Source organism: Phalacrocorax aristotelis, chromosome 3 (assembly GCF_949628215.1).
Source record: "Phalacrocorax aristotelis chromosome 3, bGulAri2.1, whole genome shotgun sequence".
NCBI classification, from domain to species: Eukaryota; Metazoa; Chordata; class Aves; order Suliformes; family Phalacrocoracidae; genus Phalacrocorax; species Phalacrocorax aristotelis.
Genome location: NC_134278.1, coordinates 69,736,153 through 69,837,190, shown reverse-complemented (window position 1 = coordinate 69,837,190; position 101,038 = coordinate 69,736,153). Strand labels below are relative to the sequence as shown.

The 101,038-nt window shown below is 41.8% G+C and overlaps 1 protein-coding gene across 2 annotated transcripts; it reads right to left on the bottom strand.

Moving 5' to 3' along the window:
• Positions 1–35,842: 35,842 nt before the first annotated feature.
• On the bottom strand, positions 35,843–100,504 carry CNKSR3 (CNKSR family member 3). 2 transcript variants are annotated; one of them, XM_075087896.1, is made up of 13 exons: positions 100,302–100,504; positions 67,439–67,602; positions 59,554–59,756; positions 58,122–58,209; positions 55,300–55,341; positions 53,301–53,420; positions 51,494–51,553; positions 48,124–48,192; positions 47,221–47,367; positions 45,642–45,766; positions 42,973–43,181; positions 42,452–42,541; positions 35,843–40,924 (listed from the first exon to the last, which is right to left on the bottom strand). In XM_075087896.1, the coding sequence occupies exons 1-13, from the start codon at positions 100,351–100,353 to the stop codon at positions 40,626–40,628; spliced, it is 1,668 nt and encodes a 555-aa protein (XP_074943997.1). In that variant the 5' UTR covers positions 100,354–100,504; the 3' UTR covers positions 35,843–40,625. The 2 variants fall into 2 exon arrangements, with proteins under 2 accessions (XP_074943997.1, XP_074943998.1); XM_075087897.1 differs by lacking the exons at positions 67,439–67,602; positions 100,302–100,504 and adding an exon at positions 63,161–63,182.
• Positions 100,505–101,038: the final 534 nt, after the last annotated feature.

The following is a 101,038-nucleotide window of genomic DNA, read 5'->3' as shown; positions in this document are numbered from 1 at the left end:
AGTGAGACAAGAGTCATCGGGATCCCATGTTGGGTCTCAGCATGCCTGAGAACAAACATGGTCAGGATTTATGTTACTGCTGTAACAAGTGACTTTGAAAAATAATCACATATGTTTTCAAATGTTTGTAAAACTAAGAGAGTGATCCAAGGGAGTTCAAAATGAGAGTTAAGGTCCAGTATGTTTGATGCTGCCCAGAAGTGTAAATAGGTAGGCTGGGAGATTCTGATTGCAGAACAAACCCCTCATAACCCAGGAGGAAGCAGTTTATGATCTACTGCTGCACCACCTGGACACTCACAAATCTATGGCGCCGGATGGGATCCACCTGAGAGAACTGAGGGAACTGGCAGAGGACCTCACCAAGCCACTCTCCATCATTTGTCAGCATAATAGTCAGATGTCCCAGATGACTAGAGGCTTGTCAACATGACACCCATCTACAAGAAGGGCCAGAAAGAAGATCCAAAGAACTACAGACCTGTCAGCCTGACCTCAGTACCGGGGAAGGTTATGGAGCTGTTCATCTTGAGTGAGCTCACCAGGCATGTGCAGGACAACCAGAGGATCAGGCCCAGCCAGCATGGCTTCATGAAAGGCAGGTCCTGCCTGACCAACCTGATCTCCTTCTATGACAGGGTGACCCGCCTAGTGGATGAGGGAAAGGCCGTGGATGTTGTTTACCTGGAATTTAGCAAAGCCTTTGACACTGTCTCCCACAGCATCCTCCTAGAGGAACTGGCAGCTCATGTCTTGGATGGGTGTACTCTTCAGTGGATAAAAATCTGGCTGGATGGCCAAGCCCAGAGAGTTGTGGTGAATGGGGCTAAATCCGATTGGTGGCTGGTCAGGAGCAGGGTTCCCCAGGGCTCAGTTTTGGGGCCGGTTGTGTTTAATAACTTTATCAACAATCTGGATGAGGGGTTTGAGTGCACCCTCAACAAGTTTGCAGATGACACCAAACTGGGTGGGAATGTTGATCTGCTTGAGGGTAGGAAGGCTCTGCAGAGGGACCTGGCCAATTGTATTAGTTTTAACAAGGCCAAGTGCTGGCTCCTGTACTTTGGTTGAGAGGGATCACCTCTCTCAACCTCCTGGCAATATTTTCTCTACTGCAGCCAAGTTTCCACTATAAATTATCCAAGATCATTGAAAACACATTCATGCATGGTTTCTCAATCAAAAAGGCAAATATTGGGGTGGTTTTTTGCCCTTCATGAGCTTTATCCATCATTTGCAGATGACCTCAAGTTGGGTGGGAACGTTAATTTGCTGGAAGGTGGGAAGGCTCTGCAGAAGGATCTAGACAGGCTGGATTGATGGGCTGAGATCAATTGTATGGGGTTCAGCAAGGCCAAGTGCTGGGTCCTGCACTTTGGTCACAACAACCCCATGTAACGCTACAGGCTTGGGGAAGGGTGGCTGGAAAGGTGCCCAGTGGAGAAGGACCTGGGGGTGCTGGTTGACAGCTGGCTGAACATGAGCCAGCAGTGTGCCCAGGTGGCCAACAGCATCCTGGCTTGTATCAGGAATAGTGTGGCCAGCAGGAGCAGGGAAGCGATGGTGCCCCTGTTCTTGGCACTGGTGAGGCCGCACCTTGAACACGGTGTTGAGTTTTGGGCCCCTCAGTACAAGAGGGACATGGAGTTGCTGGATTGTGTCCAGAGAAGGGCAACGAAGCTGGTGAAGGGTCTGGAGCACAGGTCTTATGAGGAGCAGCTGAGGGAACTGGTGTTGTTTAGCCTGGAGAAGAACCTGAAAGGAGATTGTAGCGAGGTGGGTGTTGGTCTCTTCTCCCAAGTTACTAGCAATAGAACAAGAGGAAGTGGCCTCAAGCTGCATCTGGGGAGGTTTAGATTGGGTATTAGGAAAAATGTCTTTACTGATGGAGTGGTCAAGCACTGGAACAGGCTGCCCAGAGAGGCGGTGGGGAGGAGTCACCATCCCTGGAGGTGTTAAAAAACCATGTAGTTGTGGCACTCCAGGACATGGTTAGGAGGCATGGTGGTGCTGGGTGGACAGGTGGACTTGATGATCTTAGACTTCTTTTCAACCTTAATGATTCTATGATTCAACAAAGAAGCCAGAGCAAGAAAGTTATCCTTGCAGTTGGCTTCTAAATTCATATGAAGTTGTTAAATTTCTTTTGTCGAGGCCAGAGAATAGTAGATTTCAGTAAATGTGATATGAGATAATGACAACTTGGGTGACAGTTTATTTCTATGTATGGAGAATGAAGACATTTGAAAGTGTGTGCAAAATTTAAACATAGCTTGGAAATGAGGACACAGAGAATTGGAGAAGGCACTTGGAACATAATTTTGTTGTCAGTAATGAGCAAGGATGATTTAGGAGGGACAGAAGTTTATCAGGCTGGGTCCAACTAAAGGCTGAGCCATGTCATATCAGAGAGACAGGCCAAACTCTACATTTGGTCAAAAAAAAAAACAATTCTATGTTACAGGAATGTATCTGCCCTTCATAGGGGGAGAAGCCACACTGATGTTTGTGAATAAAATTACTCAGGCATAAGGTGCAGAGGAAAAAACTGATCAGGAACAGTATCTTTTAATAGACCATAGACAGTATTTTGGAGTATACCAGGACCTTTTAAAAAGCAATTTGTAAGTGTGTCTCAGAAAAGAGGTGGAGAACCATTAACAGGTAGAATCACAGATTATCTGAAAACCTCTTCTTAAAACCTTACAAAGTCAAAGGTAAGTGCCAGGATAAAATGATGGCAGAACAGAGATTTTTGTTCATTGTTTGTATTTAACAGAAAAAATGAAAACACACTAGCTGAGGAAACAGAGAAAGACTAGAGGAGGTTCTTGGGAAAAGCAAGGTAAGGAAGTCAAAGGAAGATGAGCTCTGCCCAGATGAGGAAGCCTTATCTGTAAGAAAAGAAGCAGTTCGAGAAGTAACAGGTGAGGCAAGGCCATGTCACTTTGTTGATTTCCCCCCCACCCCTGTTGGAAGCAGTCAGCAAGACCTGTTTGGAGAGGTAAGGCACAAGAACATGGGGACAACAGAAAGTATATGCACAGAGAAAGCATGACTCAGCTAGGCCAGAAGCAGGGGATAGAGCTAAGGAGGATAGACACACTCATTGTGGCAGAATAATTCAGTCTATTCGTGGGATCTATGCCAGTGATGCCCCATAGCAAAAGCAAAAGAGGGAGACACTGGAGGGCAGCCAGCCTGTAATTTGGTGATAGGAAAGAGAAGTGAACAATTAGAGGGTAGAGGATGTTGCAGAAGGGAAATATTTTTAGAAATGTATGTCACTAAGGCATAAACATAGTGCACACCATACACACTTTGATGAGCTACGCCATTAACTGCATGTATTCCTTTTGAGAAAAATGCTTAAAAGACAAAAGTGGCTCTGCTTCAGCTAAGAGGGAAATTGAGATGCAGAAAGGCATAATAAGTATAGTTTCACATGCAACATTACCTCAGCACCCATATCCCTATTCAGTGATTGTCTAACCACACTCAGCATGATTTCATTAGTAATAAGTGGTGCATCAGACAGGACACTTTCTCCAGGCTCATAAATACTACTAGCTACATTGGCCCATAAATAGTACTAGGTGTGTTAGCAGGTGGCTGAGTGATCCCTTGAAGACAGTTCTGTGCACAAAGTAGTGAAGCTATTCAACATGCCATTTAGTGACAGCCCTCTCTGGGTTACTGCTCCTACCACATGATCCAACACCAACTGAGAATCCGCTAGGACCTCCACAGGACAACCTGATTAGCAGCAGGTTGCACATCTGTACCATTTAATCAAGCGAGTTCACATTACTGTTGTCTGTACAGTGTGCTACTTCTGCATCTTTATCCAAACCAGTCCTCATCCTATTCACCCACAAGCAAGTCACTGTTAGTTTAGCTAGATCGTGTGGGGGTGTGGAAGGGATGGATTTGAGGGGCAAAGGGAAACATCTGGAATTAACAAGGACAAAACAGACACTATCTTAACAACTGTGGAAGGTCTTCAGCCCATACCAGCTCAACGCCTGCCCCAGCCACCTCGGAGGGACCGCACAGACACTGGTGGAGAGCATGTTGTGCTGAACTTACAGCACTCAGCTGCTGCACCCACTCAGGAAAACACACCCCAAAAAAAACCAAGCGAGATGCAAATGCTGCTTTCTGGCCACGAGACAGCCCTGCAAGAAATCATATCTCCCAGTATGCGTAGGGACAAGTAGCAAGCAGCTTGCACAAAAAAATTCATCTGAACATTAATAGCCTGGCATTAATGGCTTTTGCCATTTATGGAGTGAAACAAAGCTTTCCGTCTTCCTGATTCTTACCGAGGTGCAGATGCTGTTACAAAGCACACTTTTGCAGACAGTATACATTTTAATGTGCCCTTTCACCTTTCCCACCTATGAAACCATGACTTTCCAAAAGCAAGCGGGTGTTGGAACACAGCGTGCGAGGACCCACTCTCTCTGCTTCAAGGAGCAGACCGCTCTCAGCGGCAGCAGTGACGCAGCATGCTGGGCAAAGTCAAAGTAATGCAGCTTTTGAAAGGAGAGAGCTTCAACATCCCTGACATGAGGCACGCAGTCTCTACCATGCTGCAGGACTGACGAAATCATGTGCCGCTGTGTCACCAGCGTCCACGAACAGAGAGGGGCATGGTGGGACTCTCTCCTTCCCAGAGGAGGCACAGGCAGAAGGTACAGAAAGGGCATTTCATGAGAAATTGACAAGCGGTTTCTCTCTCCTTTATGAATTGTCACAAATCATTAAATGTTGGCATAACTGTCAGACAGGACAATCCTATTGAACTGAACTGCAGTTCCTGAGCAAGAATGATAAACCTTCCAAGAACTCCAATTAATATAATGGACCCCAGAAAAGTTACATATTACCCTACAACCAGAAAGGACTTGTTGGAAGCAAGTAGGTAAGTGAATGATTAAACAAGCTGTTAATCTCAGCTTTCACTAGAGGCATATTTTGTTGAGGAAAACTCAAGTCCCAGGATGCAGTCAGTGTTTTGGGTTTTCTGTTTCAGTGCAAAGGATAGGAGATTTTAATTCCAGCTGTCCTTTTGTTCATGGTATGGGTGTTCAAGCCCATTCACATAGTACTTTTGCTGTGTCTTTACTCACAAAATTTCATGTCTATGAAAAAACCATCAAAATTAATGTGTTCTAAAATTCTTTTCACATCAAAACAGAAATCGATTTGCTCAGTGCTGTCACCACAGCACATTACATTCTACCCTCATATTGAACCTTAAATACCCTTTACCTGATACTAGATGTTCACATTTTTCTCTAGGAACCTAAAATTCAATAAAGGAATTGCTTCCTTTTCCATATTGCACATTTGCCTTCTCAAATATCCAATTTACTTGAAACAGTCATGACCAGACTGTCACTCTGTCCTTTGATGCATCTTAAAGGATAACTGAAACTTGTCCAAAATAGGAATATTCATATACATGCTGCCACTTGTCCTCACTCCACAAACAAACCTCATTATTTCGAATATTTTCATTATTTTTAAGTAATCCATTTGCATTTTTTAACCAAAGGGGGAGGAGGGGGAAGGAAGCACAAGAACTTTTACAAAGCCCTTAAAAAAGGGGCAATTACATGCCAGTGTGAACTTCCTTTATTGTACCAAGTAAGCGTCATTTCTAACCAGCCAAACCATTTAAAAAAAAAAAAAAAAGAAAAAGAAAGAAAGTAGATGTCGTTAGACAGAAACAACTAATGTTTGCCACTTAAGAGGAAAGAAATAAGCCAGAAACCTTACCAGCAAGGAATTCTTACAAACAGCCACACTTGGCCCGTCAACTCCCACACCTCGCAAAGCAGAGAGGAAACTCTTACAGAAATTGGTTGCAATGCTGATATTGCCCAAGAGGAAGCTGGTGTCTCTTTTACAAGTCATGACTATGCAAAGCCAGGCATCAAAGCGAGTGCTAAAAGCCATGCCTGCCAGAACTATTAATACTAGAACCACACTAGGTGGAAATGGAGTAGGGGACTGGACCAAAAAATAATAGAACTATTCCCAGACAGCTAGTTTTAAAATTTTTTGTTTCACAAAAGGAAATTAATTTAAACACTGTGTTATCAAATACTTCTGAGAAGAGGCTCCGAGTACATTGTGGGAGACAGGAGAAAGCATATTATAGGTGCCCCATAACAAATCACACTACCCAAGCCTCAGCGCAGTCCCTCTTTCTAACCCATTCCCCAGAGCACCCCTTCAGCCTCGGTCTTCTGGGGGCCCTCCAGGGTCCAACCCTGCACCCCGAGGTGCTGGAGAGCTCAGGGCAGCACAAGCCCAGCCACGCCGAGGCCAGGGAGCCCTCGGGACAAAAGGAAGGTTGGGACATGAAGCACTACCAGTTTGGTTTTTCTGGGTCACCTGCAAGGTGTGTCCCAGGAAATACCATCAAAGTAGGAATAGGGCTGCCAGCAAGGTCTACAGAAGAGCAAGCACACGGGCCTAATAGTTTCAAATAAACAATCTCCATTTCCCATTTTTTACTACCTGGTGCAATGGCAAGACAAAATTAGTAGCCCTGTTCAAAATATGGGACAGATGCTTATGTAAGTTACAGCTTTACTAGGCTTGGAAAACAAGGAAAAATAAAAATCAGGGCCTTGTAGTTTTGGGTACTCTTTTTTGGCTTGTGTATTCAACAGTTTCACCCACAGGTATATGGACTTCAAGAATGAATAAACACCTAACTATAGCACAAATATCTAAATAATTTGTATTGCTTTCTCTGCACAACTCTGTACTTATTTCACATATCATATTAGCCTAGAAAAGGCAGACCATACACTCAAATCTCAACCTTCTTCAAAGTGATAGGCGTTGCTAAAAAATAAGGTAGATCACTGCATACTTTGAAGAGAGTTTTTGCCTTTTTGACTCAGTGGAATATTACAGACGAGTTCCTTCAAAGCAGGATGGAAGGTTGCTGCTGTCTAGGGATTCTCCTGTGTTTCCTCAGATCTCACTCCACTGTGGCACAGAAATTCCAGGGTCCAAAGGCAGGTAAAGAAGACATCCAGAGATCTGAATGCTTTACTATTCATGACACTGAAATTACAGTGCCACCTGTAGGACACCAAGAAGACATTTAATTTGGGCCTTGCTGATGCCACAAATGCCAGCTGTTATAATTATAAGGCTTTCTAGTAGTCTTGGCAGAAGCATAAGAACATAGAAAATGGATGACTCATATCAGTCTATGGGGAGTAACTTGAAAGCCTTGTTCACACTGAGCAACATATATTGTTTTAAGTACCTCAGTGCACCCAGAGGAAGATATGAAGACGAAAATTTTGTGGGGGGGGACATGCCAGTATGATACACTCATAGACCATCCACCTTAGAGCTGGTACCACTGTAGGCAAGGGAGAACAGCCACATCCTCAACCATTTCCAAGACAAAGATCACCTTCAAACAGATGAATCTGAGGAAAGCTTCCCTTTCTGGCTGCACACTTTTTTTTTCATTTATTTGTTACCTATTGATTATGTAACTCAATGCATCACATTTCAGTGACTGATATTTGTATTGCATACATATGGTACTTAGCATCAGTGTTCAGAAGCACTCGTACATCCTTCAGAATATACTAATAAACTTATTTTATGTTGCCTTCTTTCCCCCATGCTTTACCAACAGGGCCATTTTCCATTTTCCCAACCCATAGCTAAGGTGATGTCTGTAAAGACTTCTCTCCAACGTATAATTTGAAGATACACAGGAAGACAAAGGTAAGTATATGCACCTTTGTTGTTAAATTTCCATTAATAACACTTGAAGTGGAAAAGACTCAGCTGCAAACAAACTTAACAGAGGAGGTATACAACATGTTCAAAGGCAGCTTCTGCTTAATGTTCAGCTGTGGTCAAAACAGAACAAAGTGTTCAGATAAATGAGGAAGAGAATGGTGAACGATATAATGGGTTTAAGAATGCTTTTGTTTAAATCAACGGCAGTTTTGTGTGGAATATTATGTAAAATAACCATCACTGACAAACAACAGAAAGAATTCTGGAAGACTAAATAGCAAAGCGTGAAAAGAACAATCAGGAATTGCCAGAAAAAAAGCTCTTGTAGGAAGACGTATTTTAATACAAACAATGTTTTGTAGTGTGGCATAACTGATAAGGGATTCAAGATAAATATTTTAAATTATGATCTATATAGGGAAACACAACTCTCAGTCATATAAAACAAAAAGGAAAGGAGCAAATAATTAAAGGTGATAAACAAAATGGACAGAAGGAAGTGTGTCTGAGCACAGTATTTGGAACTCATTGCTGCAGTGAGCTGAGTCTGGTTACAGACATCACCTTAGCTATGGGTTGGACAAAGAGAAAAAGAACTTCACTAACTTTTGGGGTAGAAGCTGCACATCACGGGAATAGAAATTTCAGTAGGATGAGTGATGCAAATAGTTAAAAAATTATGCATAAAGTTGTGCAAATACTTGCCATAGAAATCACTAGGCTTCCACCTGGGCAGTGGGGGAGGCTGAAGCAGGAGAGAAATTTCTGAAGGGACTTCCAAGTCCTCGACAGCCTGCCAACATGGCTACAATGACACAAAAAATCTTGGGAGGGGGGAGAGTTGGGACCACCACATAAGTTTAGGAATTCCCAATCCCTATTTATCTGGCAAGCTCCCTGTGAGGAAGAATAAACAAAATCATATGTACGAGGAACACAAGGGCAGCTCACAGAGATGAGAAGAGTAAGGCTTGGTGAAAGCAGGCAGGTTAAACTACTTTTTCGCTGTGTTCCTACAGCAGATTTCAAGTCCATTAGATCTGGGCATTGCGCAGGAGAAAACACATCTGTCTGGTTAAAAATTCAAGATGTAACATCTGTGTTTTCTCCTTGAGCCAAGCAGCAGTTGTCACAGGAATCAGAAGAAAATAAGTGACCCAATTCACAGCTTATGTGCAATGGAATCCTGTTAGACATTGTGTCTTTTTTTATTCAAAAATGCTCTGTGAGTGTTTGTTTCTTACCAGAGAGGAAAGTAAGATATTATTTGAGCCTTCCTTTGCCTATTCAGCTAAGTAACTGATAAACGTACCAAAAGGTATGGGAAAGCCACATATGAAAGCAAATCATATATCACTTACCAACAAACCCTATTGGTTGCATGATTTCTGCCACAGGCTGTGGAGACCACAAGTGGGATGAGATGAGTCTTTATCAACCAATATGATTCATCTTTGCCATACTCATCTGTTACATGCAAAACAGTTGCTGCTGGCACTTAACATTTATGATTGAAAGGTACCAGCTCCCACTACCATAAAGTTTTTCTTCTAAGCAGTAAAGATGTTCCAGCTTCCTCTGTGAAGTTTCTTTTCTATTTTAACTTGTTACACACGATGAAGTAGATTTGAAATTGAGAGCACTAACCAGCCCTTGAACATCCCAGTGTTGAGAGAATGGTGGGGTTTTATACACATAATTTCAGTTTTGTATTTCTCTCTCCCTCAGATCAGGTCAGCCTTGTGGGAGCATTATTTGCAAAATCAAAGGAGAGGGAATCAGCTGTATGTTTATCTCTACTACTTGGCTAAATCCCAGTGTGAGACACTGAGAATAAAATGCTGACAGATGACAAGAGACTGTCAGCCTTTGAGCAGGAAATGAGCACTCGGAGGCTCCAGCCCCAACTCTGGCACTGACTCACCACTTGACTTTGAACTGACCACTTCCACAGCTTTACCTCCGCACTTTTAGAGGAGGTACACAGTAGTTACCTACATTGGAGGAATGTTATGAAAATTTGCTAATTAATACCTCTAAAATCTTTGGAGTTCCCAAATTAAATGTTTCACAGGAGGGTAGTATATTAGCTACTTTTATAACGACAGCATTATCAGAAAAGAAAAATAGAACATCTTTAACATGACCAGAAAATTGCTTAAATGCCTTGAAAACAAATGCTTGCCAAAGTTAAACATTAGACATTGGTTTTATTGCAGCACTATACTAATCAGGGAGTTTAACGTATGTCCAGAACCCTAAATCCCACTCTTTCCTTCAAAGTAATTTCTTGCACAACCTTATGCCACTGCTTTCCTTTCATCTTTGACAAAAAACCTTCAGCAGTTCCCATCATATTGACACTTGTTGCAGCTGTATTCGTTCAAAATGCATTGACCTGCCAGAGAGCTCACAACAGCTTCCCATTGTAAATATTCCTGTAGACAATTTCATCAGTTAGCCTGTGACAGAAATCGGGTGTTCCAGATATGCTGGGAGTGTGGTGGACTTGCAAGAAGGCCAGCAGCATCCTGGGCTATATTGATGGGAGCATGGCCAGATCAAGGGACATAATAATCCCTCTTTGCTTGTTTTGAATCACATCTAAGTTCTGTGCCCAGTCTGGGACACCACACCACCCCACTCCCCAATATAAGACAGACAGTGTTAAACAGTGACAAACTCAGCAGGGGACACCAAGATGGTTGGAACTGGAGCTCTTGTCCTTGCAAGAGGAAGCTGAGGGACTGGAACGTTTCCAGCCTGAGTAAGAGAGAGCTTCAGGGGCCGTCTAACAGTAGTCCTCCACCACCTATGAGGGGGTCAGCAAGATGGTGGAGATGGGCTCTTCCCAAAAGGGCATGCCAAGAGGATGAGAGACAACAGGCAGAAGTTGAAACAGGAGAGCTTCAGACTGGATATAATGAAAATCTCTTTCCCCATGAGGACAGTGTGACCAGTCACCCAAAGAGGTTGTGCAGTCTCTATCCTTGGAAGTTTTCAAGACCTGGCTGGATAAAGACCTGAACAAGCTGGTCTGAGCTCACAGCTGAGCCTGTCGTGAGCAGGAGGTTGGACAGAGACCTCCTGAGCACCACCTCCAGCCTGGGTGGTGCAATGAGCCTGTCATTCCCTGATGGATCCAAACCTACCTCTGACTAGAAGATCATGCACAAACATGTAGTGAAGATATTTAAAAGTCTTCCTAGAAGTAGAAAGATGTATATTTTTTCAAAGAGCAGGATATGGATGAATACAAATACAAAGTTTAGAACCTGTGTATTTGCATATATTTTTTAAAAAATCTGCTAAAATGCAGCCACAAAAGTATCACTGTTAGAGATATGGTAATGAACTGAGACTATACACCTTGAAAAATACACTCCCTTAGAAGTATTCTTCTCTCACTGAGCCAACACATCCTTTTCCTTCATTCATACATTTCAGCTGTTCTGCAAAGTCATCCAAACTTATATTTTTTAAACAATGGTTTTTCACAAATAGAAAAAGGAATGAGACATTTATACGAGTATTTCATATTAAAAAAAAATTTAGAAAAGAGGAATTGCTGGATATAATGCTTTTCTTGAAGAAAAAAAAATTGTTAAATAGGAAAAATTAACAAACAAAATACATAAACATTTTTTGCATTCTTGCTCAACAGTTTCTATTCCAAGCACAGGGTCATTTTGTAAAAGCAAAAGTTGAAAAGGAAAAAAGCTAGTCTATTTCTTGAAAATTAAAATAATTAAGTGCTTTAAAGTCTTCCAAAAAAATTTATTTTTTTCACATATCGCCAGGAAGAGCACCATCATCAGCTGCATGTTTGTCATTTCTCATCAGAATTTTCTGCTGAGGTTGCAAGGCACCCGCAATTGCTACTTCCTCTTTCTCTTCCTCCCCCACAGCATTCACCTCGGTACAGCACCAAACCTACCAGGATGAGGAGGGTGAAGGATGCTTTTCAGTCACTCTTTCTGCCCAGCTTATTTGCATTTTTCATCATCAACAGTCAGTCAAAATAAGGTGAGAGAAGGGAATAAAAGCATTTTGCGATACATCTTAGTAAACATTTGAGTCATTGTGGTCTAGTGGTTAAAATCTCTCTATTTTGAATAGGCTCCTATGCTAGTGCCTAAACCCTAAGCTTCAAGAAATGTAATTGGGACTCGCTGTTTTTTTTCCCCAAGTCATTTTTCTTTTAGGTTCACATGTGCCTCAACAGGGCACTTCATCTTCATAAAGACTTAAGTCTGAATATCTTGGAACATCTTGAGGAAGACAAGCTCAGTGTCAAGTCCGTTGTACAGATGAGGAATGTGAAAATGTTAGCACTAGATTGTACTGTGATTAAACAGAAACAAAGAAAACCCTAAAAACTTGTCTGACTCCTCTACCAACACTTCTACATTGCTAATGACAGCAATTTTGTGCAAAAGCACTGAAAAGTTCCCGTGCAGGCACACGATGTATACCCCACTGGTTTCTGCTTTGTTGTAAGGGAACAATTGCTTAAACAGCTCTCAGAAAAGTCTTCCAAATATTCCTTGATTAAAAAGAGAATGTTATCTACAGCATCCTCAACTCTAACTTTCAAGCTCATCACCATAAACAGAAATTCATTTTCCTTTTATACTGGAACTGACCAGTCTTTGGGCAAGCTCCCCTGAAAGTCGCAAGGTTCAAGCCACTGGAAATGAAGCAGATGAAAAGCCCTTCCACTGCTCTCCACCCCCACAGCCAGAGTGACTCAGTGGTATTGCCACACACTATCCTCCAACACTTCTAGCAGGGCTCAGAACTCCTCCACCCCACCACTGCTCCTACAGAGTCGTTCCACTGCTATAAAGAGCTGCTGAGACCCAAACAACTCATCAGGCAAGGCTTTGGGCATAATGGCCCTTCAATAAACACTTCAAGCTCACTTTTTTTAGTTCCAACAGTTCTTATTATATATGAGTTTCTTGTCTATTCAGAAGAGATGAAGGGGAACAAAGGTGAACAGTTACAGAAAGAGTGAAAAAGGGGAAATGGGAAGGTAAGAGAGAAGATGTGATTAGACAAGCCAATGGCACAGATTCCTCCTTTGCCACACACCATTTCTCCAAAAGCCTGCACCAGTTCTTTGCTTAAGGGTTCAAAGGATCTTGGAAACTTAGAAGAGCATCACATCTTTTGAGGAGCTCTCCATAGCCCCCTGCCCGCCCCCCCTTCCCCCAACTTGCCAGGACAACCACTCATCTGCTCTTCCAATTTCAGTAACTAAGGAGCTCTATGTGTTTTCCCAATGTCATAATTTTAAAATATTTCCCTTCTTGTGGTACAGCCTGCTACAAACAGTTGTAACCACAGCTGTAATATGCCTGATGCTCCCCACAGTCAGAAAGACCAGGTTACAGGTGCTGCAGGAAGGCTGAGAGGCCCTGTACAAGTGTTCACAGCACCAGCAGGATCTTCAAAATTAGACCAAGCTCTTTTGGCCATTGCAAAGCAATGTTGTTTGAGAAGAACATGTGTGAAGATTTCATGCCCAGCACTTTCTAGAGTGCTTGGCCCAAGGCTGCTACATAAAAAGAAGAATGGATAATACAGGTGTCCCAAGGGGATGCAGAGGTGTACTGGTGATCTCCTGTATCTTCAATAACAAGCTGAAGAAAATTTATTACTTATTTTTTCTAAATTATTTGCATGCCAGGTTTGAAAAGGAAATAAAAGTGGAATTTTTATTAAATGATCTGAAGTGGGTCAAAGGTAATCCCAAACCCTGTCTCAAACAGTGGCCAACAGCAGATACCAAGATAGAGAGCACAGGAACTGAGACAATGGAAAGTGAGGCCTCCATGGGGACTTCTGCCCTTTCATGGACTGGGTGCACCCTGAATGAAGCTGTGCAAATCTTCCTTGTATGTAATAGCTCTTAACCTCTCCTTCCATAAACATTTCTCCTTGCTTTTTGAACCCATTTAGACACTCACCAAAACAAAACCCACACCAACTCCCACAATTTAATGTGTGGTGTGTAAAAAAGTATTTCTAAACCAAAAACCCCTAACCAAACAAAAAACCCCTACAAACCTGACAGTAAATTATGTTTTTTTAATAAATGGTGCATTTTAGTTTTCCTATTAAAAAGGGGGTATTCACTGCCACCCTGTAACCATCTATCTCTGCTGGTCATAACTGGCAGACTTTTATCATATTAACTCTTAATCCTCTTTTTCAAGCTGAGGAGCCTCAACGTACTGAAACTCTAGCTCCCCTTTTGCGTACCTTGGTTTTGACCTTTACTTCCCATCTTTTAATTAGCTGTTAACCCACAAAAGACATGTAGCTGCCTAGCTGTCACAAGCCTTTGGCAAAAGCCCTGCCATTCCAAATTATCAAGACCTGCCATCCCAGTCCACTGCACTGATATATACATGGCAAAGTATTACAATAGCCCCACAACAATGAATTTGTAGAGTAAAATGGGTGGTGCCAAGGAATAGCCATAGTCTAATGTCATGGACGGATCAGCAGTGCATCCCTGGAGCACATCTGATTAAGTTTTTTTTGAAGGATACTCATTTCATATAATGTAAGAACAGTCTATCATGTGAACCACATCAAGGTAAGTGGGGATAATCAGATTTGCTTCAGAAGTGCACTCCTGATCTCAATTAACGCACCTACAGCACCACAACCTCTATCAGCTGGATGCACCTTCGGTTAGGGTTGGTTCACAAATCCAAAGAACTCTGGGTTTGTGAAGAACGTCATCTTTATCCCAAAAAAACACAAACTTAGGATTACTCCCCCTTGATACATGTGAATCCATCTGGTTATTAATTTGCCACTTTCTATTCCTTCGGTACCCTGTAACTAATTCAGCTAATAAATTACAGGACATACTATACAATTTAGCATTTCCTTGTCCCAGTTGCTTTAGAATTCTGCATGAACACTGCCAAGGCCTGAAGATCTCTCAGACTTTTTTACTTATTTGTTTTAAAAGATATCCTTGTAGTATTTCAGTTTAAGACAGTTCCTTAGATTTCTATCACACAAAATGCTCTCCACCAGAAACATTTAGTACAAGTGCAAGTACATTAACACTGTTTATGGTCTTGTTATCTTTTCCCATTATTTTACAATGCAAACAGTATAAAAATCTTCCTCTGGTTTCTGGTTCTAATGATCTGAAAGGATTTTGGGCATAAGTCCCCCACTTTTGACTTTAGCAATCAAACCAAAAAGACTAACTATGTACCAGAACTTACAGCCTTTTCCATTTTGCTTTATTGGATGTTACTTCCATTTTTTGAAAAATGTCTTTATTTCTAATAGACTCTTGTAATTCTCTGTTTACACATACTATCTTTTTTATTTTATTATTGGTACTTTTTAAATCTCCCTTGACAGGTGATAAACATTTACTCTTAGTTTCTAATAACAGCACATTTAAACAGTCCCAATGCCATTTCAAACAGTATATCCTTTCAGCTGCTCCTCGTTACTTTCCTCTCAACACAAATTCACATATCATCTAGGTCCACTTTTTAAAGTTACTTTGTTTTGTTTCTTAACTACCACACTGACACTGAATTTGAAGTCACTGTGATTCCTAGTGAAAAGTGGTTCTTATGTCTTATATCAGGCTGCTGCGCATTGCTCAGGCTCACTTGAAAATTCTTATCTCATGCATTGCCTTGTTAATAATTTCAGGAAGGAGTCATTTATGGTATCGACAATAATAGACCTACACTTGGCTTAACCTAATGAAGATGAGAGATGCAATGCTTGCTTTGGCATTCCTCCTAACCCCCTTTTTTTGTTACTGACATCTGGAATTAAAATTTTATCCAAATGTTTTCTTTCTTCTCAATAAGTGCTTCCTACTATACAATCTTTATAATTGAGAGCTTTTGCCCTCAGGAGGAAAATCCCTATAGATTATGTGCTGATGTTCACTTTATCAGAAATCCTGAGCTGAAATATTAATAAAACAATAACTTTGCCCCAAAGCCAGGGCTTGGGGCCCTGCTCCCTTTGCAGCCTTAACACAACCACAGGGAGCCAGGGAGGCTGCAGTAGGGTGCTGCTCCTGCCATGCTCTGGGGCTGGTAGCAGCTGGCAGGACAACGCAGGGACTGGGCTCTGCTGCAAGCGCCACCATGCCCCAGCCATATGCAGAACAGCTGGTTGCCCCTCCTGCTATGCAAAGCTACTTGTTTAACAAATACTACATATGCATGTACACATTAAGCACACACTTGTACAGCAGTGTATTTATAAAAGCCTTTCTATCCCATAGGCTGTCTGCCAGAAACTCAACTGCAGCAGTTCAAGATTTCTCTATAGCCTAAACACCACCACCCCACCACCCCACAACAAAAAATTTTGAACCAGCATATGACCCAGCTTCCATGAGCCAGAGCATTTAACTATTAACTACTCATTGAACCATAGAAGATTTATGTCAGCAGCACACTTCCTGGTCCAGCCATTGTGCTACAGCTGGATGAAGCATTGGTTTAAAGAGCAGAATGTGACAGCTGGTGGAGTGACCTCCTCCAGCAGAGAGGGAAGCAGGGACCTATGTTTGCATGCAGGGCTCGCCCTTTGGAAAGCTCAGGTTTCAGTGGGAGGCTCCCTTAGACCTCTTATGCTCTGAGATAAGATAAGGAGAGTCTAATAAGAGATCTAGTTTCTGTGCATGACTCCATCAGCTCCATGTAATCAAAGCACAGCAGAAGCTGGTTATGCTGGAACAGCACTCAGATGTGTAAAATGTTACAGATTACTGTTATACAAGGTATACAAGAAATCATACGTATCTTGTCCCCAAAGAGCCCATGCTGGATACATGCACTAATGGAGCGGGCAGTGGGACCGCTGCAAACCACTGCAAAATCTTGAGCCTCTCTTTACACAACTTTTCAGTACCACAGCTTAAACCGTTTCCTTCCCCCTTCTCCAGTAAGGGGAACTGTGCATGTTATAATCCACTCCAAACAGATCAAAGTGGTACTAAAAATCTTAACAGAAAAATCAAAACTCATTCTGGACAGAGAAATATCCAACCAGATGTTTTTCTCAGTACTAGTTTACACACTTAAGTTTTTCGTGTTCTTCATTAAATACAGTTCAGACGAATTCTCTACAGGCACAGGAGCCCCCATCAAGCAGAGACGGAATAACTGGTAATGACCACCACCATGTACTACTGAATGATCCACAGCCACTGAATAGTTAAGAGATTGACAACAGGGAAGACAGTCCAGCTGTAGAAGAGCACTAGTTTACAATTCAAGGGGCTTCCATTCCCACATTTGCTTTGCAGTGCTGAGCAAACTTGGCTTACCTCTGTCTCAGTTCTCTAAATCATCCAAGGGAAGCAATGGCAGTTATCCCCTCAGGTGTAAGTATTGTGTAGAGCAGACATAGATCCACTAAAAGATATAGGGAACTCCAGCTCCTCAGCTGTGGGGACTGCAGTCCCCAGGTACCACCCAAAGCAAGTATTTGTTATTAGACACCAGTCAAGACCAATCTACCTCATAATAGCAGCAGTTAACCTTTCTACCAGAGGAATTAAAAAGATACAAAGACTACTAATTGCTAACAAAACTCTTACAATTTTAAAGTAATAAAGCTGATGACAATGCCATCACTACAGTGACATAGAAGTCAGGTCTCAATGTGAGAGCAGGAGGTACCCTTTCACTGAAGCGCCTCTGGTCTAGGTGCTACCAGCACTCCAGTTCCCAGGAGCTTCTGCGTAACAACGTTAACACCGACACATTCTTGACAGTCATTTTCCTTGGGGTTATATGCAACATCCGCTGCACGATCTCTGACAGCAGAGCCTAAGGATAGAACTAAACTTTCTAAACCTACCTATCCTTCTTCTTGAGCAAGAGAGTTCCCTACACTGAGCCTTCTGCTTCCAGGCACTTACAGAGTAAACTCCTCATATTTCTTTTCCAGAGAAAGCAGGTGACAGAGCTGAACCTGTGTGTTCAATTCTAGTTTCACAACACACTGTCTTAAAAAAATGTTTGCTTCCTCCAGCTCCCACCCCTCATATGAAAGTTTCAGACATTGCTAGATAATAAGGGATCTTCCCCAACTTACATAATGCTTTTCCTTCTCCTCTTCCCTTACACACTTCCAAGGCGGTGAAGCAGAGGACGCAGACAAAGCCCCAAGAAGTCTGCATGAGGAGGAACAGCAATCCGCGCTACATTCTCGCCAGTCATGCTACTGACTTCCCAGACCCAACTGGGAGATGAAGTGAATGCCAAACTTGCTCTACCACATGGGGATGCTCCACATCAGAGACAATTGCACCTCTGCTCAGCCATTCTCTTCGGAGAGACAGAAGGAAAAGACGACTCCGAACATATACAATTACTTTGTTTTCTTTCTTCAAACCTAGTGACACCCCCTTTTCCTACTCTCTTCAGTTCAAAGGATTGTATTTTACCTGCTGTCCTTCCTGGATCTGAACACCTGGATCTGACAAGCAATCAATTGTTCCAGGCAGCTACTTTTTCCAAGCCTCCAGCAGCCTGGCTGCAGCTGAATTTGAGTTGCGAGTGTGACAACTGAGTGGTGAGAGAAGCACTGGGAGTTTGCTCCCACGCAGGCTAAGGGTGGGAGGACTGGAAGAGGACTGACGTACCAATGCCTGTATAAGGCCTTGTGACAACTAGCAGTTGTCTCAGTGGTTTTACAAGTATCAGTTGTATTTACCCTAGCTGAAGTGTTGCCATCTGCAATAGAAATTCAGGTTTTCCTATGGCTGCTTCCAATTTAACATTCATGAAACAGCCAACACCCTTTGTCAGGATCAAGGCCTCATCATGGTAGATACTAGGTAGATAAAGAAGATGACATCATCCCATCCCAAAGACCTGGCAAAGATAAAGAGAGAGTAAGATGATGGCAATGTTCCTGGAAAGGGGAAAACCAAATCCAACCACGCCTCCTCTTGGTCTCTGTCAAAAAAATGATTATGTGTAGAGTCTTGATTGTATGCATACACGTAAATAAAAATCAAGACTCAGACTCAGAGCTGGGAAGTTGTTTAGCTGAAGTCTGCAAGCTCCTGCCTGTAATAATCTTCCTGCCTTCTGATTAGAGCCAAGAGAAGGGTTTAGCATTTTTCCTCTTCTCTAATCTAATACTATTTGTAAATGCATTTTTCCTCCCTCCTATCTTTCCAGTTGGTTTTATTTATGTAGACATGCCAGCGTGGTAAATTTCAGACCTATAATTTGTGGCTTCCTGAGATGGGAATTGTTCTGAAGTAGTTCTCATGTGGCTGTTCCTCCAGCTAAATATTTACACACATATACACTGTGCATAGCTTTTACTTATGTGCATGGGCAAGGGCTTTGCATGCTTCACATAATTTTTCAGAGTCTACATGTGTTTCTGATCATGACAACACATTGAAAATATGTGCCTACAAAACACATTTTAAATGTATTTAGAAAACACCTCAAGGGTAAGAACATACTGTTTCGTATATATATAGAAAAGCTGAAGATTAGACTTCCTGTTCTCATTCTTTCACTTCAAGTTCGTCCTTTGTTATTCATTGTATCCAGGTTTCCATTATGACTCAGCTATACATTATTTTTCACTGGCATGGAAGAAATTCAAACGTAAATTCTGACAATACACATGTACATGATAAAGCATGAAACTATCCCCTAAAGAAACATCTGGACTTTCACATTTCAGTTAGTTCAACAACAACAATGGTGCAGGAATGGGTATCGTTCTCCTGCTCAGTGTCTGCGGAGAGACCGCAGCTTACAACTCTTCAATGTATCAAAAAGGAAATAATTGTTAGAAATGGCTATCAGTGTTTGTTGCCATCATATTTAACATATACATGCCTTAAATCTCTTCCTTGGGGGGCGGAAAAAAAAAATATATAATTTCGATCTTGCCTCCAGAGTGGTTTTAAACAGTCATTTAGCTCCAAAGTCCTTTGTCTTTGGTTGTTTTAACTTGTGGATGAGGCCAAATAAAGTAATTTTAATTTTTCTTCCTGATGGAAAATCCAAAGGTTTATATACACTTCTTTATAAGAAGTTTCACACCCAAACCTTGCAATAAGCTACATGCACTAGCAAATGTCACTCTGTTGACCCCAAATAGGAAATATAAAAACCCATGGCTAGTTCTTGATTGCCTCATAGTTTTGAAAGCATTCACCCTTAAAGACTTTGAAATATGGGTGTTAAACATTACTTTCTTTACCATGACCTTCCTTTTCCTACTTCCAAGACTCAAGAGAGCAGGCAGGCTGCAGCAGCCTGGGACCTGCGCTCACAACTTGCAAGTTCCCAGTTAACAGTTACCTCTGGGATAGCCTTCCCCTTCCTACAAAATACAAAATATATATGGCCACAGCCTGAAGATGCTAACACAGTAAAATAAAAGAGATCTAACAAAGTGACCCTGGATATTCCATAGCCTTTAGCCTAATCTTATAAACTTGAGCGGTCCTCTGGAAGTCAACAGTGCTACATAAATGCATTCACACACTGGTAAATGCTTGCAGGACCAGAGCCTAAATTAAGTAGATTCTGCAGACCTCACTATTATCTCAATTTACAGAAGATGATCTATTCAACTTATGTTCCTTTTTCATCATCATTATCTTGAATGGATTTTTATTTATGTGCATGACTGGGCAGTCTGTGCTTTGTATGAATGCCCGCATTCATCCACAGCAGACAATAAACCATCTTTCTCCCACTGCAACAGTTTATCAGGGAACAGAGGCACACCCCCACAGCTAAGCCAGGCAAATGCCACAAATAACAAACAGGAAACCACGGAAGCAAACAGCTTCCAAAGGACTTGCACACCAGGCTGTCGTATACAAGACACTTGTCACATTGTTACAGACAAGAAGTCAATTTGTGTGAGTCAGAATCTTCTCCCATCTTATTTGAGGTAAAACAAAAGAAGTGGCTGAGCAGACCAGAAAGTCCAACCAGCACTTGTCATCACTGACCGCTCCTCAGTAGCCCAGATAGCTGAACAGTTACTGTTGTGCTCTCCTATAGCAGTCATACAGATAAAAGCTTGACTGCCCAATCAGTCGGACTGCAAGCACCACCTGCTCACGCAGTGATATTTGAAAAAATGTTAAATAATACAGTGAAAAAACATTGTCAGATATTCCAGATGAGGGCCAGCCTTTTGCATGGATGCTTTTGAAATAAATCTATAGAAAGTGATATGAGAATACACTGTATAAATAACACACATTTTGGTAGTCACTGCGCACTCACACAGAAGTTCTCATCTTGGCCAAAACCAGCACAGACTGATGTGGGGTCTGCTGCAGTTCACAGAAAAGCACCAGATCTCTCCAGCTGTACCTTTAATGTCCTTTCATGCTGTGTGAAGGGGGCAGGGTGAGGAGGCTACAGCGTGCAAGCACCAAAGAGTATTGCATCCAAGAGAAAGACCTTTCTCAGCCACAGACCTTCTGACCAGTGCCACAGGCACAAACGCCTCAGGGCGCTAATGCTGGGAAGTCACTTGGTGCCAACGCTGGAGGAGTGAGAAGGCACGAGGTCCAGTGCTCGTACCACTGCACCTGCTTTCACCTCGTACAACAGTGCATTCGTGAATGTCTGCAGACATCAAGCATGCTTTGGTGCAGGGTATCCTCCTCTGCTCTAATCTACAATCCTCCTCAGGGATCTTCAGCAACACGCAGTGCTCCTGGCACAACAAGATAATCAGACAGACACACTGGCTCATCCAGCCATGGTCAAGTCCCTAACAGAGACGTTCCTCCTCCACCTCCACGGGGAGGACCTGGCACTACTGCAGCACGTTCCTGCAGTGGGAGGAGTCCAGTGGAAAACCACAGACACCAGGAAGACAACCAGCTCACTCACAAACTGTCTGATAGCTCATTGGTCCCAATCCGAACTAGGACTACACCCTCTCACCCACCATATCTTCCTAAAGAAATTGCTGGGCCCAGGACCTGCTGGTAGGGTCCTGGGAAGAGGAGGGTACTGATGAGGAGCTGTTTCGGGCAGCGAGGAGGCAGAAGGGCGCGTGACTGCCTGTCTGGGAGAGAAAGGCTTGAGAATGTTCTGAATGCAGAAGTCCTCCCGACAAGTCTCCCTGTGCTGGCTGCGTCTCCTTCTGAGCTGTGCTTCAGACTCTTAGTGCCATTCAGATAGCAAAGAGTCAGAGACTGATGGCAAAAATATATAACTAAATAACCCACAGTCTTAAGCCAGAAGCCATCTGGGGTGAGAGTTTTGTTCCTTGAAATATTTACCATGTTTGAGACTTGTTTTAAGCTTGGAATGGAAATTCAGACCACTGTTTTATCCATATTTTATCCAAATCTGCAAATTCATAGGAAAAATAAAGCGGGAATTTTATGTCAAATTCTCTGCTAATAAAACTGAGCACAACTTTAACCTAGTTTCTCTCATTCTGGTAAACCCACAATTTGACACAGTCTCTGCTATTACAAATTTAATCCAGAATAATCCACTTTTTCTATTCATTCTGATGAGGATTTCTCCAGAGAATAGATGGATCTTTAAGACAAAAGGAATGTAAATGAAACATTTTTTTAAGAAAGGTTAAGTGGCGCCTGATAGTCTACAATCTGTCAAATTAAGCAAATAAGGCAGGGGGAAACCCTACCTTGTAAATAAGGCAATTACAAATCTAGTTTCTACAATCTGGAACGAAGCCAGGATCTAAGCTTGAAGGATTGAGAGGAAAATCTGTTGTGAATTCCTTCAAGTGAAAGTCCCTATTTAAAACACAAAGAACACCAGTTTTAGAAAGGTCACGAAGTCACAGCAGTTTTTTCAAAGCACAACTCTAAATGTCAATTTGACCCCTCTTTAAAGGCAGAGAAGGACACAGCTGCACTTGTAGTGTAACCCTTGCACAAGAAAGAAAAAAGGAATGATTAGCAAGATGTTTTGCACAGAACTTTGTGTAGATAGCCATAATAAAATTTAAATACCTACTCAAGTAGGCATCACAACCTCAATGATCCTGAAAATGTATTGTTGTATATTCTCAGTTTAAAGAAAAATAAACAAAAGCAAGAGAAATGTCACTCATACAAGTTGCAAGTTACACATGAGCTGCATCATTAAAGCTTTCACTTGAGCCTGTTTTTGCCCCCTTTCTAGGTAAGGAGACTTACTGTGGTGAATGGGAAATGCAGCAATAGGCAGACTCATGTGCCTTGACACTATAAATTATAAGTCTTTATAACTCTTTGGGGAGGGTTGTAGCAAAAGTGAAAGTGACTCAAAGACAGAGCTGACAAGTCCTGCAAATCCACCTCTGATAAATATTACAAAAGAATAGTTTAAATTGGGGCAGGATTCAAAAATACATGGGTGTATATATAGGTATACCCACAGACATACACACATGTAAATGCACTCATATAAAGCTCAGGCAAATTCCACTGAAACTAGGAAGCCAGACTGGGAAAATCACTTTACATTAAGCCTCTGCATTTTATTCATAAATTAAATAGATTGTGGGTGTTGTGACTAACTGGCTGACGGTAAATTGAGGCACTACATCGTGTTTACCATTAGGTAAAGTGTTGCTTCTCCTGATTTTTAATTGGAGGTTAATTGAACTCCAGCACACCCCACTATAAACAAGCCCTGGCACTATACCTTGTCTTTTTGTTTTTAATGTCATGAATGTATTCCCATAGTCTATCAAACATTCATCACTTACATTGCCCACATATACTGCCAAAGGTGATAAACACACACATATCAATAATAGTAGTCTGATATCCTGCTCCATTCCCCATCACAGAGGTACCTGATCCTGCTTCCCAAGGGAAGAAAAAGCGTACGGTGCAACCACATGCAAGAATGTGGAAGACCTGGCTCTAACTCTCCGAAGCCTTCCTGAACATTTATAGTGCAACACAACACCTTGATCCTGGCCCTCCATTTCTATTCACCTTACATTTAATTGTATTCACATGCAGAAGTGACTATGAAGTAGATATCAAGTGACCTAGCAACATTTGACACGCATCTGCTATGTAACAGCAGAAGGCCTCGTGGCAAACACTTCCACCGCTTGCTGTTGCTCCTAGTCAGGGCGCTGGCAGATCACCCCCAAAAAAAAGACTCTGCAAGAAAGAAGGGTCGTGGCAGAAAAGTGGTGGTAAATCCTAGAACAAAACTACTATAACACCCTAGGACATGTAGGCAGATTCAAACAGCAACCAGCTGGCAAAGCTGCCACATTAGAGGCAGTACATACCCAAGCATTGCCAACCTGCTCCAGGTTGTAGAGCGGCTCCCAGCAGAGATCGAGACACACAAATATCTCATTTGTAGCTTTCTGCATTCCTTGAAAAACAGGGGTTATTAGTTACTGGTTTTTGGTTTATCAGATTATTATTCTCTTGCATTGCTACTTTGCTATGTATATTATTCCCCCCATTTCCCCCCCAAAATTACAACAAAACGCCCTTAATCACAGGTTGTTCACACTAATAAATTGCCTATTTAATCTGTTTATATAGGCTCTTTTCCACAGTACGAGTCATGTTAAAATTGCCCTAATTAAAATATTTCCATTTATTTGCATGACTAATCAGTATTTATCAGTAACATGGCACTTTACATCTTCAAAGTGCTTTAACTGCATATAAATGGATTATCTGAAAACTTGCCCAAGAACACATCTTGGAATCTGATGCACAGACTCAGCTATTGCTTCCTAAAATAACTACTGCCTTCACACGTGCATTGAACCACAGTGAGGGTAACAGTGACAGGCCTGAAGAAGCATATGTACTACTTATGGAAAGAATGAATGGTCCATAGAGAAGAGAAAGACAGGCGACCAGACAGCGTTCAGTGATGACACGGAAAATCAGATGGCTCAGTCCTTTGAGTGGTAGAAAAGACACAGTCTATCCCACTTTCCACCACACTTTTTGCTGACGAGAGCTGTCGTACTCATGTGCAAATGAAGTCCCACATCTCTAAAATTGCTTGCAAGAGACTTGCCACCGTTCTTTCACTTCCTCCTCTTTGGAGCTTTCTACAGACTTGTGTGCCAAAATATTCAGGGCATCTGGTGCTGCTTTCTGGAGATTCTGGCCACTGATGGCTTGCACTGTGTAGGAAATTAATTTCTCAGTGCAATGCTATCACTGTGTCACCCCACAAAGCTCTCATCCCTGGGCCACCCATTGGTTGAAAGAAAGTGAGGGTAGGTACTTTTTTGTTTCACAACTTATTTTAGCAAGGAAAAAGTTAGCTCCATTAGAACTGAGCTACCCTGCCTGTCCACGAGTTATTTTCCTTTTTAAAAACTAAGGATTACAATAGGAACGGGGTGGGGGAACGTCTTTCAACTCTATCATATCAAAGGAAGGAATATAGAAGAGTAGTTTCTGTAGAACTGTTGTTTTAGTTTTCAAAGACTAAAATGTCTTTCAGAGCTATCAGCAGGCTCTCCCTTGAAGACTCAGAAGTGTCGAGCCACCCCTAGTGCTTTCCTTTTGTTAAGGGAAAAAAACTGGTAGGTCTTAAAATTAAATAACTGTTTTTCCAATGTTCTGAAAGCGCTTTGACTGAAGGAATGACAATGGTTATTGCAGAAGATGATGATTTTATTCTAGACAACTACAAATTTGCAAAAGTATTGATTTCCACTGTACTGATTGTTTTTTCCACTGAATATTTTAGTGCATTCACTCTATTGCCTCCGGCTCCTCCAAACCTCAAAACTTACTATGGTTACAGTGATTTGAAGTGCATATGGTGGCTTTTATCCAGAACAACTTGAAAGTGCTTGATGAACTCTACCCGGATGCAATTATATAGGGCCTGCTCACATCTCTTCAATTTCATAAGGAAAGAGACATAGAGATCATAAAGTCTGTTCCTCACAGCAGGATCAATTATACTTGGGCTATTCCTGACAGAGGCTGCCTAACCTGTTCTTGAAGACATAAAATAATGGAGGTTCCACAGCTTCCTTCAGCCGCCTAAACCAGTGCTTAACTCTCCTTGATTTTAGATTTTTCTACCAACTTTGAGCTCCACGTGGTAATTTAAGCCTATTATCTCTTGTCCTATAAAAATCTGCCCTATAAATGTCTTACATAAATCTTTATCATGCTTGTTCTTATGACACCAATTCAGTCACCTCTTCTAAAGACATAATTTTATTTAATATTTCCTCAAATGCCAGTTTTCTAAGCAAAGAGCCTTAAGGGGGCTGTTGGCCCCTCATTAGAAATACCTACTGGGGTGAGTACTTCAGGTTATGTCACTGGCACTGCCAGCCCTAAAATAGCATTTACCAAAAGGAATGGAAGTGCCCCCCAGCACAGTCAGAGACACTCTTGAAGAACCTGCCTCAGAGAAGATCCCCAATCCTTTTTTCTGTTATGTTAGTTAGAAATACAAGCTGTTTACCATCATTTCCCAGGCAAGTTATTATTCCTACTGACATTGTCACAGAGGTTGGTATAGACACAAAAGAAAATTTGAATGCCTCCCGGTTGTGTCCCTCTTCAGCTTTTGGAGAAGAAGAAAAAATAAAAGAAAAAAAATCAAGCCAACAAGACGATCTCTGAGCACAGCTTGTTTGCACTGCTTTTTCTGTTCCATACCAAGGTTCTTGCTGCTGCTCTTTAGGCCTTTTGAACTGTATTATTACTAGTATGAAAGTGCCGAGGCCAATTAAATCACCAAGCCAGCGTGCTCAGGAAGTTACAACTCTAAGATAATGGCTTGCTACAAAAAGGAAAAAAAAGAGAAAAACACTTAAAATCTAAATAGATAAGACAGACTGTAATAAAGTGATAGAACATAAAAAAGTTACCTTGTTTGCCAAAGTCAATGTAAACAAAATATCCCACAGAAAACTAGATAGATCCTATATGTGGAAAACTAAAGACGACATAGCTGCAGGGTGTGTGGGGGGGGGGTGGGTCTGCAGAACTACGGCTCCCCCCAAACCCTGTCACCTGTGTCCCACTCCTGAGCTGGGAGTTTTTCAAGCATTAAAGAGCCATTCACTACTGTTGAGTTTACATAGGTAAACATGTAAATTAAGTATTAAGTTTACAATATAGGCAGCACAAGAGGTAAGTTGAGTTACCATTTTCTGCATGGAGAGGCACCAAACCTCACAGTTCACCTCCTGATTTCAAGAGGGGAGCAGGAGACACAGAAGCCACCCAGTTTGAAGGATCCCCAGCCCTAGCACAACTCCCATGTCCTCCCCATGACGCACTGCTGGAAACATAAATTACACTAAGCAAATCATGCCTGAAAAGTGTATAAAGCACTATTACTTTAAAACAAAAACACTTTATAACCTCGTTGTAGTATATATTGCCTCTTCAATCCTCTGAATATTGCTTTAACTTACCACAAATCTAGAGTTCTCTCAGGAAAATCGTAAAGTTTGCACATATGAACCAAGAGGGCTGCCCCCCACAGAGAGTCCTTCCCGTCTTCCTTTTCTCCCCCCCCCCGCCCTGAATACAGGAAGAGAGATCACCAGCTGCCTGCTGAAGAAAAAAAACACCGAAGAGCGCGCATCATTCAGATGGCTTGGATGATTCAGCTTTTCCACGCAAACTTTACTGAAGTTGCACACAAATGCTGCTTTGTGCATTTCTGAATCAAACATGTAATTGACAGTCCAAGTACATACCAACACAATTTCTATTTGAAGAACAAATTTTCATCTAAAATGCAGCAGTGTATCTGTTACCTTACAATGGATCCTGTTCTCAAACCTATTAATAGTTACAGCTACCTGTGCTTATATACCGCAATGTCTCCAGCCGTTAAAAATCAGTTTTATATTGTTCTCAAAAGCTCAACCAAACAGGGCAGTGAAAAGAGGATCTAGTGATGAGCTCATCATTTTGAAAGCGACCTGATGTGATGTGCATTGGTTTTAGAGTGGGAGGGCTGGGAAGGAACGGAAAAGCCAGCTGTTGCAAGCAGTCTATCCTCCCAGATACAGCGGCACAATAAGCAGCAGATTGACTGTAAATGTCCCCAAATTACCTGCAGCTATATTTTGAAAGTTCAAGATATTCTCATTGACTAGAAACTTGTAGAAGAAGAATATTAAAAGTTTCCAGACAGTAGGCTGAGAGCAAAAAAAACACACAAATGCAAAATGCGTACATATTTACTTGGTGTATTTTTGGTTTAGCAGCGCTCAAAGATGAAGAAACAGAGCCTGTTTTTACTTCTTTAATTTCCTTGGCCTTTTTTCATTTGTTCGAATGTTCACTTGAATCCGCTTCATCAGAAAGATTCTATTTTCATTTCATCCCTGCAGCCATAAATCAGGAATGGCTCAAATAAACCAAAAAGATTTTACACAAAAATAAAAAGAAGAATCACACCTAGAACTGCCTTGGACAGAAGGGCCCTGTTTACTTAGCAGGAGAAATGCTTTTTTAGCCTAGAGAACAAAAGCAGCACAAGCACCTCAAACAGGTGCACAGGCATGACAACGCAGAAACCACGCAGGGTGCTCCGCAAGGGCAGCCAAACTGGAGCCACCTAGAGGAACACACAGCTTTTGCCCAAGCGCGCGTGCAGCACCCACGCCACCACAGGCCGCCTTGCCTACGCAAAGGGGGAAGGCAGCAACATATTGAATGGATTGGTCAACACAGGAAGTTGCTCAAGACAGAGAAAAATAACAGAAATGTTGCTTGGCATGGTCCTTTGATCAACAGAAGGAAGCCTTTGGTGTCACCTAAGTGTGCCCCTTTCCATTAGGGCATCACATGGGATTTTGTCTTAGGGGTGCAAGGTAGGTGAGAGTACTGAAAGCAGAGAATCATGCTTTGGCAGCATCTCTTCTTTACTAGTTTTTAATGGTTTAGTGTTTGGGTTTTTTTTTTTAATAACTGACTTTCCCTTCATTTTAAGATGGAGACATGTTATGTACATCCAACCCAAAGAGCTTGTATCAAGCTAGTCAGGCTAGCGCAACCCTTGCCTTGCAGCTCCTGCTGTGAATTAACACTGCCAGACTCACCCACCCTCGCCAAGATGTCTCCTATCACAGCCAGCTACATGAGCCGCAAGCACTGTGTGAGACCAAAGGGTACCCGAGATGATTTGCATTTTGAAAACATGACAAACACTTCATTGGAAACTAGATTTTTAAAAATCCACACTTGCAGGAGCAAGCTGCCAGAGATGCCATGTGCTTTGGATTCCAGGGTGGTTCAGGTTTTCTGAACTTCAAGTTTCTGGTGATGGTTTTTTCCTTCCCCACCATTTCTTGATAGCAACAGGAATAATTCTCATTATGGCTTCCCATCACATTCCCCCTCGTTGGTCAACCACTGGGAAAATGAGTCATGATACTGAAACCTGAGCCTCTTCCACATCCAGATAGGGGCCTTATTCCCCACATAGAGACCACATCCATCTCAAGCACAACAGCAAACTCCAGTCAATAGCAAGCCAGATGCATTTCTTGTGGCCAGGCTCACCCATGCATGAGCACCCCCCAGTGTCTGCCTCAGCACCTTGCTTCGCAGTCTCTCAGACAACCCCAGCTTACTTGCCCACTTTGCTTTATTAAAGGGCTTTCTGTGCAGTGCTAGGTGAACCATGCCCATGCCATATGAGGAGCTCAGACACTGCCAAATCTTTTTTGCTGTTTAAATAATGGTTCCCTCACATTACCTATGCATTAACACTGTGCTGTGGGACACATAATCCCTCCAAGCTGTCCCCACACATCCACAGGAAAACAGACTCTGAATGAAAGAACAGCTCCTCATGTAACTTATCATATTAGCCTTTCCATCTGGTTTTTAGTTTTCTAGTCTGAGATTCATTTGCACTTCAAGTATACTCATAAGCTAGTTCTGACCTACAGCTCCTTGGGACCACAGTCACAGCAATCAAGTGCAGGTTATTCACTGCAGGACACCGCAGAGCCGACACAGACCAGGTGTATGACCCAGCATACCACACCAGCCTCTCCCCTCTCTCCCTGCTAATGGGGAGAGAGAGTGTCTCCTGACTCCCAGCTCATGAAAAAGCCACACTGGGCAAGGAAGGAAATCCCCTGCTTGACCACAGGGCAGGAGCAAGCTGTCAATGTGGATGCTGTTAGTAAAAACCCAATCCATTCCTGAAAAAAAACCCACAGAGCAGCCCCTGCATAACAGCAGAGGAGGGTGGCACAGAACTCACCTTTGGCCTGCTGCTTCAAGGGTTAATGTCCAGCCACATGAGCAGCATCCCAGGCAAGCCTTCTGACCAGAAAACTAGTTGAACTCAACCCTGAATTCCTAAGTGTTTGTACCTCCTGTCTTTATTATGTCTAAAAAAATACCTGAACAATTTTACCCATTTCTTCTGCAGCCAAAAGCTTTCTAGATTTGTATTTTGAGAGCTGAACCAGAGGCCCATGGCTCAGCTCCTGAGCAGTAGAAGGAGAAAGGGACTGCTCTTTTAGCTGATGGACTCCTCCACACCTTCTCATCCCTCCATCCTGCCATGCAAATGCACAGACAGCAGGAGGAGGGCAGGCAGGAAAGGGCAGGATGCCTGTGCAGTAGGTCCGCACCCACCTCCCCAACAGGACCCGCGAATCCACAGTTACAAAACTCAGAGCAAGGAGATAAAGCAGACCTTTATTTCCCTCCAGTGATAAGAAGCCAATGTGTTTGAAGCTAAAGGACCAAGGGCTGCTTGGGGTGGTCTAAGCAGCTTCAAAGTCTAAGCCAATAGCTTACTACGCAGAGAGGAATTCTTATGTGCATAAAGAGCTTGGAAATACTGTCTTGCTGGCAGCGCTATTTTTACTGGAAAGCTCTGGCCAAAGCTATCTCAGACAACAAAACAAATTAGATTATGCTATAAATATTAAAAGCTTTATAGATGTTTGTTTGGGCAACAAATTCCTGGAAAGTCCATTGGCCTTAATATAGGGAGGAGAAGGTCAGAGAGGAAGAAGGAAGCAGAGAAAAGGATGTAATTCGTTTTGGAGATCAGTGATTTTGTTCTCACCCTACTTAGTTACAGCAACATATACACCAACTTCCCACCAGAAACGAATGGTCAAGAGCTGTGCCAGAAGGTATTAAGGCTTCTGCATGTTCAGTGGGACGTTCTATGGGCTTGGGGAAAACAGCCTCAGATAGAGCCACATTATGCTTAAGAAAACCTTTGTTAAATTTCTCTCCACAGAACTTGAAACACCACAGCTGCTTTACAAGAGCCCACGATACCTGAACTACCGCCCTCACTTCCTACTACACTGTGTAATAAAACAAAATAACTGAAGATTTATAATTTCACCAGGGTGAAAATCCTTAGTTTCATTATTATTCATCAAGTTACTGTAGGAAATAAGGGTTTCCTTTTGGCTTGATTTTGTTGTTGTTTGCTTGATATTTTTACAGTTTACAGATGGAACTCTATGGCCCATTAGTGACTACTTGACATTATTAACATTTTCACTGTGAGGATTTCATTAGAAGCATTTGCACTGTGGGGATGGAAGAGGGAAAGACATTAATAAGTAGCACTGAAAAGCATGCATTTACTTGGAAAAGCCATTAAACACATGTATCAGTTTAGACTGTGGCATTTTCTATGGCTCTCAGTAAATATTTCCCAAACAAAAAAGCCTTTAAGTGAAAGTCACAAGGGTCTGAAGCTCATTACCTGCAAAGGCACTGCCAGAGTACATCAAAACATGGCGCAGCTGAGTACGAGCAGCAAGCACAGCCCACTGCTTCACTGGGAGCTCATTGGGTTTGCTTCACAGGTGTGTTCTAACAGTCCCTACTCTGGCCCATCCATACTGAAGGAGGGCTACACCTACAGGAAAAAAAAAAACCACACACCACCCAAACCCCCCCCAAGTAACTAACCCACTTTGCTCAAAGTGTCACTGTGAATTGGACTTGGTTGTCCTCTGATTCTTTGGCTGCTGTCTCGCTGCCAGACTGTGTGGTGAGCATTCATCCTCACCAGAGCCCGGGAAACAAAAATTGCAATCACAAACTGACTCCAAGGATTCTCCCTGCAAACCAGCACTGTTCAGCATTTGTTTTATAGTTAATTCCTCTGTCTCCATACCCAATTACTAATCACAATCACCTAAGAAAAAGATATCTTTGCCTTCTCCGCCAAAAATATATTAGATTAACTCCATAACCACATAAGAGGGCAAGTCAGTGGCTTACATCATCCTGAACAACTGAGGTGGCCACACAGGGAGGTTTAAAAAGAAATGTTTACATCTATTCTATGTCATTCTAAAACAAACACGTTTGTCCCGCTGGCAGGAACTGGAGAACACCCAAAGGTCTGGGTCTTTTGTCCTCCATCAAATATGTAATCCTCATTTTATTTCCTATTGGGAAAATATGTGCAACAAACAACTCCTGCCTATTTCTTATTTAGTATGTTTTAAAAAATCCCAACTCTAAAAGGTATTGGCCCAGCAATATTGTTTTTAAATTTGACTCTCCACTTCTGGACAGAGTCCAGAGTAACCCAAACTAACTATGCTTTTGAACCACTGTGTGAGACCCTGTGGGAATGACACAACTCACCAGCAGTTACCAACTATCATAAAAGAAGGCAAAACTGATGGTTACGCACTTGCCAGAGAGCTGGGTTTGCATTGTGCAGGCAACAGGATAAAGAGGGGTTACTATTTTTAACTGATGCAGAAGCGTAGGCAGAAGAATTTGGTGAAATTATATATTGACAGCAGCTCTTGACTGCTTTTGTCATGCATCTTACAGCTCAAGCGGTGTGCATGGAACTATATATAACTACTTTGAGTGACTGCCCTTGTTTCATATTCCAGCACCGCACAAATGTAGCAGTAGAAACAAATGGTCGTGTAGCACTTGTGTGGGTTGTTTTCTCTGTGGACTTACTGCTATACTGCTGAACGGGTGTTCAACACAACACAGACCCGTACATTCGGCTTTGCCCGGCCCCTCTTTCTTCATTCTCCAAACTGAGTCTTTCTGGAGTGCTCTTTTCACATTTTAGTTTAAGTTGATGGCTTTCTCATGAGCTCTTGTCTATTATAAAACCTTACAGCCTACAAGATGACAAAAGCACTTCTATGTGATGGCCACAAAGAACACATGCTCCATAAGCACAGCATGTGCAAAGGAAACCTCAGACTAAAGAGAAGAAAGAAGTCACAGTTGTACAGCAGGACAAAATCAGCATACTCCAAGGGCCCAACACTTCTTTCCAATTGGGCACAAGCGTTTCTAACTCACACTCTGAGATGGTGCACTAGGATGTACAGTGGAAGCCGGGGGCGAAGAAGAACTTAGATAAGTGCAGAAACCCCAAGCACAAGCCAGCACCCAGCCTCCTCCAAGATACCAATCCTGCTGGCAAAGGCAGTTCTCAGAATGCACGCACACAAGAGTCTTGCTGCCCAGGACACACGTAAGAGACTCCAAAATTGACTGATGAATGCAGAAAAGCTCCTGAAGAAGTAAAACCTGCAAGAAAAGGTTTGAGCTGAATTTATCATGAAGGTCCAAGTTAAAGCTCAGTGAGGGGTTTAACTTGGTCTATTCAGGATGAGGCTGCAAGTATAGGGCAGTTTGTGAAGACTGCCTGTTGGCAATGTAATAAAAACAGGACATCAGATTACAAAAATAATTTTGTCCAAAAAAGAAAATTCTTTATCCTCTCCAACTATAAAGCTGGTCTTCACCATCTGCTTCCTGGTTTGGCTAAGTTTTAGATTCTCCCTCCCCCCCCTTTCTGTTCAATGAGCACCCAGCTTATGGAGTATGTTGTTTTTAAAACCAGCCCTGCTTAGGAGGAGGAAAAGGTTATCAGTTCATTAATTAGTATAAAGTTAGTATAATACTCACATTACTATGTCCACTTCTGTTGGTCATCCAGAAGTCAAACACTGATTAATTTCATTATCCTTAATATTAGAGGAAACACATGGCTTGAAGAATTGCCCTGAACTCTGTCTCTACAAGTCATTACTATTCATTTTTATATCTTATTTCCTCTTGCCCATTACCATCTAGAATAGGATTTTCTTTCAATGATTATGTAAGGGAACACCCAAAGTATTGACTTGCAAATACTCTACAGACTAAAATAGATGCCTGCTTAGTATTTCTGAAATGCACATTCCTGAAATCTCACTAAACATATATGCAAGAGCATGAAATATTCTTTTTCATTTTTGTGGGGTTTACCATCTTTTCCAATTAACTGTGTTGTTTTGCCACCGTGACAGAGCATTCAGAGCATTGTGGAGTACCGTACCAGGGTGGGACATGTGGATACATATGTTGCACACATTAGGGAAGTTACCCTAGGCATCGTTTTTGTTGTAACAGATACACGTACCTTCAATACCAAGAGATGAGCCAAGTTTCTGCATAACAGCAGTTTCTAACTTGTTTTGTACATTTTTCTCAGGTTAAGCCAGAAAGATATTGCCTGTGATTTATCCCTAGATCTGTGGTTTGTTTTTTTTTTTACCCCCAAACTAGAGAGAACCCTCTATATTCACTACACACGGTAAGAAGTTAAGTGATCAACATCTTTCAAATTTAACCTCTTGGACAAAGAAAATGCACTAGTCTTTGGGAGTTCAGACTTCTCAGGTATTTCCCCTTGGTTTTTGGTTAAAACAGTACAAAGAAGAACAGAAGAGGTGCGTAGGAGAAATTATTCCACAAACACAGGACAGATTTAACCCTCTCTGAATCCAATTAAAATGCAAAATGAACTATCTGAAAAAGTTGACTTTTTAACACTTCTTCATACACTAGAACTTCTAACAGGAGCTGTGACTGTAAAGAAGAAAAATAACCACACTCAGGAATATTGTGATGTGCTCTGCTATGGGTCTTTCCTGCATTTTAAACAGCATTTCTCCCAAATGGTAACAATAGCGGTGAATGAGAGCCCTGTTGCTATTTGCTAAACATCAGCTGGTTAGTATTGCATGTTGTACACAGAGAAAGATGGGGGGTTTAATCTCTATTCTTTGCTAGGGAAGAGAGGTCACATAGCGAAGCAAACCATCTGAAGTCCAAGTGCTTTTCATAGAACAGTGTAAAAGCTGCTCTTAAAGATCTGCTTTCTAGTAGTTCCTTGCAACTTCACTTTCTCTTCCTACACTGGTTCTTGTATTTCCCCTCTCATTTGGTGCTCATGCAGTAAGGGACTTCAATGTTTCTTTGAAACCAAATGTAGAACTTTATTAGCTGCCGCTACACATCTGTAGTGGCTTATTCAACCAATTGCATTATCATCCAGTGGTAACAGCACACTTGTTCTCTACACAACACTGAGCCCCTCTCCAGATCAGAGCCCGACTCCCCCATCTATTCCATCAGTTGTCTTGGAAAGAACTTTCTAGAATTAATAATGTTCTGTAACAAATATAAAGGAAAGGAACTAAGTGCTACATGCTTCCTTCACTGGTAAAGAAGTCATTTGGACATTATTTCTGCATACCTGGGCCAAGAAACACCCTTGCTTAGTGGTCACCTCTCAGAGCCGCACAGAAACACTCTACATAGCAAGAGCTCCATAGGATGGAGGAGAGAAGCTTTGGTGTGACATGCACATAGGCAAAGCAGCTGCCAGAAAGTTGTTGAAGATTTAAGTGAGGCTCCTTCTGTTAGGGTTGGCCATATTGGTTAAGAATAATCCTGATCAGAGGAGAGCTATGGAGCAGTGGTGCTCCCTCAAATCACCTGGGCTGCAAGTGACTACAGCCTTACAGGCCTCCTCACATTGTTCAGACCTCCCTTCTCTTCCTGCATGGAGCAAGGAGGACTGTGTTACTTCCCCTGAACTTGACGTAATTTATCAACATGTGTGTCCCATAGATATCCCCTTCTTTTGCTTTCTTCCTCTCAGGAAAAGGGAAAGAATGGGTCAATTAAAACTCACTTTCACTTCAAATCCAGATTTCTAGAGTGAATGATGAGTGCATAACCATAAAGCCCAACAACAGCTGATAAAAATTTATATTAAAGGAGATCCTTGCAGCCAATATCTTAACTACCCCTGTGTCGCAAGCTCTGATCAGGTCTTTAAAAAGATGCAGACATTTGGAAGAAGGTCAAGTTACATATGTTAGAGAGCTATACAGGCAAAGGAAAAAGGTGTGCGGTGTTTTGTTCATCTTTTCAAGTGCTTGAAGATACAGCTATTTTATTGTTCTTTTCAGTTTTCTTAATGCATTTGCTTTTCAGTAATCAATGTCACCAGCATAAGAAGGAAAAATCTCTAGTTTATAGATATTAGAAAGAGTCGAGCCTGGTTCCGTAAGTCTTTCAAGTGCACTTATCTCCTTGTGTTTCAAAAACAGAGATATGGCTTCATTTTAGGTCACCACGTTAAACTGCTTGTTCCCATATATGAAGTCACTGCATTAACAAGTTGTGAGAGGTAGAGGGGTGGGGGAACAGCACATGCAACCAATATCTACAATTCATACTGCAACACAAAATAGCCTATTACTACTGAGAACAGCTATTGCAGCTTTTCCATCTGATAATCAAAGAGGAAAAAAAAACCCTCTGCTGAGGCCAATAAAATGTCAGCTTCTCAGAGAAAGACTCCTACATACCATACATTGCATAAAAAGGTTTGCAGCATAGTGAGCAGTAAGCAATACTTGCAGACAAGAGTATCAAGAAGTCAAAGTAATTTACTTGAGCGCACTGTAAATTCACAGTAGCAAGAATGTGACTTTTGCAATAAAAACAGGTGTCGTATTCTGCTTTATTTATTCTGTGTATATATACTCCAATGGCCAAAAGTCCATCAACAATCATAGTATCACTTAGGTTGGAACAGACCTTTAAGGTCACTGAGTCCAACGATTTACCTAACACTGCCACGTCCACCACTGAACCACGTCGCTAAGTGCCACATCTCCGTGCCTTCTAAATACCTCCAGGGATGGTGACTCCACCACCTCTCTGGGCAGCCTGTTCCAGTGCTTGACAACCCTTTCAGTGAAGAAAGTTTTCCTAATACCTATTCTAAACCTCTTCTGATGCAACTTGACACCATTTCTTCTCGTCCTATTGCTTATTACCTAGGAGAAGTGACCAACACCCACCTCACTACAACCTCCTTTCAGGTAGTTATAAAGAGCGATAAGGTCTCCCCTCAGCCTCCTCTTCTCAAGACTAAACAACACCAGTTCCCTCAGCTGCTCCTCAAAAGACTTGTGCTCCAGACCCTTCACCAGCTTCGTTGCCCTTCTCTGGACACAATCCAGCTACTCAATGTCCCTCTTGTACTGAGGGGCCCAAAACTCAACACCGTGTTCAAGGTGCGGCCTCACCAGTGCCAAGAACAGGGGCACCATTGCTTCCCTGCTCCTGCTGGCCACACTATTCCTGATACAAGCCAAGAGGCTGTTGGCCTTCTTGGCCACCTGGGCACACTGCTGGCTCATGTTCAGCCAGCTGTCAACCAGCACCCCCAGGTCCTTCTCCACTGGGCACCTTTCCAGCCACCCTTCCCCAAGCCTGTAGCGTTGCATGGGGTGGTTGTGCCCAAAGAGCAGGACCCAGTGCTCAGCCTTGCTGAACCCCATACAATTGATCTCAGCCCATCAATCCAGCCTGTCTAGATCCCTCTGCAGAGCCTTCTCACCTTCCAGCAAATTAACGCTCCCACCCAACTTGAGGTCATCTGCAAATGATGGATAAAGCTCAAGAGGGGCAAAAAAACACCCCAATATTTGCCTTTTTGATTGAGAAACCATGCATGAATGTGTTTTCAATGATCTTGGATAATTTACAGTGGAAATTTGGCTGCATTAGACAAAATATTGCCAGGAGGTTGAGAGAGGTGATCCCTTCCCTCTGCTCAGCACTCATGGGGCCATACCTGGGGTACTGTGTCCAGTTCTGGGCTCCCCAGTAGAAGAGTGTCCTGGACATACTGGAGAGAGTCCAACAAAGAGACACCAAGTTGATGAAGGGACTGCAGCATCTCTCCTATGAGGAAAGGCTGAGAGAGCTGGCGCTGTTCAGTCTGGAGAAAAGGCTTGGGGGGATCTTATCAATATGTATAAATACCTGAAAGGAGGGTGCAAAGAAGACGAAGCCTGACTTTTCTCAGTGGTGCCCAGAGAGAGGACAAGGGGCAATGGGCACAACCTGAAACACAGGAGGTTCCCTCTGAGCATCAGGAAACACTTTTTTTACCGTTAGGGTAACCAGGCACTGGCACAGGCTGCCCAGGCAGATTGTGGAATTTCCCTCCCTGGAGATATTCAAAAGCTGTCTGGACATAGTCCTAGCCAACCAGCTTTAGATGGCGCTACTTGAGCAGGGGGGATTGGACAAAATGACCTCCAGACATCCCTTCCAACATCAACCATGCTGTGATTCTGAGAAACTGCAATACCACTCCTAGTAATCTCCAGAAAACTACCTGTTTCCCCTGTTCATAAGAGCCAGGCAACTCTTTTCCTGGAAAATCAACTACTGGATATCCTTATGATGGACTGACAAAAGGCCAAATTCAGTACCTTGACTCAGCATGGTTAGGACACTAGAGCATGGAGAGGATGAACATGGAGAGGACATTGGTTGGTTAGGTTTGTTTGGCTTTTTGTCTTTTGGGTTTTTTTATTGGTTGGGGGGAGGAAGTGGATTAGCTTGTATTTATGCAACAAGGCAGATATTGAAAAAAATTCCAAATGGCAAACAAAAAAATTCCTCTTTCTTCAAAGCTGCAGTGTTTTATAGCTGCCTGCTAAAATAAGGCAAGCTTATTTCACTACTCTTAGATCAAACTTCAGGAAAACCTAATCAAACAAAAGGATGCAAACTTTTCAGTGTCTTAAAAGTGTGCTCAGGTGCAACCCAAAGAAACCAAGCACATACATAGTTTCTTCCACATCAATATACATGATGCTTCTCCATTTGTTTTCAAACCGCAGAAAACAGGACATCAAAAAAATGAGCAAAAGTTCCATTTTAAAATCTTGTGTAGACAACATATCTGACTTTAATCTAGTTCAGTAACTGCGATTTAATTGAAAACAGTTCAGTCAATTTGTGGCTGGACTATACTACACCACAGTGCCCACAACATGGTCGTTTCAACCCTCTTCTCAGAGGCAGGACCAAACTGGTCTAGGGTTCAACTGCGCCACAGCTGTGTTTGGCCACGTCTCTAGTACAGACTGCCATCTGGAGAAGAGCAGCACAAGACAGACATTATAACCTGCTTTGATCAGAAAGGTCCAAACCAGCCCCCACCCAAATCACCAGTGAGTCATAATCAAACGTAATTGAGAACTGAATTTAACACCCTGTCTCTGCAGGGCTGTAGCACAACTTCATAAGCTTGTTGCAGCAGAATGGTCACATCTTCACAGCCAGAATTATGGTATGTTTTTAACACCCATGTTATCACATACGATTCCTGCCCCAATCCAAAGTGCAAACTAGCGTTTTACCTCCCTCCTTCCCCACAAATTATTAAATACAATTTCTTTTCAGCAAGACCAAAGGAGTAAAGGCTGTTGGCAATGTATCATCTACGAAAATAGTTAGTCTTATAATTAGCAGGGAATACAGAAGACTTTCTTTTTCTTTTAACTAATCTGTGCCCAGTACCGCAGACAGGAAGGTACAAACTGTATCTGTTTAAGTGTAAAAAATATATACAACTATATTTAACATTTAAATTACTTTAAACAACTGTTTGCATACTAACAATCTTATGTACATTCAGTTTTAAACAATACCTCTTTAATATCCTCTTCTTTTGTTAAACAAGTTTTATTTTCCTCCCAAAATACCCAATGCTGCTTTAAAATTCTGGAGGGAAAAAAATTTGAGCTATATAGAAAATAGCAAGATGACTTACAATTGTAATGTATCATAGCACACATTTTTTGTAAAACAACACATCATTCAAGAACTGAACCACTATAAAAGTTCTTGTAAGTCCAACAGGACTGTCTTTAAAAGCTTACTTTGGTTAACAGCAAATCATTCTTAAACAATTAAGGAAAAAAATATATATTTTACCACCTCTACACACGCATTTCCTTGGCATGTTGTAGCAAACCATCTATCTTTACAGATGAGCACTGCAGTTGTTCAGTGCTCTTTATTTGTACTGTGATTTCAATAAAATAGATTACATTTCAGGTTGGATTGATTTATAATTAAAGTAGTCCAACTTCCCAAGATCTCTGGATATCAGAGAAAGAACGGCAACACTACTGCTTCTTCCTCACAAGGTTCATCTCATGCAGTACTTGCAACAGCATCACTAACTTGCATGAAACTGCTATTTCCCTGCTTATCTTTCCTGGTCAGGAAGAGTAACACAACTTTTGCTGAGCTCTACGTACTCTGACACCCAGCCAGTCACACCAGCCTCTGAGCATTCAGACAACTGAAGTTCCACTGGACTTTACGGCAATGCAATTATTTTGTCTGAGTCATTATGCGTATTTCAGGTCATGTGTGGCCTCTGTATCATGGAAATTTTATTCATTTCCAGGAGAATAAATGCCATTAGCTTTTGGCCAGGAAGAGGAACTTGATCTTTATCTTTCTTCCCTCCTTGCACTATGAAACCCTCTGATCCATTAAAAAAAAAAAAAAAAAAAATCACAAAAAGGCAAAAATGTAAGACTCTCTGGGAAAAGAACACCGCATTAGTCACTATGCATCAGTTAAGCTGAAAAGTAGGGAAGTCTGACCGATGAGCAAAGGCACTTGGTAACAGTCCTGTGAACAACAGTCAATGAGTCAACAATTTCAGTCTCGTGATCCAACTGACCAGCAGCGAGGGTTCTGCGGAGGAAGACTTTGTGGACGATGTAACAGAGGATTTTTTAGCACCTTCCTCTTGAAAAGGAATTGTTGCACTGTTGTGGAGGTCTGTATTCATAAAACACCTACTGCCTCGAATATAATCCGTTCCCCTCACTAACTGCTTGTCAGACACTGGCCTTGAGAGGGGGTGTTGTGTGGAGGGGCTTTCTTCAATGATTGGGGGTATCCTTTCATTACTGAAGTACCTGCAGAGGACATCTTCACCTGTACAAACAGGAGGAGGAAAACCAATTACTGCTGACTTCAAAACCCTCCGTTAACATTTTCTATTTTTATAAAAATATTCTGGTTACATCTCAAATTACCTAGATTTTGGTTACCTTTCACAGTACGCCAGGACATAAGCAGCTGTCAATAGATGTATGGCTTTTTGCATCTTTAATATTTCTTTAAGCAACAAAGAACAAAAAAAAAAAATCACACACAGAGGATACCGTTTGACTGTTAAATTCCAAATCCACACACACCAAAACTGCTAGTACAGATGACCTTCATGCAAATCATTATTATGAGCGAGACCTAACAAACTTTACAAGAAAGTGACATTCAAGATGCTGATAGACTAGAGTTGAATCCATGTTTATCTGAATGTAACTCATGACTAACTTAAAAGCTAAATTACTACTCTGGACAACAGAAATTAATTTTGCAGGTGAAGATATAAGCACTTCCCTGTTTCTGACCACTGATTTGTGATGCTTTCTGTGTTTCTACTCTTCCCTAGATATCCGACCATGGCAGCTGCTGCTAGAGACATCCTAGTGGGCCTAGATAGGCCTATGTTCTGACCCAATACAGCTTGCCTACAAGCCTGCAGCACTTAAGTACATTTCAAGTGTTAAGAAAAGCCAAAACAAAACCAAAAGCAAAACCAAACAGAAAACCGTACACACTAAAACCAGCCCTGCCACCTGGTGATCGTTCTGTTAGACTTGTTACTTAGCTTGTTTCTAATATCCCTCCGGATTGATGCTTCTTGTTATCAGCTTCTATTTTTGCATTAAAATAAGACTTCAGCTTCTATCTTCCCTAGAATTACACACTAGCTTTCATAACTCATTTCAAGAATAAAGTAAATAGTCATCCTTCCTTCTTTCCGACTCTTAACAGGACTCAGCCTTTCAGATACAGAAGTGGGGGAGGGAGAGAAGGGCAGTGGGGGAAGGAAAAAAAGCCACCCAACCTAACACCCAACACTATCAGTTTTTGTCTCTGTCCCATCCTGTGACATCTGCAGAATATGTTGTTTTCTAACAGCAGTTGCAGCAAAAAGCAACTCCTAGAAGGCCCTACCTTTTAATTTTGAGAACAAGCTTGCTTCTACAACAGCCTCCACAGTCAGCTAAACAAACAGAAAGATTTCTCAAAAAAGCAGTTTTATGATCAATATTAAATGCAGAAGAAAGGGAAAGGGGTGTGTGCAAGAGCACAATGGTAAACCTGTGCTATAAGGAGACAAGTACAGATCTGCCCTAGTCATTCTAGCCTACTTTTAACTCCCCCAAGAATTCTAAGATAGGACAACAAAAGTTTGAGCCCCAGCACTGAATAGCCTCACAAATTTCACAACTACCACCTGGCATTCCTGCTCAAATCAACAATTGTCATCTTGGATCAGTTCAGCAATATGCAAATATTAATCCTCCATTCCTAATTTAAACACTTCCATCCAGTTGACCCCAAGGAAATTTTGGAGAAGGGAAGAGAAAGGGATGTGACCTAAAACCTTGCCTTTTCTCCCTGGTGCTCGTGGCCTAGAGAAGGGTTCTGCAGCTGCTATCCAGCTCCCATCAGCAGGCATTGATAAAGGACGAGGTTTTCCTAAAGGCAACATAGAAAGTTATGAGGAATTAAGTTTAGGAAAACAATTTTTAAATTGATACTTTCACTTAAGCAAAGGGAGACGTACAGCAGTAAGAAGTTAAAATTGCAGAAAAAATATTTCAAGATACTTCCACTGGTGAAATATAAGAAAGCAATGTGCTGAGATTAAACAGCCACACTCTTGCTCGTTTACAGCAGCAGTGGATATAGCGTCCAAAAGTTATAACCAAAACACACATGGAAATGGCCAACCATAGCAGCAGAGCCCAGCTGAACGACATTCATTAGAAATAAGTAACAGCATTGAAGTGAAATTATTTCAGATGTGGGATTTCATTCACGTGCACAATTTGCACAGACTGCCCTTAAGTCTAATGAGCAGTTTTCTAACACAAATTATTCCAATAACAAAAGAGGAATGAACTCACCATAGGACTGTGTTTTTTCCCTCATCTTGGCTGGTAAGATATTTGTTTCCTTGGGGTACCCAGGCAACTGATCCGAATCAGCAATAGTAAACCTTCTCCTTCGGCTCTCTTGATCCAAAAAAGAATTAGGAGACTCAGCGCCCTTGGACCCAGGTAGCAGCTGACTGGGTTTGTTGCCTCCTCCATATACAAAACTCCCCTTTTCATCTCTGAAAGGACATTTCACTTCAGTTAGTAGCTTGAAAGACTTTCACACTACAGACATGAGTAGGTTTGAAAGATACTTCTTAGCACCCAGTCATGCTCCTGACAAGTAGCATTGTGCTGCAAACAAGCTAAAAAAAAGACCAAGTCAGGTGATGGAAGACTTCATTATAAACATATTTACCAAGAAGAAAAGATAACTACCCCCCTCACGATAATTCACTTTTAATGAGCCAGTAATTTAACACAGGGAGAAGTTTAGAGGTACCACCCCTGAAAAAGCTTTTGAGAAATTAGACCTTTCTGCCCTGAAAGTATCAAAGCTCCCAGTTCACTGCCTATTCAGTGCACAGTTGTGACGGAGGAGTGCATACATTGCTTTATCCATCTCTGCGTAATAGCAACATCTATCACCTCCATCTGAGGGACTACGCTTTTCAGTCATTATAAGATCCCAATAGCTGCCACTGAGTATTCATCACTTTCTCTGTCCAAAAGTGAGTCCCCCTTGAAAGTTTCGGTAATAAATTCATAGTGTATGTACATATGATTTTGAGCATTTTCTGCAGGAACTCCCTTCCCAGAGCAACGCCTCATTCCAAAGGTCAGGAACAGCCATTTTTAGCAGCAGTCCTTGTGAGTACTTTTGGAAGAAAAGCTGCCCTCCAAGTTAAGGTTTGCACAGTTTTTCTTCCCTCTTCACCGTACATGCTACAATCTTATTGCTTGAAGCAACCATCAGCCAAGTCAGGCATAAAAATACACCGCTGTCTACGCACATTCCTATCCCAGTATTCACAACAGCCCCCTCACCAGCACGTACCACATTTTCCAGCTCTCCATCAAGAACAATGCCAGAGCTCAGTGAATGGGAGGGAGCTAGTTATGGAGACTGAGGGACTGAAAATTGCACAGGTGTGTTACACCACAACCAGAAGCATTACATCACAACCATGTGTACACAGAGAGCTCTCCTACAACACCACCATGTGGAGACTGTGCAGTGGGGAGGGAAACTAGGCACTGCTCTCTGCCTCCCCAGTGTGGACCAGAGTAAATCCATGCCAGGAAGGGAAGAGAACAGGATGACAAGGGGGGGAAAAAATGAAATGACCATACAAATGCACCACAGTTCAAGGGGAAAGCAAAGCACGTAGAGGTGAAATTAAATAGCCAAACATAAGGCAAAAGCACTGCCCTTTCTCCTCTTCCTGGCTGCCACTGCTTTGCACATTTGCTTTCTTTAAAAGTCAAAGTCAAGAAGCCTTCCTCTTTCCACATATCATCCAAGACAAGTTTTACAGCCCACATTGTTACTTCCTTCCTTGTCAACAAGGATTCAGGTCTAAAGGCATCTGAGGCTAGATATAATTTTGTGACTCTCTAAGATAAACTGAGCACATGCACACAATTCACCAATGTACTTGAAACACAGCAATTTAAAGAAAAGACCAAGGCACTCTGAAATCAGCTACTAAATCCTTACACTCATTTTTATGCCAAGAGGTTTGATTTTATTAAGAACTGAGCACACATAACATGAAAAACAGGGACGGAGCAGGTCAAGGTGGGTCCAATGTCAGTAAAGAGACCCTGCCTGGGAGAAACCCTGTCCCCTGGGGCAGTACTGCCCCAAAGACTGCAGTAATACAACCTCTCTCTGTCTCTGTATCAGGTCTTACATGACAGGAGGGAAGCTCTCCTCCCATTGAGTCCTGCAGGAAAAGGTCAGAGTTTCTGTGCTGGGCTATCTACAAGTAAATGTCAGGGCAGGTCAGGAAGCATGCCTTGCCCGAAAACTCTTTTGTCCATCACCTTCCCAGGTCAGCTGGCAGGGTTCTGGCATGAGTCAACATGGACTTGAAAACAAACAAAAGCTAGCCATACCATACACCCACCCCACCCCCCGCCTTCTGTATACACAGGTTTGCACTTTTATAGCTTACAGCACAGTTTAAAAAAATTAAAGTTGAATGAATTGACTCTCCCTTCTCTTCAGCAAGAACATTCCCGTTTTACACAACTTGCAAGTTTAAAAATTTAAGTTTAACAATTTAAAACAAGTTCCCTTCTACCCTAACTCCAACAACAGTTACTTAACTTGCTAAAAAAAAACGGGAAAAGTTACAGGCAAAAATGACTTTTTGTTATGTGTAGTCAAATTTAAACAAAATAAAAAAACATAACCCCACAACAAAACCAGGGATGACATCTGTTCATGTTTTGGGAACAACTCTGATCTATGCGGCAGACAATAATGTTCCAATAATAAAATCTATTACTATCCTGGTAGTTTCTGCATTTAAGCATAAGCTTAAGAAAACCTATGCATTTAAGCAACTAGAATAAAGTCTGTGAGATCGGAAGTTTCTTCAAGCTAGTCTTCATAGAGCTCTAATAGCAAGCCAGCTCAGAAACAAGTGTAATAGAGTTTTTTGTTCAGTACTGCATGTTTATTTGCATACCGAGGAGAATATGGAACAGCTGGTGGAGGTGGTATGTACAGATCCAAAATGGCTGGCTTCTCTTTTTTCAGTGAGGTATCCATGGTGCTTTCTGGCGACTGTGTTGAAGTTGGCGGAGGACTGGTCTGAAATGTTAGACAGCTATCAAACATCTGAGCATTGATTTATCGTTCACAAAAAGATAATTCAAAAGTACCATTTCATCCCCCCGTGAACTATTATTTCTATGCTTAATAAACACATTTAAAACTCTTAGCATTTACATTTTCCTCCACCCCCAGTTTTGGCTAGCTTTGCAGTCCCTCCTACAGAAATCCTATCACAGGTAATACATTGCTTAAGAATATTTTGCTCTTTCCAGTTCTATTTTTCCTGCAAATTCCATAGTCAGAAAAAGCAACAGATACAACCCCCTTCTTTTATTTTTAGATCCATTAAAAGAATGCAATTTGTAGAAACAGATACATTCTGCAACACTTGCACCCCTCCATAAGCATCTGCCTTCTACCAGCCAGTACATTGGAGCCCAGAACTGTCAACAGGCTTCTCCAATCACTCATTTGCCCACAGAAATGCTGCTTGTCACAGCCGATATCCCAGCCCACTTCAGCTCTTCACACCAGTAACACAGTCCTTGCTCTGGGTAACCATGGAAAACTCACAGGGTGGTGTTTTTCCCCCCTTTGGCTCTGATTAAATGACAGACAACGCCACAAAAGCCAGGCACAGGCATTGGTGAAAGGAATGATGAGAAAGGAGTCAAGTGTGTATCAACATGACTACCCAGTTTGAGGGAAATCTGCCAGCATCGACACTTGCAATAGCCACTGGCATTTCACAGGTTGATAAATTATCCTCACAGCTGTAGGGAGACCTGTGTCAGAAAAGGAGTAGGAATGGGAACTCTCCCTGGTTTTCTTCATCTCAGGTAATCAGTTTAGATTCAATTAAGTTATTTCCTCCTGTAAGCATTGAGCCCTTAAGCTTTCTAATACAACACGCCATTCCTCAAAATGGTTATTTAAGATTTATTAACATCACTTTCGCTGTCTGCTTATTACCCAATCTGTGAACTCCCCGACAACCAAACATTATTTAAACAAGTAGTTTAAATAACTTCTTGAAAAACACTCACTCTTTCCCACCCTTCACCAGACTAAAAAGAGGACAAAGACAGAATAATCTTGGTTGTTTCAGCAAAAAAATATTACTCTGCTAAACAGAGGAAGCATTTATTACTCCGTGCTGATGAATTCCATACGTATCAGCGGTTTCAGTAATTTCGCCTCAGATAAGTTCTCCCAGTGGCACACAGACTGATTAAAATGCTCAAACACACCTAGCCCCTTTTGTAGCAAGAGGACGTTATCTGGGGGGAAAAAGAAGGGGGAGGGGAAGAGAGAAAGGCAAGAATATTTTCCCTTGTATCTAGGAACCAGAAGGACAGCCATTTCACCTAACTTTCCTTGACCTATACTTAAGCACGAGTACCTGGGAGCATTTCTGGTATTTCCCTTTTTCAAAGCTGCAACAAAGGCATTCCCATCCTGGCATTACAGTTGAGCTAGCAGCCTCTCACCTGCACCAAGGGTGGTTTCCAGCGCAAGTTCTTTAGCGGAGCAGGTGTGAAATGGAAAGAGCCGCTAGGACGTTTCTTAAGCAGCAGCCTAACTCCAGCTGGATTCTCTCGCAACTTTGCCACCAGATTTTTCAGTTGCCATCCAACCTGGAAGATAATAAAGACATCTTCTATATAGTATTGCTTTTCTGAAAGCGAACAAAATAAAAACCTAAACCCACGTCAAACTATCTGTTTTAACATGACCCTGAAGAGAGAAAAGAGATCCAAAAAAGCCAGAATGAAGAAAAAGAATTGGAAAGCTCCTTTTTTCGTAAGGTTGTTCTTTGCTTTGTTTCAAAGAAAATTCTCTACTGAGGCTGAACCACGACAGCTGTAAATTAAACACTGAGATATCAAGCAATGCTCTTTATACCTCAGCTCCAGTCCTAGAAGAATGTATGGATGTGCTCAAATTGAGTAACACAGGGATTCACAGTGAACTATTTTTGCCATGTTTCTTTCTCACATTGAAAGGCATTGTTGACCTGTGCTAAGCAAAAGTGCAATAATTTTATCTAAGTTCCCAGATGAAAACAATTTGACAAATGCTTGGGATTTTTTGTTAAAGCAGTTTTTATCTGCATTTCAATAGATTGTAACAATGCATTGTTGCAACAGCCTTAAAGACAACATGAAGTATTTTAACATGATGCATATAGCATTTAAACATGAAATATTGCACATTTATCAAAATACTGCAATGAATAAAACTTGTATTGAAAGCAATGTGTTAAAAAGCCTCGAAGATTTTAACAGGAAAACACCAGAACCACCTCTTAAACCCACCCATTCAGAACCTGCAGGGAGCGAGCTTTGCAGAGCAAGTATAAGGGAAGGTTGGTAAGGATGTTTGTTACTAACCACAGTTTGCCGATTCACCTGGATCACTTCATCACCAGCATGAATCTTCTGAGATCGATCAGCAGGGGACTATAAAGAGAAAAACAGAGAGGTATGTGCTTCAGCAGGTTTTCTTCCCTCCCGTAACAACCCCCACCAAGCTAAGTCAAAGGTTGTACCTATAACAAAGAGCGCTGCTGAAAGTTTTCGCATTGCTAGATCACACATTACATGTTAACTACTTGAGATATGCAAATAAATTCAACGTATGAGTTATTTTTTATACTGGGGGAACTACAAGGAAAGGGAGAAGGCATAGCCTACATCTATCATGGGCCAAATTGTACTTAAGTCATGGGACAGTCTCAACCATCCTTTTCCCTCCAGTTTGTACGGTAGTTTCAGACAGCAGAGGGAGGGGACTGAAGAGAAGACTTCTGCCCTAACACAGCGATATGTTATCCTTAGCTTTCAAATAAATGTATACTGATTAGTAACAAAAAATACGTAATGATTTTGAATGTACAGAGAAAAGGACCAAATACTCTCCAACCCACAAAATAGATCCACTGCACTTTCCTGTTTTGCTTCCCAACGTAAATAAGAGCTACCAACTTTAATGGGAAATTACCTAACTGGTAATTTCAAGATCAAGGTCAACAGATGAAAAATACCTGTCTATGCACACATCAAGTGTGCACAGACATGTTTTTAAATACTTATTGTCATGGTTTTAGCTGGGATAGAGTTAATTTTCTTCACTGCAGCTGGCATAGTGCTGTGTTTTGGACTTAGTATGAAAATAATGTTGATAACACACCAATGTTTTAGTTGTTGCTGGGTAGCACTTACACTAGTCAAGCACATTTCTAGCTTCCCATGCTCCGCCAGGTGCACAAGAAGCCGGGAGGGGAGGGGGCACAGCTAAGAGAGCTGATTCAAACTGGCCAAAGGGATATTCCATATCACGTAACATCATGACCAGCATGTTACCTGGGAGGGGCTGGCTGGGGGAGGGAGGCAGCAATCGCAGCTCGGGGACCAGCAGCATTGGTGTTATTATTATAATAATTATTATAATTTTTTTATTTTAATTATTAAACTGTTTTTACCTCAGCCCACAAGTTTTGTTTTTTTTTTGCTTTTGCTCTTCTGATTCTCTCTCCCATCCCACAGGGGTGGGGGAGTGAGCAAGCGGCTACGTGGAGTTTAGTGGCCGACTGGGGCTGAACCACGACGCCTATCTAATAATAATACATCTTAAGATACAATTGTCTTGGAATAAAATCAAGCCCTAGGAACCATTAGCGAGGAACAGCTCAATGCGTCAATATTTATTTAGATTTATCTACAGCTGGTGCCACACACCAGCTACTGTTACATTTACTAAAAATGGTCTCATTGCTATAACACACCAACTCTGACCAGCCTTGACAACACCTAAAGCACACAGGCATACTACCTTGGTATAGTGTACCCCAGTCACAGGACAACTTCTCCTCACATTCCCCCCACCCTATGAGTAACCACCTGGCAGCAGGCCAGCTCTTCCTAGTGACTTCAGAACTAAGCACTTGGATTAAGGACTCCCTTCTCCTCGTGATCCTGCCTTCAGAGCTCAAGTAACTTTTATCAGAAGGAACTGTAGGAATAAACAGTGCAACAAGGGAAGAAATATGGGGGAATTTGTGGGAGGCTCCAGCTATCATGAGTAACCCCATTTCTTCATTGTCTTCTCACTTCCTCTGAGAGGAAATGCCTCTGTGGAAGGATACATATATACGAGTCAACCAAGATCATGAAAAATGCTGGGCCAAAGTCAAGTTTGTGAAAAACAAAGCTTGTTTCAAGCTGTCCTTTGGGCGATCAACAGCACGTTAGAGGGAGGGCGGGGGACCCTCGCACAGAAGGCGCCTACAGCAAGGGCCAGCTAGCACAGCAGACACTGCAATCCCATTGTGAGAACAGAGGAAAGAGCAAGGTTTAGATCTAGGCCAACGTGACACAAGAAATCACAAGTAGAATGGCACAATTCAGGAATCCTCTTGGCTGACTGGTATCAAGTGTATGGACCTTCCCAGTCCTTCCAATGTACAGTACTGTTAATTTTGGGGTGCAGTTCCACTGCATTCCAACACACTGGCTGCTGGGGATAGCTACTAAAATACCATTCCAAACAAAGCAAGAAAATTGAGCTAAGACCCAGCCTGGGTCATCTAAATGATTCCACACCACCAGAAAGACATCAGTTGTTTACAGATCTCTCAGTCACTTGTCAAGCTTTGCTGTTCCAAAAGAAAGAGCGAGCTTCCCTGGAGGAAGAACTGGTGTTCATAGAAAAGCAGACATTTAGGTCAACGCTCAAATATATAGAAGCAATACAGCCCCACTCCTGGCCTCCAGAATGAGATCTATATGCACAGGCAGCTTGCCAGCAGTCAACATTACATTCTTTCACATTTATCGGATGCTGAAATTGCTGTCAAAGTGGGCTTGGTCTCTGTTGCAGATCCTCTAGAGTTATGCCAGGGCAATAGGAAAAAAGCAATAAAAGTTTTCAGTTTTCATTCTGAACTGCAAGCACAGATTTCCACCTACTCCTCTGTGGCCCCTGGACTTGTCAAGAGTATATATACACACACACACACACACACACACACACAAAAAGGCATCACTGCAAAGGCCAAGTTCCTCCACTCTTTTCTTTCAGCCACTGCTCCTGTACAGCAGCAGCATGTCTGACAACGCCACAGCATCACCCGCCAGCCTCACCTGCTGGCCAGAGGTCCACTGCAACAACTGCCCAGAAGCCTTCAATAAAGTCTCAGCTATAGAGAACTCACAGCGCAAGAATAAAACAAGCAACTATCTGCAACAAAAAAATAGTTGCCTATCATGCTGACCATTTCTTTCCAGCAGACCGCTCTTGAAGTCTTACTCTTTCATAGTCTGCAAAGTAATTTTGTCACTGGACAGCTCATTGATTTCATTGCTCTTTACTGAGTTTAGTACACTACCACATAAATGTTCCCATTAGGCAAGATGGCCTTTGCCAGCAGAGAGCAAATACATTCAAGACTTTGTTAAGCAAGATACCATAAGCACTCAGAACAGCAGATACAGTAACTTATTAAAGCATTTATTTTAATGCCAACCATTTGAACTAACTCAAGTACTTGCAGAAACTGGTTTAATTAGACTAACAGTGAAACATGCAGACAAAATATTTACAAATTGTGGATAAACACAATGATGCATCACATGGTACATAAGGCAGTAATATCATGAAAGTCATATGTAAAACAGGAAAAAGTAGTAAAAAAAAAATCAAACCAATTCAATCAAAGCTACTGTCAGATAGCCTGAGTTAATCTACATTTACTTCACTTACATTTTCTGTAGTTCCAGTAATTACATGCAATCCATCATAAGTTGATTTGATATACATTCCCTAAATGTAAATAGAAAATGAAAAACAAGTTTAAAGGCAAAAAAACCCACAGACCTTATCTGACTAAACAACTGCTGGCAACAGACTCAAAATATTATTAAAAACACTTAAAAATTCACATATTTTCCCTAGAAAAGTGTGTGGTCCAATATTACAACATTCTAAACCTCTTCACAGATCACTTTTGCTGTAATTAATTATAATATTTAAAACAGCTTAAAACAGCTAATATATGGAATTCAATTTAGAAACACTGTCTGGTTGGTGATACCAAACACTGCTAGTTCTGCTGCCTTGTCAGTCTTTGGCCTTGAACAAAATTATTTCCTTAACTGTCCGGTCTGCCTAGAGAGTTAGAGGTTTTACTGGATGACCACCAGCTCGCTCTATACAAAGCACACTTACACAGGTGGGCTACAAATATTGCTTACATGTTCTTTTATAATTTCTCTTGGAAAGTCAATAAACAGACTGCTGACATAAGCGATTAAAGCTCTAGCATAACTAAGTGTTTGTGGCTGTATATGTTAATGCTGAGTGTGAATGCAGGGACAAACTCAGATTAAGTGGTTGTTAACCATATGAACATGAAATTAAAAATCACCAACAGGCTATTAACTAATAATTGCATAGACTTCCCCATAAGAGGTGACCAGTACATAGTTTTCATCATTTATGAACAAATACATCTCTACCTTTCCTACCTACATCTGTTGTTAGAAGCACTCACACTGAGCTGTATAGAACTACATGTTATTCAGGAGTCGTAGGCACCTTATCTGCCTGAAATTACTACACTTGCTTAGAATTAAAGGAAAATATAAGATTTTTTTTTTTGCCCCTTCCTCCCCAGCCAATTCCCTTCCCGGTTTGCCTGTTGGTATCCAATTGTGTGCACCTACCCCTTTCATTTCTTACTTAGTCCAAGCATGGCTGACTCTGCTTCGTTGTAGCTTGTGCATTAACAAAGAGGTCCCCATAGTTTCAAGAATGCACGACCGATTCAGTCAAATGCAGTGGCCTAGGTAAAGCTATATAGCATGGTAAGACTGTAAAGCTTCCTCTATAAGCGTTCATCTCTTCCGCCTTCGGCGCCGGAGTGGGGAATACAAATGCACTTAGGAATTTAAATTTCCTCCAACTCATTCTAACATGTCTGTTCCCCAGCCAGAAAATCCACCAAGATTTCAACTTCAGTTTCTCATAAGTAGCATCTAGTGAACAAACTACATTCTGTAACATTGCACAGCCACTGAACGTTTAAAAAGACTTCTCATATTCCTGCTAACATGCTAACAGCAAAACTCAAAAACCCTCATATTTTTCTCGATCTTGATTTAAGCACACGTAAAAACCCATCTTTCAAAACACAATCATTTCTTACCACCTTTTCCCTCCCCCAGCCCCACCTAGACAGACATCTGGTTAAGGTAACGTGCAAAAACAAAACAATTGATTTCACAGCATCTGTAGATTCCCCAATATGCTGGTTAAGACGCAAATCTGCAGTAGTTTACCATCAGAAGTTATATTAGGGATCAATGTATTAACATGCATACCCATCTCTGGCAGTCACTCCAGCACACTGCCTGACAATTAACCTTCAGAGTTCCTCCCCATGCCTCTTTCTGTTCCCCATAGGATATTACTTGTTTTGAAATATCTTGCTATATACACACATGCCATGGCTCACAAGACTACCTGTTAAACACTGGGGACATCAGGACACTCCAGAATCAGTTCTTACCAGGCCTTCTCCAGGTTTAATGTTCGTTAAATGAACCTCCTCCAGACACGCACACTGACTCATCAATGGATCTGTAGTTGATCGGATTGCTTTATCACAAATGCCATTTAACGTCTTGGCCTGCAACGAGAACATACAAAAAACAGTTACAAAATCTCTTTCCTGGCCTCTTCCTCATCCAGTTTTCAAAAACAGAAAGGAAATGAGTTCTAAACCTTGGTCCACTAATAATGTGTAGTTATGAATCACCGAAACAGAAGATTTATTTGTACAGATCTATTCTACAGCACGTTCATCTTCTTACTGTAAACTAGTACAAACAACCTGTTTCCATTAGTGCCACCTCATCATCACTAATAGATGGCAATGCATCCTCTGTTTAAAAAAATAAAGACACAAAATATAGCCAAAAAAATGGGTTTGGGGTTTGTTTGCTTTAACCAAAATATAATACAATAAAATATTGAAACATTTTGATGATTCTTTGTGGGAAGAGTTGACAATTTTTCACATTGGTCTTTACTTCCGCTACGAGAATAAAGTTGGTCACGTGTCAGAAAAAGTGAGGTGCTGGCCACTGACTTATCTGCACAAAGCTAAACAGTAGGACATTTAGCACTTTACCATTTCAGCATTACTTCTCTCCACTGTGCCTCTAAAGTGACCTCTTCTGGAATGCTTACACAGGCAAGGTTCATATTTCCTTTTGACCACACCATAACTGATCCTAAGCCAACATTATAACTAAAGGCGAATTCTGACCTTGCATGTGTGTCAGTAAAGTCAGAGGCAGAACGGCTTGTCTGGTAGAACTTTTAACTAGCAGAATGGCTAATTAATTGGGGGGAAAAAAATCATAGTCCAAAAATCTGTACCCTCCCGACTTTCACAAATTTCATTAATGCCGCAGGTGCCTTTTGGGTCTTGACATTAATTGAAGCAATGATGAAACTCAAAGTAGGTTACAATAGCTGAAAGGAGAGGGGAGGGAGGATTAGTACAGAGTACAACAGTAACACACAGTTTGGGAACCAGCAGGGTAAGCCACCTTTCGCAAGGGGTTTGAATACTTTAGTCAATGTAGACATATATAATTTCAGGACAGGAGGAGCTGTGTCATAGGAAGACATTGGTTTGGATTACAATGGTCCCTGGAAACAATAGTTCCAAGAGTTTTTGTTTTGTTTTGCATCAGATTTATAGAGCAGCAATAAAATAAATCAAAACAATGCGTAAGTGTGAATGCGAGGAACTGCTCAAACAAGGGAACTCCAAACAACAATATCTACTTCCATAGTGGGTGTGCACAAATGGAAAAAGAAAGATGCAAAAAAACCTCCCTTTTACGTGGTCTCATTATTTATGGACAAAATTATTTTTAGTTATTGTACTCCTAAATTCCTAAGCATCTATGAGCTAGCGGAAGACCTTATCAAAGAGCACAGCCTGGTTCATGTCAAAAGCAGGAAGCTATGATTAACTGTTACAAAATATAAAAAGCATTCCATTACGCTCCTTGTTTGGTCACAAGGCTGCTTTTCAAACAACCCTAAAACTCAGGCTCAAGTAGAACCAGAGACAGAACTTCAGTTCCGTGGCAGGGCAGTTCTTTTTACATGATGCAGCTTAATAAGGCATACTGTCCGCTTATTAAGGCACTAAATGCACATCACAGGCATAATTGATTTATTTAGCCTACTATCATTCTACAGCAATACTCCTCCCTTGAAAATCTGAGGTCTCAATTCTCTTGAAAAAATAGCTGTGCAATTAAACTTTAAGGAATACTTAACTCCATGCTATTATACACACTTCCCATCTGTTCAAATTTCATTGATTTCCTCTACAGTAAAGAGCATTCAGAAAATGGCCCGTAACAATGTTTACTTGCATGATACACTTCTACATGTGGGATTGGAAAGCTGCTGTCAGTACAGTCAGCATAGAAGCCACCGAAATAAGTGCATGCAGCTCAGTTTCAACAGAAACGTGTACTTACTACAGTCTGAACTTTATCTTCCATGTCAGCCACAGTGCAGTCCTAAAAACAAAAACAGGAACAAAACCCTACATTAACCAATAAACATGTAAACACTTAATCTTTGAGAACTTTGAGAAACTGCCACTTTAACCTCAAACTGAGAGTTATTCATGCTGCAGGTATTAATCAGATTAGTTTCACCCAGTAGGCCTCAAATGTACTGTTAAACAGCTATTTTCTGGCCCTGGTAGAAAGCAATAATAAACCTTGAAAACTAAGAGAACATGAGATTCAATTACAGCAGCAGACTCTTCCAGAAAAGCAGAACCCTACACAATAAAACTAGACTCTCAGAAAGCTGGGTACACAAGCTTGCCTTACACTGATAAACCCCGACCCAGGTGCTCTTCTGTCCCAGGCGGCAAAGTGGATCTAAAACATACTGTTAAAGATAGAATGAGAAGTTATCTTTTTAAAAATATGCTATCGATGACACTCCGGAGGGCCAGAGGACTGCACACAAAGTATTATTTACACAGCCCAGGTACAATAGTCTTCAAACTGAAGCAAGTTCATGTAACAAACTACAGAAGTTGTCATTGCTTTCTGCAAGAAGGGCTGAACTAGAGAATGGTATTAGAGTCTCAGATTAAAAAGTTAAAAGAGCAAGTAAATAATGAAACAGTTTTACAATATTTATAAGGAGAAAACCCCCAAACCCCAAGCATTTAAACAAGCTTAAATTCCGAGATATTTGCTCTTGATATCTCAACCTGCATAACTACCATACAATACCAGAGAGATGCGTCCAGGGGCTGCAAATTGAAGCAGTTCGATATTTCTGATCATCCTCAACACTTCTTTCCTACCTCTGTTCTGTGCTTTTAAATACAGAAATTAAAAAAGAAAAAAAATCACCCACCCAAAACAAAACAGTCCTCCAGAGACAGACACACCAGGGATATATAAAACAGCTTAGCTATGTTCTCTTCTGTTTTCACAGAAAGTCTTAACACCCTGTTTGCTGCTGTAATGACCACCAAGGACCGAGGTCACAGTTTCTACATTCTGTTAAAAGCTTCAAGACACTACTACAAATCCATCGTTGTGCATCAGGATTAACTTTTCTCTGCTAAATACACCTGCGTGAATTAAAAATTAATGTCACCTATCATCATGCAGCCTAGTTGCTCAATATGGCTAAGTCCTTCTGCTCCTCTTCATTTGCACTGATTATTTAACCTTAAAGTTTACCATAAAACTCTAAGAAACAGTGGAATAAAATCCGTCCTTTGTATTTATATAGCTGTCATTAAAGTCAACTAGAATCTTACTGCATTCCTACCTTGCTTTATTATTCACCCACTTTTACATATCGTTCATGATTATGCAGAGTGGCACTGGCTCCACAAGAGCCACACTGGTCTCTGGTCCACTATAAGAACTGACCTTTTATTCCTACACTCTATTCCCTAATAAGAAGTACTTTTGAATCTAAAAATCTTAATTATAGATCTTTCAATTGTATCTCTCTTTTTCCACATCAGTGGACTCCTTCAGACTGTTCTAATGTATCTGCAGTGCCCCAGTACAACGTAGTGTTGATTCTTCCCCCATTAATGCTTTTTCTCATATGCGCCAGTCCCATTCTTTATTATAGCTTGTATCAAATTGGCAGAGAAGTACTCTGATGCTTTTTACATGGCTAGGGTTGTATTCACCAGCTTCCATTCCCCTGCCATCAAAGGCTGATTTAACTGACAGATTAGGCACCATTTTTAGTAGTTTTATTAATACAGTTCAGCAATCTCATATCTCAGTTCCTGTAGCACTCTTGGGTGAACACCATCTGCTTCTAGAAACGCTTACTGTTCTACTTCATAATCTGCAAATCTGTAGCTGTAAATCACTGACTTTCTGCAGTTGCACATGCAGTGCCCAGACAAGAAGGACATTCAGCAGCAAGCCAAACCTGCGCACCTTTGAACTTACAATATATAGACACTATCCTTTCACAGTGACCCAAGTGATACAATTGGGTGTCATCATAGCTTTGCAAATCTCAGGATTTTTCTGTCCTTTGACATCATCCCCTCAAAATGGGTAGAGAATTACTCATGTCACAAAGCATGGTCCTTCAGAGTTCAAACAACGTACGGCCACAGACTAACAGCTACGAGCAAGTTTGGCAGGCACTGCAGCGCGCACACAGTGCTTCGCAGCCAAAGCAGCGGCACGCTGTCTGAACAGTTTTGAAGACAGGCGGTACTATTCAGAGAGCAGTCGTTTGTGTTATTCAGTGATATCATTTGCCAAGGTTGCCACAGTTGCTATATGTCCTTTTAGCTATTACCAATACGAGCGCTCGTCACACAGCTGATAAATGGAAAGTTTTGAAACAGAACACTGTGGTCTCACACCACTGGCAGAAGCAGCCTGACTAGTAGGATTTGTATTGTAAAGGTGGCAGCTCCTTCCACTACATGCAGTATTTCCCATCTGATGGCCAAAGCAAATGCAGACCAACTATTTTTAAAACTTACCTTCTTTTCATTAAGGCTGAAGAAAAATACAAGGAGCCTTTAAACCACAGTCACTTAAGATAGAGCCAGCAATAGTAAAATTGGAAACTAAGATGGGGGGGGGCGGGGGGAGGGGCAGAACCAACTCAGAAAAAATATACAACTAAAACCAACCATCACGGACCTTCAAAGTTTTAAGTAAGCTTTCATTTCCAGATCTGCCTTCCAATTAGCACTCTGCACACAAGCACATTACTTCCCCAAACACCCCTAATTCCTTCCCTTTTGGAAAGCAAAGAGGAAAAGAAATCAGCTGACCTTCTGAACAGTAGTAGTGAGATCCAAGCAGAGCTGAATGATTCTGTTCTTCATTGATGAAAAGTCAGCAATACCTGTAAATGGGGTCCTGCAACAAGAGAAAATACCCCTTAGATCAAAGGCACCAGTATTCTCCCATCCTACCTTATCAGTGAGGAGCGTGAGGATACAGTTTTACAATGTAAGTATTCCTGACTGCAAAGTCCTGCTGTCCTTGCACCAAAAAGGGTGGATGTCTAGCCCTACAGTAAGCAAGTTCAGAGCACAAAACCAGAAGAAACAGACAATTTTCCAAACTACAGTTCTCTCAGATGCATGCTCGACTGTGTTGTAAACATCACACCCTTGGGTTTGCCCATGCATAGATTTCTAACTTCCATGTCTTTGATCACTAAACTCAGACTGGAGATAAAACAAAAAACATCTAAAAATAAAAAATGAATTTTCACATTCTACACACAGAGGTGCTGTGAAAGTCAATCTTAAAGGAGGATCATTACAGGTAGGGCAGCTTTAGACCCTATAGAGTCTCACCTTAGACCTTCCAGACAGCTGGAAGAGCTAGAAGAGGGGTTGAAAAGCAACCCCAGCAAGTCTGGAAACAGACATGCCAGACATCTTGCTGATGGTGAGCTGCAGAAGTAGTTTAGGGAAAGCTGCCAGCAACAGGGCGAGAGGAGACGACCAGGTGAGAGGCACAAGCTGTTAACATAACTGCCTGGACACAGAATGAACTCCTTGCTGGAGAGCAGGGATATTGGAGGATAAAAGCACTCCTTGCTGCTGCTCCCAATGCAGCTCTCCTCCTAACCTTCCTCCTCAGGAAAGCTGGCAAGGGGCTTGAGAATTTACGTTCATCTGTTATCACGGACAGAATCCCTGCCAGCACCGGACCGGCTCTGTTGCCTGTTTGCTTCCGCTGCAGCTGTCACAAAACAACTCTGGCTTTTTTTTTTCCCCGGCAAAAGAATTTTAAAGAAAAAAAAAAAACACACACACCACAAAAACCAAAACAGGCAAAAGGAGACTCTGTCCCGCTGCTCAGTTTTCAATTTGCAGAGCTAAAGCCACAATTTCAGCAGAACTTTAAGAATTATTTTAGAAAGGGACCTGCTAATGACAAGTAATTTAGAAGGTGGGAAGGGGAGAAAAAGAAGTCACATGTATGAGAAACTGACCTGAACGGAAAGACTCCTACTTTTATAAATACCAGTTTGGGCGCAATGTTAACAGTTTCACTAGTTTTAGCAAGAGTGGAAGTGCAAGAGTAGATACCCTAGATTAAATTTGTCTACTAGAAGCCTTCTGGCAATATCAAAAAAGGTGTGAATGAGGTCAAGATGATCTTTATACCCAAGCATCTAGAAATTACCCTACAAAGAGAAGCAATTCATTATAGCAGTAAATTAAAAGATAAACATTTTATTCTTACCTGTCCAACCATGCAAGCAAGGCTTTAGCAGCACCAATAAGCTCTACCACAGAAGTAAGGAATTCATTGGGGGGCTTGCGAGAGGTATTTCCATCATAATTTGAACTTTTCCTACGGCTGCTGATGTAATTTTGCAGATTGTTGGATGATGCTCGCAGTTTGAGAACCAGGTTCTTCATGTTGTCAGTTTCAAGGCCATAGTTCTGCAAGGAATATTATTAAACTTGATAATCTTCTTAGTAACTTACGGTATAACAAATAACTCATACAGGATGAAAGGGCTCAGGATTTGCCCAGTTCTGTTTTTTTCGCAAAAATGCCTTCTAAGATTTGCTCTACACTACAGCTACTAAAGAACACCCTTGTGGGCACCAAACACCCTCAGTTTCTGACATTAATGAGCTTTGAGGACACTTTCCAATCAGAATAAAGTCCCAACATCCTATCAGATGTCATTTACCTTTAAAATGTAATTGGAGTAACGGAATTGTGTTGGTTTTCTTTTTGTTAAAGGAAAGCAAATGTCATTTTTTCTCAAAGTGTTTTCCATACTGTGGTACATAAACACCGAAGTAATGTTTCATTCACAACTAAAGATAAATTTATTCTGGCAAGAGATAAAAACCATCAACAGGAAGCAAATGTAATTTCACAGTCAAAAGCTGGAATAAATATTTGGATCACAAGTTTTCAGTAACTGTGCTCCTTGATTACAGCAGTGCAACTATTTGCAAGTTTGAGGACTGCATTAACACTATTCATAGTAACTAAAACCATTCTTAGACATCATATTTTTCATTCAACAGCATCTTTATAAAAATTTTTGAAACCTAAAAAAAAAATCTGTAAGTTCTGCCTGCAACTTCAACTTTATAAATTCAAATACAACTAAACCACGCTCTGCAAGATTAAAACTCACTTGTTTTAAGCAATACATCAATCATCTCATTCCAAACATGTCAGAAATGCTATACTATCTGTTCAAAGGCAACTCGATTTTGTAATCAAGATTTTCTTCTTTTTGCTGTCAGTGTGTAAATGTATGAATTATGTAACGATATGTTGCTGAGTATCTTTGGTTTTGAGTTATCCCACCTTGCAAAACCTCTGCGGTTATCTTCTGAAAGTTAAGGCCCAGGCAATGTTTAGCTCTTTGAGAGTCAAAATTCCTACTTTTCTTAATTTAAAAACAAACCAACCAACCCCAAAACATTAAATAGAAACCCTGCCTTTCTCAATTCTTTTGCTGCTACGGATTCTTGCTACCAACCTCCCAAGTTCAATAGTTTAGTCAGCTATGCTATCTACTCTTTCTTCTCTCCCCCTCAAAAAAATTAAAGCAACCAAAGCAAATCTTAGCTTCATTCAGTTCCAAGTTTCCAGGAGTTCCCAGTATATCTGCTCAGGATCACAGCATCACCCAGGCTGGAGGGCAGCTCTCAGTCCTACCTCCTGCTCACAGCAGGCTCAGCTGTGAGCTCAAACCAGCTTATCTGGGGCTTTATCCAGTCAGGTCTTGAAAACCTCCAAGGACAGAGACTGCACAACCTTTCTGGGCAACCTGATCCACCATGTGACTGGCCTTAGGGTGAGAAAATGTTTCCTTTTACCTAGCCTGAAACACTAGTTTCAGCTTCTGCCCAGAGTCCCTCACCCTTCCGCCATGTACCACCGTGAACAGCCCAGCTCCGTCACCCTGCCAACTGTGTTCCCCCCACAGTAGGTGCTGTGGATCTGCTGTTAGGTCTCTCTGAAGATGTCTCTTCCACCAGCTGAGGAAGTCCCAATCCCTCAGTCTCTCCTCACGGGTGAGTACTCCAGCCCTGGTAACCCTCCAGAGAGCTTGTTCTGGTTTGTCCACATCTTTCCCATACTTGGGGTCAGGGGGCATGTGTAGTCTAATGAGTGATGAGTAAAGGGCAACAATCACCTCCCTCTCTCTCCTGGCCATGCTCCATTAATGCAGCCCAGGATGCTCCCGGCTTCTTTGCTGCCAGGGCACACTGCTGGCTTGTGGCTCCATTTCCTCCACAGTCAAGCATCCAGAAAACAGGCTGGAATATCTTAGATTAAGTAATTTACAGAAGATGAAACAGAACCTTTGCCCCAAATAAACCCTCCAGTGTAACCTCCAGAGGTTTCAGCTACTCAGCTACCTTTAAAATACCTACCACCTCCTATGGATAAGATCCCAGTGGGTCTAAGTTACACAAGTGCCTCCCTCTTCCCCCTAAGGGCTCTTGGCAAGGAAGTACCCTTAAAGTGCAGCCAGGAGTAGGGGTTGAGAGGATATATCCAATTTAAAAAAAATGCCACTGTTGCAACAGCAAAGGATATCCTCAAATTTTCCAGGATCACAGAGAGGGAAAGATTTGGATTACTAAACAATGTTAAAGTACTTGCACACTGTCATGTGTGACCTTATCACCTTTCAACAAAAAAAGTTCCACCAAAACAAATAAAACCCAACTAAGAACATCATTTAGATGTGTTTCTTGCAGTTAGTTTTCTCCTCCTCATAGAACACTGCATTATTAGTCTATTTTTGGAGTAATATGTTTTCACCAACCGGTCTGGATGTGGGGTAAGTTCCTGTGACCCCAAGAATTTGAAAGTCGCCATGTGCCAGAAATCTGCCCCTTCAACAGGGGAATTAGAGGATGCTCATCCCCCCTCCTTCCATAAAGGGGCAGAAAATACAAAAGATTTTTTTCTGTACAGTGGTATAACCACCTAATCACTCTGGTCAGAACTCAAGAGAGTCTTGATATATTTAAGTATCTCCAGGTCTTTCTGTCATTCAGGTGCAGAAATTGTGCCTACCACCTGAAGGTGTCTGCAATTAAAGATGGCCCCAGCATTTAAGAGCACACATGTTGATATACCAGGTAAGATTTTGGCTTTGGCCCCAAAACATTCACATACTCCTTACCACACCTCTTTCACTTTATTTCCACAGCAAGTCAGTCCAGTATGACCTGTAAATTTCAGCTATTTTTTGAATAATTCCCTCAAGTAGTTCTCCATTTTGAGGTGAACTTCAGCAACACAGCTGTTGCTTCTGGAGATATAGGGGCTCCAGCTTATGACTGTTGGGTGTCTCCAACAGCCTGTCAAGAGCACATCACAGCCAAGCTCTCCAGTCACTGCACTAAGCCTTCCTAAAACTTCCCCCAGAGGCTCTACAGAGGCCACCTGAGATATCTAACACAGCAGTTTGTGCTCTAGGAAAAGTCCTGGCTAAGCGCTATGCCTATCCAGCACAACAGGGAGCACACAGCTCTTCAGTACAAGCAACCCAATTCTCCAACTACAGATCAGCCATGAGGGACGAACTTCCCCAAAACAAAGGGTCATCACAACAAAAACTACCTCTACTGCAGGGGCAAACCAGTCTCCTCACCTGTTTTATTTAATACACAGAAAACATTATACCCCTTCACCAGATATAGCAGTGTTTCTATCCAAGTTGTCACTATCCTGACCACCTCACACATAACCACGTATTTCTGATATTTTCCTGCTCTTTCACTTGCATTGTCCAGTCTGTTGGGAGGGCTGGTTTGGGGAACTAAACCATTCAAAAAAAACCCAAAAATTTACTCACTCTCTTACTGTAGTGTGCTCTCAGCTGGTTTAGCTCCCTGAAGTAGCTCACCTCAGGGTCAGGTGAGTACAAGCACAAAAGCTCACTAACCAGGGGCCAGGAGGGGGTGGAGGCAGCAGGTGACTTTGATTAATTTAACTTGTCATGGAGCTATAGCCCCAATTCAGGACAGATAGGAATGTTGATAGCATGGCAGCACAAAGCCTTCGCAGCAACACACAGTTGAAGTGTAAAGATCAGCAGGGTTTTTTGAAATATTTCTACACGACTGAGGCTACAACATTTAACAGATTATTATTTAAGCAACCAAAAGGTTTGAGATGTTGGTCTTGAACCAGAGAACACATTACATTTTCCTATCACTCCCCATTTAAAACATCAAAGCTGCTTTCATTAAAACATAGGCAGAAGCCAGCGGTCAAGAGCACCTTATGTCAAACATTCCCAGGTTGCTACTCATTAACCTGGGGAGTCACACGCAGGGCTGGAGTGAGCGACAGCACGCACACGTGCACAAGAACGCACATGCGCACAAGAGCATGCTCTTTCCAAACTCCATTACACTTAATGGGAAAAAGTACACTGACCAAATAATTGCTCAAGGTCAGGCAGCCAACATAAAATAAAAGGTGTGCCTAACCAAAGTCAAAAGACCACAGCAGTTGTCAGAGCTGACTTGAGCTGATCCAGAGCTCTGCTACTGCCCAGGGGCAGCATTACCTTCCCCTTCACAGCCAAGTTCAGGTGCCACAGTGTGATGAGCTGGATCTGCTGGCTGATCCAACTGAAAACCAGCGGGGGGGGGGAAGCGGCAGGGAGTATGAACAAAAACAGACTGAATACCTGCTCAAAAGCCAATTACTGCATACCTACAGAAACACTAGAGTTAACACAAGGTACTGCCAGAGTCACCCATTCTTGCTCCCTTCCTTTTAACAAAAAAATGCATCCTAAAGAATCATTTGGATTCCCAAATTTCCTAACGAACAGCACTAAATTTAAGTTGAAACCTTTAGAAAACTGAAATCTTATGAGGTGGTGCATAGATGTGGTACTTCTGACAAACATTAGCCACAAAGAATAAGACTTCATGTATCATGTATGCATGGTCTATTTTATGTTATGATGTTATATTTTGTTGCACTGTAAATGTGCTGGCAGAACATTACTACCAGTGAAATTATCAAAGGCACAACGCTAAAAGACTGTATTCTTTTTGTTCTTTTGGGTTGGGGGGGGGGGCAGCTGGAGGTTTTTTGTTCAGATTTTTTTTTCTAAGATGGCTTAAAACTAGTATCTCTTCATTCTACACCTCAAGAAAAAACAGCTGCTTTTTTGCTTCCAAAAATCTCCCAACATACAGTGTAAAGATTCAGAAATCTAATCCAAAGAGCTCATTAAAAGTGAAGATATTTGCATACCGTTTCCTGTTAATGCTTGCATTGTTTTATATTTATTAAGCCCAAACAGGCAAGTCTACTCATCAGGGAATGATGAGTAAGTATTCAGTTTTCACCACCACTCTAGATGCTTTTCGTCCCAATTATTTGGCTGAGAAAACTTATTTTCTGGATCCCTGGCCCTGCGTTTGTGGTTATGCATGAGTTTAAAAAGCATATTTATGTATGTTTCCCCCTTCCCCAAATACTTCAGTCAACTAAGAAATGTCTTCCTCCCACCCCTTTTTATCCCCCAAGCAAATATTGTCACTGACAAAAAGATGGGGGCACTCACTCAAGTTGATGGTTTTTTCCCCTCTGGAGAATTCAGTTTCTTTGATAAGTCCTCTAAATTCCTTAAATAAGCTTTCAACACCTGTTCAAAAAAAGTCTATTGGACCAGTTCAAAAACAACAGAGGTGTGTGCTCACAGGGAACCTTCACTTTTTATCCCTGTCCACGCTCTCTCCTGCTGCCCCTTCAGCTGCAGCTTTGTTCACATCTGGCCACTGCTATGAGGAGATGAGGAAACTCTGCCTCATCACCAAAGCAGTGGAGAAAGATGCATTCATTTCTCTTTCAGCTACACTGGTTCTAGAGTTCACTTACTGCAGCAAACACCATAACTTGCAGATATATTTTCAGCTTCGCAGTGTAACTGCCAAAGAGGGCTCTATGCCTCTAAAAATCTGAGAGAGGTGTATTTAGTGTCCTTTCTCAAGGAAAGGACTACCTTCACACTGTAGTTTTACAACTGATCTGCTGAGGCGGGAAAAAAGTATCTGTATGGTCAACGCTTGAAAAGAGTTACTGCAGGAGAAAGATGTTCCAAAGACAGCTGCTTCACTGCCATGAAAGCTGCATGTGCTCTTGTGGTTCAAGGGAACCAAAGCACCGATCTGAAGGAAAGCTCAGCTGGAAAACTGCCAAGGCAAAACTAGACAAAAAAAGCGAAATTCTTCCTGAGAACTCTAGGACTGAGAAACCACCAAACCCCCTCTCAGCCCTTCCCCACCACCCCCGAGAAGGACAACTTTCAAAGCCAGACCTAAGGCTGGCCCAGCCAATGCTACATTTCCACAGTATGAGCTAAAAGATGCGGGGGGGGAAATCCCTAACACAGTGCATTTACTTTTTAATTCAAGGCCCCAAAAGTTAAAGAAATGCACTATACACAAAAAAAAAAAACCTTATCTACTAAATGATATCAAGGCACAGGCCCACTTTCAAGGAATTAGTACAGGTGGAATAGGGAAACCTTTACTCCCTCACACAAAAAGACAGCAAAATTAAAAACAATTGGCTGTCACTAGAACTTAACACACACCATCCCCTCGGGAACAAAATCAATGGTGATTTTATACAAAAATCTCAAAAACTCAAGGGAAGGGGCATCAGGAAGGTGACAAAGGGCAGACCTAAAACACGGGACTTCTTCCTCTACCTCTTAAAAGGGAAGAAGGACATTCAGCTGCAATATGTGAACTCTGTCTAATGCATTAACTTGAGATGCATTTCACAAAGGATTTCCAGAAATGAATCTGAGGTCAAAACTTCTGTCTACAAAGGAAATTAGAAGGAAATTGTAGGAGATAAAACACAGCTTTAGGTTTTGGCAGTTGTCCAGCTTTGTTCATTTTATTCTAATATTTTAAGTAGTAAGAAGAAAAAAGTGCTTTTGGGGGCTGCCACATCCATTACTTCAGTCAGGACTGTATACAGCACACAGTACATTTACTAACTCACCAGACTCCTTCACTTGCCCTACAGATTACCCCTTCCCACAAAATGAACTGCATTTCAGGCTAATTACGTTCTACTAGATTTTCAAGTTAAATGTTAAATAATTTTTATAGATCAAGTACTGAAGAGGAAATAAAACATTTTTCAAATATAAAAGCAACTCTGAGAAGCATTTCAGATTGTATGAAGTGATTTCATTAAGCATACTTCTTCCAGTACAGGCTATCCAATTTGTTCCTGGTTATGGAGTAGGAATGATCCCTCTAGCACCCCTCTGCAGCAGATAAAACACGTGTCACACAGGCAATAAAGACTCCTCATTTTAAGACAAGCACGCTCGGTGCTGCCAGTCTTGCCTAATGAAGGGAAGGCGGGCCAGTGCTGGCTGAGGAATCATCGGGCAGCCATTCACACTCTTCTCCCTGGTGTAACCATATATTCCTCTGGTATTTATTCGCTGTGTTACAAACACGTCTTCAAGACTGTGTCCAAACTATGGCTTTTAAATAAAGCCTGCACTAGCAAACCAATCAGAAGTGTATTTATCCTTTCAGAGTGTGTTTGTTTACAAAGTATCTGCACAGTTATATCAGGAGTAAGGCAGAAGAACTGCTTACACATTCTGAATCCAATGAGTTGAACTCGACTAACCGAATTAGCAAAACATACCTCACTTCAAGAACATTTTCTTCACTTTGTATGCAGACTACAGAATTGCCCTAAACCCATTTCAACCAACGTGAGGAACAATCAGCATCTCAACAGTATGTCTTCTATGGCAAATTGACTCTACTCAATAGCAATTTTAATCACACTGTTTCACTAAGAGGAGCCACAAGATCTAACAATGCTACTCGGACAACTTCTTTCTTTAGGAGTGCAACTGAATTAATGCTGCCTCTTATCAGGAAAGGTTAAGGAGCCAACAACACCAAGCTTGTGAGAATTAAACAAATTCTTACTGTTTGCTTTTACCGTGATGTGTAACAGAAAGCAAGAGACACAGGTATTCTGGTTTTATCAGACTCGCCTTAGTTAATCACCCAAAAAAGTACTTTAAGAAATGCTTTGCGTGGCTGTTCACCACTTCACTAACCAGCGCACACAGGAGATCCACAGCCTCTAGAACCAGTTCCTGGTGTCCAATCCGTGAGATACCCAAGTCTTCAAGGTCCTGGTGAGAAATCTGTAACAGCTGCTCACCATTTATCTTCTCCCGTTCAAATTTATGGACATACTGCTGCAGGCAATCGTCCAGGCCTACCAAAACACAAAAAAAGAGAGAGATTATGAGATTACAGATTTCTGTCTTTTCTTCCCCTTCCTCCCAATTAAAGAAAAACAATACCAAAAAACTTTGTGAAATGCACAAATTGCATATTCATTTAATAGGCGATGCCAAATTATGAAAGAAACTTGCAGTGTGACTGAAGCGGTACCACATGGCCATAGAAACAGAACACACAGGTTATGCCAATCTTTGGGTCACCTAAATCAGCACACGACCCACCTGTTCCTTGTGGGTCAAGATCAGCAGGTAAGAATGTTCCTCTGGTGTCTGCATAGGCAAAGCTAACAGGGGGCGTGCATAGACTCAGCTATCATGGTAACCCAAAACCCTGAAGGGCAACCAAAGCAACAACAACAAAAAATAATAAATGACCAACAAAAGATAAATAGAACAAGGCAAGGCAAGAACAGAGATCTTGCCTAAAGCCTAGTTAAACAAGCTAACAAACAAAAGTACAAAAAACCGCAGTTCCCCATCCACTCATATATAAAAGGGCTGAGTGATAATGAGAGGAAAATGGAACAATCAAAGGCAAAGCAATCAAAATGATGTTTGGCACAAGTCTCATTATTCCCTTGATTTATGAGACACTGCAGCTTCCTGAATCAGCCAATCCTTCCCCTTGCTAAGGATTAATGGCACACACCAATAAGAAATCTAATTCACTTTTGTATCTATGAAGTATTTTTAAAACAGCTTAGAATCTTTTGTCCCAGCAATATCCCCAAAATCCTCACTTTAAATTGCAATTCTATGATCCTGTTCTTTACAATATCTTTCCCCCAGTGATTACAAAAAGGATTTCTGGTTTTCATTTTGTTTTATTTAACTAAACTTCATGTGTTAATCCTGTTTTCTTGTGTATTCTGCTCATTTCTTCTGTTCTTAAAGATCCTGCAAACAGCAACAATCTGGGGGGAAAAATTGGATGGACGGGTTATTTTAAAGGCGGTGCAGTACTCCTATTGCCCTGCTCCACTTCAACACATCAGCTAGAGCAAAAGGAACAGATCCAGTGAGATCTGTTTGGTAGAAATAGACCACATTCACTGAAAATAGTTGACACTAGCAAAAATTCAGATAACACATTTGACATCTACTTTGTAGCATCCACAATAGCTACATTGTTTGACCATTCAGTTTTTTAAAAAGCGAACCTTTAGCTGTGTAAAGGATGTTTATCCGCAACGCTGGCTCAAAAGGAAGCCATTGAGATAGACAGGATGTCGAATGCTGGAGATGAGAAACACGTCCAGCATCCTGAGCTACAAGGAAACGAGAGCCAGAAGACCAGCACTCGGTTCCACTCACGGAGCCGCAGTAGTGACCAGGAAAACAAGCACTCCCAGCACACTCTACTGCCAAGAAAACATTCGAGACAAATCACAAGGGGGGTTCTAGGAGTCACATGAAACATACTCATTTCCTAACAGCAGCACGAGCAGTCACTGCTGCCTTGCAGTGTCTGGTCACAGCAGATCTGTAGATTATAGACTCTCAAAGGCACAGGCTTACTTAACACACATCACTTGCTTTTGTAACACTCGCTCAGAAATTAATAAGGACAGACACCCTGGCACTTAACAGTCACCCCTTTACACGACTCGGGCAAGCTTAATTATTGCAGTACATCAAAATCTGGCTGAACAAGCTTGACTCTTCCACGTGCAGAGCTACTAGTGTGCACAGCTTGATTTTTTTAAGCATAATTATGAATGGGAAAACCCGCATGCAAGATGAGCAGAGTCTCCCAGGGCTACAGTTGTTTGGGGTGCACTCTTGTTTCCTCCCATCTGTCTTGGCAAGGCCACATAAATTTTGAAAATTGAGCCCAGTGTTCTCTTTCCCACAGGCACCAAATTCTCCCTTAGGCTACACAAACTCTTTTCCCAGGAAAAATAATAAAAAGATCTGGCCTTCATTGTTAAACAATTTATTTTTTCAAACTAAATTCTCAACTGAGGCTGACATACAGTGCACATATTTAGCATTCCCGATTTTTAATGCTGTCTTGCAGACCACTTTTCCCATCATTTGCCATTGTAAGCCTGTAGTTTCCATTACAAATTACACAAACACCTAAAATAAAAACACTTCATTCAGCATGCAATGAAGTTTTTATTTTTAAAGTTTTTTGGATGCAGTGTTGCTTTTCCCTACTCTCTTTGTCTGTTGACTCAACTTTCTAGATCTTCATTGTATGCTAAAACATGACACTCAAATGTGTGTATATCCCCCCAAGAAATCCAGTTACGGCTTTCAGCTTACCTGTGCTTTCCTTAATTCATGCTCGCCTGTTCTTGAAGGTCTGTTATGTTTTAGAGGTAGCTGTTCAAGTTATATTTTAGTAAGAGTCCTTAAAAACAATGCTTCTACAATCACACCGTAAGACTATATTTTACAAAATAAAATACTATGAAATCACACAGATGTTAATTCAAAACAGTCACAGACGCACAGCGGCTCAGCTAGAAATGTATTTAAGATTAAGTGACCAAAACTATCCAAAGCAGGAAGCGAGACCCACACACTAGTGGCAAGCATTCACTAATGGTTTAAGATGAGCTTACTAACATTGGTCATGTTATTTTTACTAAGAAACATATGGAAAAATCTTGAACATTTTAATTGAGACTGCAACCACATTTATAGCCTATTGTTTAATTTTTTCTTCGTATGAATGAAATGTTTAAACATCATATGCAAAACAAAAAAAATCCCATTTCTCCAAGAAGGAAATGAGAAAGGAGGAAAAAGCACTCATACATCAGTTCAATAAAATAAACTAAATATTTAAGTAAAGCTTAAAAAGGCAGCATTCAAATGCCACTGATAATCTAAATGAACTGCTCACATTTTCCTTCTTCCAAACATCTCAGTTCTTGACATGTATTTTCTTTGTGAACTTCAGAGCCTCACATAGACTTGGTATTGCCCGTTAGCAAAGTCTGAATATTTTTAGAAACTTAGATGAATTAAAAACAACAAAAAGCAGTATACATAACTCAGGAAGATGCTTCCTTACATGCCAGGTCATTTTCAACAGTGCAAAATTAGTAGGTTCAAGCAGAAAATAGTTTTCTCTATTTCCAAAAAAATACAATTAAGACTCTGACATTGGAAAAGATATGTATATTTACGTCCCTTACCTACTGAAGAGCCCTTCTGAAGTTTAATCTATTCATTTTGTGCTCTAAGTGGGTTTTTAAAAGCGGGTTTTAAACATTTTTCTCAATTGCATGTGAGAAATCTTTATATTATTCCTTGCACATATAGCAAAACCATGCACAAAAGATAACATCCTTCCTCCTTACCTACTTGTTAGGGAATGAGAGGGAAGATGGAAACAGAAATAGCAAAACGTTACCCAAGTTTTACAACAAGAGTAGCAGTGATTTTTGGGGGGAGGGAGGGAAAGGAACAGAACTAGTCTAGTAAGTCTTACTCATATTGTGAAAACCATTCTGAGGAACTGCAGTGTAACTTGAACAAAACTCCCTCCCAAATTTTGGCAGGTGTAGAGATGTGCCATAGATCCTAAGAACTGTCTAGACTTTTCTGTCTAAAATAACCATCACTGCGCAGAGAGGCCCAGAAGACATTCAATACCTTGCATTCATGCAAAAACATTAGGACAGGGCTCACACGTACAGATTTGCACTGATACCAATCTCAGTCTGTTTCCAAGATTAAGAAAGTTCTTTTGAATAAGAATTGAGGGGAAAAGAAGAAAAAACCTACTTCGAGAGGCTTAAGGGGGAGGCTTGGGCCTAAGCTATAACTATCAGTTTACTATTCAGAGAGAATTAACACGTTGATAGATGTCAGCCATTCAGGAATGACATATCTGACTCCCAAAGTACTAGAGACGTGTGCTTTATAAGTTAAGTCATTAAGTAGTTTCATACTTTTTGCTGAACTTTTGTGCCAAATAAATTACCTACCATAAAGCAATAAAAATAATTAACTAACATATTATGGCCACAGCTCCAAAATCAGCTGACTCACCACCTCATCTTTCTTCCCACCATCCCATTCTTCCCCACTCTTCTCTTGTGAGACTGCAGAGTCTATAGACTCCAACATGGTGGGGTGGAGAAGGGGAGATAGACGGGGCAAGGAACTGAGGAAAGAACAGGGAGGGAAAACTGGAGGGTGACAGGGATCATTTTCAAGTTGTTCAGGAACTTGAACATACTCTCAGGACAGATCATAAAATGCCAAAGCTGACAGGAGGAAGCAGGAGGAGTACAAGCCACTTGAACAGAGGAAGAACTTGTAAGTACAGGACCATCTCCTTCACACAGCACCCCCATGGGGATCACTGCTTACTGTCTCAAGGAAATACAGCCTTATTATTATGAACATGTAACTCCTCTCTTCTCTGTTGGGTGACTAACAAACTGGCAGCACCTGGTCTTTCAGGGTAATACCAAGGTTCACCTACAACCCTCAGCCTGTCGGGCGGCTCTTTTGGACCTTGGATAGCTGCCTAGGTGGGACTGCTGAAGTCTTTTTTGCCTCATCACCTTAAGAAACACACATTCAAATGTTGTAAGAATCTGACCTTTCCACCTAAGAAAGTCACTCTTATTCTGATCTCCCCTTCAGGGTCTCTTCAGTTGCTACTTTTAGTCTCCAAAGACTCCTTGCACACATCAACTTCAACCATTCTCCCAAGCTTTGAAAGATCATCAGTTCTAGGAGAATCTTTGATATACCCATGGTACACGCCATTATACTATCATTTATATTCCACATCACTTTTTCATTGTTATTGTGATAGCTTCCTCCATTTCCTCCACCCATTTCCAGGACTAGAATAAATTAATAAAAAGAAGAAAAAAAAAACCAGAAGGGAAGCAAGGCAGCAAACCAACACTAGAAAGACAAAAAAGCTACTTCATAAGCAGGTAAACCAGCATCTGAGAAGGCAAATGATAGTAAGGAAAAAGGGCTGCAAGACAGCCATGAAAAGCTGAATCAGCTCAGCAGGACAGGTACAGGGTGTAAAGGAACAAACTGAAAAGTTCAAGGACAAGGAAAACAAACATAGTTTTCTTTTAGGGTAGATTTAAAGATACCAGTTGTTTTCCATTAATAACAGCTGATTAATAGCTAAAAATCTATATAAACAACGAAAACATGGAAACTCTGATAAGTTTTATTAACAATTCCTAAAAATGAAGAGACGGCTATCTAAAGGAGCTCTACATTGGCAATTTTCACCTAGAGAAAATGAATTTTAAAAACTCTTGGAAAAAAATTATTTTTTAATTTTGAGAAGTAAAATTAATCTAGAATTTGAATAGACTTGTCTTCAAATGGGAATGGCTGGAGACAATAACTTTTGGAATGAAAACAGATATAATAGTTAAAAATTCAGTTGTAAGCACTTTGGAGAAAGAAAGAAACTCTGTTTTTATTCGGCCTTATACAAGAGGGAAAGGGAGTCTGGGTTCCATAGCAGACATTCAGAAGTGCTACATTAATACAAATGAATAACAAAATGTTACTTTTCCAGGGAAGTTAGTGATTAAAGCTACAGACCAAGGTGTTGTCACAGGGTACAATAGAGATGAAACTGCTGTTCACTGTTAGAAACCCCTAGGGTTTTAAGTACCTTTTAAAAAAGGACCATTTGGGTTTACTTTGAAGCATTTTCTTAGATTTCTTTTACATAAATTCAAGTGTTTGCTTAATTCTTCCCAGAGTGAAAAAAGAAACAGTAGTTCTGGATTGAACAAAAGCAAGTGTTAGGTCCTGTGCCTGAGGAGGAACAACCCCACACACCAGTACAGGTTGGGGATTGACCTGCTGGAAAGTGGCTCTGTTGAGCAGGGCCTGGGAGTGCTGGTGGACAGCAAGGTGACCCTGAGCCAGCGATGTGCCCTTGTGGCCACGTGGCCAACGGTGCCCTGGGGTGCATTAAAAGGAGTGTGGCCAGCAGGTTGAGGGAGATTATCCTCCCCTCTACTCCATCCTGGTGAGGCCACAGCTGGAGTACTGTGTCCGGTTGTGGGCTCCCCAGTTCAAGAAAGACAGGGAGCTACTGGAGGGACTCCAGTAGAGAGCTACCAAGATGACCAGGGGACTGCCGCATCTCTCTCACAAGGAAAGGCTGAAAGACCTGGGTTTGTTCAGCCTGGAGAAGAGAAGACTATGGGGGGATCTTATCAATACTTATAAATATCTGAAGGGTGTCAAGAGGATGGGGCCAGACTCTTTTCAGTGGTGCCCAATGACAGGGCAAAGGGCAATGGGCACAAGTTGGATCACAGGAAATTCCACTTAAATATGAGAGTAACTTTGCTGTGAGGGTGCCAGAGCAGTGGCACAGGCTGCCCAGAGAGGTTGTGGAGTCTCCTTCCCTGGATACATTCAAAACCCACCTGGACACGTTCCTGTACCCCCTGCTCTGGGTGTGCCTGCTCAAGCGGGGGGGTGGGGGGGGTGGACAAGATGATCTCCAGATGTCCCTTCCAACACCTGCCATTCTGTGATTCTGTGAAAGTGTGGAAAGGTTGTTCAACTCTACCACCACAGTTGCCATTCTCCTCCTGCAATATTACAGACAGAGCCAGGCATGCCTTTAACAAAGGAATTCAAGGTCCTTTAAAAGGATGGTAAAAAAATACACCTAGAGCAGTCAGTGGAGACTTAATTCAGTAATAATTTGAGCCTAGGTAAGAACTGACTTTGTAGGACCCATATGTCTGATTGTTTCTTAGCTATCATGATTGTTTTACCATTATCTATCCATAAGTTTTCAAAACAGAAGTTATCAATTGGTGTGAGCCACTTACAGGGGCCAGAAAACAGCTCAAGGCCTTAGTTTGCCAAGGGAAAATAAAAACCCTCAAGAGATGTTTGAATTATTGTCTGGTGTACAAAGGTAAAAAAAGCTTCATTGTCCAATATTTTTAATCCAAGTAGTTTCGCAATCACTCATAACACTGCCATCATCTGAAGTATCAATCACCTAAAAAAAAAAAAAACACAAAAAGCCACAAAACCACAGAACTGAAGAGCAAGAGCTGCTTATTATCAGCATCACAAAGTGTCTCCTGCATAAACTTCATGTAGTCAATTATAAGCAACCCTTCCACATTTCTGTTTAATCATCTGCATCCTAACCAAGCAGGGACAGCCTGTTGCCCCACCAGGCATTAGGTCTAGCTTTGCTGAGGACAGGCATCACCTAGAACAGCCAGAATGGTACAGAAGTTTTTGTCTATTCCTCCCTCCCCTTTCATACAGGGATGGAACCAGACAAATTTCTGGCCTCTGCCTGCCAGCAGAGATGCAGAGGGCAGCTCTCATGAACATCACATCAGGACAGAGGGAAAAGGCAAAGCCTTCAAATTTGATGAGTGCTTCACTGTCCCCTCTGACTGACAGTTGCACAGAAAGCCTTTTGCAATATGCCTCTATTTTCAGTATTTCCAACTAACATATTTAGCCTGGAAAAACAGACTACACACACATGCGTTCACTCTACCTCAGAATAAATCCATTCATTCACTTCAAATCCATCCACAAATCCCTTAGCTTCTTTTGAATGCAAAACTGAAAACTTTGCCTTGTAATAACTTGTGGCTAAATTTGTGTTGTAAGCCATTCTGACCAGAGGGGCTATGGAGACCGTGTTTAACCTCTAGTCACTCCATATAGATGCCATCTCAGATTGACAGGTCTTCCACTGTGCTATACTTTTTACCAGTCCTCCTTACAAAGCCATTGATTGAGACCATTCCAGCAGTAACTATTATCACGCTCCAGACTGTAAATTTGACGACAACTATAAGCTTCAACACTTCACAGGTAAACCATGAAGTATGTCAAGGAAGAGTCAAAATACCTTATGTCCACACACTTGCTGGACCCTTCCAAAAACTCCAGCAGGTTTGCAAAGCAAGACCTCTCTCTACAAAAGCCAGAAAAACACACTCAGATTTCCCCCACAGAATATTTTCAGAAAACTAAGCAGACATGGAATATAGAAGAGTGGAGTCTTTACAGAAGAACAGATTGTAGGGAGGAAGAGGACATGATAAAGGCCTATAAAGCCAGAAGTGGCATGGAAAAGCAGAGCATTGATTATACATTGTCTCTTCCAATACAGGAATTAGGGAGAGCCAATGAAGTTAGCATGTAACAGGTCCCAACAAGCAATAACAGCGATTCTTGACACAGCAGTATGCAATGAATGTTCAACATCCATATGGGTTCAAGAGAAGGTGAACAGGTTCATGAAAGAAAATGCCACAGTAGTCATGTCTGACTCTGAAAGACTTGAACAGAAATGATTGAAGGCTTGAGAAAGTCTCCAGAAGGAAACACATAATATGTCACCTTTCCTGCAATCCTTAACATATCCCTTTTTGGCAAACATTCAGGATGGGACACTGAGCTAGATGGCACAGGACACAGGACTTCCACAGCTGTGCCATTCACAGCACGAAAATGTAGATGGTACTTCCTTTTCACTACTTTTATCCTAAGACTTAAGAAAATTGTTATCTCTTCGCTAGTGAATGCTACTATTGGTGTTAGTACTTACTGTAATAGTGACAAGATTTTCCCAAAAATAAAATACTCCTATATAGAGAAATAGAAGGCAGGGGATGGGGGGGAATGGAAGAAATGGCTAAACACTAACACTGAATCGTGATATCAAATTTAAGCCAAAGATATAACCAAAGCTTTTACAGACTGGTAAAAAAAAAAAATTAAAAACCACACAGCAAAAATAGACCCTAGTAACAGTAGGAAATAGATCACACAGCTGCTCTTGTGGGTTGTAATCCAGCTTGAGATATTAACAGTGAGTGTGAAATTGCAAGAGTGAATTAATTTAGAAATTGTACCTTCAGTTGACAACAACTGAACTTGCATCAGGACTGCAAAAATATATTTGACATGAGTGAATAGTATCATACAATAAACTGAGATAAAAGCAATTCTATAATAAATGAAGTTAATGGTATTTAATTCCAAAAGCAATTCAGCTAAAACCAAAGTTGAGTTTTCTTTCTTTGCAATAGCTCTTTTTCAGGAAACTCATGAAAAAAATTGAGGTGGGGAAAGAAAAACCTATTTCTACTATTTTTTCATAGGGGGTTTCTTATTATGACATAGCTTTAAATCTTCAAATTAAAGGCAAAATTAAAATATAATGCTATAGAGGTTGAAAATTGAATTGTTCTGGCATGCCATGTTTTTTTAAAAAAAAAAAACAAAACACACAGCACAATAATGTACAGGTTTAACCAGAAAAATCTCTCTTTATAAAATGGATACAAGCATGAATACATAGGGTAATCATACTTTACTACACTGAAAAATAGATCACTATGCTACAACCACAGAGAGACAAAAAATAAAGCCTTTTTCAATCTGACAGGGCATTCCCTCTATGCATGAAAGAGTAGAGTATAATAGGAAACAAAAAAAAAAAATCTATGGTATTATATTCCCACTGATGTGAGGGCAGGTGGGTCAGAATACACATGCAGTCCAGTTTCTCACCAGCAGAGCTGGACTGGACATCTGTGCACAGCTGTGGGTCCCTGCTGCACCTACTAGGCCATAACCTAGCGGGGCTTTGCTGCCATCATGGTCACTAATGTCACCCACTTCCCTAACAGAAGACAATTGACCCCACCTCTGAATATTAGGCCATTAAGTATTGTTTGGCTTCTAGGGTGGAAATTTTTACTCACCTGGAAGGAAGAGGGAAGAGATGAGAGACACCCTCATTCAGGACTTACCAGTCAGCCCCAGGCAGCCAGACTCCATGTTGCCACCCCAAATACTCATCTTGGGAAAATGGATTCCCAAAGAAGGAATAATAGGAACCACAAACAAGGGCTCATATTCACGACCTCAAACGCCCAGCAGTATGACATGTTGCTGATAGCACTGCAGCCGTAACTCTTTGCTAAACCCAGTCACCACCAGAACAGGACTGCTGACCAGAGAAAGATGAAGGATGAAAAGAAAACCGATGCACATAGTTTTTTCCTGCTGACTTTGGTATACATTCTCTGTCTGCATCAAGGATTAAGTTCCACATAATGAAGTAGCTTCACACAATCCAACACTCATGCTTTGGTTTTCTCTTTTTTAAGAATTAGCTACATCACTCACTGACCAGCTACGCTTGGCAAAAGCAGTCTTTCTGTACTTTAACAGATTTTGTTTGGCAAACGAAATAAATGAGATTGAAGCAGAGAATATCCATATGTTCTCTGCAGGAAGACCTGGCACTCCAAGTTTCAACGGAACGTGCGATGAAAGCCAACAATCAGCAAATGCATGCAAAACATTAAAATAGAGAACACACCTGCCCTTGGCAGACTGGCCCAAATAGCTTCCTAGCCAATATCACAAGATGTCTTCAGGGACACTGCTGACAACATCCTCCCCAACTTCACAGTAAAAACGATATCCTACTTGTGGCAAAACGCAACTCACCTTCATCCCCTGGGTGTACTGCAGCATGAGCAAGGCATCACAAACCAAATAGAACAGCAGTATATCGTAGCTGTAATGAGGCACTTGTATTTAATCAACATTAGGTGCTCAAGTAGCACCTAAGAACTACTATAAACTCCAAACTGAAACAAGAAAACACCTCTTTGCCCAATATGCTAATACGTGCAAAGGTGTGCCTATTTTTCTGTTGGTTGCATTTAAAATAGCTATAATTAAATGGATTTAGAATGCCTCTCCACTGACACAGAAGCACTGCCAGCAAGTATGACCCAGATCTCATTATTCTTTTTCACCCTATGTTTTTACCATTATATCTAGCAATCAACCTATCCCCCCCAGAAAAATTATGTTAAAACCCACAGAGCTCAGCACTGCATACTGTAGTAGACTACTGCAACGGCAGAAAACTTCACCGTTAATTGTTAATAAAAAAAATTGTTCTTGAACTAATCCATTCAAACTCTTTTGACAGCCATCACATGTCCAGTGAACATACCCTAGTGTTTGTCACAACCTAATAAAACCATTTTGCTGGTAAAGACATGACTGACAGTGTCAGCAAATACAGAGCTTTTAGCATGGTAAAAATAATCACTCAACATGACTTTAAAGTCACATGCATGTATTACGGGAGGCAAGAAAGACAACTAAATGGCTGTGATAAGAGATAGATGCAACAGGATTTAAAAGGTCTAAAAATACTGCCAGCTCCTTCCTACACCCTAGAAGATTCTCCTTTTTTGACAACTGCAACTGACATCCATGATTAATCAAAGGTGTTGCTTAAACAAGGCACCAACAGAAGTTCGTTACTTTATTACCCCAGCGTGGAGTGGCTTCATTAATTCCACTCAAGCAATGAGTGTGGAACTGTTCCACATACATCAGGATAAATACATGTGTCCTTCAGGCTATTAGTGACAAAGCATTGTCCTCACATACTGTGTCAGAACTCTAACAATGAAACATTTACCAAAGTTTAAATGTGGGGACACTGTTCCACCCTGGGCTTGAAAATCTCACTCATCTTGGATGCTCAGAAGTTTTTTCGCAATGCATATGGGCTCAAAGAACCACTAAGTCTTTCTCCAGCAGGAAACAAAAGCAAGTGGTAAATTCAGAAGTAAAAAGTGGAGAAAACCAAATTATTCCAGCATTCATTTTTGTCACCCCAATAGGGCTTTTCCTTCATACTAAGTACACTTTAAAACATGCTGGCCAATATGTTTTAAATTATACTCAAACAGGAATTTGCAACTTCTGGGGTCAAGGTAGGTCTGTTTTTCTCTCTCACTGAAAAATCAGTTGTTCATTCCATTGACACAAATTACAGCTTTGCCTAGGCACAGTAGGGTTTCGGCAGGAATGAAAGCAGGGTGGTATCTGGCCACTGAAAGCTGCAGCTGAGAAGAACCTGCAAACAAGACCTTTGTCCCTCCCTCCATACAGTGCTAGGCTTTGCAGGGAACCAATCCACTTCACCACATGCACTTTCCTGTACAGAGTATATGAGACAGCTAACTCGGAAGCAAACCACCCATGGGCATACCACAGCATTTGTCTCTTCTGCAGCTAGGTGGCAACAAGAACTGAGGTAGGAGACCAATTGCCATTTCATCTTCAGGCTGGTCCAACACCCTGACTCTCAGTAAGGAGGCCACAGGCAGGAGGACAACATGACCTCAGAACATTTACTTCATTGGATCCCAGATGGCACAAAGGTTCATAGTTGGTTCCTGCCAACTCACTTTTATCCAAAAATGAGGTAAAGCTCCCCCACACCACCCGAGACTGATTTGTCCCAGCCACTTAACATCAACATCTTGACAGGAGAAGGCAAGCTTCATGGATGCCTGTGCCTCAACCATTGCAATAGGACCTTTATAAGCTCAACGTCAGCAGCAGCTTCAGCTAGTGCAATGGGCTCTAAACTAGGAAGAGATTTAGGAGGACACAACTGGTCCACCATCTTTGCTATGGAGGTACTGCAGAGGAGGAGGGCAGAAAGTTGCAGGTGGGTGGAGGATAAGCAGCAGAAAGTGGTACAACTATGCCCAGTAGAGCTCATCTGCCAGACACCTTGTGAGACCCCCACCATGCTGCTCCTCACTGGACTGGCTGCAGACCCTCATTACAGAGAGGCAAATTTCCTCACACCCATTAACAGCCCCAAAGAGAAGCCTGAAAAAAAACCAAAAATCTTATTTCTGCTACTAACAGATACAGATGTTTTCACTAAATCAGTGCAACCACAGAGAAATACATTTCCCAGATTTTTCCAACTCACACAACCACGCTAAATTTGTTGGGCTATTTCTTTTTTATACAACTATTCTAACACACACTTTTTACAGGAGAACAATAACTCAAAACAAACCTTTAAAACACTTTACCATTTCACTTATGGAAATATATTATCACTGAACCCAAAACAGCCTCAATGCTAGCTGTGGAGACATCCACAAGATTACAGGAACTAGATCTTTTTTTTAATTGAAACAATTTAATTTCATTTTATTGTTCTAGTGAAATAGATATTGTAGCTTAAACCATAGCAGGAATATGGAATCATTGAAGTCCCCAGAGGCAAAAACTCTGGAAGCTGTGAAAATTATGGAATTAGGACACTGTAGGTCATGTTGCATGGCTGAAGACCACCTCTCTAGTCTTGTTCTTCCCATCATCCATCCCACTCCTTTCTCTAACATCCCTGATCCTCCTCTTTCTCACCTGCACCATACTACCACCCCCTTGCCAGAAAACATTCCAGGTCCTATCCATAGCAAAAGTGGTCAGAGTCAAACTAGAGGTGGTGAGGGTCTCTGGCTGTGTCCGAGCATCCTCCGGGAGGCACACCAGTGCACTAGAGAAATGCTGCAAATAGCAGGCTGGACAAGCTCTGTGTTGTGGAGCAACATACACCACCTGAGACACTAGTACACAGCCCAGCAGCAAGTGACACCATGCAAGGCGGAGGCTTTGGGAGATGTATAGGTGACATACAGGAGGAACCAGAGAGATTGTATGTAGCACCATGGACTTAATTAATAAGAAGGCACTTTAATGACTGATGGGATGTTGGAAAAGAGGTAGAGTGTGCCACAAAACAGAGGACAGTGATTAATACGGTGTGGTGTGGGATGGAGGGTTGTACAGCTAGAAGGTATAGCGGACAAATCTATTTGCCCCTCTAGGTATTTGTGGGGATGGGGAAGAGGGAGAAGGTGAAGAAGGTGGGACACAGATGGAGAAAGTCTCTGCACTGTCAGTATTTGACATAACAACAGTAAAGTCCCTCCTGCGTGACACTGCTCTCGCCATATCCCCAGGTTAAAAAAAATATTCAAGACACAGCAAGTGCATTTACTGCTGAAGTGTTCAAAACTGGCTACGCTGGGTCACACCAGTATTCCAGGTTACTGGTCAGACTGGTCTTCTGGGACCCAGATGTTACTACCACCAGTCATTTTGTATAATATTGCTTAAAGTGAAGCAACATTTCCTTTCTTACTGAGGGTTATGTCCTTTGGCAGGTTCCCCCATCCCTCACATCTCCTTGCTCCAGTTTTCCAAGAAGCAGCCATACTAAGTTAAACTTACCAAGAAGCAGCTCCCTATCACTGTACTTTTCTTGCTCACCAAACTTCGTTAGTACTATAAAATAATTCACATCCAAGTTTTAAAAATTTTCACAACAGCACCAGACATGGGAGCACTCCTGGACAATTTAATGAGCCACTCCCCTTAACCTCTTGTAATTTCCATTGTAATGTTAATGCATTCACAGTAACACACAGTTTACATCATCATCATCACAAGATAAAACTTCAACATGTCAAAAATTCAAAGCTGTCTGAATGAGGAAATGTTTCTGCTTCACAGAGTTCACCTCAGTAAAATACAGCCACCTGCATTTCCACCTATATTATCTTTTGCCTACTGACACTTCAAAACAATGCTTCAGTTCATTATTCTCATGCATTTAACAATTCTCTTTGTCTACATGGCATCACTGATTTCTTATGCACAGTCAATTTTTCCTCATACTGAGTTTTTCCTGTGACACTATCAGCTTTTTTTTTTTTGAAAGAGAACAATGTTACTTTCAAAGCTTGTTTTAGAAAAAAAATCTTTTTCTTTATATGTTAACTTTTTTCATTAGGTTTGGCTTTCATACAGAACAAATTAATCAATAATCAACTAAAAAAAAAAAAATCACCATTCCCATGCTCATCTCGGTTAAGCACAAATTCAACAGCCGTGAGGACAGGAACTGGTAGGGAAAGGCAACCCTTACAGAAGCAAAAACTGACAAGCCACTCATGGAGAAAGTTTCTGTTAACCCAGTGGCTGATCCACCTTGTGGATCTTATTTCTCCCTCATCCCAAACACTACTCCTCCCCATTTCAGTTATATCAAACTTCACATCAGCCACATCTATAGCTGTACAGTAACCAAGGGGAAGGATTCTCTAAATTGGATTTTAAATAAGGCTAAATAGTTAACATTTGTGAAAGTAATAAACTAACCATTTAACAGTCCTACTCTAAGATGATTAAGTGGGCAATCTTCCCTTAAGGCTTTGAGCTCTATATTTGCAAAACAGATGCATGAAGGGATGAAAATCCCATAAATGATTTGCATTCTTAATGTCTGACACAATTTAGTCCTTGGGGAGCACACTACGTGTGTACGTGTTTGTATGTGGGAGATTGCATGCAGTCTTTTACAGCAAGGCCCTGATCCTGAACCTGTAACATTACTTCAAGAACCAAAAATAACCTACAGTTCTGCTGCTGTATTAAGAGCAGAGATCAAAATATCACCTATTAACACCTGCATCGCTATGACAGGTTCGTGTTCCTGCTTCCCACAGCAAATCCAGTTGCTTTTTCTCACCCATCTTGGTTGCTCTTTTTGTAAGTAAACAAACAAACCCCAGATACTTCCTGTACACTTATGTTGACAATTCAGAGCATATTGCAGTTTCCTGGATGTAGACCCTGCCTTAGCTACCCCAAGTACATAATCAGAAGGATATGGCTATTGAGTTGGACACTAACAAGAGATACCTGTTAACAAGAAAATCATACAGACAAAACCCTTCACTGTAATGTCCTAGCCGGAGTTATGGAGAGAGGCAAAAGAAACTGCAAGAGCAGGAAAGGGATGACTGCACTTATTCTTAACACAGTAGTTAATCACAAAGAATGAATTCAATCCAGAAGTCTCTGAAACAGGTGAAAAAACAGGTTAGAAAAAGCAGATGCAAACACTGTCCTAAACAGTGAGTGCAATCAATTTTGCACCTATTTTTTAAATCCAATATGCTCCCCTCCCCAATTTCTATTTCTAGGGTTACCTAGACATTTGTTTTTTATTTTTCTTCTACTTACTGGTCCTCTATGTACCTTTCAAGTAGCATTAAGATTTATTTAAAAAAAAAAAAAATAAAATCAAGCATCCTGTTGGTGCTCAGAGGTTTTATGCTGTCCACTACCAGCTATGACAAACTTCAGTGGTTTTTTGCAAATCAGTATGAAGAGTAGAAATAACGAGAAGTAGTAAATGCAAGTTTTCATGTGAAACTGAGTGCATTACGTAGCTCTGTAACTAAGATTATACTTGAAGAATAGGGTAGAAAGAACAATCAAGCTGTATTTCATGAGCACTGTAAAATCCTCAAAGCTTCACTGGTCCTTGAAACACAGATTTGGAAGAAGCCTAGCCACTTTATTCTAACATACTTCTCTTCAACGTAGCTTTCCAGAGCTAAGCTGAGATATTATATGCTCTCTTCTCCTGATCTGTCAAAGGAGTTTATAATTACCTTAATCACAGAATGGACTTGGACCCATTAATTCAAAACATGTAAAAGGTTACAAAATGCCGTAAAAAAAAAAATTGTAATTTACACACACACACACCCTTCCCATCTTTAAAAGTTGTATCATTTTTGTAAAAGGGCTATCTGATAGGCAGAATGCCCTTCGTACATCTGACTGTGTGAAACCAAAAGTCACGGAAACTTAGAAGCAGCAGTTTGCCCACTAATAAAAAGATTCTACATTCAATCCAGAAATATCATAACTTTTATTCAAATACAGTTCTTTGTTCTGACCAATTAAATCTGCCTGAGCAGCCTCTCTCCTGGACGCATACTTTATCTTGAGTATGACAGAGCCTTATTTCCAAGCTACCTAAAGGGATCAAGTACCCTCTTCAAGCTAGAGCTCACTTCCCCAGCTTGGACTTCTGCAAGTTGATCTGCCACATGGTTAGTACTGTGTAGCAATCTCCAGCTAGTGATCGAATTTTCAAACTTCCAAATCATGAGGAATTGCTCACTGTGCCCAAGGATGTATTTGGAAACATAAATTCAGAAGTAATACTTCGGCGTGCTACTTTGTAAGAGGAGAGAGAACATGCAACCAGGTTGACCCTCTTCCACCCCTGAGAGTACTCCTATTTGTTAACTATGTGGCAATAGACTTTGAAGACAGTGATTTATGGAAGCCTGTTTGATTACTGATCATCTTTGTTCTTCACTTACAGGCACTGTAGTGACCTTATTTACACCCAAGTTAATCATTAGGTCTTACAGGCAGTGGGGAACAGTTGGGGAAGGTAAGGGGTGGGGAGGGGAAAGGAAAGGAGGGTTTCTCTTCTAAATTAAAGGCAATAGTGATTTTTAGAAGTTACTGAAACAGCAACAAAGAAACAGTGTGTCTCACAGATGCTCACTCTTTATGTGGACTTGGCTTCACATCCCCAAACCAAGGCTGCTACTGAGAGGATGGCACCACCCCCACGTGCTCTCCACCAAAGCCACCAAAACACCCACCAACTCCAGCAGTGCCCTCTGCACAAGTAATGGAGACCTGTTAGCAGAAAGCTGTGAAGTACCAACTCATTTCCAAACCGTCACCACAGAGGCTACCTGGCCCAAGTCTTCTGCTTACCATTAGCTGGAAAAGAACGAGGGCTCCCCACCCAAGGACTAATACAATTCATGAAAACATTCGCTGCTCTTTGTTACTTCTATAAGCACCTTCTTTACTGAGGAAAAAAGTCCAAAATCCTCTGAAAACTGTTATAAAACAGCCAGGAGACAGTGAGGCTGTTCCTATCCAAGACCAATGTGACAAAATACCACCTGGGAAAGAAGATCACATAACTGGAAAATACCAGGAATAAAGGGAAATACAGCCACAAGAGGGAAAGATGAGGAGAAATTACTATTGAAAATTTTCATTTGAGAAATTCACCCAACAGAGATCATTTAACTGACCTTTAAACAGTCACACTGCTTCAACTACAGTAAGCACACAATTTTTTTTGCATTATTTTCCTACTTAGTGTTTATTTCAAATTAACAGAAGTAGCAGTATCTCAAAAGCTAGCAATCCACCAAAGAGCATCATGGACATATAATAAACGCGTTAACATAGAGGCCTTCTTAACCGTAAGTTACTCTCTCTAGACATCCCATCCTGCTCACGTGAAATAAGACAGGTATTTCTTTTACTCCCAATGTTTTCAATTCTAATAGGTATAAAACTGTCATCAACCTTCTGGTCTGCAGACACTATATGTCAACTGCTGTTTCCCCCTCTCACACACACGCACTAATCCTGCTGAAAGATACTGGAATGAGAGCCAGAGAAAGTAAAAACATGCATTTACCTCCAGAGGAGAGCTGACAGCAGCAGCTCACACCCTCTTCCTAGAGGGGGAACTGGCCAGGCCTGGGGAGCTTTGGGACAGAGAGGACAGGTCAGACCACCACCCAGCCACACTCTCCATCTCCATACTGAAACGTCCAGCAAAATACACCTTTAGAGATGACTGCATAGCCAGACTCCCTGGCAAAGCAACAATCCAGCTTAAAAAACAACCAACCTGTTCCACTTGGAGACAAAAATAAAAACTTCTGGCCACTTTATCCAGAGCTGGACTGCCATCAGCCCATATACCCCACCACCAAGCCCCTGCCCATCTGGTTTACTGTTGCTAAAAGCTTCTTCACAACAGCATGGATAAATACTCTTCCAAAAGAATAAAGCGGAAGCAAGTATGAGCACAGAATTCAATCACATGCAATATTAGTATTAATCACAGTAATTACATACTGACTACAAGCAACACAAAAGCACTGTCCCCTTTGAAGAATACTTCCTAAGGTGGCTGCCTCCACAGCTTGTCAACTTTAATAGGTTAGGCCCCTCCCATGGGGAAAATAGGTCAACATCTTTGCAGTAGATTAATTTTTATACTTCTTATCAAGTGTAAAAAAACCCACACCTTTGCTGGCACTAAAAATAAATACTATCCTCCAACAGGTCAAGCACAAAGTCATTTCATTTTCTCAAAGCAGTAACAGAACACTCTACATCACTTGTTTGTGTCTCTAGCTCATGAAGCCTGTGTGCCTGATAACTTTATGTGGTTAATATGGCACAACAACCCCCCACCCTAGGGCCTTCATCTCAAACATGCAATTAAGAGCTTGCCTTTTAAAAGTTTCAAGGTTTTTGTGGTTGAAGGAGTAGTTCATTAGTCACAAGAGCTCCTTTTCTTGAACTCTGGTAATTAACACTCTGATGCCTGTTCCCACAGTGGAAACAAGAGGGAACATTGCAAAACTGCCTGCCTCTTGGATCCCAAGAAGAAATAGGGTGATCCCTTTAATTTGGTTTGGCTGCCTTCTCACACCACCATGTGGAACTGTTTTGGCTGATTGCAGCAAGGTCCATTACTCACATCTGCCTCTCCTTTGTGTGTGCACCCTTGCGAACACTGTGATTACTGTTACACCCATGAGCTAGTCAGGGAGCAGTTTGCTTTAAGGCAACAGCTGATGCGGTTGCCAGATAGCCAGACTTTTAGATGACAACCTCCTACACTGTTATGAAACATTTATGACTAGCACCTTCCAATCTCACCATCACCAGGGAGGCATAAGTACAGGCACACGAGAATCACCAGTTGTCGACACCTGCTAATCACATTAATATGTCATAGGAAGCTGAATGACATTAACAGAAAAATGCTGATGGTGCATACCTCTTAACATCACGGACAGATCCCCAGGAGTCACTACTGGATTCTCCTAGCAGATGCTGTCATTACTTGGTTGCACACATTACTTCGTGTTAAAAATCCCTATAACATTTACATCAGGAATTCTAGCTTCCTAAAAGTTATTGTTTGCATTATTCTGTATAACACATTGAGTCCCTTCCATGAGCCAGGACACACACAGAGCCTCAAGACCAAAGAACAAAAATCCCAAACCCCGTCTAAAGGGAGCATGAAACAGAGAAAGGAACATAAGACAAGGAACGAAACTCCACCCTGTTGGACCCGCAATGATTTCACTGCACTAGCTATCAGCCCTCACCTGCAAAGGGCTGGAAAGGCTGATGCTATCACAGCTGACAGCTTTGAGGAGAGCTTCACAGCAATGCTAAAAGGATCAGAAAGCTTAAAGGTGTCCAGGTAAAGGAGCCATTGGGTTCCCAACAACAGGTGAGTAAAGATGTGCAAGGCAAAGCTAGGCCAAAAAGACCTGACAGCCAAAGCAGCCAGCATACGTTTGAAGCAATAAAGGTGGCAGCAGACAGGGAGGAAGGAAAGACTGATACAGTTAGCACACCTAGCCAGACAAAAAAAAAGCCACAAAAAAACACCCCACACCAAAGCTTTGCAGTAGCAAAACACGCTGATAACACTGCACCAGTGACAGGAGAGACCTGCCTTGAGGCACCCAATATAATAGGCATATCACTGAAGCATCTCAGATTCCTTTGAACAGACTATGTCAAAAACCAATATTTATCAACAGAGCAAGTCCACCAAATCTCTCAGCTTCCCCATATTTTTATAATTGCTTTAAACATCTAAAGCAATTGCCTCAAACAATTAGCTGCCTGACACATTTTCATTATTCCACATCGTCTTACAGCCCTAGTTAGGTGTGTAGTGATGACGCTACTTCCTAAAATAGCAGAGACCTCATCAGAGTTCAGGTGCAACACCCCAACTGTAAGAAAGCCAAAGGCATCTAAGATCAACAGTGGCAAAGCTGATTGAGGACTCTGAATCACATACAAGTCCAAAACACCACCAACCTGACCAGGAGCCCTGCCTCCTTCCCAGATGTAAAGTGGACCAGAGGAGGGCAGGAAAGAGCCCTGTATCTATCTCAGCCACTCCGTCTGACATCCTCGTACAGTATTTGTTGTGATTATGAAGAAGCAAGAGTGTGAGCAGATATTACACCCTTTTAGTACAGTGTTGACAAGATATTTCTGACACTCTGCTGAAGCTCTTAAAAGTATCAGGTCTTCCTCATACTTTTAATGCACAGCAAAGCACCATCACATATTTGTAGGGAAGTCAGTCAATTTGATTGATGGCTACTTGCCTCTTTCTCTCAGCATTTCAGCTAAATTGGGTTTTGTTTGGAAAGATCTGTTAAAGAATACAACTTTATTGGTACAGCTTCCAGATAGTGCATTATTCTGAGGTGCCAGAAGCACCTCTAGGGAGGACCCTCACATATATGGCTAACAAAGCTGCTAGGGGCATGCTGCAGGCAAAATGAAAATAGTTTAAATCTTAATAGAAAACTAGTTTTCAAAAGGTAACAGATTTTTAGGAACACCCAATGACAGGGAGGAATATTAAAGAGCAAAATATATTTCAGTAAAGCCACAAGAAATAACTAAGTTTCCAAATATCATTTCAACACACTCTTAACCCTTGGAAAATTGAGGATGATACTGGACAATAAAATTACATGCACTATGCTCAATTACACATGTGTTAGAAACCACACCGTCATTTCAGTGTTCTGCAGCAAAGCAGCCATGTAATTTGAGCAAAATTTGAGTAAGTGTACATACAAGCTGACAATCTGGAAAACGGATAGTTCTGTGAATGACAGCTCAACAAAAGTCTTCAGGCATGCCTAGCATGGGACTGACTCTACTGGGAGCTGGAATTCCTCTCCAGATATACTGCCCTGAGAAGCCAGGACTAATCTTACTACAGTAGAAACTGACATACAGTTGCCATAGTACCACTAGCAACACATCTCGGTGTCCAATTGTCAACTGCCCTGTTTCAAGAGAAAATTTTATATGCCAAAGATGCTCACTAGCTTGGAACATAGGCACTGTGATGTGGTCTAAAATGACAAAATATTAAACAGCTTCCCAAAATATTCAAGACTAGCTACTTCACTAAAGGTTTGGTTCTAGCAACATCAATGGAAAACATCATTTTCCAACCAGTTTCCCATCATGGCTAGCACCATAAGATAGGAGGGTTTCTGCTGTAAAAAGAATCCAAAGTAGCACCAAGAGTTCCAAGTATTTCTAATTATACCGCACATGAAAAATATGGTATATTTTAACACAGAATTCTTAAAATATTGCATCTGAGAGTAATAACGGATGCAAGTGTGACAATAACTGACATCATCTGTCCCTTCTACTTTGTCTTGCTCCAGTGCAAGACACTGTTGCAAGTGTTCCAATGTTTCTAATTATACCACAACACAAAGATCTAAGAAGTACCAGCTACTCCTAATTCAGTTACAATTGTTAGAGTCTCCCTTTTCATGCAGCAAAATGTGGTGCTGCTCATCTTTCTACATAACTTTATAAGGTAGCCCAGCAATTAAAGACACTGCACTGGAGCAAGACAAAGTAGAAGGGACAGAAGATGTCAGTTATTGTCACACTTGCATCCATTATTACTCTCAGATGCAATATTTTAAGAACTCTGTGTTAAAGTATACCAAATTTTTCATCAGATGCTGAATAGCACGAGATACAATTACAGCTCTCCCACATACAGATCACACTGATCACCTTCAACAACTCTTTTGTACATCAGATGCCTATAGACTAGTAGTACTCCAACAGCCCTAAATGCAGCCGTACTCTATTTTCTTAAGCAAGCATACACATAATGTTTAAATGAGCACGCCCCTCATTTGTTGTTATGACTTCCTGCACCCCAGCAGTTCTCAGGTGACCAACGGAGAAAGAGGGATCCTATAACTGCAACATTGAACCAGGGCCTGCAAGTTTTCTTCCTCTGCTGCAGACATCGCGGGACAGACCTGGATGGAGACTGACCTGCTTGAACGCTCAGGGTACTCAGAGACCTACTCAGTACTCAGCAGAGCCCAGAGCGTGAATCGAATCACACTGAAACAGACACCGAGCACAAGATCTGCCAAGTCACTCTCTAGGCTCCAGTGACTATAGCAGGAGTACAGACTTCTATATTAATCTCTTAATCCTGATTTGAATGCTGCCCACTGTATGACCAGAGGCAAATCACTTTACCATATGCTCCATAACGCAGAGTCATAAATGGACACTTGAAGTAGCCCAAACAGACATTTCAGGAGTTTATAAGCAATATAACTGCATTAGGGGATGAAAATATACAAGACAATAATGCTAATGATGTTTCTACTGCATAGATAACTTACTTCAGGTGAGTTGGACTTGCACTGTGTAAGGTAGGCACACCCCAAATTCCTCACAATGTTAGCTCCCTATCTTTAAAATGAAAATAACAGCAAATTCCTTCTGAGGGGAGAGCTGAAAAAAGAAAGACTGTGAAGCACCAGGGACACTGCAATAATGAGTTACAGTTAAATCAAGATAAGAATTGCATAAGACACCAAAAGAACACTTCATCAGCCTCCAGAGACTTTGTTTCTTAAGGGTCTGCTCCAGCCATCTTCTCTTGATACTTTTAAAATTTGACTAAAAGTACCACAACTTGCCAGAATCCTACCAGCCAGCATCAGTCTGGTACATATACTCTAATAAAGTAGTAAGCAGGCAGCAAAACATTTAAGAAGCATGAAACTATCATAAAAGCAGCCATAAAAATAGAGCCCCCACCACTGGGAGCCCCCACCGCCAGCAAGTACTTGCTGTAGAAGCACAGCATCCATCTCAGTCCATTTTAATGCTCCATCTTCAGCACTGCTCAATCCCACACCCACCCTCCTGAATAAGCGATGAATCTCATTCTCAATCAAATGCCAATACTACATGTTCCTCCAAAATTACCATTAAATCCTAATCATAACTGAGGGCAAAATGTGTTCTTAACTTTTTTTTTTAAAATGCAGTGATGTCTAACATGTGTTATTGTGAGATACAACTAAAACCAGCAAGAAATAAAAATGTTATTGGCAGGCTTGATTTCCAAGTTCTTGTTTTGATCACATATGGATTTTATTTATCCAGTGTTATTGTCTGAAATAGTGTGAAGTATGTATAGTTAGAGGAAAGATGAAGGATTTCTTTTTTTAAATACAAGGAAATATATACAGTGCTTTTATGTTTACACAGGGATTGTGTTTCACAAGAGGCATAACATTACATTCTCTGGTGAGTACAGCCTAAGTCCAAATACTACATGGAATACTATAAATTTATAAGGAAAAAAATTACAAGCACACAGAATTTATAGCATATTTATCTTTTCTCTCATCTTTCATCCAAAGTTTCCATTACAGCTTGCATTAGGAATGCCAACAATTACTAAGTTTTATGTTTTGCCATAATCCTTCTAAAATTCTGTTTGGTGAAGCTAACAGAATACAAACAGCAAGAATCCTGCACCTTGCAAAGAATGGGCAAGTAAAGCAGTGAATACAAATCACCACTAGATCTATTTAGGATGGGGAAAGAAAAGCAGAATAAAAAAAAACCACCATCACTCATGTCAGAGCAGGTATCTGCACTTCACCAGGTTTCCACTTTTTCTCTACAATACTCTCCGGGCACAGCTCCATCCTCTAGTCCCTGCACATCTTTTTCAGTCCGCATTCTTCAGGCATGTCTGAACTTGTTCTTACAGCCCTCCTTCCTCAGGGGAAGTCCTACATAGGAGGAAGGGTGGGCAGAAAGTCTTCATCCCTATTGTTCTCTTCTCCCTCCCCACCCCCACAGCCACGCACACCTCTTCTCAGCAGCGCAGTGCTGGGATACCTGCTCAGGTACAGCGTTCTGCCTCCTGCAGCACTGGGATAGCAGCCAACTCAAAATTAAATTTTCAAAGCACTGAAGTTACGATATTGCTGTCCCGATAAAACAGTTTGGTAGATCTTCGTTCTTCTATTTACATGTCTACCTGTCAAAGGGTAGCCTTTTGGCCATCCCAGCAAGGACACTGCTCTTTCACAATGCTAGCTCGGGAGGAAGAAAAAAGTGCTGCCAAGACCTGCAGCTCAGCACAAAGCATCTTTGGAATGGGCAGTAGCAGTAATATCACAACCGAAGGCAGAAATTCTCTCTTATTAGGTATGGGTCGTTTACACAGTACAAAAGCTAGGAAGCCCAAGAGAAACCCTTAACCAGTCTGCCTCACTGGCCCAGTAGACTCGTAATATATCCAAAGGAGGCAATACCATGAGAGATTCCCTTCTGTTCTAGCTAGGAGGGGATCTGCACCAGACAAGGTATCTTTTATTTAATGACAAAATGGGTATGTTGCAGAGCCTTTCATAAAGCGTTCACCCAGCACACTTCATTCCAGTCATAGAAGACTCTGTGAGATAAGGAAAGATACTAATGATAAAAGGATGGCAACCTAAGCAACAGTCTTTTTGCACACACAAGACAGACATCAGGATCATTAGCCTAGAATCGTGTACCAACACTTGCTTTAGCAGAAGCCTTAGCCCTTGATGAGCACCAATTAAGTTTTAAATGGAGCTCCTTCCTTTGATCAAGGAGCAAGATAAGATCACATTTATGCCACAGAGCTTTGATTGCAACAACACACCAGACGCTTTGCTTACCTACACATAACTACTAGTAAAAGAAACAGTCCAAAAAAATAAAGGTTTTGTCATTACAGTGACAAAGAACTGTCTTAATGTAAAAGGCTATCAGAGTAGCCCAAACAAGAAACTACATGAACTCTGCACTGATGCAATATGATAACATAATTGAGCCAGATACTGAATGCATGCCTGTAGACCAAAGTTAGAGGTCAGTGATTTGATCTCGCCAAATCAAACACAAATGCTTGGTTTTGTCCAGCATATGTGATGTTTGATGAAAGTTAGCTACATTTCATAATACCATAAATATCTATTTTAATAGGTAATGAATGTTTAAAGCCAGTGAAACAGATCAGGCTGATTCAGTGCACCTCCCACAGATCCTCCGAGCTGTGAAACGTTATTGCTTGTACACTGAAAAGATGGGGACAGGCATATGGAAACCCACAGGTACTTCCTCGTGCAAAGGAAGCATGGCCCAGGGATCAGAATGATAGCCTCAGACTCCAAAGTCAACTCACTCCGGTAACGAGAGCCCAAATGACAAAAGGACTGTATATTACGCCTAACATCAGACAGAGATACACAGTCAAACAGAATTTTTATTTCAATTTCCTTTCTCTTACTGCAGCCCTGTGGACAAACACACTAAAGTCTGTAAGCAACCCCACAACCTGAAGAAGTTAGGTCCTGAAGAACTACCATAAAGATGTGAAAGGTTGCTATAGAAGCCCCAGCTTCGTTAACTTCTGTCCACCCTTCCTTTCCCCAAGCTAGCCTTGAAAATGTCAATACCTCACTACCTCCTCCTTTTGACAGGACTTGTATTTTGGGGTATATGGAGGATAGAGTGAGGAGACACTGCAGAAACACCAACCCCCTAGGGTGGTGAGACCTGACTGCCTGACCTTGTTAGGAAAATGAAAGGTGCAAACTAAGACCAATATCATCACTTTTATAGAAAAAAACACAACGGTAATAAACTTTTTCCACTTAATTCAGAGAGGCACTGTTCAGACTTATTCATTAGCCTACCTTCTGTGTGAAGCTTCCCTGTAAGTGGAAATCTTGTCCTAATGTGATGCAGCAAACTGAAACCTGAGCAGTCTCGCCACCTCTTCTGCAATCCCTAACTGTCACTGGTCTGTTTCACATGTGGAAGGAGCTCTTCTGTTAGACTGCGACTTAAACAAGGCAATCCAAAAGTTTAGATTTAAGAAATAAAAAGGAAAGAACAAACACCACCCAAAAAAACCTGCATGCTTTTGAATACTTGCTGACAGGATGCATGCACGCATCACTCATAACTGCAACTCATCTAGTAGCATGTGTTAGATAGCAGCCTTTTGTCAGTCTTTTACTTAAGAAAATAAAACATCATGACAAATTTCAGCATGCATTTTATCCAGTGCCCTATACTTTGTCTTCCCTTAGCTTTTGCAGTGTGATAGACAGTGGACAGAGAAAGGCACGATCCTTGGCCAAGGGGATTTACATGCTGAAAACGTGGAGTTGCAGGCAGAAGTGCAAGGAACGAACATGTAACAAGAGTTATGAAAATCTGACACAAACACAACATTTCATCAAAAATGAGGCTTTTCCTACAGAAGTCTCCAACAGAGAAATGACTTCCTGTCCCTCAAGAAAAAGTTTTAAATAAAGAAGGGAAAAAAAGCAACTGACCCACTGGTCAATCTCTGCACCTTCTGTTGAACAGTTACAAGAAAATTCTCCTATTAAGCATACCACCTTACACCTCTAGTTGGTTAATACTGAGCATGCATCTTCACTCTTAACGCTACTACCTATGTTCAGGTACCACCTGAATACACCCCGTACACCTAGAACTCATTGTCAGAGTTTCACTACATTCCTCTAAGGAGTTAGTCAACTTTCTACTAATGCCCATTGTGATTTAGCATTTTAAATGTTGCTTTTCCAGACATTATGCTGACAGCATTGAACTTTTAGACTTTCTGATGTTTGGTTAAAACAGTCTGAACAGCAACTTTATGGCAAATAAACAGAGCTGACTGAACACAAAAAGATTGGGGGGGGGAATAAAAAACTCTCAGAACCCACAAGAATCTCAAGAAAGTGCAACGCAGCAGAAAACCATCAAAACATGATCTAAACACATGAACACAGAGGCCAACTTTGGTTGTTTGTTTTGGTTTTTTTTCATACACATTCACTGATCTTAACTACAATGAATGAATAATTTTAACACTGCAGTAATACAAAGTCATTGTGCAGCTTTTTACTTTGTTTCAACCCACAAATAAACATAAGTAGATTTATTTAGTATATTCAGCTTTTACTAGTAAAACACTATGGGCCAGCTATATTAAGAATTTCAGCAGAAATCTGCAAAAAGCAGTTATTCAATGTCATCTTCTGATCTATTTAACAAATACACTATACAAGTGTTTAAGTAACCAAGTAACCAGAGGAAAGAGATTCTTCTGCAGCCTGTTATGGGCAGCTCTCTACTCTTCCTCAGTGAAGTCAAAACACTGTGTCTTAAAAAAATAACCAGGGGTTCTTAGTGTTAGATTTTCCCAAACAATTTGAACACAACAGCATTCACTTGTGAGTACCTAAAAAAGAAAAGGATGGCTAAAAAAAAGAAAGCAAACAAAAAACCCAGTGCTATGCATTACCCACAATCATTTCTAAAATCCAGTTATGGTGCACACCCAGTGAATATGACTGACCTTGTTGAAATCTCCCTGGGTAAGCAAGATAGCCCTAAAAAAAGAACACCAGGCCCTCACGATTAATTGCTAACTATTAATAAATTAGCATATTTCTCCCTCTTCTCCCAGGCATACCTATAAATAAATATAACTGCCCAAAAGCTTTACCAGGAAAGGAAATCGGAGTATTTAATAACAGGCACAGGAATAAGTGATATCCGTTAACCACTGAGGAAGGGAATAACCAAACCTGGTGTGCAGTGAAGAGACCAAAGCAGACGTGTGATCCCCAGCTAGCTGAGCCTACAGCTACTGTGACAAAGGCCAAATTGTAATGGAGCCTCACAACAACAGAGGCTTCTAACCACAAGCACGTCAAACCGTCTTTACCGTGTAAAATCTGGCTTGAAGTCACAACTCACATAAGTATGTGAGGCCTGGGGGCAGGGGGAAGAGGCTACAGCAAACAAAGAGGAGGCACAGCAACGGTACTCTAGGAAGACAGTGACATTTCTCACACAGAAGGCCCTATCCCAAACGCAGCTTTCCTTCCTCTCGCATCTTTTGAGGAATGACCTTAGCTGTGTTTTTTTCAGTAGCCAGGGGCTTCTGGGACCAGAGAGTTTCTCCACATGATCAGATCAGTCTCTCTCCTTCAAACTGATGCTACGCCAGTAAAATCATAGCACTTTTTTGCTGGAGATTTCTCCATGTGCATAGCCCTGTAGAACTAAATGGTTCTTGCTTGTTTCTGAACCCAGGATAGCCCAAAGAACTGCAAGCCCACAAACAAACAAATACCAGCAGTTTACCGCACATGTGCTACAGCATCCACGGCCATACACCTGTCCCACGATAACCTGAATAACTCCAGGAATCCCTCTTGAGGAGCTCTAGGGGAACTTAGTCTCATGGGCACACAACAGAGTGCTGAGATGTACAGGTGAGGACTTGAAGCCTGTAAGCACAGGAGCAAGGCTACACAAGAGCAAGACCACAGGTCAACCTCAACATCATCCAGATGTTAGTTTATACCCCAACAAGGATCAACAAAAAAAAAGTGAAAAAGAAAAACAAACACACATCATCTCAGTACAGTCAGGAACACAGTGCAGGCTGTATCATTCAAAGAGCATAAATTCCATGTCAGCCCAGCCACAAGTCAAATCAACACAGCATCCTAGACAAAGGAGTACCTTTCCATTGCTGAACACAGCCCCTAAATGCTATTTGAATTAGTGTCACGCTCTAAGAGAAACAAACTATACCTACATCATCACTTCTTCCAGACAGAAATCGAGGTGGTGCTTATAAAAAATATCAGGTAGTTTTCAAACACCGATGTTGTAGCTGAAAAGTTATCACATCCTTGGTCAAAGCTGGAGAAGTGCTTCACCTACACAGAAAATTGCAAGTGAGAAAAGCGCAACTCTTCCTCAGCAGATCAGTTTAACTGGACCACCTCTTATTAGCTACATAGCCTGCTACTGTCAGTACAGTGCTCTCTGCCAGAAAAAACAACACACTTGTTCACAAAAAACAGCAGCATTTTAATCTGAATTAGCAAGAGAAGACAAGCAACTGCGTTTTGCATCGGCTGCTAGAGGTAACAATGAACACAGTGCTTTTTATTCCAAACCTGACTACAAAAACCTAAAAATGTTCATGTTCAGCTTACTAATTCTTGATAGGTTCTATGTGAAATTCTAGATAAATGCTATTTGCAGTATTTACCTAGGAGTGAACAGCTCAAAGTCACAACAAAACTCTTCAGGATAAGAGTTATCTTGTTTAAAAAGTTAGTTCAAAAGCTACTTTAAAAAAAAAAAGGCAAGTTCATCAAGATCCTATAAGCTAACTGTCCAGCAGCAGTCATACAGCTTACTTTTGGACTTTGCTTTTGAAGGTTTGTTTCATGGAAGAGCAGGAAATTTCCATGCTTTTTTTGGTTTGGAAAAGTTATTTTTAAAAAAAAAAAACTTCAATTTATACATGTTTGTTTTTAAAAAGATTTGGAAAAAAAAAGTTCCTGGAGAAATATTCTCAGTTTTACATTGAGCATTAAGACAGACTAAATCAGACCACTTATTGCCGCTACTCTCCATATTTTCCCAAGATCTTTTTATCATTGTACAATAAGCATGCATCATTATCTGCAAAACCAATCTCCCACTGAAAGCTGGCATCCCCCACCACAGTTATTGATGTTATTCTTCTACAGTACATCTCCACAGCACTAACTACAGGCAGCGGATATCACCAGCCAAATACTTTCTCCCAGAGCTTGACCAGGTCAGTGAAGACCATTGTATCACCCTTCTTGGACAGCACGCATAAGAAAACAAATGGTGTAAGCTCCCCTCCAATCACTTGTTTTATAAAACTAACCTTGAGAATTAAATATAATATTCATACGGTAGCATATAGAATATTGGTCTTTGGCCAAAGTCCAGTGGTTGTGAACTACAGAGTAAATAACCATTTCAGAGTAAAAAAAAAAAAAACACTATGAAACATTGGGCTAATAGGGCTGTTAGCTAGCTATTAAAGTGTCAATTTTAATGTGCAGAGATGAAAGCGTAACCATAAAGAAAAATTCTCCACATCTTATTTCTTTATTACAGTTTTGTCATGCAACATGAAATGATGCCATACGCCAAAGAGGTCAAGAGCTTAGCTAGGAACTAAAAAACAACAGCAGAAACAAAAGTCACCAGCAGTCTTTAATTTATTCCTTTGCATTTCAAAGGACACGTGTTCACATTAGTCAGAAGATCTACCTCCAAACTACGGCCAACCCTCAAATTATTCTGCATAACACTAATTGAGGGTCCAGCTGAAGAGTTACCTGTTCAAGGAACTTGCGAATAAAATAAATTATGCAAGAAAGCAAGCCAAGCATGCTTAAGTATAATAAAGCTTTTTAAAATTATTAGCAGGTTTACTCTTTAATCTGGCAAGGTAGCAAACTTTCAGCGCCCAAGAGGAAAAAAAAAAAAAAAAAAACCACACAATGAAGGAAAAGCATTATATACATATTCCACATGCCAAAGCAAAAGGCTTATTTCATTGGAACAATGCGCTCCTGTTTAAACCGATACCAATCAGAAAAAAAGGAGATCTCTCTGTGGAAGTTATTTATACGTTAACGCATAACTTCACAGCACGTTTGTATGGAATCCTCTTCTCACAAAGGCTGCTTGGACGGTCCCTCGCTGGCACCGGCCCCTTCCCGCACATGTTCACGCTCAGGAGGGCTGGGAGTATCCATCTCGCCCTGGATGAAAACACGAGCCTGGCTTTCCAAATGTGCCTCAGTCTTGAGCCGAACTACTGCCAAGCGCTGACCACAGGCACGCAGTCTAATCAGCATTATGGTCCTGAGACAGAGGAGTAATGGCTGCTGTAAGTAAATGCCGCTCCTAATCCCGGGCAACTTTCACCTCTGAAAGCGTTCCTAATGTCACATCAACTCCAGCAAAGCCTGTGAAAACACTTTACGGAATAACGGGGGGGGATCACGCTAAAAACGTAGCCCCACCGGAAAACAGAAGTACGTTTCGTAAGTCACAGACGCCTCACCTAACTCCGAGCTCTTCCCCTTGATGCATCCCGCGCCGAGCGGGAACCGCGACAGCTACGTCCCAACGGGCATTCGCAAAGCGCTCACCTAGTCCCGGCTCGTTCGACAAAACTAAGCTTCAGCTTGCCTCCGAAGGAAAACCCGGAGCCTCCCACCGCCGCAGAGGCGCCCCGGGCCGGCGGGGGGCAGCTCCCGGGGCGGGGGTCCCAACGCCTCCCTCACACCGCGGCCCGGCCGAGGCTTCCCGCGGCTGCGCCAGCACCGCCCGCAGACCTCGGGGTAGGGAGCTTCGCCGGGCGGGCGCAGGGGAGAAGCAAGCACAGGCGCCAGAGGTGAGGGGCGGGAGGGACGGACGGGTGGACCGAGGGGCCGCAGCTCAACTCGCCGAGCGGGAGCCCGGCGTTTTAATCCCATCGCCGTTAGGCAGGATTAAGAGTTCTTGCTTACTTGAGCTAGTTTATCAAGCTTTTGCTTCACTTACAAAACTGAAGTTTTTTCGACCAGCGAGCGGCTTTCGCTTCAAAAACTGGAAGTTCACTTATTATATCTGCCTGAAGGAGAACAGTCAGTACCTCCATGTCAGCCGGCTGGCCACCACGACGGCAGAAGGAGGAGGCCGAGCCCTGGGGAGACCCCGCTGCAAATACACGTACCTGGAGCCGGCCACTCTCACACCGCCCGCTGCAAAGCTCACCTCCCCCCTTCCCCACGTCCAAAAAAACCCGCCACCCCCTCAAACCCACAGGGCGAAGCAGGCACGAGTGCACCAGCAGGTAAGGAGGCAGCGGGAAGCGGCCGCCTCCCGAGCGGCAGCGCGGGGGGGTCCCGGGGCTCGGCCGGGGCCGGGGCTGGCACCGCCACCGCCGCCCCCGCCAAGGCGCCCGGCGGCGGCCCCGCTCGCCCCCGACGCCGTGCGGTCGCCCCGCCGGGGTAACCCGGCTTCGGGGAGGGAAGCCACGGCGGTCAGAGCTACCCCGCCGGGCGGTGGGTCCCCGCCGACCCGGCACCGGGAAGTTCCCGCGGCGCAAACCCGGCCGGGCCGGCGCCCTCCTTACCCTTAGTCCAGTCCACCACTTGCTTCGGGCTCCACCTGCTCACCGGCTCCATGGCGGGCTCAGCCCCGCCGGCACCAGCACCGGCCCCCGCGGGAGACGGCAGCCGCGCTCCTCCGCGGGCGGACTCGTCCCGTCCTCAGGCTCCCATCCCAGCAGGGCCGCTTCGGGCCGCCCCCTCCTCGGCCTGGCTCCTCCCGCCAGCGGGGCCGCCCCGCCGCCGCTCCGCCCCCAGGTGCTCGCCCCGGGCGGGACGGGACGGGCCCAGCGGTTCCGCGGGGCGGAACCGACCGTGAGGGCCGCGGCCGGCCTGTCCCGGCCCTGTGCTTGGAAAAGTGACGAGAGAAACTTCCCGGGGTCCCCGCGGCGCCTCCCGGGAAGGGGAAGGGGAAGGGAAGAAGAAGCCGTCTGGGGACAACGCTTTTAAACTCGTCTTACCCTTCAGACTGTGCACACACACCCCCGCCCTCGACTGAAGTAAGAAAGCCCCAAAACCATTAAATAAAATTCGCCTAACACTTTAAATTTCATTACTCTTTATAAGCCTCATCCTGCTTTGACTTCGTTGGGTAGAAATCTGTGCAAAAATCATTCTATGATTCTAGGAAAGGGCGCTCCGAAGCAGGGCAGTAGTTGAGACCATGCCATGAGATCCCTCAAGCGTGTCATGTCTGAACGCCATTGCTCTTGGGACCATGTGGTGACAAAAATCTCACTTTTCTTCAAAGCAAGGTCCAGTT

Coding starts and splice junctions, on each gene's coding strand:
- CNKSR3 (XM_075087896.1), bottom strand. CDS start 100,353: ATGGAGCCGGTGAGCAGGTGGAGCCCGAAGCAAGTGGTGGACTGGACT. Junction 58,210..59,553: donor TTGCTTGCATGGTTGGACAG/GTAAGAATAAAA, acceptor CTCTTGTTGCAG/GACCCCATTTACAGGTATTG. Junction 43,182..45,641: donor GCTGTTCCATATTCTCCTCG/GTATGCAAATAA, acceptor ATGTCCTTTCAG/AGATGAAAAGGGGAGTTTTG.